This window comes from Desmodus rotundus, chromosome 2 (assembly GCF_022682495.2).
Source record: "Desmodus rotundus isolate HL8 chromosome 2, HLdesRot8A.1, whole genome shotgun sequence".
Classification (NCBI taxonomy): domain Eukaryota; kingdom Metazoa; phylum Chordata; class Mammalia; order Chiroptera; family Phyllostomidae; genus Desmodus; species Desmodus rotundus.
The window spans coordinates 192,069,359-192,213,537 of NC_071388.1; the positions used below are offsets into that span (position 1 = coordinate 192,069,359).

The window sequence follows — 144,179 nt, forward strand, 5'->3', positions numbered from 1 at the left end:
CAACTGATCCAAGATTCACATCATAGGGGTGCCAGAAGGAAAAGAGAAAGAGCAAAAATTGGAAATCTATTTGAAAAAAATGATGAAAGAAAACTTCCCTAATTTGGTGAGGGAAATAGACATGCAAGTCCAGGAAGTACAGAGAGTCCCAATTATGATGGATGCAAAGAGGCCCATGCCAACACCCATCATTACTAAAAGGCCAAAGGTTAAAGATAGAGACTCTTAAAAGTAAGAGAAAAGATGTTAGTTACTGGACGATTGCCAGATGGGAGGGGAAGGGGGAGAATGGGTAAAGAGGTTAGGGGATATAGAAGTACAAATAGGTAGTTACAGAATAGCCATGGGGATGTAAAGTACAGTATAGGAAAAGGAGTAGCCAAAGAACTTATATGTATGATCCACAGACATGGACAATGGTGGGGGGATTGCCTGAGGGAGTAGGAGGCACTGGGTGGAGGGGGCAAAGGGGGAAAAATCAGGACAACTGTAATAGCATAAGCAATGAAATATAATTTAAAAAATAATAAAAGATTATCAACACACACAAACATAAACATGAATGCATACCCATGTGTAAACTTGAATTATTTATATACAATATTTCCTGAAGTTTACAAAATACTTTTTTTTACATTTTCATTTTCTTAAATTGGAATGCAACTTTTAATATAGAGTATTATACCTCTCCTACTCAACAATAAAAAAGTTGATATAAACCAATGGTACACCTTAGAATTGAAAAATTCAGTGATTACTCCTTTTAGGCGGAAATTCATGCTCCTTGAAGGATGTCTTTCATTCTTAGCTCTCTTAATACCCATTAACATGAGCACAGACTTTGCAGTGGGAAAATGCAATTTCAACTTTACTACTTCTTAGCGCTTTGAGCTTCTACAGGTCTTCACATTCTGCATCTGAAAAATGGGAGTAAGAATGCAATTTCCTCCATTGCATTATAATGGAAATAGGGGATAAGAGCAACTGATTAACTGGAAAGCATAGTAGTTGGTTATCTACAAATGAAGTAGGTTATCTTTGCCTGAAATTCCTACTTGATGCTGATGACCCAAGGAACAACCTTTGCTGCTCCCTAGCGGTGGTATCTTCTGGGAGCACTGTCTGGAAATAAATCATCTTTGCTTTCCTTACTCTGTGACATGCTCAATGTTTTGTGCGGAACAACTGCATGAACCCATTGCATAAAGAATATTTATAGAGAATAATCAAAGTAGAAAATGGTTTAAGTATTCTGCAATCGCACTTCCTTGAACTTCTCCATTTCTCTGCCTTTATTAAGCTTAAACGTCCTGAGTGCCCTCCGTTTAATCATGCCTGTCCCTTGTCCTTCATACCTTAGCAAGCATTAATTTTGGATGGGGAGAAGCAAGCCTACAAATGATTTGTGCCCTGAGCACTTGGTTCACTCACATTTACGTTCTGTTACACGTAGATCCTCCGACCCCTTTCTAGTTTGCATTATCGTTAAAAATAAAAACTAATAATTTTATTTAAACATAGCCTTTTCTAGATTCCTTTCACTTTTAGACAAGTTAAAAGTTCTTCCTGAGAACAAAAATCATGCTTATTATGTTATTTCAAGGACCTATCCTTGCCCTGTACTCTCTTGCTATTATATCCATGCTGAATCAATGCTACTTCCAAAACAAAACAAAAACAACAACAAAAAAACAAATAAAGGAGACATTCTTAAATGCCTATTGAAAACCCAGCATCAAAGAGCCCAAACAGGTTATGATTTGGGTTTCACAAAACTTAAACTTAAAAATTATATTTATTTATAGTCACCATCCCTTAACATTTAATGACAGAAAAGTGATAATAAATTATACTTATGCTTTTCTGAAATAATTCTGCTGGTTGGAAATTTTTTAATCATGCAAATTCATGCAGTGTGTGGTCTCTTGGGTCTGATATTTAATCTTAATCCTAAACTAGAATTTGGTGGGGGTTGGGGGGGTGAGGGAGACATATGACAGATGGCAATTGTGTCTCTTGTGCTAACTGAGCATATGGAGTCTTTTTTTCTCTTCTTGGAGAGCTACACATTTTTTGCTCCAAGAAAAACATTGAAGTGTTTGATTACGCTCTTATTGTTCCAAGTGATCAAAAATATTTTTCTTTTGCTATTGATTTTTATATGGAACTCTTCCTAGTATTAGACTGAAGGTTTTATTTTAACCTTGTACACAGACTTTTTCTCTCTAAACACAAGATATGACTTCAAGTTCTGAAAACACAGGAATATACAAAGATTTGATTTTTTATGAATAAATTCTGAGAAAGCACACCTGATGTAATGAGTTAATCTTTGTAAAGCATAGAGAACAGCATGCGGCATGGAGTGATATGTAATTCTTAGCTCTATACCTGTAATGCCACAGAGACACTGCTACAGCTACACATTTGTAATGAGCCTTACACATTGCTGGAAGTCAGGATAACATGGTGTTGAAAGAAGTTATAAAAATAAATATAAGTCCATATAAATTATTTCCTTTAAAAATTAACTCAGATAAGATTTTTGTGAAATCCTAAAACATGACAATTTCCAGGCATTAAGCCAACGTGTATACTTTAAACTCTATGTATATATGCAACTGTTTTATTTCTAAATTTAAAAAATGACACGCTGGCAAGCAGCCCTGAAATAAAACACCACTTTCCTAAGGTGGTCACTTCTCTGCTGTTGGGCATGATGGGAAAAGCAGAGTTCACCCACTTCCTCAGAGTCCTGCATAAGAACATAAGGGAGTCTGTATCAGGCTGTGTTCTATTTCTGGTTTTTGAACATGATAATTATATTTTATTTTTATTTTTTTTATCCTCACCCGAGGACATTTTTTTCATTGCTTTTTAGAGAGAGGGAGAGAGAGGAAAAACATCAATATGAGAGCGAATCATGGCTAGACTGCCCTCCGTATGCAGGGGCCTCAGAAGGTAATCACCAGGCAGGACCTGGGGTCACTTGTGCTCGGAGGGGGAATTGAACCAGCAACCTAGGCAAGCGCCCTGACCAGGAGTTGGACCCGCAACCTTTCAGTTATGGGATGATGATCCAACCAACTGAGCCACACAGGCCAGGGCAAAAATGATCATTATATTTTAAAAATCAAGTATTAATTTTGCTTTTCCTGCTGTTAGAAACATACCATATCATACAACTCAAAATCAAGGATTTTAGAGTCAGAAATTACATTTCTTGTCTAGAGAACTGTGATTCTATAGAATCATTTGTCCTTGGTATTATCTAGTATCTTAGAAATGGGAGAAAGATATGAAGAATACTTCTGTAAGGTCAGGCACCAAAATCATGAATTCATGTAAACTGCATTCTATAAAATCCACCCTAAGCCCCTGGAACTTGTAGGAATTCTGGCAAAATCAAATGTACCACGTTTCTAATTTTACATAATTCCTAAAATTTGCAATTTATACTTGAATCTTGCCATATAAATAGCATTCAAAAAGTATGAAGTGTAAAGCATTCTAAGGATTTCTGTACCTTACCTCAGTTGGCAACTGATGTAATAATTCTCGGATTCTGTTGAGATCAGTGCTGTTAAGTAGAAATATAAATAAGAACCACATATGTAATTTTTAATTTTCTAATATTCATATTAAAAGTAGTTTAAAAGTAAAATTAATTTTGATATTTTTGTATGTTGTCAATACAACATGTAATTAAATTATTAGGAACATTTTATTTTTTTGTTATTTCGGTCCTAAGACTTTAAAATACGGTGTTTATTTTACACTTATAGAACTCTGATGCTGACTTCGTTTTGCGTCTACCATGTAAACTGTTAAGTCAATCACTTAATTTTTAATCTTCAGGTCTTCGTTTTATATTTTTAGCTTCATTATAACGAGAGCATGGTAGGTAATCGCCAAGATGCTGTCTACCTTCGCCGCTCTATGAACTACGAACTTTTCCTATGTTTCTCAATGATTTTGATACTTTTACTTACACTCCAGCCTTTGGGGACAAGCTGCCCTGGGAAACAGGCGTTTCAATGAGGCTCTGGGGCAGCCACATTCTGGGGCACCGGGACAAGTCAGGCCCGCAGTGCGAGATTGGGGCGGGGGTCCTTCAAGTTTATGCTCTGGGCCAAGGAAGGTCAGCCGGGGCCCCGCGCCGCTTTCCCTTTCAGCCCGGAGGCTCGGATTTCGGGTCCAAAACTGAACAGGGCGGGGCGCGGGGGGGGGGGGTTGGGCGGGCAGGGTCACGTGACCCACCCGGGCCTGGCTTCCGGACGGCGATCTTTTCCAGATGTTCCGCTTTCTGGCGCACGTGGCGTCTGCACAGCCGTCCCCGCTCGTCCCGGACCCCGCCGCCTGCACCCATGGCGCCCGGCCAGCTCGGTGAGCTCCCCGCGCGGCCTCGCGGAGCCGCGCCATTGCCGCCCGTGCCCTTCCTACCCGCGTCCTCTCCCGGCAGCGGCGGCCGCCGGGCGCGCCGGGGGCTGGGGTGGGGGTACTGTTGCGCTGCAGGCCTGGAGGCCCGGGCCCGCGGTAGTGCGGCCGCCTGGGGTCAGAATGGAGCCCGGGGTCTGGGACTGGGTGGTGTGGGCGGAAGTGATGGTGGCTTGAGATCCGTGGCTGTTCTCCCCAAAACACACCCCCGCACACAGAAGGCCTTGAAGAACGTACTGTCACGTACAGCGACTGAGGAGGAAAAATGCCTTCTCTTTCAGCCTTGTTTAGTGTGTCTGACAAAACCGGCCTTGTGGAATTTGCCAGAAACCTAACTTCTGTTGGTTTGAATCTGATCGCTTCTGGAGGGACTGCAAAAGCTCTCAGGGATGCCGGCCTGGCAGTCAGGTAAGGCACCACGTAGTTTTTAAGTGAAGTCCCACGAGAAGGGAGTACGATCACGTTAACCAGAAGGTAATGTACAGGCACTGTGAGCAAAACACCGTCCGTACGCCCGCCGACGGCGCTGGGAGGTTGGTACACGGCTTATAGAAGAGGAAAGTAAGGCTCAGAGACGTTTAATAACTTCTGCCCAAGTTCACAGAATTAAGGAGTGGAGCTAGGGGTTCGGACCCCGGGTAGCCTCATTTCAGAGCCCCCCTTCCAAGCCACTCATAACAAATTAATGTAGGTGGGTTGGGTTTCTTTGCAACATAAACTTAGTTTATGATTCACATGATCTGTTTTGACTGGCTCTTTATTAAAACTGTTGACATTAAGATTCAAATCTGCCTCTTCCCTTTTGCATTTCCCCTTTGGTAACTATATGAAGTCACAAATTTATCATTCTTTCATCCACATGCCGTTCATTACCTGGCTTAAGTGATGGGGAGAAGGAATGAGCAAAAGATAAGTCAGGCTTCAGTTCTTGACATCAAAGAGCTGGCATTCTGGTGGGAGACAGAGTAAGCACCGAAAATGGAGAAAATGAAAAAGGCCCTGGGACAACTGTTATAAACTGAAGTGATAATTCAGAGGAAGGGCATCTCCATCCCTGAAACATATTTTAGAGAAGGAGTGAAAGATCTGTCTGCGTTTGTTGTCACGTGGAACGTTTACTACACGCCCTCCAGATCCATGTGGAGACAGAGGGTTACCTTTTTCATCGGGTAAGCCTGCCCCACCTGTGAGAGCAGTACACAGCCTCGCTCAGTTTGATAAGTTCATTGGCAGGAATGCTTTACTGTATAAATAAACGCAAAGTCTTTTTGCAGCACCTCTCTGGCGTGGTTTGCATAACAACGCTGTAAAGATCGCGGAAGGCGGAGCGGAGAGACTCCAAAGCTGCAACTGTGTTCTTTCCATTGTCCCATGTTGGGTTGTTTTATAGTTGGACCCTTCAAATTAAGACCCTCTTCTGTAGCCCCTTCCCTCCCCCACCCCCACCCAACTTTGTACTATGGAAACATTTCAGATGTAACAAGAGAGAGAAAAGTATAATGAGCCCCCATGTTGGCTGTCTGTTCTCCAGTGTAAGTGTTTATCACCTCTTTGGTTTTGTTGATCTGTACCTCTGCCCACTCCTCACTTAGCCCCCTTATGGATGTCTTTTCTTAAAACTTGGGAATGTAAATGTGTTTTCCATTAAAGTGAGGTTGTTCACACTTTTAAATATAGGTATGTTAACTCATGTAATCCTTACTCCAATTTCTTGGTGTATCAGGGGTGTCAAACTCATTTTCACGGGTGGCTACATCAGCCTGGAGGTTGCCTTCAAAGGGCCAATTGTAATTTTAGGACTGTGTAAATGTAACTACTCCTTAACAGTGAAGTGAGAGCTCGGTGCTGTCGCCAGGTAGAAACAAGGTGCCGGGCGAGATAAAACAAGGTAGGGGGGCCCCCCCGAGGGCCTGTGTTTGCCACCTGTGATGTAGGTAGTATTATTCCAATTCAATAAATAAGGAAATTGAGGCACAAAGAAGTCAGTAGCCCATGATCACACAACTAACAGCTACAAGAGAGGAGCCGAGATTTTAGGCTAGGAAATTAACATTGACATGTGAGGTAAACTGATGAGACTTCAATTGGTGAGTATGAGTGTTCTGTTCTGAAGAAGGCGGTTGTTACAGGCAAATTTTTAAGGATAAAGGAGCAGCAAGCTTTTTAAATACTCCCAATGGTGATTACTTCTAAGTATAGATCTGCCTTTTCTCTTTTTAGCCATTATCCTCAGTTAGAGAAACTGGATTTTGTTTTTTGAATTCCAGGGAAGAGAATTTTGAATTGGAAACCTTATTGTCACCAATTTGCCCATTTACATTGCAACTGCGAGCCACTTGGTCAAATGGAATTTGCAAAATGTTTATTATTTTTTTACAATAAAAGCAATATGTGTTCATTGTAGAAAATTTGAAAAAGGTGAAAAATATTAGAGAAGGTAGTAAAAATGGTAATTCTGTTTAACATATTGACGTGTTTCCTCTAGAGTTTTATAAGCAGAAAGAGTAGCAATGTTCTGTTTATCTATTTTCAGAGATGTCTCTGAGCTGACAGGGTTTCCTGAAATGTTAGGGGGGCGTGTGAAAACCTTACATCCTGCAGTGCATGCTGGTAAGTGGTTGGTACCTTCAATTTAAAATAATCAGTAGTTTTCAGGAATATTTCAGTTGATTACTTTGTAGAATAAACAAGGAAAAAGGAAGCCCATGATCTCAACAAAAAAAACCCCAAAACTGAGGGTTATATCAATTTTGTCACATTTGCTGCCAAAGTTCATAATATGTTAGAACATGTTTAAATTTAGTTTACTTAATATGCGATGAATTCAGGTTGTTTTTGTCTGCTGGGTATTAGCACTGACCTGAGAATTAATTTAGAGTGATAGCGCCTGCTGGAGTTAATAAGAATATTTAGATTTTATGTTTGAAAAGATTTTTATCATGATTCAAACTTGGCATAAAGTATGACCATATAATTGACTATCAAAATAATTCTTTTTCAAAGTGCTCGACTTTGTTCATTCATCTTAGACAACAAATTGCATATCAATCAAAAATGGTGAAAAATAAGTATATTGCTAACTTACCAGTCAGTGTAAAATTTGGCAAAATAAAAGACTGTAAGGCCAACAATTAAGTAAACTGTTTACTTGTGGGAGCGCATCGCTTAATGGAACTGGTAACAGTTATGTGAAAATTTCTTATGTATTTTGTTACAAAAAGGGGAATCAGAAACTGATTTTTAAAAAGGTTTGAAATATGCCTGCTAATCTTATTTTTAGCTCCGTGTTTGGTATTCCTAATTAGGCTATGTGAAAGACTTTAACTTGATGGATGGGACTACACTGGAAAGAAGTACCTTCTTCTGACTTGGTTTTTGAACTAATATTTTAACTTTGTTATATTAGGAATCTTGGCACGTAACACCCCAGAAGATAACACTGACATGGCCAGACTTGATTTCAGTCTTATAAGGTAAAAATTCAAAGTCGATCAGGAGCAAAGGTGAAGACTGTTGCCCATTTTGATCAGGGGGAACACTCTGTAAAGTATATGATTGTCTAACCACTAACCTGTACACCCGAAACCACTACAAAATAAAATTTTTAAAAAAGAGATTAGGATTAATTTTATGGTTGTTGACCACAAACATTTGAGTACCTTCTGTGTGACGTTGTCCATGTGTTAGCATTTTGGTTTTGCCAAGCATGTCAGCAAAATGCATGCCTAAACTAAAACAACCTTGGCTTTTTTAGGAAGTTATGACTTAAAAGTTCATATATACAAGCAACTTAGTTATTTGCATAAAGTTATTCACTGTTTCATGTAGAACAGCTTTATTTGGATACAGTTCACATACCACACGATTCCCCAATTTAAAGTGTACAACTCAGTAGTTTTTAGTATATTCAGAGTTGTGCGCCATCACCATGGTTAATATTAGAACATATTTATCACCTCCCTCACCCCAAAAAATACCCATTAGCATTCATACTTCATTTCCCCAACACCCTGTGGCCCTAGGCAGCCACCGGTATGTTTCTGTCTGTCTGTTTATCCGTTCCAAACCTGTCATATCAGTGGGATCCGACAGCATGTGGTCCTCTACGACTACCTTCTTAGCACGTTTTCAAATTTCATCCTTGTTACAACATCAGTAACAAGGATGGGTTACTTTAGGTTTGGGGTTTGTTTTTTTAATTTTTTATTTTTGTTTTGAGAGGCAAACAAGCATTTATTTGCTATCAAAAAAGATTAGCTGTTGAGAAAACACTGACTCAGGCAGAAACGTAAAAACTGTTTTGATTAGGAGACAAAAGTAAGGGGTATTTACAAGAAAGGGAAAGGGAACAATTATATCAATAGAAGAAAGGCATTCTATTGGTGCAACTAAGCTGACAAAGTGACACTAATTCTAAACAATATTTCTAATTTTCAGTCTGGAAGTCATCAGTCTAGGAGTCATAATATCTGCTTTCCTATTTTCTTTGCAGACAGTTCTTGGGGATACAATGTTGCTTAAATACAGTGTTGTTTATCTGGTTAAGCAAGTTCTCTTTATTTTTTTTAATATACTAATCTTTTTTTTAATTTTTTAAAATTTATTTTCAGAGAGAAGGGAAGGGAGGGAGAAAGAGAGGAAGAGAAACATTGTTATGTGAGAGATAAATCCTCTCCCATGTTCCCACCTGGGGACCTGGCCCACAACCCAGGCATGTGCCTGACTGGGAATTGAACTGGCGATCTTTCAGTTCGCAGGCCGGCACTCAGTCCACTGAGCCACACCAGCCAGGGATATTGAGAGGTTTTTTTTATCATGAATGAATGTTCAGTTTTGACAAATGCCTTTTGTGCATCGATTTAAATGATCAGTGGTTTTCATCCTTTGTGTTACTGACACAGTCTGTTACATTAGCTGACCTTTAGATGTTAAGCCAACCATACATTCTTGGGATAAACCATGCTTGGCTATGGTATGTACCTCTTTCTACATTTTGGTGGATTCCGTTTGCTAGTATTTTGTTGAGGATTTTTCCGTCAGTATTTGTGAGAGATACTGGTCTTTCCTTTTCTTGTGACATTTTGTCTGGTGTTGGTATTTGAGTGATAGGCATTGGGAAGTGTTCCCCTTCTCTTCTCTTTTTTACTAGTTTTCTCTGTTGAGCTTATTTCCCTGGGGAACCTGCCCACAGAGCTTCTCACATTACAATCCTCAGAGTGGAATTCTGCCTCACTGGTTATTAATTTCATATTAGTTCTATATTTTAAATTATTCTTCAGCCTTCCATTTTTTTAAATTAAAGTTTAATACAGTATTATATTAGTTTCAGGTGTACACCCCAGTGATTAGACATTGTATAATTTACTGAGTGATCATTCTGATAAATCTCGTATCCATCTGACACCTTACTTAGTTAGGAGAATGTTACCGACTATGTATACTTCATATGCTGGACTTTTACACCCCATGACTATTTTGCAACTACCAGTTTGTACTTCTTAATCTTTTCAGCTTTTATTATCGTGTATGTGTATGACCCCTCTGAAGACAAAACAAATACTGTGCTTAGAATGATCCATCACTTTTCATCATTACACATAGTCCATTGGAAATAGAATCTAAAATTGAATGGTTACATTCCAAAATGAGGACACTCTCAGTAGCCTTGTATTTATGTTAATTTTTTTGTTAAAATTTTGTGTTAAAGCTTTTTTGGTGGCTTGATAATAAAACGGCAGCTGGGTTTACTCACACAACAGCAACGTGTATTGAAAGCTGTCCTCTTAAGCCACTTCTGTTTACATGTGTTCGGCAACATGTGATATTTTGACTTTTCAACGTAACTTTTCAGAATTCTCAACTGTCAGGCTCACAGTTTACATTTTAGATGTGTGTGGGTTTGGTCGTGTGTTAATAGCGACGGGCTTATTCTTCCTGCGTAGCTGTAAACCATGTAAGCTGACTTTTAGCGACAGGTCCGTTCTTCTTTTAGAGTTGTTGTTTGTAACCTGTATCCCTTCGTGAAGACAGTGGCTTCTCCAGATGTAACTGTTGAAGAGGCTGTCGAACAAATCGATATTGGTAAGTTGAAAATACCATTTTTTGAAGACTGACAGAGGAGAGGGTTAGTGGAATTTTAAATGAGATTTTGCTTTGAACCCCTATGGAGGGAGAAGGAAATAGTTACTGCTCTCAGATTGTACTCTGGGGCGGCTATCACTCAGCTCTATTTTCTCAGCTATTTCTTGGTGTAGGGGTTCTTCTGGGTTGATTTTCTTCCCTTACTACCTAAAGTCAAGAATTACAGTAGAAGTATGTGTACAGTGACTGTGTTTGAAAGAGGTTAAACCAACATGAAAATACAAATTACCTTTTGGTTTTCGAAGGCGGAGTAACCCTGCTGAGAGCAGCAGCCAAAAACCACGCTCGAGTGACTGTGGTGTGTGAGCCGCAGGACTACGCCGCCGTGTCCACAGAGATGCAGAGCTCCGGCAGTAAAGACACCTCCTTGGAGACCAGGCGCCAGCTGGCCTTGAAGGTCGGGTGCACTTTTATCTAGGGCAGTGTTTGCAAAGCCACACGGTGCTCCGTTCTCACCAGGTGCTGCCATCCGCTGAGGCTCTGCTTGGAGCTGTTATCCTTCTGTTGTAAATGAAGAGCCCAAGTACTAGAGAGGGATTCCCTTAAAAAGATCGAAAGAGGATTGGGAAGGGAAGACTTCACCGTGCTACTTAGTGTTATTTGGTGTCTTTCCTGCACAGGCCTGTGTGCTGGGTGGGGGGGTGTAGTTGGCTGTCTGCAAAACAAGACCGTTTTTGCTGCCGTGTTTCACACAACTTCCACTTTCTGCAGGCTTTTACTCACACGGCACAATACGATGAAGCCATTTCAGATTACTTCAGGAAGCAGTACGGTAAAGGAATATCTCAGATGCCCTTGAGGTACGGAATGAACCCTCACCAAACTCCAGCCCAGTTATACACACTCCAGCCCAAGCTCCCCATCACAGGTAGAGGCTGAATGTTCTGTGGCATGGTTTGCTGTGTGGGTGTGTGGGTGTCTTCCTCTATTACTATGTGGCTCACATTTAGAAGATAAATTATAATTTACCTCTTATGTAGCCACCTGAAGTGTGAGATGTCAAGTGGACTTGTGAGCAAAAAATACCAAGCTTGACTGGGCTTCCAGGGAGAGGTCGAGTTGGAGATAGAGGGTGAGATGTGTTTGTCATGTAGGTAATTTTGCAGACACAGGGCAGGGTGGTGTGACCTGGATCTCATAGAAAAGGGTCAGGACCAGGCTTTGGGGTAGCAGCAGAGGAACCAGCAGAGGGAAACTGGGTTGGAAAGGTGTAGTTTCAAATGATTGGACTGCTGTTGAGAACAGAAGAGTGACTATTTGATGTGGGAGTTTTGAGAGAAGCAATTGCTTTAGATTGATGGATCTGGAAGGCCAGTTGACATGGGCTGAAATAGGAACGTGAGGTTAACAGTGGTCAAGATAATTCTTTGAACAGAAAAATTAGTCAGGACCTGCATGCGTTTGTAGAATTACAAGAGGATTGTTCATTTTCTGTTCTGTTTTGTTCCTAAGGTGAGCTGTTAGAGCTTGTCTTGTCTCTGATAGAAGGGAGAGCGGTACAGGCTGCAGAGGAGAAAACTCTGGGTGTGAGGGGTGGGAAGACCATGGAGGCCCCGGTGTTGGGGGGAGGGTTGGTGCTGGGCGAGAGCAAGGTCAGCTCCCTTCATAGCCTGCGAGGCAAGCCCAGAGCACTCGGTGGTGCAAGGAAGGGGGAAGATCCAGGCCGCTTCTTAGCAGCCAAGGAAGAGGAATATGGAGCAGGGTGGGAGGGTTAGGAGAACTTGACATACTCTTTTGTTTCCCCTTCACATTTAGTGGATCAACCACTATTATTACTTTACCTCAAAATGATTTTTCACACCCGGGCTGGTGTGGCTCAGTGGATTGAGCACCCACCTGCAAACTGAAAGGTCACGGTTCAATTCCCGGTCAGGGCACATGCCTGGGGTGCGGGCCAGGTCCCCAGTTGGGGATGTTTAAGAGGCAATCTTTCGATGTTTGTCTCACAAATCATGTTTATCTCCCCCTCCTATCTCCTCTCTAAAAATAAATAAATAAAATCTTTTAAAAATATAAGATAAAAGACAAATTCCCTTTGTTTTTTAAAGCACTACCCAGCCCCTCCATGTTCACCCCAGAAGTCTCCCAGACGGCAACGATCTAACCAATCTCTCTTTACTTTCTTTGTCCTTTTAATTCTTCACAACAGTCATGTTTTTAAAACCTAAATCACCCAAAATGCTTCTCTCTGGTCTTCACAGTCCCAGTTTTTGACATTCAGATCTCACCCTAAACGTCACCACCTCAGAGAAGCCTTCCCTGACCAGCCAGGCCAAAGTAGCTGCCCAGTCGCACTTCGTCACGTCACTCCATTTGCTGCACGTTGTGTTGTCAGCTCCCGAGAACAGAAACCTTGTCTGTCTTTGTTCATTGCTGTACCCATGTTCCCTAAGAATTTACAGAATGGATAAGTAGAAACCTGACATTTTGCATGAATTTTACTTCTAGAATTTCTTTTTTCCTTTTTTTTTTTACATGCCTTGAGAGATGAAAGGAAGGAGAGGTTCAGGTGTGTACCGGGGGGAGAGAGAGAGAGCGAGAGCGCGCCAGCGAGCATGAGCGCCCTGGGGAGAAGGGGTGTGGAAAGGCGCCCTAGAATTTCTTAAAACATACTTATCTATATTGCATCTCAGCTATCTCCTCCTTGTACTGATAGGTTCCCCATTTAGATCCTGTGGCAAAAAAAAATAACTTCGTGTAGTTTTAGTCCCCAGATTTTTCATTTTCAAAAGCTTTTTAATTTGTACTTGGTTGAACTGTGTCTATTTTTGAAGTACTATTTTTTCCAGCAGTTTTAGATTCACAGAAAAACATCAGAAAGTAGAGTTCCCAGACCCCAGACTTCCTCTCCCCGCCACTTTTCCCTGTTAACTTCTTGCATTTGTATGGTGCCTTTGTTACATTTAATGAGCAGTATTGATTCATTATTATTAACTAAGGTCCACAGTTGGCATTAGGGCTTACTCTTTGTTCTGTATTCTGTGGGTTTGGGCAAATGCATAATGTGACGTAGTCACCTCACTAGTATCGCCACCTAAAAATGTCCTGCATTCCATCGCTCTAACCCCTGCAAGCGCTGATCTTTTTTCTTTTTCCGTAGTTCTGTTTCCGGAATGTTACAAGGTTGGACACATACACTGTGTCACCATTTCACACTGAAATGCCCACTTAGCAGTATGCATTTAAGGTTTCTCCAAGTTTTTTGGTGGCTTGAGAGCTCATTTGTTATCACTTAACAGTATTCTGTTGTATATGGATGTACCATAGTTGGGATCTCCATTGACATTGAAGTACGTAAAAAATGAGAGAACAATTTTTGGCAGTTATGAATATAAGCTGCTAAACACATTCTAGTGTAGGTTTTTGTGTGCATGTGTTTTCAACTTATTTGTATCTAACATTTCTTCTTCTTCTTCTTCACTTTTTATTGCCTGTTTGTTTCTCCTCTGCTTCTCCCATGAGCTCCATGAAGATGGTGATGGGGGCGGGGGGTAGCTATTTTATTCTTATGTAATGTCCCAAGTACTTAGAACTATGCCTCACACTGCAGCAGGTACTCAGTAAATATTTGGCAGTTTTACATTTAAACGTATCTAGTATCTAAGATAACACAAAGGAAATGCAGTTATTTATAAGTTTGTTTTTAGTTAATGGCCCACTATTTTTATATGTGCTAAACTTAACAAATGTTTATACACTAGAGGTATGAGCTTCTAAAAAATCCTGCCACTGTTAAGAAAATAGGCAACGCAGAGGTCTGAACTGTAGTCTTTTTTAACTGCATTTCAACTTCATGCAGAACCTACTGCATCTGGTGTAAAAGAAGAAAAATTCAGCGCATTTTCCCTCCTCTCCTCCTCACAGCTCTTGGCACTTCAGTGTGGAATATTTCTTAAATCAACAAAGTTTACCACTTAAATTTTATGCTGTCCGTGTAATTGCCATGCTTGATTAATCTCAGCTCCATACCGAAATGCATCCCCGGTCATCACTGGTCTTGTCATTCTTTCTCCCTTCCCGGTTCATCGCTGTCGCTCCGTTCCCAGAGGGGCTGCATTCGGTCCTCCAGCAGCGTGTGTGCGCCTTCTAACTTCTCTCCATTCCATGCGTTGGCGTAGATCTGTTTGCCTCTTCACTTGAAACAGATGTGTGCAGTTTCAGTGCCTGTTTTAAGAAACGTACATATATCCGACCTTATGGACCCGACTTGGTCATGTTTGTATATTTTTTTTGTATGTAGTTCTGAATGGAGCCCCTGGATTTATTAACTTGTGTGATGCTTTGAATGCCTGGCAGCTGGTGAAGGAACTCAAGGAAGCCGTAGGCATTCCAGCTGCTGCCTCTTTCAAGCACGTCAGCCCCGCAGGTAAGTGTTGGTCCCGGGGCCGCTCTGGGACTGTTCCCAGTGCACTTCCTTCTAATTTTAACAAGAATTGGTGAGTTCTTGTGCAAATACAGACATTCTGTGAAGTCTGAAACTGCTATTTCTCAAGTCTGTTAACACTTTCAGTATAGTAACATGATTAAATCTGATGATAAAATGACACATAGGTATTATTTACATATACATCATTGTGAGATAAAAAGATTAGGAAGTAGTTTTTTATAGTGGAAAGATGAAGTTTTAGGAAATAAAAAAGTAGAATAGTTTAATGCAGTGTGACTGAATAGTTCCCACATGCTTGAGAGTGGAACTGATAGACCCAGAGAAGTTGTTCTCAGGACACTTTATCTGTACCTTTTTATAGCCATTGTATGAGAGTGGGGTTTTTTGTTTGTTTTTCTTTTAGTTTTGGTTTTGGTCTTTTTTTTTTTGGAGGGGGGTTATGTTTAAGTCAACTCCAAAACTTATTTATATCACCAGGTCTGTTGAACAGTCCAACATACTAGTTCTCAAATATTTATTCAATATTAAAACAACGTGAGCAGGGAAGAAATAAGCATCCTGTAGTAAGAAGCAGGATGCAGAATCTGGAATGACGTAAACTAGCTTCATGCACGTGCCTGGTGCTGGCCAAGTTCAGACCTGTGTGTGGCTGTGTTTTCAGAGGCCAGAGTGGGGAGATTCTCTCCCCTGCACCCTCCCTTCCAACTGTAGTTCTGATGTTCAGTCACCTGGCCAGATTTGTGTTTAATTTGGCACAGGCACCAGAAATTATGCTGCATAGACAATGTTAAGAAAAACGTTGCCTTAATTTAGTTGTTGACAAGTAATAACTTGAGGTTTTTGGTTTCTTTTGTGGTCTTCTCTATCAGGCGCTGCTGTTGGAATTCCACTTAGTGAAGATGAGGCCAGGGTCTGCATGGTCTATGACATGCATGAGACCCTTACACCCGTATCAACTGCATATGCTCGAGCAAGAGGTCAGAGGAATAACAGGGTTTTGTGTTTTTTTTTTAATAGATAAGGCAATATTTTATCCTAAGTAGAAAAAATAGTAATAACTTTATCTCATTATCAGATTTCAAATTATCTTTAATTTGTATTTTTATTAATATTTTTTAAAGATTTTATTTATTTTAGACAGGGGGGACGGGAGGGAGAAAGAGAGGGAGAGAAACATCAGTGTGTGGTTGCCTCTTGTGTAATCCCCCACCAGGGACCCATCCCACAACCTAGACACATGCCCTGACTGGGGATCATCCCTGCGACCCTTTGGTTCACAGGCCGGTGTTTAATCCACTGAGCCACACCAGCCAGGGCCTGTTTTTATATTGATACTTTTGAATGATTGTGTGAGTGCCTTGGAATAAGTTTGTTTATAAAAAGTGTGTTGGTATTTTAATGTAATAAATGGAAGCATAGTTGGCATCTGGTACATGTAATTTCAGAGTAGGCTGTGGAATGCATTTGAATTGCTTAATATATGACTAAAATTGTATGGTTTTTCTGGCTAAACTGAATTTTGTTGGAATTATATATTTCACGAATTCCTAATTTGTGAGTTTAAGGACCTGTGAATGTTGTTACAACATGTATGGAAGATTATTGAGAAGCCTGATGTTACAGTTCACCTTCCGCAACGGCATAGCGAACGGTGGTTCACAGGCAGGATCCAGCCTGCCGCCTGTGTTTTACAAAGGGTTCAATTGGAACAGGTTCACGAGCTTTGTCCATGTGGTGTCAGTGGCTGGTTCAGAACCACAACCAGAGTTCAGTGGTCACACCAGAGACCACGTGGCCACAAAGCTTAAAAGTATGTACTTCAGACCGATCAGAGAAAAGGTTTGCGGAGTGCTATTCTAGAAGGTAAAGTTAAAGGATGCGTTCTCCCTGAGCATTTCAATTAAATGATTAATTAATCTGTGATTTACATCTTGTGTAAACAATAACAGATTTAGAGAAATGGATTGTGATCATATTGGGGTTTTTAAATACCATCTTTTTCTAGTTTGTGATAGATACCTGTCTTTAATTTTTATTCTCAGGAGCCGATAGGATGTCTTCATTTGGTGACTTTGTTGCATTATCTGATATATGTGATGTCCCTACTGCCAAAATTATCTCCAGAGAGGTTAGTGGATATTTGTGTATCTTCATCCATGTGTAACTGAGTAAAGCTTTACCTGTTCAGTGTTTACTGAAACTATAACCTACAATATTTATATTTATACCATGTGTCAATTAGTTACTTTACTTTAAACTACTTCATGAGTCTGTAATGAAAGATATTGTATAAAGGGAAAATTTATGAACCACTCTGAAAAACTAATCTCCATCAGCTGAGTACCAAACAAGCATTCCAGAAAAGTGAGGGTGGTGCTGGGAGTGGGGAGACAGACGGAGAAAAAGATAGCTCACATAGCTAAGAGAGAAAAAAACTAGGTAGAAGTGACGCCTGAAGGGGCGTGTGGCTTGACAGTATTTGTAAAGTGGCTTGACAGCACTTTAGGGATTCTCTTCTCGTGACCACTGTCATCTGCAACCAGAACATGCGCTTCCTAGTGCAAAGCACCACCCCGTGAACAGAATAGTAAGAAATTGTTTTTCTTCCTCAGGGTATTAGAGCAAATCATTTATATATTAGTTAAAGCTGAAATTAACAGCAAAAACTTTGAAGGGACAGCACATAAGATGAGTTCAGCTCTGGAAAGTTGTATCCTGCCCTGGCTGGTGTGGCTCAGTGGACTCCGTGCAGGCTGCAAACCAAAGGGTCGCCCGCTAGATTCCCAGTCAGGGCACATGCTTGGGTTGCAGGCCAGGTCCCCAGTAAGGGGGTGCATGAGAGGCAACCACACATTGATGTTTTCTCTCCATTTCTTTCTCCCTCCCTCCCCCTCTCTCTAAAACTAAATAAAATCTGTAAAAAAAAAAAAAGTGTTGTATTCCAACACAGGCTTATATTTCTTAAATATAATATAGTGAGTGCTCACTTAACATCATAGATAGGTTCTGTGACTTTAAGCAAAATAAGCAAAACTATGTATAAGAAAAACAATTAATTGATACAAACAAGAGTTTAAGTTCCTGTGGTATCTTATCAACAAAATGGTGTTGTTTGAGGACCTACTGTGTTAGCATTATCTGTTCAAGGTAGAAACCAGTAATTGTGGCTGCATTATTTGAGATAATAATTGTCTCTTGATTTTTAAAGAGTTGTTCTCTAATTTCTTAAAACAGAAAATATTTATTTACAGGTATCTGATGGAATTGTTGCACCAGGATATGAAGAAGAAGCTTTGAAAATACTTTCTAAAAAGAAAAACGGGAACTACTGCGTTCTCCAGGTTAGTGACTTTCGTGTCTGAAACAGTGATTTGCTCTCTTGTTTTGGGTCTCTTTTTCCCCACATTTAATCTTTCCTTTATGCTGACACTCTTTACTGCAGCTTCTTTATCCTTAATCCTGCAATTTATTATTTTTTTACTATTGATTTTGGGTTTAAGAAGGGGGTACCTTCCTTACTTCATAAAGAATTTTTAAGATTTTAAAAATAATTAGTATATTTACATGGTTTTCTATTCAAAAGGTATTAGGGGCCATTTGAAGAAAAGTCTTCCCATCCTTACCTTCTGCCACAGTCGCCTTGTTTAGAAGTACCTAATATTTAACATTTTTTGCGTATCTTTCCTGAAATACATGTTTAGCAAATATGTGCGTTTTTCTCCTTTCGTTTTTTCCCTTGCTGACACAAATATACAATGCTTCACCATCTTAGAATTTTGTCCCATGTCTGTGAATCTTATCTACACTGTCACCAGTCTTTAGCTACTACACAATCCTTGCACCAAATGAAGGAGCCATAGGGGCGAAATTACGACGAGGTCGTTCATAGTTTAGATAGTCTTAGAAATTGTATAGAACACTTTATGTTTTAATGGGAATGCGTAAAGTTTGCCTATCTCTTAAAACCATTGCCAGCCTTACATTCTTAAACTTTTTCATCTTAGCAGTAAGATAGAGGAAAATGGCATCTCATTGTAGTTTTATTTTTTCATTATAGTGGGGTGAACATCTTTTTACATTTAAGAGTATTTTTTTACTTCCTTTTTATGAACTGTCCATACTCTGCTTATTTTTCTAATAGGTTGTTGAGATTATTTTTCTTAACTAATTTTTGCAAGCTTTTAGGCATAGGGAAACTAGCCCATAGTCTAGGATTTTACAATGATACAGCAAAGAGTAAATTGAATTGAAAGTAAAAATTCATAATGGTGTTTTGCAGAAAGTACTGATGTCAGAAAATCTGTAGAATCCCAGCCCCCTATAACAGAAGTTATTAAGTACTTATCCTTCGTAGTAAGATAGTAATATTACTTATTACTTCGTAGTAAGATACCAGTAATTGTATGGTTCGCCATAGATTCCAGGTCAGCCTTTTTGAGGAAAGAAGAAAAAAATACCACTTTAAGTAAACATACTTTTTTTTCTAAGCCACTTGACAAATTAAATCATTCGGTTAGCTGCCACTGTGTTTTTCGGTTTCTTAATCATGTCTTCTGATGTTAAGTGTATTGAGCACATACGGCCATTAGCAGTTAATGTAGCAGCACAGAGAACGTTTTCCAAACCCTGGGCTTATCATCGTGACCTCTTCAGCACCTGACAGTTTCATATTCAAAAGTATAGAAAGTCGCCTGGAGCTTCCTCAGTGCTTAGAGAATTTGGCTAAGTTTGCGTGTGGACACACAGTGACAACCATGGAACTACTTAATTCCTCCTGGCTAATGACAGTTTTCTTTTGACATCAGCTAATAGGAAGGCACATCCCAGTATTAGAAATTGTGTCATACAAAGGAAAAAGGAAGATGTTAGAATTCAGGCAAATGCAAAATAAGCAGAATTAACATGAAGATTTGCTTGTCATAGACGTTATAGTCATGACACGTCATGACAAGTCATAGACGTTAGTGCTTTTTAAGTCAAAAGATCATCCAAAGGATAAATGAAGAAATGCTGTCAGATTTAGAAAAATATCTGGGGAGAAACTGGTCTTAACAGAGTATTTCCACATCTTTATGTCTTTTCAGCTCAACATTTAAGAGAGAAAGATAGCAATAAATGACATACTCCCTTTCAAGTAGCAAAGACACAGAACCAATCGTGTTTCCCCCTTTTTAACTTCTTCTTAACTTGTAGTTCACTTGTTAGTTAGGTATTTTATAGTAGATTTTCAGAAAAAGGGGAAATTAGAATTTAATTTCTGTGCCCTGCCAGTTTACTAGCAAATTTTGTTCTATCTGCTTGATCTTTCAGAAGAATTATATAGATAATACCTTTAGATAATGCAACCAAAAATGCACTCACTGGAATCGTTGGTTTTAATGTTATATAAAAATTGCAAAACCCGTAATACCCTATAGAGTTGGAAAACTAAAATTTTTTGGCCCATAATATTGGTGTCTGGCCTCTCTTTCATACCCATACTGAAATGATCTTATGTATGATTAAATTGGAAAAAAAGTCCATAGAACTTTGCTTACAAAGAAATCCTTTGTGTATAAATTAAATGAACATTTTTGAGGGATGTAGGTTTATTACTTTTAACTCTCTGTATCTGTATTGTAGATGGACCAGTCTTACAGTCCAGATGAAAATGAAGTTCGAACTCTCTTTGGTCTTCGTTTAAGCCAGAAGAGAAATAATGGTGTCATCGGCAGGTCATTATTTAGCAATGTTGTTACCAAGAATAAAGATGTAAGTTTGAAAACACCTGAACTGAACATTAGTAATTCTGTACATTTCTTTGTAATATTCATAAGGCTGTGCATTTACTAAGGCCCATATTTAAAACTGGATGATACGCAAGTGGCTGCTGCATCTCTGAGTCGTTAAGTAAGCTTGAGAACTGAAAAAAATGAACAAAAGGCCATATTAGAGCTTCTGTGAATATGTATAGACATAGATTTATCTTCATTTCCTCATAAATGGGATCGTGGTAACTGTTCTGTTACTCGCCTTTTTTTGTGCCCTAAGCTACAAATGTGTTTCTCTATCAATAAACGTGTATCTGCATCTTCATCTGAAAGGCCACACAGCCATTCATGTATCGATGTACTATGCCGGGTAACTTGGCGCTTTTATCTTCAGCACTGTGATCAGTGTTGTTTGGAGACAAGGTTTTGCTCTTGTGTTCTTTGTCATCTTTTAGGAAGGATATATTCCTAGGATAATAATGGTGATTTTTTTTGTAATTATGTATTATATCATTTAATACACTAGCACTCCGTGGAGCAAAGAGGGGACTACTGTCACCTCTGTTGTAGAAGTCACAAAATTGGGACATGGTGGGGACAGTCCAGTTTATACAATATGGAAATGGATGAGCTGGTGAACGTTTCCTGAAATCCCTTAATTGGGCCTCCAGTTTTGAAGGATATTTTTGCTGGGTCTAATATTGGCTATGCTTTTTCTCACTACTTCAGATTTGTCACTCCATTGTTCTCTGGTCTTGTCTGCCCCTGTCCTGGTATTTTTGATCCACTGCTGGTCATTGCTTGTGATAAAACCGCAGAGATATTTTGAGGTTCTGGATGGCATTTTTTTTCTGCAGAGAGTTGACTTCAGCTTCTGGCAGGCACATCACGTGGAGGCAGATCATCTTTATTCAGGCCGGAATTGAGCTGATTTGAATGTGGGCTTCAGCCTTTGTACGGTCTGGTCTGTTACAGTTCACCCCAGTCCTGCCAGAAGCACAAGGGTCCACGAGTATCACTCTGCTCTGGTGTACACTGAAGCGTTGTTGCCTTTGCTAAGACTCCAAAGCTGTGCTCAACTTACTCACCTGGGAGTTTGTTGCTGCATCTTGGAGAATGCCTTAAGGGGAAAAGCATAGATGGTCACACTCATTTCGCCCTCTCTGAGATCATGCCTCTCAGTACGTGCTCTTTTACTAGCTCTGCGTTTAGCTCTTCTCTTCGTTCTTAGAAGAGGATTATTCTATCATCAAGTCATTCACTGTAACAGAAATGAGTGGTTACAATCTGTTCCCCTGTCTGACTTGGAGGCTTTCCGTAGAATTGCTAAAAATGAGCTTTAAAATCTGTATCGGGATAGTTCTGTTAGTAAGCATCTGGTGATTAAAACATCATCTTTGTTGATTTATTGGGCATCCTTCCATTTTTAACTTTGAAAATTATTGGTGCCCTGAAGTACAGGCACATGTAGGTATTATACACAGAAATATCTTTCTGACCTTTGAATTTATTCCTTGGCCAGGGCTATGAGGAACTTGGACTTCCACATGGAAATAGTATTTTGCAACAGTGTTACTTTAAGCAGCTTACAGGAAAGAGAGGCTCTTTTATTATTTTATTAATCTGTTTAGTTAATGTATCTTTAGAAATACAGAAAGGGCATTGGTATAGATTCCATGGTACCCATGTTGCCTAACTATTGAGACACTGACTTTGTAAAGTTTTCATTGTAGGTTTATAGGTATTGGGCTGATTAATATTTTAGCAATTTTTGATAGGTTTTGTGCCTCTGGTTGTGGTAGCTTGGGTTTTTGTTTTGTTCGGTTTTTTGAACAAGGATTGAAGGTATTTTAATTGTTTTACCTAAATTCTTCTCTACTTGTTTCATCCCTATTTTTAATAGAAATTTGTGAACTTAAGGATAAGAATGATGGTTTTGTCCTCCTTTATATTTCTCTCCCTTCTTTTAAAGCAGGTTTGTGTTAACATTGCAGCCTCAAAATCATCAGATTGAACTGTTAAGGTCTGGAACAGTTTCAGTCCTGAGAGAGTGGGAGAAGTGCAAGGAGCAGGAACTAAGCATTAATGAACATGCCTGAATTATTTCCTCTTCCATTGTTGTAATACTGCTTGAAGTCGCCTTAACTACGCGTGCCCTGCCTGGAAGGCCCTCGGTCTCGCTGCCTTCCGTCCTCCACACGTCTCACGGTTCTTCTGCTGACTCACAATAGCAGGTTGCAGAAGGTGGACATCTAGGAGCCTAGCCCTGGTTGTTAGTCTTTCTTAGAAACAAAGGGATAAATGTATAGTTGGTGACTCGAACATGTAATGTATCACTAAGGTATTACGTTAGTAGCACCTTAGAATCATAAATTCTTAAGCAATCCTAACAGTATTTTTAAATTAAGCTTATAATTTTGAGAGTAAAAAAAAAATACTGTAAATTCCCCTGCAGTTTTAAGAGTGCCCGTTTCCTTTACCCCGTTTCCCCGAATGGTGCAGTCTTGCAAAGCTGCAGCCCTCTGTCGCAGCCGTGCTGCTGACTTGGGTGCAGTCAGGGCCCGGCACTCCCACCAGCACAAGGGTCCCCCTTGTTGCCCTTCGTAGCCGTACTCACTCCCTTCCTGCCCCCACCCCTCCTTGTGCTACTGCTAAACTGGTCTCCTTTGCTGTAATTTTTGTTCATGGTACATTCACGAACAGGTTTTTGTTTGAGCATAAGGTTTTGTTTATGTTGCGAATGCCCTGGAGTGTAAATGCTAGGTGCTGGGTGGTATTACAGTTGCATATTTAGTTCTTTTTAAAACTGCCAAACTGTTTTCCTGGGAATAGATACCATTTTACATCTTACACCTGCATTGTATGAGTTGTCCAGTTTCTCTGCATTCTTACCATTTTTTATAAAATAGGTGAGTGGCAGTGTCTCTCTCTCTTTTTTTTTTTTTAAATTCTCACCCAAGGATTGGTTTTAGAAAGAGGAAGGGACAAGGTGGGGCAGGGTGGGGGGCGGTGGAGAGTGAGAGGGAGGGAGATAGAGAGAAACATCAATATGAGAGAAATATCGACCCTTTGCCTCCTGTACACTCCTGACCCGGGGATCAAACTGGCAAACTAGGGCACGTGTCCTGACCCGGAAGCGAACCTGTAACCTTTGGTGTGGAGCAGTGCTCCAGCCACCTGAGCCACCTGGCCAAGGCAAATGTCTCTCTTTTTTTTTTTACGATTTTATTTAATTTATTTATTTATTTATTTATTTATTTAGAGAGGGGGAGGGAGAGATAAAGAGAGGGAGGAAACATCAATGTGTGGTTGCCTGTCACATGCCCCTCACTGGGGATCTGGCCCGCAACCCAGGCAGGTGCCCTGACTGGGAATCAAACCAGTGACCCTCTGATTCTCAGGCCGGCACTCAACCACTGAGCCACACCAGCCAGGATAGAAGGTCTCATTTTAAATAGCATCTCCTAATAACCAATAATGGACATTTCCCATGTGTTTATTTGCCATCTGCATATCATTGTTGGTGAAATATCTTTTCATGTCTTTGTCAACGTTTTCTAATTAGATTTTTTTTGTGGGTGAGTTCCAAGAGGTCTTTATGTATTTCAGATACTAGTGTTTGTTGGTATGTGGTGTGCAACTGTGTTCTCCTGGTCTACGGCTTGTCTTTTTATCCTGTCAGTACAGGGTCTTTGGCAGAGCAGAAGGCTTTAACTCTGCTGAGGTCTGAGTTCCGGTGTCTCCGTTAACTGATTTATCCATTAGCCGCGGCTCTTGTCCTGTGTCACGTGGCAGGACAACATAGATCACCGTCCTTCTCGGCTCTTCTCTTCGTGTTAAAGGGAGTGGCTTGGGGGCTGTAGCATTTGTTGTTTTATGTTGGACCTGGGAGTTCACAGTGCATTTTTTGATAGTTTCTGCTTAGAGCATTCTAGAGAAAGCAGAAACTGATCCTAATTTGACTCTCCCCAAATAGCTTTGGCCTTGCGTGGGCATCACGGTTGTTGGTAATGTCTATGAGAATTACCCTCCATGCTCTTTCTGAACATAAGTGTTATTACATCTCCAGGTGTTTGTTGGTACTGGTAGAGAAAATATTATTTAGTAGTGTCGGAGTGGATGTAGCATTTCTTATCTTGTGTGATACGTAAACAGGCTTCAGCCAGAGCTGTTGCAAAGAGGCATCAGTTTGAGTCTGTGATGGGGCAGGCGCTGTGCTCCATTCCACGACAGATAGTTCAGTGCTGATCTCTGCAGTAAAACACACTAGTGCTTAGCATGAGGAGCTAATTTCACTCTGCCATTTGAGAGAGAGAACTGCATCGTAAGTCTGCTACCGTATCTGCTGTATAGATGCTGAAAGTTAAATGAAGTTTAAAAAGCCAGGCGCTGTCTCCCATTCTGTTTTCTCAGTTGCCGGACCCTGCGCTCAGAGACCTCACTGTGGCCACCATCGCTGTGAAGTACACGCAGTCTAACTCCGTGTGCTACGCCAAGAATGGCCAGGTAACCGGGCCGTGCAGCTCACCCGAGGGGCTGCTATTCTACAAAACGATACTCAAAAATCCATCTGCCTCCAGTGACGGGGGATATCTGCCAATTTTTTCTCTCCTGCGTTTGTCAGTATTACTTGGGTATGCTGGTAGACTGTTCAAGTGAATTCTTACCATTAAGATGATTATAAAGTATCTTTGGAACTAAGTATTAAAATTAGTCATATTGCTTCTTGCCTGGAATGGGCTAGCACACTGTGGATTCATGGGACTTGAACAGCTGCTACAAAACGGATTATTTACCCCACCACTGCCACCGTGGGTAGAGAGGGAGTGAAGAATGCTGATGCCCCCACAGGCCCATATTTTACAGCTCAGAGGGTATCTTTACATGTATCTTCTGGTTATTTTACCAAGAACTCATAGACTAGGAGTTAACATGATATTTTAAAATCAGGTTTACTGGGGCACAATTTGTATTCAGTAAAATTCACCCTTGTTAGGTGTAGAGTTGGACCAGTTTTCACAAATTACACAGTTGCGCAGCCTCTGCTGCGGTCACGTCAGTGAGCACATCTTGCTCCCTAGTGTCACAAGCTAACTTCTCCCTCGTGCTCTGAGCCACAGGCCACAGGGCCAGGCTCGCTCTTCACTCAGGCTGCTCCTGCCTCAAGGGTGAGGCTGGTGCTGCCTGGGAGCCCTCTCTTCTCATCGAGCCTTGTGCTGTTCTTTTGGCATTTGGCCTTTAAGTGGGAGGGAGGGTGGATATGGATTAGCATGGGCCCTGGAGGACCCTCTCACATTGAGAATTTTGGTGGTTGCTGTTAAAAGATTGCCAGTCTCTGATACAGAAACCTGGGAGATTGTGGCTGCTGGTCTCCTCAGGTTCTGATAAGTTCCAATAAGACCATGCTTCCCTCTGATGTCCAGGAGTTCTAGAAACTTCCAGAACATGAAGGGGTAAAATGTATAGTTATTAGTCATAAACCTCTTACCTACCCTCACTTTTAAATGACTGAAAAAGTATTTGCATTTCTTTTATTTTGGCCTGCTTTTTTCTTCCACAAAATTAGTAGGTAGATTTCGGGGAATCTGCACAAAAGATCCTTTGAGGCAGGTGTGTAGTTGGAAGAAGTATTCATTTTAATGTCTATGTTCTTCAGGTTATTGGCATCGGAGCAGGACAGCAGTCTCGGATCCACTGCACACGCCTCGCGGGAGATAAGGCGAACTCTTGGTGGCTTAGACACCATCCACGAGTACTGTCGATGAGGTTCAAAGCCGGAGTGAAGAGAGCGGAAATCTCCAATGCCATCGATCAGTATGTTACTGGAACCATCGGCGAGGTAGAAGGCTTGTCATTGGGTTATGAGTAGAGTGTATCAGTATGTTCACCCTTTCTGTGTGACAGACTTGACTTTCATCACTACGGAGAGAAAATGCTGTTCTTTAAAATTCTTTATTATTTAAAAGTGTTCATCTAAACTTGTTACAAATTTCACCTTGTCTTCTGTCTCACTTAACTTCATCCCTTTCGTACACCATGAATTTTCTCTTTCTAAGTTATAACCATTGGTTTGGTTGGTTTGTTTGTACTTCCCCTGTTGATTATAAGCTTTTGGTGGCCGGGGCTGGTTTTCCCCGTCGTGAGGTGTCTGTCACAGTGCCACATACGGCGGCGCGCTGGGTGTGCATGCAACATTACATGCACATCACCGTCGTGAGGTGTCTGTCACAGTGCCACATACGGCGGCGCGCTGGGTGTGCATGCAACATTGCATGCACATCACCGTCGTGAGGTGTCTGTCACAGTGCCACATACGGCGGCGCGCTGGGTGTGCATGCAGCATTACATGCACATCACCGTCGTGGGGTGTCTGTCACAGTGCCACATACGGCGGCGCGCTGGGTGTGCATGCAGCATTACATGCACATCACCGTCGTGAGGTGTCTGTCACAGTGCCACATACGGCGGCGCGCTGGGTGTGCATGCAACATTACATGCACATCACCGTCGTGAGGTGTCTGTCACAGTGCCACATACGGCGGCGCGCTGGGTGTGCATGCAGCATTACATGCACATCACCGTCGTGGGGTGTCTGTCACAGTGCCACATACGGCGGCGCACTGGGTGTGCATGCAACATTACATGCACATCACCGTCGTGGGGTGTCTGTCACAGTGCCACATACGGCGGCGCGCTGGGTGTGCATGCAACATTACATGCACATCACCGTCGTGAGGTGTCTGTCACAGTGCCACATACGGCGGCGCGCTGGGTGTGCATGCAACATTGCATGCACATCACCTGATAGCAGGTAGCCAGTATCTCCTTTTGCCACCTGTATTTTCTCAAACGCCATTAACAGCTCAATATATTTTTGTTGAGTTTCATGTTCTTTACTATCTTTTGTTTTGGAGGTGTGTGGGAACATTAAAATTGCCAGTACTAGGCAGCCTGCCAAAAGAATAGGGTTTCACCCAGTTCCTGGATGTTAGCAAGTGCTTAAGAAATACCGGCAGAAAACAAGAGAAAGGTCCTGTAGTCAGAACCTTGGGGACTTTCTAAAGGGCGAGTCTGCTGCACTGAGGTGTTCATTCGGGGACAGGAGTCCGTGACGTAGTGAGGGTCACCAAAGGCTGAGGCCGCAGAGGGTGCCGTCACGGAAGGACTTGAACCTTATATTCTTGCAGTTTGATATTACCAAGCAAAACCCTGCTAATTTTCCTGGAGGAGTCTTTTTATGTGAACAGGAATAAAAGGATGTTGTTTAAGCCAAAAACAACATCACCCTAAACGGAAGCACTTTCTTAAAATAGGAATATTATGAGTTGTGTTTTGATTTGTCTCTAATACTGACCATATACTTGCCACAGATTGTATAAATGTAGTTTCAGAATATCCCTTATCATCTGTTCCTCTTCTTGCTTTGATACCGGGATATAAACTAGTATATTAACTTGGGCAGAGATTAAAGTACAAAATATATTTGGAATAAACTGATGTAGAAAATAAATGGTATAGTCTTTATTTGGTACACTTAGAATCACTTTTCTTCCTAATGAAATGTTAAAAGCATTGAGAGAGAGAGAGAGCGACTCTAGAAACATAACTTGTATGTAATTGCCATTATTTTTCATTAAGAAGTCCTAGGAAAAATGCCCAAGATCTTTCCAGCATTCTTGCATCAGATAGAACTAAAGATGGTGTCAAAACCTTTTCCCTTTCCCCCGTTCACAGGGTGAAGATTTAGTCAAGTGGAAGGCGCTGTTCGAGCAGGTCCCTGAATTACTAACTGAGGCAGAGAAGAAAGAATGGGTTGGCAAACTTAGCGAAGTCTCTCTCAGCTCCGACGCCTTCTTCCCTTTCAGGGATAATGTAGACAGAGCTAAAAGGGTGCGTATGGAATGGGTGTACATTTGCAGAGAATTGATCATTATATAGAGACTTTGAGGAATCCTGCCTCTGATTTTTAAGTTCTGTGCGTTCATATATTTACACTATGGCACTGGGCTGTGTCACTGACAGTAAGAGAATTATTTTGACTACTCTGTTTGATGTATGGATAACTCAAATCATTTTATTTTGCCTTTTTGACTAAGTCCGCAGTGTGAATCATTCATGCTTGTGAGATGTGGGTTTTGATTTTTGTGCGATTTAACATAAAATTGTGCTCCCCACTCAGAGTGGCGTGGCGTATATTGCTGCTCCGTCCGGTTCCGCTGCTGACAGAGTCGTGATTGAGGCCTGCGATGAACTGGGAATCATCCTCGCTCACACGAGTCTTCGCCTCTTTCATCACTGATCTCACCGCACACTGCTCGAAAGCTTGCTTGTATGTGGGTGCAAAATCATGTGGGAAATTTGTAAATGATCAGTACATTAAAAAATAAATAAAACATTACATCTGAGTAATTATCTTGGATCCATGGTGTCTGGTAGTTGTTTTTAATTTGTCCGAAAGCAATGTGTAAGGCATGCAAGAGTATCCCGACCCCTTGGAGCTCAGCCGTCCCAGAACATCACCTGGGAGAGAGAACCTTCTCAAAACCATCGCGAGAGCGGGAGAAACTCAGCAGCGCTGCCTGACGGCACAGGCGTCTTAAAGCCCCACTGGCGGGCTCAGGGGGATCCTACTCATGCGGAGCTTCTTTTCCTTACAGTCCTGGAAAGCGTGGTTTTCTGCCCCCTACACAAACGGCAGATTGTATGCTGTGACCCAAAACCTTAGAGGGAATGAGCCTTCTGTTGACCCCGTAAATAGATAATACTAGTGTGTACTTCTCCCTCCGTGAGAAGTGAAATGGTTCCCGTGATTTCAGCAAGCCCTTGATGCTCCCTCTGGAGCTGCCTAAAAAAAAGGAATTACTGTTTGTTGACCAGAAACAGACCAGTACTCCCTGCACTTAGGGTCTTACCATGGAAAAACCGCACAGTGGGAGGGCAGCCCCCCACATCAGGACATAATCGTGCATTTGCATCCCTGCACCCGTGGTCCTGACTCGCTTCAGTTACACCTGAGACCAACGCAAACCTTTGGTCATCTTTCCACTTAGTAAGTGTGTCACACTCTCTTCCCACCTTTTTAACCTAACTCCTCCCTAAATTAAAATGTCTGCAATTTTTTAAAGTCATTTTTCCAGTCATTAATATATTGACTTATGTAGCCCTTGTATTTTCACCTCACTGCACTGAACCAAGGCTGACTAGTGTGCTGTAACCACTGACGTCATGTAGAAGAATGTGTGACCTCATCGGGTGGGTCATAACAGGCACTCAGTTCATTTATATTCATGTCAGTTACTGATACATTTGGATGGGAAATTTGAATTGGAAGCTGTCTTTTCCTCCTAAGAGTTAAAAACTTGTGCCCACTTTGACAAGTTTTTCCCTCCCCCATTTCCCAAAACTCCCATAAGGAATCCTAGACTTTCAGTTCTGGGTTAGGGAGATAAATTGTCCTCCATCTATTTTTTTTTTTTTAAGACAAGTTAACCTTTACTTCACATACCTCTTGCAGTGTCCCCTGGGTTTATCTCTTGTAGAAACTATGCGGTATGGTCTGCTAGGCACAATAAATTACAGTTAAGCCATGCCTGTGGAAACTGCATAAAACATCTACAGTTTAAGGGATAATTTTTAAACACCTATGTCACCACCAAGTAGGTCAAGAAAAGTAATTCTGCCAGCAGCCCCTGCCCCCATACCTGTCTTACCCCCCAGCAAACTGCCTGAAGCCTTTTATGAAAATTATTACCTTGAGTGGTCTTGGGTTTATGCCTTAACCTATTGATATTTGTTTCTCACCCATAAAATGAGGGCAGATTTGCTTAAAAGTTTGCCAGGTTCTAGGCGCTCTGCTACTAACCTGCCTGATTCACTTAGCCCTTCCCTCCCTTTCCATTTGTAAAGCAGCAGTATTCACAGCACCACCTCTTCAGGTTGCTCTGAGGAGGAAATGAAACCCAACTCATAAGAGCACTTAGAATACAACCTAGCACATGGTAAATACCTTTCACAAAAATGCTGGTTATTGTCATACTTTTGTGTATATGAGGTCATGGAAGGTAGTGGAGGATATTCATGTTTGGAAATTACCATAAAAAGTAGTAAGTGTATATGGAAGATTTTATTTCAGTTTCCGAATAGGTATTCCTGAAGTTTCTGAGTTCCTTAAACCTTTCACCTACTGTATTTTCTCACACTCCCAATTCTTACGAGTAAAGGATAGATTAAAACTTTCTGAATTCCGGCCAAAATGGAAGTGTAGGTAGACAAACTGTGCCTCCTCGCACAACCAAACAAAAGGACAACAAATTTAAAAACAAAAATTGACCAGGACTGCCAGAAAATCAAACTGTATGGAAGTCTGACAACCAAGGAGTTAAAGAAGAAACATTCACCCAGACCAGTAGGGGCGGAGAGGACTCACCACAAGGCCGCAGCTGTAGGACCGGGGTGGGCGAGGCAGTGGCTGGCGGAGCCGGTGGTCCCACATTCTTGTGCAGATTAACTGGGAGGAACAACTGGGGAGTGAGACAGACCTCGAAACCAGGGTTCCAGTGTGGAGAAATAAAGCCTCAAAACCTCTGGAAAAACCTTTGAGGGTTGTGGCATTCAGGAGAAACTCTCCAGGATAGTTCACTGGAGAAACCCACAGGGTCCTAGAACATACACAAAACCACCCATTTGGGAATCAGCACCAGAAGGGCCCAGTTTGATTGTGGGTAGCGGGGAAGTGACTGAAAACCCGCAGAGAGCAGAGCAAGGGACACTGTTCCCTCTCGGCCCCTCCCCCATGTATGGCGTCACAACGCAGCGACGTGGGTTACCCCGCCCTGGTGAACACCTAAGGCTCCGCCCCTTACTACGTAACAGGCGCGCCAAGACAAAAAACATGGCCCCAATGAAAGAACAAATCAAAGCTCCAGAAAAAATACAACTAAGTGATGAACAGATAGCCAATCTATCAGATGCACAGTTCAAAAAACTGGTAATCAAGATGCTCACAGAATTGGTTGAGTATGGTCGTAAAATAGAGGAAAAAGTGAAGGCTATGAAAAGTTAAATAAAGGAAAATGTACAGGGAACTAACAGTGACAGGAAGAAAACCAGGACTCAAATCAATGGTTTGGACCAGAAGGAAGAAAGAAACATTCAACCAGAAAAGAGTAAAGAAACAAGAATTCATAAAAATGAGGAAGAGTCTTTGGAGCCTCCAGGACAACTTTAAACATTCCAATATCCAAATGATACGGGTGCCAGAAGGTGAAGTGGAAGAGCAAGAAATTGAAAACTTATTTGAAAACATAATGAAGAACTTTCCCCATCTGGCAAAGGAAATAGACTTCCAGGAAGTCCAGGAAGCTCAGAGAGTGCCAAACAAGTTGGACCCAAGGAAGCACACACCAAGGCACATCATAATTACATTACCCAAAATTAAAGATAAGGAGAGAATCTTAAAAGCGTCAACAGGAAAGGAGACAGTTACCTACAAAGGAGTTCCCATAAGAGTATTAGCTGATTTCTCAAAAGAAACCTTGCAGGCAAGAAGGGGCTGGAAAGAAGTATTCGAAGTTATGAAAGGCAAGGACCTACACCCAAGATTACTCTTCCAGCAAAACTATCATTTAGAACCGAAAGGCAGATAAAGAGCTTCCCAGATAAGGTCAAGTTAGAGGAGTTCATCATCACCAAGCCCTTATTATATGAAATGTTACAGGGACCTATCTAAGAAAAAGAAGATAAAAACTATAAGCACTAAAATGACAACAAGCTCACAACTATCAACACCTGAACCTAAAAAAACAAAAACAAAAACAATGTAAGCAAATAACTAGAACACGAACAGAATCACAGAAATGGAGATCACATGGGTGGTTATCAGTGGGGAGGGGAGGGGGAGAATGGGGGAAAAGATACAGGGAATAAGAAGCATAATTAGTAGGTAGAAAATAGACAGGGGAGGTTAAGAATAGTATGGGAAATGTAGAAGCCAAAGAACTTATATGTACGACCCATGGACATGAACTGGGGGTGGGGGGGAAATGTAGGTAGGAAGGGGGTGCAGGGTGGAGGGGAATAAAGAGGAGGAAAAAATGGGACAACTATAATAGCATAATCAATTAAATATATGTATTTTTTTAAAAAGACCTTTTGGAACTAAAGTATTTTTTTATTAAAAAACATTTATAAAACATAGCATTTGACATTTTAACCATTTTAAAGTGTACCAGTCAGTGATTTTAAGTATATTCACAGCTGTGCTGCCACCACCACTGTCTAGTCCCAGAACATTTTCATCACCCCAGAAAGAACTCCACCCCAGGAACTGTTACTCTATTCCTCCTGTCCCCCCAGCCCCTGATCATTATCAGTCTACTTTCTGTTTGCATTGGTTTGCCTATTCTGGACAGTTCATAGAAATAGAATCATGTGACTTCTGGCCTTTTGTGCCTGACTTGCTTCACTTAGCATAGTGTTTTCAAGGTTCACGTTGTAGAATGCATGTGGACTTCCTTTCTTTTTGTGGTCAAGTGACATCCCATTGTATAGCTAGACCACATTCCGTTCCCTTCCTCATCAGTTGTGGACGTTTGCCTTGCTTCCACTTTGGGGCTATTATGGATAACAGTGCTATGAACAGTTTTTATGTGAACACGTTTTTAGTTCTGGGTGTTGCGGGGGCTCTACGGTAATTCTGTGTTTAACTTTTTTAGATACCACCAAACGATTTTCCTCAGCAGCTGAGCGATTTTACATTCCCACCAGCAATGTATGAGGAGTCCGATTTCTTCACCGAAGTGGCATGTTTCCGTGGTTCAGTCAGCATCTTACAATGAATGCTGAATTATACTTACCAGCAGGTTTTACAGTAAGTCCCGTCCAGTGGTCTCCTGACAGAATCATTGCTTCCTTCTTGGAACGCAATGGCTGTTTCCAAAGTCCCGTGAAGCAAAAAGAGAAGGCCAAGGGGGAGTCCTTAGCCCTTGATACATTTTATGAAGGGGGAGCCAGCTGTGGTGGGCAGCCTGCAGGACAGGAGATTGCAGCCCCAGACGGTGCAAGGTCTGACCATCACCCCATGCTAGTGGCCTGCCACAGCCTCCAAACAGTGCTAATTCCAAGTCTTTGGGGGCTCCAAAAAAAGCTATTTTAGAGATAAATTTGCCTCCTAAGATTGTTAAAACCTGTACATCTCTTAAGACTAAACAAGAATGCAAGGAAACATAGTACATGGTTTAATATCTCCTGACTCTACTGATGGACGTTAAAAAAGGAGTTTCCCATTTTCGGTTTTCAACTGAAGCATCAGTTCTCTTGCTCTTTTATTACTTACAACATTCTCTTCCTTTGTAATTTATATAGATTCTCACTTGCAGCCCAAATGGAATCTTTTAATGAGGGTATGGAGAGGGACCACGTGGCAATGACTTACATGTCAAACATGAGAACCACATACTCTTTAAAAGTAACTATTTTAGTCTGAAAACCCCCTAACAGTGCAAGGACATCTTTGTGCTGCTTCTGCTTTATTAGCCTTTATGATCATCTTTAAATGTTCCTAAACATGAGACATCCCAAGAGTGTTGTTTAATGGTTGAAATGTATCTCCTGAAAATGGGATTTTTAAATTGTAGCCTGCCACTTTCCCTACCACAGTAATGGGAATTTACTGAATAGGAAGCAATTTCGGCACTTAAATGTGCTGATGTGATGTTTCTTAATCACTGTAATGAGTTACGTAGAACTAGAAATGGAATAGAATTTTCAATGGAAATATAACTAAATAAAAAAGGCATTTCCTGTACTTCTAATTTCTACCTGATCATTTCTTTATTCACCTCCATAGAAAGTGTGCCTTACAGGCTTACAGTGATATTATTACAGAGGCTAATTTGCATAATTCAGTTAGGTCATGAGAACTGAAAACAATAGAAATGCACAACGATAAATTTCATTACAAATCAAGCACAGCAAGGCACGGTAAAACTTCCAAACTACGATTTTCCTTTTCAAAGTCTGATATTTACTAGTTTCACATGACTTTCCTTGAACTGGCAATTTCTTGTCTAAATCCCGATCCATCTTTTAATTATTATGTCTTTACACTCTGGCCTGCTTCAGATAATTCTCAGAGGAAGCAGTAACATGAGTCAGTAAAAACTAAAAGACGTTTGGAAATCCTCTCTATTCTCACATTTGAATGATTTTGCTGAGAAACAGTAAAAAGGAGAGTTATGCCACTCTTCCATTGTGATGCCGAAACATAAAAGGTCATTTAAATGTGTTAATTTGGAGTCAAGACATAAAGTTAACCATCACTTTTGAATACTAATGTCCATAGAACTGGGCCGGGCAGTAGGCAGTGGGCACAAGGCCCCACGATACCAGGGTCTGCCATCAGCTGGGGAATGGAATGGACGATGCACCTGACTGTCTTGGCTGGAGAATGACCCAGGGGTTCCAGGAGTCAGCAGTGAGTCAGGTCTAAAGTCATGAGACGCCAGTGAAGATTCTCAAATCTGTTTTCCTGGCTGTGTTATCTTAAGCGAGTCATGTAATCTTGATCCTCACTTTACCAAACTTTAAGATGACTGTGATAATTTCTGTTCTACCTTCATTGTAACTTTAAAAAAATAAATGAACATGTGTTAAGTCTTTTATAAATAAAAAATAAATTGGTTTAATCTGCCCTATTTATTTAAATGTAGTTACTATTAAAATAGTTTAATTTGTAAATTTAATATATTGCTTTTGAGAATCTAGCAGGCAGTGTGGAAAAAGTAGTACTTTTATACGTGGAGCCTTCGGTTTTTACACTTCAGTGCTAGAAGCTGTCAAAAGGGCTTGCTATCCCTTCAGTACAGTCCAAGAGGATTTATTTAAACTCACTCTGCGGGAAGTATTTTTAGGTTTGTAGTTAGATAAGTCAGTCTCAACCCAAAGCTGCTCTTTCCTTATGCTTTAAAATATAAAGCCCTTTAAACAGGACGGACCTGAGGAGCACGTAGGAAAGATGGAGGGAGCAGCCTGCATTGTGTTCTCTCAGGCATGAGTCTTCAGTGGGACACCCCATTGCAGTGTGCGGATTTGTATTGAGTCACATTCTCCGTTGAGCTATGAGGACCCATGTACGTGAGACGGTCACTTAACATCACCGTGATCTGTACTTTCTGTGATTCCCTGCCCCCATGCGGGGCAGCCATCCTGGTGTATAGCCTGATAAAGCAGAAAGATGAGATGAAGTCTTGGGCCTGGGTCTGGGTCCTGCTGCGGCAAACTCATCTGAGCTGCCACCTCTGCAAAATGCATACTGCAAGAACCACCCCAAATGAGATGCTGGTCATGGAAGCATTTATAAACTATAAATTGAAATGTAAATTTGTTTTTTAAAAACAAATAAACCTGAGGAACTCCCTCTCTGTATTTAATCTTAATATTCATTGCCAAGTATTCACTGGAATATTTTTCTGCATTGCACAATAGCATAATAAATGTATTTTCCGAGTTAATATTTTCCTAGTTAATAACCAACTATTTCCAGTGCCACTGTTATTCTGAGTGCCCTACTTAGTCTCAAAGTTTTGATGTTACCCCAAAGTTAAACTGAAAAGGAAGTGGCCTCTGCAGACTAAGAGTCAGCAAACCCTGTTCAGCTGGGGGACCCTAAAATTGTCGACTGACAGAAATGTGGACACGTTGGACTGAGGTAGTCACAGGGCTGGGTCTAGGACAGAAGTCCCCTCTGCTCTACCTTCCAGTTTTAACATCTGCCGCCTTTTTGTTCTCCTCGCACGGGATCTCGGGGGAGGGGCGAATTAGAATGATTAGAAAAGAGCAACTAAAGTGGTTTCAACTTGAAGAACTAGCTAGCAAGTTATACAGACATTTGCATCCACGTAAATCTGGTTAAAGCAGGAAGTACAAAACAATCTCCATTACTGAAGAGATGAAATGGCAAGAACGGATCTGTGTTTGTAGTAAATTTAGAAATTCTTGTACTGAAACCGCCAAGAATTAGGGAGCTGAACACAAAGGTTTTCAAATGTTTGTTGAATCGAAAAGAAAATTCATAAGGACTATATCTCCCCAAATGTCTTTACATGAAAAAGGAGCCACGACATTCAAGTTGTGGAATGTAAATCTTTTATTAAACAGTTGTCTTTCCACAGTAGTAAAGCTTTGGCATGTACAGTATAAAAAATAGTCACCAACCGTAACCCAAATTCCTCTTGTCAACTGTATACTAAGTGTCTTCAATGCAATTTTTTTCCATATAAAAATACTGGGAAAAATTGATAAATAACAGGTAAGAGAAAGATATTTCTAGGCAATTACTCGAATCATTTGGAAAAAGTGAGTACTGTGGATAGTTTCAATACCACAGTAACCAGGACATGCCGTTCCTACAGTATTGCGGGCCAGACAGTTAAATGGAAGCAGAAGTGTTTGGGTAACTTTCCTACTTAAAGTTTTGGTAATATCATTTCAGTACATTTTGCATCTGGGTTGTTGCATGGGCTTCCCTACTGATCCCAAATCACACGTTAGAATCATTTAAAATACTGAGCGGTATCGAATACTTTGGAACAGAACAAGCAGTGTACTGCCCCCTTTTGTGAGAAAAGTCTCAAAACACTCCCAGGGTGATGCTTGGAGAAGCTGTGAGTCGAGCTGAAGCTGGAGAAGTTACTCTCCAGAGCAAAGGGCTTAAGAAAGAAACAAACACTCGAAGATGGGGCCTGCTCCTGTCACTCCGGTCTGGATGGGCCTTGGCAGAGATCCATGCTCGGTGCCCTGGGTTGGAAGTATTACTCCCGAGAATCGTCTATGTCAGCCTGTACATCTAAGGGCATGAAGCACTCAATGGGGCAGTTGACATTCTGTTAAAATAGAAGAAAAAGCATTAGCAGAAAGTACTGCAGAGTGTACAGAAAAAAGGGGGGTGGGGCTTCTATGACAATTACTTCTAGACCGGGAGAAGAGTTCTAGCTTTAAGAACCTGCCTATAAACTCAAACTGGGCAATAAGTGATGTTCAAGAGGTTGTTACGCTAGCACCTGAATTATGCTACAGGATATAGTACTTTTAAGTCGCATAGAGGTTTTTGGGGTTTTTTTCCCCCTAAATAGGTTCTGTTCATCTGAAAGAAAAGTACCTGCTGTGTGACGGATTGCATTTAGGGGAGAAACACTCGAGGTGCAGGTGCACTTACAGTGTTTGAGTTCTGATGGTACCTCTCAGAGTACGGGTTGCTGTAGGGGTGACCGGGAGTGCCTTCGTGACCGGGCTCAGCCCCTGGTCTGCGGCAGTTGTCACAGCGCCAGCCCTGGAGCAGAGGCATAAAGTCAGATGGGGTTTATGAGAACATGAGAACACCACAGTTTTTAGTGCTTGTGTTAAAGGATTTCAGCTCTTCATTGGCAAACTATAAGCAGTTAATCACAAAGGCCACTTGGATGATGATTTTGTGAATTTATAACTCATGGAAGACATTTTGGCTGATTACTCATATGTTAGAGCTTCTGTGTCTATTTCTGCTTTTCCTTTCTCCTGAAATGTTCTCTCTTCTCTTCCTATTCCACCCACCTGCTAAGGTTCATTCCTGCCCCAACTGCCTTAATGAGTTTCCACACTAGATAATAGGTTTTCCAAGAATCCTAGAGCTTGTAGAAGGGAGTTGAGGTCACATGGACAAATACCTTAAATTTATAGGTAAGGAAAATGACACCCAGAGGGGTGACGCGCTCAGAGGGAGCAGGAAAGTCGCACAGTGACCCGCTGGTGACGTTGGGGCTGCCACCCAGCTGGGTGACTCCTGGCCATGCTCTTCCTATTCACCACATGGCCACTCCCTTCCTAAATGTCTGTAGCCAATGACACATAGCGTTTCTTCTGGCTAGTGATGGCAGGAAAGTGAGAATGGGACCCAGCTGGGCCAGGGAGGCTCCATCTGAGGTGTTTGCCAGAAATTGGAGGAAATGTGCCCTCATTGTTGCTCCTAAGCTGGTAGGAGATAAACCCGGAGCTGAGGGAGGTCACCTCTGTCACCATCCCTCCTGGAGAATGAAGCCAATACAAAGTAACGAAGCATACAAGACCCCAATACCATTTAGGAAGGGGCACTGAGCTGGTGGTTCCTGGGACTTTTCAGTTATGTGAACCTTCTTTTGCATACATTAATTTGAGTTGGGCTTTTCTCTTACAACCAAAAAGAACCCTAAGTCATGCAGTCACTCTTGTATAGTGTCAGTTAAATATTTCAGACATATTTCTCCATTTAAAAGCATATTCCCTGTAATACCGAATACAATTACCGGTAAATGCCTACTTAGACAATCAATGAATCTTGCTTTCCTCTAAAAATGTAACAGCTCCCACTCCTGTCTTAAGTGTTTCACTTAGCTCTTTGCTTTCGAACAGAATAGGTGTCACACGTGAAAGGTTTCATGTGCGTAAATAATGAGGAGATGCTGAAGTGTGACCAAAACCTACTTCCCAACAAATTCACTTCCACCACATTTCCTTCTGTACCAACCACAGGACCAGAGACGAGCGAGTTCTGTGATCACAGCTTGTGTTAATGAGAGATACAGAAAGAGAGGCACTCTGTAGCTTCTTCCTATCGGAATGGGCAGTGCCTCCCTCCCCACTTAACCCCTACGGGTGGAGTGAGATCGTAGTAGCTGACCGCCTGCCCCAGGTCCTCAGGGGGGGGCAGAAGCAGACCCCTGAAGCCCTTCCCTGCTGCCAGATTAATCTTCCTAAAGGCCATTGCCCATCACACACCTTTTCTTCTTGGGCCCCTGCAATTGGCTAATGCCAAAGGCCTCAGCCAGTGAGTCTTGCCCTGAGTAGGGAGCACGTCCTCATGCATCAGAACTTGAGGGCTGTGGGGGAGGGCCTATAGTCACTGAAAACAAGGGACTATTATGTCCCTTTAGTTCTAAAGAGTTACAAGAGTCATTTGATTTTGACATTTCAAATATTACAGGGAGGCACAGCATTTTTCATTATATGGAAGTAGAGCGGATTAGGAATGGTTGAGAAGTACTTGCTTCAATAATGGACTTCCAACGCCCATGTAATTTCTCACACGACGCCAGGCAGAGGGGTGGCTCACCAGAGCCTGCACCTGCCAGCCCCTTCCCATCTCAGGGGGTATGATTACTCTGTTCTCTCTGCTTCCTCCCCTCCTTCAACCCAAACTGAACTATCCTGAATCCCAGCCAGGTTACACTTCTCTTGTTCATGAAAATTTTCTGGCTGATTCCAGGCTACCTGGGTACTGTATTACTTGGCAGACCCATTCAGAACCTTATTTAATGAGCTTGACTTTCAATGTATGCTAATTTCACACCTCCGACTACTGTACCATTAAGAGCCAGGACCTTTCTCATTCCACCCCATAGTCCTCTGCACAGGACCAGACCTATGGCAGGAATCTATTGTATTTTGGGGAGGGTACAAAGACAGGGCACTGCCTTAGATATGGACAGCCACAAACAATGCTATTGTTTCAAAACATTTAATAACAATGCTACAGGGGCACCTGTCCTTTAGATTGGAGCTGGAGGCCCAGCACTACCCAACTTTAACACTTTAGTTGCCAAAGAAGAGAGAGAGCATGAGAATACTGGTTGGGATGGTGGAGAGAGGGTGGTTCTGAGGCTGTCACAAGAGGGAACAACTGGAAAGGGTTTTCAGGAGCTTTGTCTGGGCAGCTATGTGCCAAGAGGAAATGAGGTATTTCAACATTTCACAAGGAGCACTGCCACCCCTGTACGCACAGCATGCACACAAGACGCTTAACCCTGAACGGTCAGCTTATCTCGATCATATCTAAACTGCAGGCAGCCTTACCCGCTGGCCTCCAAAGCAAGTGCAGGAGCAAATAGCACCAAGATATTCTTTCTGCCACTGTTCTCCTACGTGGTACGTCTTCCCATCATCATAGCATGTGGTTTCATCTACATGGAGACACAAGTCAGAAGTGTGTATAAGACTGAGAACAACCAGACAGACTTGACTTCTGTACGGGGCAGCTTCTGTTTCTTCCCTAAATTTGTATCATCATAACCAAAACACCACATGGTTATGGGAATCATTCATCACAGAGAAACTACTATATACATCATAAGGCAGCATTTCCAAAAACTTGATCTAATAAATTGAGAAGATGGAGATCGTATTTTAAATAAGTTGAATCTGAAGACCCGTAAAGCTTTCTGATAACATTTCAATGCAGTTAATGATCAAAATACTCAGGTTGGAAAAGTGCTCCAGTGCCCTGTCATCCCATTAAATCATGGCTCATTTCTGAAGCTCATCTCCGCTTCCCCACATCAAAAGATTAACAAACCCACTGTTCACTCCTCAAGGAAACCTAAAATCTCCACTCGCTTCTCTGAATGAGAGTTACAGCTCAGTAATGAGTGCAGGAGTGCTTGACAAGGCACTAAAAGTGATCTGTGGCCACGTACGGGGATCACACTTGAATTCTCCTTTTCCATTTCCAAGGCACGTGCAGCTCATCATCTGGCCATTTTCTCCCTTACGATCCCACTTCTCTCCAATCTTGAAATTCACGCCATTGTCGTGGCACCATTCTGTGGGGTGGGGCAAATCAGAGGCAGTTATTGGTGTGTTCTGACTCAAAGACAGTGAATGCACTGGGCATGTCACAGGAGTTTAACAGCCAGGTATCTGGAAGGAACGGTAAGGAAAGTTAAAGGTCATCATCCCAAAGACAAACCAATTTTTTTGTTGGGTTTTAAATTACCATTTAACATTTTCTAAAATGCTATTTTAAGATTCAATATATTCCCCCGCAATCATGTCACAAGAATAGTCAGTGACCTTTATTTGAATTCTCACTGTTAACATAAAACTAAAGTAGGATTTGAGTATTTTAGGACTAGAAAGTCACTTTGGATTTGCAGAGATCCTGGATACAAAGTTTTTCAATTAACCAAAAAAGAAAACAAAACACAAAGATCAGCAGGCTTCTATATTCCACAACCTGATTCTAGTAAATGAGAGGAGAAAAAGAATAATCTGTGTGATCCAAACAACACAAACAAACAAAACGATAAATCAGTGGTTATGACCCCTAAAAATCAGGTTGGTTTTAAGGATAGCTAATAGTCGCATTTACATATCTTTACTACTACACATAAAAGATGACTTTTTAATCTCCACAGTTTATATCAAAACAAAACACACTTCAATAGTTTGTAAAACAATACACTACGCCCATTTTATCAATGTCACCCATTCCTTAAACTTCAAGTTAATCGATAATTATGACATCTAAGCAAAGAATATGTAATTTGAGCCAATTAATCACATAAATCAGCTTATAGCTCACCTCCCAAAATTGTACTTAATGACTTATATAGATAATAAATATGCAAACTTAAACATAAAAATGAAACAATTGTCAACAATACATCCACTAAAAACAAAGCATAAATAAAAAGTTTATAAATTCTACTACTAAATCTCAAAACATAAGTAATTCTTCAAATCATCTTGACTAAAGAATAATTAAAATATTACAGTCTTGTTAAAATTTGAAGATCAAAACTATTTTGATGGGAGATTCTTCATTATCTCCAGATTGTCCGCACCCCCTCTGCCTGCCGTGTGCCTGTGCACTATGATCCGAGCATGCTCAGTTTGTGTTGAAGGGGGCAGAGTGTGAACATAACTGTTCACCTCTGAGCTCACTCAACAGTAAAGATGAAAAGAAACTCTGAGTTGCTCATGTCTCTCAGTTGACTGGGCTCCAAAGAGTTTGACTTTGTTAATTTTGCTTAACAGAAAATTTTTAAAAATCATATTACCATCGCACATTTATTTTTAATTGTCGCGTTGACAGACCACCCTTGAAACAAAGCACTATTCCACAAGTAAAATTTCCCATCATGTTTCTATGATGCAAAATGTTACTTTGAGTGAAGCAGTCTCCCCTCGTGTGCTTCATGTTTGGAAGAGCCCGTGTCTGCCAAACATGATTCCGCGGCACACTGTGCGAACGCGTGGGGCTGGAAGAGATGCACGGATGAGTGGATGGACAAAGCGAGCTACTCACTAGATGAATCACATCTGAAATGACCACTGCCAAAGCCTAAGCACTGGCACGAGAGTTTAAAGCCCGAATCGGACAATCGCTCCCACTCCTCTCCAACGGCATAATGCGAAACCGTGTAGGGGTCGAAGCACGAGTCATCCGTCAGCGTGTTGGGGCCTGGGTCAAATACATGAAGAAGAGGAGGAAAAACAATGAAAAAGACATCTTATTGGTGGTCTTGGACTATAAGAAGAACACTGATTATTCTATGTAGTGACTTGATCTAAAACAAAAATCCGGGTAGCATTAAGAAGCTCTCATCTGTTCCATCAATGCAACAAGCTTCTCTTGTAAGCAACGCTTACATGTTGCCAGTGGGCACTTGAAAAGGCACCATCAAAGGAACCCACTTTCATGTCTGTTATCAGTTCTAGAAAAAAGTCATGTCTGGTAAATCTAACCTGTAGAACAAGGAACAGACCTGGAAACAATTTAAGCTAGTTAAGAACATCGGTGAGATGCAAAGACTGAAAATGCCCCTCCACCAGTACCTGAGTGACCTTAAGCTATTATATCATAATCATCTGTAGTAAAGAATAATACTAAAAATATCTCTACCTGCTTGGGATCTTGTGAAGATTACATGAGATCATGAATTCGAAGTACTGGTCCATTACTAACACTTACAAAGTGCTCACCAAGTAAAGCATAATTACTAGAGGGCCTCTTTTGCTTTTACTACAAAAGCTTTAACATTTTGATGTGCCATTACGATGTGATCTTCACTTTTATTTTTGCAGGTGTTGCTTAAGAGAGCAAAACTTGGAGATTTCATACATTATTTTCCTAATTATAAGGACTGCTTTGCTTAATAAAATAAATTGTTCCAAACAAGAGGAAGCAATGGGATATGAATGCCAGGAACACGTGATGGTGGCTGTTCATGTTGCCTAAGATCGCAGTCTTTGTGTCTTGGGAAAGCTTACTATAAAATAAGTTATACAAAGAATGTCTTAAGTTATTCTAAAAATTAAGTAAACTAACTTCTGTGTCTTTGAATCTCACTGTGTATATTTCTGCTTACAGGGCGAAATTCAAAAGCTCAAAAGCCGTAGACACTTGAAGTGCCTAATATTTTAAAAGGCAGCACTCTGGGGAAAAAAATAATAGAGTTTTGGAGAAACTCACAAGCCTGAGATGTTTCAAAGCCAGGAGAACCTGGCTAGAATGAAGAATATCACTGCTGGGAATAAGGAGGTGGAAAGAAAAATGGAAGGAACTTAAACTGCTATGAGGGCTTTCAATAAAGCTCCCGAAAACAGCCAGGAGTTAAAATTCCACCTGACCAAAAGTATGGAGATTGAATTTTTAAAAAATGATGTGGAAAAGCACAAAGACCTTCATGCTCTTGAAAATTCCTTTCACATAGCATGTTACTAGTAAAACCACAGAAGGCAAAAAAAAAAGACATGTGTGACTGTGGCCATACTACAACTAGCACAAAATGATTCCCCTCTGGCCCACCCCCCTCCCTCCCAGATACTCAGCTACTTAATTCCCTGGCATTTGTGTCTGTAAAACAGCACAGTCAATGAGGAACGATGCTGAAATGAAGTCAACTGGCCCTAGAAATAAAGCCAGTTACTTGGGAGAGAAAACTTTTAGCACTCCCTGCTGATAGAGAACTCTCTGTTTGGAAGATATGGGGTTCAGGGTTCAGATTATTTCCTATCTTATGTTCCTTGGTGAGTCTTCAGCTGTTGCAGGTTGACAAGCCAAGGGACATACTGGTTTAATAGGGCTTCCCAGGTGCTCTGAAGATTCAATGACCATTCAACCTCCATAGAGACTTTGAATCTATGTCATAAAGAGAAAATTGAAGTAACACTGGACTAAGGGAGCCCTGGGGACAGAAATGGGCTGTGTTGGTAGCATTTTACATTAGGAATGAACAGCAGCTGTCCCTAAGGTCTGCAGATGGGGAAGTTCCTTTGCAGGTCATCAGTTTGGGGACTTAAAAGTCACTCAAGAGGATAGAAATATGGGGCAATGGAGACGGTCTGGGCAAAGGGATCGGGAAGCCTGAGCCCAGGTCTATCATCACATCTACCATCATATCACTGTGTAGGACTCTGAAATGTGCGTTCATTTTACAAAGACACTAGGATTCTACAAGGGGCAAATAATTCAGTGTAAAGTTGCTCATCTGCTTCGCGATGCAATATAATTTCCAAAAGTTAAAGGACAACAGCAACGATGGGACAGTCCATAGAAAAAGTAGAAAGAGCATTCCCCGCTTACCCCCCCTTTCCCGAGGGGAGCCTGGGCCTCAGTCACCCAGGCGTTCACATACCCGAGTTGCCCACAGTGACAACCTTTTCCTGAACTTTGTGCCGCTGGTGGTCTTTCAGTGCTTCCACAATGATGTTATAGGTGGTCCCTCTGGTTAGACCCGTCAGTGTGGCGCTAGCAGAAGTTCCAGGAACTCGGAACTACCATTATTGGCACATCCAAAGCAGGAGAGAAAGCATGACAGTGAGGAACCCCTACGACTTACCCTATGCCCTTATCCATAACCCTCACTGTGTAAACAGAATAAAGGGGGACAAATAAAGATGGCTGTCCAGGACCTTTATCCCCTTCCAAGGAGAGAAGTGGAAATTGGGTGAGTGGCCATCACTTCCACTTGCCAGATTTTCCTGCCAGAAATCTGCCCCATGGGCTCCATAGTTGCCAGGAGCCCCCAGTAATTCTAGGGACAGCCTCTGTTCCACCCTGCTGCTCCCGCAGGTCTATACAAGCAATGCCCCCTTTACATGGAATGTGGGCCCAGCAGGGAGATTGATTTGTCCCATGCTAGGTGGCACCTGACCCCACTAGGGTCCTTAAAACACTTTGGTAAAGCCTCCAACTCAAGTTTCTAAGCTCATAAATCTTCCACAGTTTTAAAAATTCTGCCACTTTCTAAAAATGACAACACAATAAAATTGATACCAGCAAGACAAATTAAAGAATCAGAGTTTTAGTTAGAGAATCAATCACTTACAACAGCTGATACGCACAGCTTCACCTAACTTCTTTTCTCCTTAGAACTATTGTAGATAATGGGATTCTTCAAGGACTAACTATAGGGCGGCATTTTAGCCCTTTGGGCACAAATATAAATTCAGGCAGAATACTCCTCTCTCTTTTTAGGATCATTTCTTTGTCTGTACTACTAAGGAGCCTCAAATGGGTGAGAATAATAGAAAGGATTTCATTCTTTCTGCTTAATAAAAGCTAATGACACTCTGGTAACCTGCTTTCCGCACCCCTCCTCCCCGCTTCCTGCTGCAAAGTAGAACCATATTGAGATTAAAAAAAAATTAAGAGCTTAAGCAAGCCACCTCTCTAAGAGGTCCCAGATATGTAGCCACTTTACGTCAGCTTCGGTCCCCTCAGTTATCTAGCTTACTCCTTTCCAGGCCCCCCCAGTCAGAAGTCAAAAGAAAAATTAATTACCTGTAAGGGCTCTTCATCAGTGCCAACGGGATGACATGAAATTATATACTCAGAGCTTTCCTGGAACGGGGTCCAAGAGATGGTTGTCTGAGAGAGAGCTTCTTGTCCTGTAGAAGCATTTGGATTGAGTCCCGGAACGTGAGGGTAGTAGTGATGGTCTACGTCTCCCCTGGGGACATGGCCAATTTGGATCTCCTCATTTACATTCGGTGGATATGGTCCTGGCCTATGCCTTACAGGGGTGGCCGTGGTGGGAGGCGTGGTCCGCCTAAAACCATGCTCCTCAAAGATCATTTGTTGCCCAACACTGGGCTGCTGACCCGAAGTGCCAGGAAGCTGAAAACCGGTGCCATAGTCAGGGTTGGTGATGGAAGGGGTCTTTTGAGCTGTGGAGGGAACATCCAAGATCTCTGGTCCTTGAAGGTTGGGGTGTGGAAGGGTTACCAGTTGGGGAAGCTCATCTAGCCAAGAGAGGTTAGAGCCAAAAAAGCAAAGCGTGTTAAGCTCCCAGAAGTACCAGCAGTAATCATTACCAACTCAGGCGACACAGATTGTTTATCGATTCAATCAAAGCCCCTGGAAAATGAGCAGTTCTTAGATCACAAAACACTTTTTTCAGAAAGAAATCTTTACGACTTTTTTTATCAAAGATTTCTTTAGAGTTTAGAATGAAAAAAGTGTTCGTATGAATTTATCATACACACACACAAAGCTTTATACCACTGAGCCCCATTGAAGCTGCCTCTGCTCAGATGAAGCCTAATGGAAATGAAATGCTTTTTTTTTTTCATTTGAGAATCATGTTTTAAGGACTAGAATCCACACTAATTATATAAGCAGCTGGAGGATGAAAATTCCAGAGGTTTGGTTCAATGGTTTTTTATGGTTTGAAATGGTAAAAATAGATTAAAATATATACACATTTATTTTTTTTTAATTCTAACAGCACAAATATAGCATTTTCTTCAAATTAAACTAAGTGGATGAAAAAGTAAGACATTCTGTAGCTCCAAGTTTTAGAAGTCAAATAATATTAAGCATTTTTAACTTCAACAAAAGGTATAGGTGAATAAAATTCACCTTTATATTGACTGGCTAAGAGAAAAATAAAGCTGAATTCAAGGAAAAGGAAAACTGAAGTAACAGATTATGTTAGGTTGTCCCTATTATCAAAGAGGATAATGTATATATGATGCTGTTGGGGAAAAAAAAATTTCCATGAAAAATGTATCGAAACCTGGAGAACCTTTTCACTGCAAAATAAACTTGTAATTTAATTAGTTTTGCCTTGACTGTCTCCCCGTCACCCGGAAGGTGAGCTTTCTTTACCTGTCTTTTTCCTCCCGATCAGAGGCTCACTCTTCTGGTTGTTCTTAAGGGCAATGACTTGGATTGTGTACTCGGTTCCTGGTTCCAGACCTGGGGAAAGACAGACCATCACATTACATTTGTGGGCTCAGCTAGTCAAGTGGAAGTTGATCTCATCAGGAGACACTCCTGGGGAGCAAGTGTTCTCTCTCCCTCAGGCTGCTGGACCCTTGATAGGTAAAATTTTCTTCCATAAACATTCAAATATTCTGCATGTGATGGCCACTAGGCGAGTCAATGATCTCACCATCAAATCGGACACCTGGATAAGCACCTGCATGCTAAATCCTCCCGGGCATTCTTTCAGCATGTGACCCTATTTGCCTTTTTGAATTCCAAAGAAGTCTGTCAGCACCGTGCAGCACCAGTGGGATATACATGTGGGAGGCATCAGATGATCTCCGTGAGTCTGCTTAGGCCTAGTAACCAGGTGGCCCTCAGTGACAGGGTCAGTGAGAAGTCAGACAAAGGTTCAAGTGCACTGCAGGGAACAATGAGCGATCTTTGTGGGGTCCCCAGAGGAATTATCCAGTTCAACTCCTGCCATAGCTGATTCTATTTTCCTGTCCCCAAAGTTTCTAAAAAAACAACAAAAAACCAGTGTCCCCTTCTGGTATCTCTGTGTTCTCCAGATGATACTCTCACACATTATTTGAAAATTTAACGTCTTGGAGAAAAATAATACCAGAGGCCCATGCCCTGCTGAAATGGACAACCCTTAATCCCCTGCGAGGCATCCTCTCCAACATGGGTGGCTGGGAGTCACTTTGCCTCAAGAAGGGAAATGACAGGTAGAACCCTGGCACGTCCTGCAAAATCATCTGATCTTTAGGGACTTATGCATAAATGAGCTAGTTTGCCTCGAACATTGTCTTTCTCTAGGACCGGACTGACAAGTATCTGGCAAACGTACAGCAAATAGAAAGATTTTAGTCACGCCATTGGGACAGTATGGGAGTTACTTCGTTTACATGAACTCATGCCACTTGAGATGCACTGAGCTCTCCAGTCCCTACACAGAGAAGGCTTCCTAGAGCTGCCGGAGATGGGCTCCTTGTTCTCGTGGTTCAGCATCGCAGACACAGCTGGGGTCTGCTAAGCACTTGGTGTCCCAGGGGGTAAGGAGGAAAAATAGCAGCATGGAAGCAGCAATACCAGTAATAGAAGCCTCAGTGACACCAGGGCGGGGCCGAGGGACCACTTCTCTGGGAGGGGACCCAGGCTTCTCATACTTGATGATGTAACCAGTGATCCTGGCCCGTGGCGGCTGCCATGACACCAGCAAGGAGTTGGGTGTGGTGGCCAGGAATCGCAGGTTGGATGGTGCATCGATGGCTAAAAGAAATCAAAATTAAGTCTCTAAGAAAATGAATAACCAAGAAAATTACTCCCACACCCTTTTCCCAGTCCTTATTAACAAACTTGAGAGAATCTGAGAGTTCTGTAAGCTGTAAAAACGATTCACTATGATCTATAAGTCAAAAATATCAGGCTCATTTTTGTTCCTTAAGTGCACATGACTGGTCACACAGAAATCAGTGGCATCTCTTCAGCAGAAAGTATAGTTACCAGTGGAGGCGTCGATGATGACAGGGGAGCTCCGGGCATTGTCGTTCAAAGTGTACAAGTAGATCTTGTAGTCAGTGCCGGGTTGTAAACCTGGGATTTGGGAACAGACAGTTTTCATCTGATCGTGATTAGGAAGCTGCAAACTCATTTGCAATTTTCATAGTTCCTCTACTATCCCATGTTTATATGGACCACATAAGCGGTTCACATTTGAACAGTAAATTAGAGCATGGTGTGGGTATTAACTGTTAATGAGAAACATATCTCAAAGGAACATTGCTGATGCACACAAAGACACCGGCTAAAATAAATTTGAGAACACAGAAACGCTACATAAGAAGTGGCCCTCTTGGACCGTGAGGGGCGAGTACCTATTGAGTGTTTTCTCTTCATCATTATCAGGTAGATGGTCTTTGATTGGTAACTGGAATCAGAACTTTAAACCTCAAAGAGACCTGGATTAACCCAGACACTGAACATTCTCTGGCTACAAATTTGACTTGACTTCTATGAATTTAGTGTTTGATTTTTTTAAAGTTAATTATGTTTTATAATCTATGTTAATATCAAAAATATCAAACAATTTTAAGTTGCTTTTTAACCATTATGTTACAATTTTTTTTATATAAGAAAGGGTAAATTAATTAAAAACCAAAAGGATGAACGGAACATGCTATTTCTCTGGCAAACATGAGATAAAATCAGGCATTCACAGGACAAAACTATTTCTGATCGTGGTTTGAAAATACGCTTTTGAAGAATAGAGCTGGGTTATCATAAAACACGGAAAATAAAGTTAATCAGTGTAAGTGCTAGAATAATACGCTCATCCATGCGGTGAGCAGCAGTGAGCAAGGGTGGCCAGTCCCGTGAGGTCCCCAACCTGTGATGGTGTAGCTTCTGACATCTGGACTGATGGTTCTCTGAATGGGAGTCTGGCCATTTGCCGGCATGGCTTCCACCTGGAAGCCAGTGATCGTCTCAGTCTTGGTTCTCCAGCTAATGGTGATGGTGGTCTCAGTGGCATCGGTCACACGGGCCCTTCTGGGAGGGCTGACATCTGCATGGGATCGTAGCCAGAGATTAGTGCCTGGCTGGCTCACAGAGGCAGGGCGTGGTACTGAAAAGTATTTCTTTATTATACACCAGATACATCCGTTTCTACACGTGACGATGTACAGATTTTCTCCCATGGCATCCAGAAGGAAAGATTGCCAATAATTCAAAATATAAAAATATTCACCTTTTGTTTTGAAGAACTAAAAAACCCTTGATACAGATACGACCAGTGGTTCCCAAGGTGGTTTTTATAGTACCTACAAATCCCTCAATAAGTGTGAAAATTTTTAATTTATTAAAATGTAATATAAGTGTAGTAGGAGTTTAGAATATTATGGCCAGCTAGTGATAATATATACATGTACTGCTAGCATTTTGTGGTTTTTATAAGACTTCATATTTTTTCTCTGAACAGATGGAACACCATCTCTTATTCTATAGATGAGGAAACTTTGACACTTTTTTATAAGATTTCGGAAAGAGCATATCGTGAGTTACTGATATGGCTGAAAACTAGAGTCTGGGCCCCCGTTTGTCCACCACTACTGCCCTGTTAAGATGCGGCAGAAAGCAGCATGGACTCCCCCCCAAACTTAACTCTGCCGAAACAAATTCCCACAACTGGAGCATAAACTGGGCATGAGTCTTCATCCATAACACCATCGCTGCAGCCCTATGAAATGACCCCGTCTATGTGCCCCCAGACCACTTTTGTGGGCAGGGGCACATGGAAGGTGACAGGAGCTAAGTCAAAATGGTGGGTGAGCAAATCGATTTCCAGACTGGAGTCATTCCATTGTTAGCTTAGTGATCCAGAAGGCCATTGCCATTCTTGAATTTTTATCTATACAGAATGTTTTTGGATACTAAAAAGTTTCACGACTCACTCTCCAGAGTATTGACAACTCCAGAAGCTGGCATGCTTGTCAACGTGTCCTTAAGAGCATAGACACTCACTTCATATTTGGTGGCCACCTAGAAAGAGGGGCACAGTGAGCTTTAGCAATGGGAAGCCCAGGGATTTTCACTACAGCATTAGAAAAACGACATGGTTATAAAAGAAAAAATAATAGTAAACTAACAAAACCTGCAGTACTATAAATTCCTAGATTAATTTCATTCCTACACAACAGGTGATCAGTAACAAATTTAAATTACATGAATTTTAAAACGCCTTCCGATGTTAAGCTCAAGTAAGCCCTAACTTACATCTTCATGCTAAACGGATACACAGTGAGGGAAAAGGGTGTTAGCCTGTTTTTGTCCTCCATGAACTGACAGGTAAAAACTGAATTTTTCTGATCATAGGGAGGCAAAGAGAATTCTCTGCTCTGTCTCTGAACCCTCTTTCTGTAGTTTCTTCTGGAATTGGGCTTATGTTAAAAAGTACATCAGTCTCCTACTTCCTGGCTAGTTTTTTACATGCAGGTCCAGAAGGACCAAAGCTGCTTTAATGAAGGGAGGGTCAGGCTGGGTTGGTACAAACTGGGAGAATATCCCTTGCCAAGGTAACAGAGCTCAGAAAATGCATAGTAACTAAAGCAGATGTATGCATTCAGCCTGTAGACATATAAATTCCCCCCACCCACACTTAACCATTTAAAATAAACAGAATACAAAACAAATAATAAAATAAATAAAAAGAATACATTTAAAGAGCTGTAGAGCAGCCCTGGCTGGTGTGGCTCAGTGGATTGAGTGCTGGTGTCTGAACCGAAAGGTCACCAGTTCGATACCCAGTCAGGGCACATGCCTGGGTTGTGGGCCAGGTCCCCAGATGGGGGCATGTGAGAGGCAACTGAACAATCTATCTCTTCCTCTCCTTCTTCCTCCCTTCCCCTCTCCCTAAAATAAATAAATAAAATCATAAAAAAAAAAAGCTGTAGGACATCCCAAACTATTTTTTATAAAATTGGTACAAAATTACAATAAAATTATTTGATGGCAGGGGTAAAGAATACAATTGGATATATTATTATATTGTATTTCCACCCCCTTAAAGTGTGTAAAAGATGGCCTACTTCTTTATTCCAATAACAAAGGGCACTTCTTACCATGAGTCCTGATACAACCACAGATGAGCTATCAGGAGAAAGGTTGATTTCTTTCATCGGTCCTGTCTTCTCTTTGGGGGTCACCCGCACCCGATAGCCAGTGAGCTGAATGTTGGGTGCTGTCCACTGGGCAGTCAGGCTCGTTGGTGTAACCTGAATGAACTTCAGGTTGGTTGGTGCAGGAATGGCTGTCGAGACGGTCATTGGTTAGAGGTTATCGAATAGGAAATGGGGAAATGGAAAATAAAGTGAATTCCAAGAAGTAGACTAGACTGTGATTGTTTTTGGTTAGGTGGGTTCCCTGATCAAAGATTCAGTACAAAGAAGTACAAGAAGGGACGCAAAATTAAGAAAACGTTTGCTGAAAAAAATGTTTCATATCCACCAATGCTCAGAATCACTGGAAACACAGGTAAAGGTCAGAATTCTAGGAGAATTTAGGTTTTAGAAGACGTGTTTGCTTTCCCTTAAAATTTTTTTTAAAAAGTCAGCATGACTTATTGGCCATTGAGATTGATTTTCCATTTATATGGAAAGATGAGCAATAGCCCTTTTCCTATATAAATTGTCTTTGCTTGAAAATCCATTTCACAGAGTATTCCATACCCCAAACGTTAGAACTATGTTTTTATTCTCTTTATTTGGACCCCGTGGCAGACATCTCTGCTAAATTCGAAGTATTCTCTGTGGTGCAGCATGAGAAAATTGAATCATAACAGAAGCAGAAAAGAGAAGCAAAGAGCAATAACACAGAGTGTCACCTCCAGGGTCTATGCTGTCACGAGGACCCGTCGTTAGCATTCCCCTGTGCTTCAGAAACAAAGCACACGCAGATAAAGTATTGTGGAAGGCATCTGCCCTACGTGTCTGACTCGCAATCCTTTGAGCACATTATACACCGAGCACACGGTATCTAATTAGAGAAGGAAGGTCTTACCCACATGTTCTCAGAACCATGCTGCTATGAACAGCCCACTCAGGGTTCCTTTTTTAGAGTAAGCTCTAGGATGCCAAATGTCTTTCCTTTATACACAGTTAAGTAGAGCCACAGGGAGGCATGGCTTAGGAAATAATCCACAGTTTAAGACTTCTCTTCAAATGTCTCGCTTTTTATGGCCTGGTTTAGAAGCCAAGCTACTCCAAAATGTCTGTTCATTAGACTTCACCTAAGTATCACCTAAACTTCATTGTTTAGTACTACTCCTCTTAAAGAGGGCCTTTCCTTTTTTTTTTTTTTAACCCCCTTATGTGGGAATCGATAGCCTGATAAAGTATAATTCATTCAGCAGGGCATAAAGCCTCTGCTCCCATGAGCACCCAGTGGTGCAATTAACGATATACCTGTGTACTGGGTTCCAATCAGGGGCTGGCTCTCCATATCATCGTGCAAGGCAACCACACTGACTGTGTACTCAGAACCAGGCCTGAGGCCTTTCAGCTCTGCAGTGTCTTCTTCACCATCAGGTGCAGGGAATAGCTCATGGATTCCATCCTCAGGGCTCGAGTAGGTCACCCTGTACCTGGAAACTTGCCCCTGTGGGCTTTCCCAAGCAATTTTGATGGAATCGACATCCACATCAGTGAATGCCAGTCCTTTAGGGCGATCAATGTCTGTTAGGCAAATTAATGGTAAGAGGTTATGTGAAAAGCAAGTTGTGAAATAAGCATTTGTATAACGTGCAAAGCAGTTCTGCAGATACCATTGTCTGATGAATTAAATTCCAATTAACCCACTATTACACAGAAAATTACCTGACACTTGTTGAAGTATTTTTGATTTAGAAAATATTTAATGTCGCATCACTTAATTAAAACAGGAGTACGCGAGAAGCGTAGGCACCCTGCAAAATGTCTTCACAAAGAGGATTTACTCGCGTTAATTTTAAGATATTCTACCAAAATTTGCTTTTGCAATGTGATGTTAGTCTCACAGACCTGGATTTTCTATACCTTGGAAGTCGTAAAGTTGATTTTCAATGTTAGATTTGCATTGCTATCAATCTTTCTTTAACTCTTCTTCCCCACCCTACCCCCTTTAAGGATTTACACTAAACATCGGTGCAGCCACAGTCCTGCAAATGCTGCAAACCTAATAGCTTCATAGGAAATGCTTCAAATCAACTTTACCATCCAGCTGTAGAAAAGACAGTCCTGGGAAAATACTTTGTAGATTGTGCTATTGGTAAATAAGATTCTGCTGAGGCCATTTGAGCAAAAGAAATTTAAAGCACAGCAACTAACTATGTGGTTCCACACTTCTTTCCCTACATGTTAATTGCTTGGCACTGAGAAGAAAAAAAAAAAAAATGTCTGTATATAGGGCTCAACTCAACTTACAAACTAACCAACAAGCTGGCTCTCCCCATGTATAATCACAAACGACATGCAGAGGGCATTCGGACGCCTAAGAACAAAGTCTGACTTGGGAAAGGGAAACTACGCACGGGTTACGTACTGGTTACCGCAGTCTGGACCAGAGGCTGACTCTCTCCATTTTGATTCTGAGCATAGACACTAACCACATACTCCATTGTGGGCTGCAAGCCTTCGATGGTCATTTCTGTTTGATCTGCGGAGGAAATGAAAAGCAAATGCAGCAGCTATGTCACCCACTGGAAGGTCAGCCAAGTGATTTTCAGACTCTGGGAGTAAATGTGTGGGGGCCTAGATCTTCACTGGCGGATTTATCAGGAAAATATGGATGAGTCAGACATGGATTTCTCTTGGGCAAACATGCTCATTGCTGATACAAATTGTCATACTGGAATAAAGTCACACTAAAGGATAAGTACTCCACGGAGATCTCTCTCCCTCCCTCTCTCTGCCCTCCCCTAAACTCTGAGGGCCCTTCCTTTGCCTCTGTAATCTGCCCTATAATTTGTTTCCTTAGCCCACAAAGTCTAGCTGCCTCACTTTTTCCACCTCTGTGACTTTCTAAATAAATGTTCACTTGCATTTGAGAAAAAAAAAAAAAAAAAAGATTCTGCCTTAGGATCCTAATTTCACAAGTATTTTATATAAAAACAAAAATAAGACCTAAAAAGATCTTTAAAAATCAGTGAGGCCACCTCTCTCTTCTTGATGTGCATGGTAAACAAAACCGTAAAGATGGATCTCATAATTTAAGATGCCCACACCTATTAAACAGGACGGTGCAGGTAAAAACAGAACTGCACTTATCCTAAAAATTCTGTGGAGGGAGTGACAACCTTGAGCCCTGGCTTCACAACTGGGGAAACTTTGACATAATGATATAAAAACACATGGTACTCAGAGGTAGGTGGCTCTTTATTTAAAAAGCATACTGTGTGGTCCTGCTCTGTTTTCCCCAATGCATGTGAGATGCTGGCAATTCTTACCTGGACCTGCAGTTTTGGTTTTTGTTGGTCCCAAGCCATTTTTGGGCGTGGTGGTCACTCTGTACCCAGTAACAGGGGAACTCGACGGCAGCCACCTGACACTGATGCTGTTGTCCTGAACATCAGTCACTTGCATCTGGGATGGCTTGTCAATTTCTACAAATAAAAGCAAGGAGAAACCAGTGAAGCCACAGTCCCTGCAACAAGACTGGACATGTCCTCGTCTCCAGTTCTGGTAAATATTGGATGATCTCTGACTATAATTAATGACCCCCATGTGCTTCTTTTGCAGAACCAGAGATTGCTTTTGGGAAGCATCTCGAAACCATGACCTACTTTCAAGATGGCTACTACATTCCCAAAGAAACTACACTCTAAACAGGTGGTTGTCTTCTTACTCTATCAGCTCACTCATTCATTTACTAACAAATATTTATTAACGCCTTCTATGTCTGTCTCTATTGTAGGCAGGTGGACTACATCCGTTGACGAAACAGACAAAAATCCCTGCCCTGGGGGGTATTTCTTTGTACATCGGGCTCAAAACAAGTAGCTGTGGGTGCTCTTCACCTTCTTAAAAAAGAAAGTCAGTTTCACAGTGAAGAAAATCCCTTGGGAGAACACTGTACACACCATCTGAGTAAATACACCTGTGTCATCCCAAGGAGTCACTACCTGTTCGGTAATCAATGGAAACTGGCTTGCTGCTTGCTGGGCTGTCCCCTCGGCCAGTGACAGCGTAAACAGTGATGGTGTAGTCCACTCCAGGTTTAAGGCCACTGATGGTAGCTGTAGACTTGCTCCCAGGCACAGTGAACTCCTGCACAGGGCTATTTCCTCCTGTGTGGAAAGAGGTTAGTTAAAATTGGAGGGACAGACAGATACCTGGGAATCGCTGAGCAACTGAATTAAGGTGTTGAGCGCAGCATGTAAGTTATACCTTTACTTATTCCCTTTTGAAAAGTGCCATTAATGGGGCTTGAACAGAAATGAATATATTCATTTATGCATGAGATAAACCTTGAAGTTGGTAAAAATGGGGAGAAAATTACAGTTAATGACATTTTAATATTCCAGCTTTAAAAAGTCAGAGTTGTAGATTGACATGAGAAGGGAGAAGAAGGTAAGTCCTTAACTCAGGATTGCATGAACTGTGTTCCTTCTTCAAAATTTTAATAGAAGATATTCATGTCATATGAAATTTTGAAAATGCAGAAAAGTAAAAGGAAAAATACAAATAAATCACTTATTATTTCACCACTGATAATATGCAAGTGAATTTACAATCCTTTCTTCCCCAAATCTCCTTTTCTCCCTCTAGGAGTATACAAACAACTTTTCATCTTGATTTTGCCACCAATCACATCATGCCTACTTTCCACGTTTTCTCGGAAAAGGCAAGGCTCCACTGAAGCCTTGTACTTGCCAAACTGTCTTTAATCGTGTGCTGCTGTTGGGCTTTCAGAGTCCCCCCAGCACAATCTGACTTGATTAGAGCGTGAAAGAGCATTTTTGCGAACGCACCTGTCTCTCCATAGGTGATCCTGTAATATCTCACTGTGACAGCAGGGGCTTCCCAGCTGATCAACATGCTGGTGGGGGTCGTGGCAACAACTTCCAGGTCCCTCGGAACATCAGAAACTGGAAAAAGCAAAGGGAAGTTCTTGTGTCTGTAACTTTCAAACAATGCCCAGCTTTGTACTTTGTTCATTTTCCAGGTAACTGTCTGTGATTTTTTTAAATATAATAATGTAAAAGCTATACAAAATAGCAGAATTAAAAATTATGAACAATTCAAGGTAAGGAGTTAAGGAGGCAATTCAAACTCTGATAAAATGATTATGTCCATTGAATGGTGGTTTTCCCTAAACTTTTTATTTTGAAAAATCTTAGAACAACAGGAAAGCTACACAAATAATATAATGAACACCCATATCCCCTTCCTAAAGGTATTTCCTAATTGGTAACATTTGCCTCTCTCTCTCTTTCTGTCTTTTTATTAATCTATTTGAGACTAGGGTACAGCTATTGTGATAATACTTCTAATGAGTACTTCAGCATCTGTCTCCTAAGAACTTCGAACTATTATTACATTAAAATAATTATGCTGTTAAGGAAACTTTGAAAGAGTGTTTTCTGTATTTTGAATAAAGCTGTTGTTACAAATGCACAAATACCTAAACCAGGTGAGAAATTTCTTGGGAAAAAAAGTATCTTCTTTAAGATAAGCTAAGAAGGAGATTTTTCTCCACAAATTCTCTCACTTCCCTCTCCATGTCTCATAACCATGATGGATTTTTTAAGAGATCATGACGCAGACAACACAAACCTATTTCACAGAAGAAACCCACCTAGCAATGTCCTCTGAGTTTCTTCGAAAACTGGAAAACAAGTTACCTGTTGATTGCTGGCCAACCAATGGGGGACTTTCCTCTCTGCCATTAAGTGCAACAATGCTGACCACATATTCCGTGCCCGGGTTGAGGTTGCTGAGGGTGATGGAATTCCGAGTGGGGGGCACTCGATCTTCTCGAGGTCTTCCACCTGTGTGCTCAGGATGGTGGCGAATCCGGTAGCCAGTGATGGTGGCCCGAGGAGCGATCCAATGGACAGTGAAAGAGTTGGCAGTGATATCAGAAAAGTCAATGCCAGTTGGGGAATCGAGACCTGTTTTGCCAATCCAGGGGAGGAAGAGACAGAGGGAGAGGGGGGAAAAAGACACCGCCAGGTAAGGAAGTGAGAAACTAGGGGAGAGTAACATACATCCAACCTTTCTGTTTTTTCATAACACAATTCATTGCCATAAGCCTCAGCTTATGATGCACTGATTCTAAGCCACATATAGATTTCAAAATCATAAACTGACTCAGCTCAAAATGGACAACTCAAGCATTCTTTTCTTTTTTCTTTTGCTAAGCAATCCAAGGTTTTTGGATCATATTTAAAGAATAGGTGTTTAAGATATCCTGGGAAATGATCTTTTTAAATGCCTCAATGTTCAGTATCCTATGTTTCTGTCCTATAAGTTTATCTCTGAAAGTGAGATCTTCTTACTCAAGCTGTCTGGCTCTCCAAGAAGCTTTCTACCCTCATAAGGGAACTGATATGTCAACAGGGTGGTAATGGTGTCAAACATAAAACTTTTTAAAACTAAGACATTATTCTGGACAAATTACAATGCAAGTAATTCCTCATGAATGGAGAATTTAGTGGAGTGTGGAAAAAAATCAGCAAGAATTTGGAGTTTATCGCAAAATCAAATCATGTAACCTCTCTGGGACTTCCAACAGTATTCATTAATATACTCAAACTAAACTGAGATATCACAACTCCTTTTTGGAAGTAAGTGGACTATAATAAATAATGAATATACTAAACTGCGCTTTTTAAAAGGGAAAATTAAAAGCACTCATCTTTAAGAAAGGACATCATATTATGGGCTTAAATTCAACTTCCTTTCTATAGTAAATGAAGAGTCCATCAAGCAGAAAAAAGGGATAAACTTCTTGGCTTAGCAACAGAGGGAAAATACTTATGACAATGACAGTGTTGGGTCAGCCATTCGACAGAACCTCCTAATGAGAAGGAATGTTTGCCATCCCTGAATAATAGACAACAAAGTTTCTGGACTAATTTCAGTCCTCTCTGGAAACAGAAGAGTAGAATCCTAGAGACCAAAAGTCAGGGTAATAGTTGAATATGGTGTCTTTTAATTTTCAAGACCAGTGATCAGAAAGAAATGGCAAGGCCACAAGGACCCCCATCCCCACCACAATAGATGGAGATATATTTTTAGAAGTAGCATTCCATTTTTGTTACTTAAAATTTGTAGGTGGACGCTCCTCAATAAGCAGATGGCCAACGTGACTCACCTGTTTTCTGTCTTCCTCTGAGAGGCGTGCTCTCGTGCTGTTCGTAAACACTAGAGACGCTGACTACGTATTCCGTGCCGGGCAGCAGATCTGAAGAGGCAAGTGGGACTTATTTTAAAATTGTGCTTGAAAGCAGGAAACACAAAAACTCCCCTGGGACTATTTCCACTTATAAAATATCCAAGAGTATGCTCCTTTAGCCTGCTTACACCTCAGTGAATGTGGCTACCTGGAGATGGGCTAAGGAAGGGTCACCTTGCCCTGGAGCATCTCCAAGCCTTGCCCTCAGGCTCCTGTGTGAGTGTTACTCAGCCTGATGTGCAGTAAGATGGAGTTGCTGTAGCATAGTAACATTCCTACCATCCACTTAATAGACAGTCTGTGAGGTTATGTGATAATAATGACCCTGGCACTGTGGATTATCATTTACTCCTCAGAACAACCTAGTGAGGTAGTTGGCTACTTTTAAAGCAGCTCTATTGCCACATAACAAACCCTCATATTGCAAGTGCACAGTTTGACAGGTTTTGATACATACATACACTTGTGAAACCACCACCACAATCAAGACAATGAGCAAATCTATCACCTGCAGAAGTTTGGTTTATGATTGCTCCCATTTGACAAATGAGAAAACTGAGGCACAAAGCAGTTATCTTCTTTGACCTACTTGCCCAAGACCATATAGGAGTTGACCCAGGCCATGGCCAATGGTCTTAGCAATTAACCTTTACTGGAAGAGTCATACTCCAGAGGGAAAGTGATTGGTTCTGCCACATTGAGATGAGAGCAAAACACTTAAAAAATTTAAATGGACATTCCTGGATGCTCCCTCATGTCGAGGAACCAACAAAGCTACAGAGTAAGATATCTAACAGTTGAACACCTATTCATTCAACCCCACCCCCCTCCATATCATCTCCCCTTCAGCCTTCCTGCAGAGGCCTGTGCTGGGTGCTTGGACTCCACTTTCCTCCTTTTCTGCTTGGCCAGGAGCAATTTTATTAACCAGTGGGCACCTCAGCTGCTTCATCTGTAAAACAGGGTAATGATGGCTACTCTAGGCAGAAATGGCTACCATGAGATCTAGAATAGGATGTAGAATAAGATCTTAGAACATATATGATGGGCATGCACCAGGTCTGACTTAAGGTGGGCAGACATTGGTCCTGAAGCAGGGGCTTCTGTATTGGGTGATGTAACTACTGATTCCAGAGTTCTCTAGAACAACCAGCCCGCTGATAGGTGGTATGAGTATACTCTTGCCCTCAGCCACAAAATGAGAAAGCAAAACTGGTCATCCGCTGAGCTGTCTTTCACTCTCTGAAATGTATCTGAATGACAGAGAGGGTTTTCAGACTGTCACGGGATACTGGACCGAAATGTGAGCTATGTACCCCTGGTGAAAGTACTGAAAAGCGACACTGACTGGAGACACAGCGCCATGTTGCAGCCCACTTACATTTTCCTTAATAAAGGATATCTATTTCAAACGAGTAGGAACTAGAAAGGGACGATTTCCATAAATCGTTGTGTTGTTTATTTTAATGTCAGTTGTTTTCTAAGTCCTCAGCCTTCAGAGAAATCCTGCTAACAGATTCTTTTTGAAGTACAAATTAAACGGGCCCTCTCCTCAAAGGGGCATCCTGGTCTATCCTGAGGAGCCAGTCACTGGTTCCATGTTTTCAGATGCTAAAGAGATTCCCTGCTGACACTTGGGGGTGGGGTGGGAGGGAATAAACCAGATATGGCGACATTATTTTTCATCTTCATTTTCTCTCTGAACATTCAAATGTAGTCACAGAATTTCTCTTGACATACATTATTTTTATGTGCTTATTTGGAAGAACTTGTTTGAAGTCTTCCAACTTCATTGCTGGTGTTTTTCCACCATGATTTTTAAAAAGCTGGAGATATTGAAACTGTATAAAGAAAACAACATACATGACAGCTTTCAGGATTTACAGCACTGCAGGTCAGATTTGGAGTTTAGTTTGTAGTTCGGTTCTACTTGTCTTGAGCTTATTTGCTCCTACCCTAGAACTCGGAATTCTTTCCTGATGCTCTAGCTTAGCATTTATTGAACAGATACATCGGACCTCTTACTTGTTAAGACGACTGCATTGTCTGACGGAGAAATCGACAACTCCGCAACATCTTCCTCATTTTTCACAGGTGAGTAGCGCACCAGGATGCCGGTCAACTCGATGGATGGAGGTGGGGCCCAGGTGACACGAATGGTGTCTGGACCGACGTTGGTGAATCGCAGGTCAGTGGGGGCAGGCACAGCTGGTTTCGAATAAGAGGAAAGACTAAGTTATTGTCATTTTACAGTGACAGCTAACAAAAATAGCTGGAAATGTAAAAACAATATTTCATGCATAAAGGAAACGAGTACTAATCATGCAAATAGTCTAATCTAAATCCAGTCTAAATGAGAGTAAACTATAGTTGACCCTTGAACAAAACAGGGTTCAATTGCGAGGGTCTAGGTGGACTTTAAAAATAAATTCTGTAAATGTATTATCTGTTCTTTATGATTTTCTTATTTTCTTCTCTAGCTTACTTCACTGTAAGAATATAGAATATAATCTGTATAACATACAAAATGAGTGTTAATCGACTGTTTATGTTATCAGTAAGGCTTCCAGTGAACAACAGGCTATTAGTAATTAAGTTTGGGGGGAGTCAAAAGTTACACATGGATTTGTTTCCAGTGTGGGCGGTCAGCGCCCCAATCCCTATGTTGTTTAAGGGTCAATTGTACTGTTAAAAATAAAACACTACACCTCGCACTGTTAGGCCCCTTTAACCCTTCTGCCATCAACTTATCTTCATAATTTTCCTATACTTTCCAATATGTTCATCTTAAGGACATTGTTAATACCACTGAAGATTATTTTACCCCAGGCTGAAGAGGCTCAAGTTGCCACACAGCGAAGAGAAACATAGCAGTACTTTCCAAAGAAACACATGCACACGGACAAAAAGACAAAAGGGTCCTAAGTTTCCCCCTGACGTGAGGTGACTAGAGCTACAATTCCATTCAGGAAACACTACTTACAAGTGAAGAGGGTTCATGCAAATCGGCTCTCAGCATGTTTCTTACCATGCAGGGCAGAGAACGTTTGTAATGTTGCATGCTGGCCCCCAGACCGAGGTTAAAGAGGAGTTTCTTCACCTCGCCATAACAATGGAACTTAGAGTGCTCCAGAGTTGCCGTTGTCTTTCTCTCCCTCCAAACAACCCTCCTGCCACTATACTGTCCACTGTACATTTCAGTGGGTTTTTTTTGTCAGCTACAAAGAAGGAGTGTGGTAGAGTTTATCGAAGAGTAGACGGAAACACATAACGGTACATTTTGGACAGACACTTCTAATTAACTGGTGCTTATTATAAAATTTAGCATTAATGTTAGAGAATTTTTAAAAATTACGGGCCTGCAAGTTCAATGAATCTTTGCCCTTTTGCATATAATGGACTGGCTATCTATATTTCTTTAGCTTTATACATATTTGTGCTTTACATGAAAGCACACTTAAGACTATTTGAATATGTCTTCATCCAATTAGTTTAGCATCTGCCTTTGTTTCCTGGCTCCTCAAACTACCCTCTCTTAACCTTTGGCCAATTGCTGCTGGCTTCTCCGTTGAAACATCCACATTTAACCACAGTAACTGGTGGCAGCATGCAACACCATCCGTGTCTCAAACACAGAAGTTTTCAAAATTCACCCGTTTGCTGTGTCAGTGTGGTAGGGGCACTCTCTCCGCCATTAATGAGCGTGATAACGCTGATGTCATAGCCAATGCCCGGCTCCAGCCCTGTCACTGTGTAGTATCCTACTGAGGAGTCCACAAAATCTTCAAAAATGGGGATACCTTCTCCTGCCGCAACTACTGTGATGCGGTACCCAATAATGGTGGAGGAGTTTAGCGGGGTCCACCTCAGGCCGATGCTTGAATCAGTTATGTCAACAAAGCTTAGGTCAGTGAGTTGGGGCACCTCTATTGAGTTACAAAGCAAAAGGGAGGGGGGGCAAAAGAAAAATAGAGGCAAAAAAGAGGAAAAAATAAAGCAGTGTACATCAGGTTATGAGTAGTAAAATCGATGGAATGTGAAAGCTATGACGCTAATATGCAATCTGGTCCAAACCATCCGAAAGACTGTCTGAGCATCGGGAATAGTTTGCTTCCCTGGGAGAATCAAACCGGTTCCAGGATTTTTAGGGATTTTCTTACATTTTGAAAATGTCTCTAAAACAGTATCGTTTGAACCTCTCAGGTTCCTAAAATTTATAGGCCTGTTTAGGATGTCAAAACCATTTCCAGGATGCAGACACAATATCTGTAGGAGGTACCAGCAATGTTAAAGAAAAAAATCCAATGTTTTTAAAGTAGGAAAATAAAGCTTGCATGAAGAAAATGTTTTTAAAACTTGGTTGACAACTTTTTTTCTTTTCTTTCCCCATACAAAAACTCATGGCAACACAAGGTCATAATGCTAACACACTATGAATATATGGTGTGAAAGGTGCCATCTAAAAGCATATTCAGGTAGAAGACAGATAGGCCTGAGTCCAAGGCCATTGCCAATATTTTGTTCGATTCACAATCAAAGTTATTTAATTGGCATTACTAAAGCATTCTACCAAAAAGTGCGAAGGGGAACACGATCTGTCTGCTTTCATTCTGTCGCAGTCCAGTTTGGGTTTGTGACAGACATCAAACCTATTCCTGGGTAGGTCTTCTCAGTGCTGTTTCAGTCCCTAAGACAGAAGACCCTGAAGGTGTGGTCTTTCTGTTTCTTTCTTTTCAATTTAAAAACAGAAGGATTTGAAATATCCAGAAGAACTGGATGTATCAGTCTAGTGCTATTTCAGTGCTCACATATAGAGACAGGTACTCTTCCACAGACAGCAGTTGACAACTGGACTGTGCAACCAGGCACAAATGTACTGATGGGATGCAAATACCATATTCCTTTGAGCCTATCAGTACTGGCTACAGACACGTGACATTGCTTTAGTACCATTTCCCCGTGAGCAGACATTCAGAGTTAGCAGACATTCATGGTTGCCACTCCGTTACATACTCATCGCGACAGACAGCATCCCAGTGAAGCACAGACAGTAAGCGGTGTTAAAGCAAGCATTTGTCCAAATAGTTGCTTTGACTTCATGGTTTTGACAAGTATGCCTGGGAGGTCAGAATTAAATCCCAACTATATCTGACACTCTCAACCATCCGGGGATTAACACGTTAATCCCCACTCCTACTGAAACTGCCACTCTGAGGATAACAGCTGATTTCTCCATTACCTGGGATGATGGTATCAGAGATAGGGACACTTTCCTTGTTATCTTTGACAGTATAAACACTGACATTGTACTCCAGGCCAGGATTCAGGTTTTCAAAAGTGCAGGAACTCTGATCTGCACGCACCATTTCTTCCAGAGAATATCCCTGCTGGTCATTTGTTGGGGTGGTGGTAATTCTATACCCAGTAATGTCTGCCGAAAACAGAAAGGCAGAAGTTACTGAATGGAGGATTTGCAACCCAGAGCATTCTAAACCAGACCCCCATGAGGAACTCACGAAGGCAAATGGGGAAAAGGCATTTATCAAGGAACTCTACTGTCATTAGTGCTTACAACAACTCTTTGAGGCAGGAATTAATATCCTTGGTTTAAAGAAAATCTTGTTAACAGGGAAGTGATTGCCAAAGGCTTTCCTGTCTCAAAATTCCATGACCCTTGTACCACTGTATCCTGATTTTCTGCAATGGGTCATCTGCATGACACCTGAGAAATATTCCTTTTTATCTGCTTAGCGTGAAATGGCTTCCAATGTTAGGATCATTCCCTGAAGTGGGCTCTCCTAAACTACGAAGTCTTAACCCTATACGGGATTTACAGAAAGGGAAGGGAAAAGGAGCAAAAGTGTGTGTGGGGGGGAGGGAAGTGGCTATTCTAGAGAAAGAATATTAATTGATAAATATTCCATGAATCATAGAAATTAGGCAGTAAGAGGGTTGAGGAGGAGGATACAAGTGGAAACAATAGTAACTAGAAATCTGCAGGGACAGACTAAAGTAAATGAGAAAGTGTATTTAAGTTAAACTTACTAAAAAGGGCAAGAGAAAGATGGTATATTTTGTCATTAGACACAGGGTGAAAACTAAAGTGGTACAGACGAGGAAATCCAGCTGGATGGGAAATAAATGTCGAGGTCGTTACATTTGCTAGCAACCCTCCAGACAGGCACACTAGGCTATCCATTCAAATATTAATGACCTAGCTTTTGGCAAGCATGAAATTTGCCAACTTAGTTTCAAGTTCAGAGTCATTTAGCTGGAAATAGTGTAACTTTGGCTTAAGCAATGTTTCCACAGACCATGAAAACTTCACCAAAATCACTCTACCTCAGAGGGGGATTAAAAGGGATATTTTGGCCCTGGCTGGTGTGGCTCAGTGGATTGAGTACTGGCTTCCAGACCAAAAGGTTGTCGGTTCGATTCCTAGTCAGGGCACAAGCCTGGGTTGTGGTCCAGGTCCCCAGTTGGGGGTGTGAGAGAGGATACCAATCAATGTTTCTTTCCCTCACTTTCTCCCTCCTTTCCCCTCTTTCTAAAAATAAATAAATAAAAGCTTTTCTTTAATTTTAAAAGGATATTTTGAGCTAGTTTTATTCTGTATGACTATACACATTAATCAGATAATTAAGAGACAATTTTCTTAGTTGTGTGCCTGAACAAAGTAAGAACTGTTTTTAAAATTACAGTGAAATTAGCCCTGGCTAGTGTGGCTCAGTGGATTGAGTGCTGGCCTGCAAACCAAAGGGTCACTGGTTGGATTCCTAGTCAGGGCACATGCCTGGGTTGTGGGTCAGGTCCCCAGTGGAGGACACACAAGATGCAACCACACATTGATGTTTCTCTCCTTCTCTCTTTCTTTCTCCCTCCCCTCTCTAAAAAAATAAATAAAAATAAATAAATAAAATCCTTAAAAAAACTGCGGTGAAATTAGAATTAGTGAAATTATAAACTAAATGTAGATCTTAAAGTAAGAAGTATAACAGTTATGGATGAAATCATGAGTTGGAACTTCTGTTTTTGTTTAATTCAGAATTTTCTCAATTATGAGTATCCTGATATCTCAATAGTGATTCTTCCAATATAACCAATATTAAATAAACTAATTACACTTTAGTTAACCATTTCTGATTTAAAGAGACTCATATGGGCTTGGCAAAGGTGAGGAATATCAAAATTTCTCTGATCATGGTCACGGTACATCATGTTACTTGAATGTTGCTACAGCTAACTTTAATCACTTTTGAACTCTATAAACAAGTTTCAACGTGTGTGAACATGAAGTTTAGACAAAAGCTACATTTAAAGTTTTAAAAATGGTCATGGAACTCCATTTAAGCAAATTTCTCAGTGTTGAGTATAAGCAAAAAACACATAATTAAGTTCCAAATACAGTACGTGATGCTGGGTGTGAGAAGGGGCATGAAAAACTTTAGCTACAATCCCAAGGGTGTGTGACATTTGTAATCTGTGACTGCGGGCAGGTCAGTTTTCTTCTGAGTCTATTTTTTCATTTTGTAAAATGGACCATGTCTACCCTCCATGACCCCGAGATTTGCGTGGTGCAACCCATGACAAAATATCTGAAACCTCACTGAACCATAAACATGGAATCCGTAATACGCCTTAAAAGGAAAATTACACAGTATAGTTTCATCCATTTGTTTGGCAATTTTGAATGTCCCTGAGCAAACATCACCTTCCAGAACCTTCTCCTGAGCCCTCACAACTCCCCCAGCTCCCTAAGGTTCTGCCATGTTCTCTTTCCTGTGATTTAAACAAGCAGGCAGTAAAACACCCTACCTGTCACTCCATGACGTTCACTCATGTCCTCCTGTATTTTTTAAGCAAGGGTAGGAGGTACTTATCATTTTAAACCTACATTTCTCTGAGATCAACCGTTACTAAACCCTTTGTCTCAGAAAGGTACAGCACACACATGCCCTCAGATACACGGCAGGCTTACCTGGAGTGGTGCTCCTTTCCCAGGAGACCGTAAGCACTCCGGTGTCAGGGTTTGCCTCCAGGTGCAAGTTGGTTGGTGGAGACAAGGCTATGTGGAAAACAAATTGTAAATTAAAAGTTAAAGCTAACACAAATTACTCGACCTATGGAATGTTTTCCTCCCTCCCTCCCTCCCTCACTTCCTTCCTCTCTCTCTTTTGGAAAGAATTAGTAAAAACACAGAAGTTGTATTATGAAACCATGGTGGGCAGTAATCCTCTGACAGAATTTTTTTATGATCAACAATTTTATAATACTAGAGAAATCCTTTCCATCTTGCCAGTTCATAAATATTCTTGACACGGAAAGAACACTTCTGATGACACGGAATATATGACATGAATTGAACTTGCAACTTAAAATTTAGAACAGCAGGGGTGGCTCTTTCCCCTGTGCCATTATCATAAGTAAAGATGATATGATGTCAGCTATTCTTTGAAAGTGGAACAGTTGAAAAAAGAAAAGACAGCAAAGAGCTCCTCTTACGTGTCACCACTCTGTTGACAATGGGTGCACCTCTCTCCTGCCCATCTCTGAGGACTGAGATGGTGTACACGTACTCCACGCCCGGAGTCAGGCCCGACACAACAATGCTTCCCGAGTCTGAAGTCACTTCTCGCGGGGCTTCCCCTCCCTGGCTTGGCCGTACACCCAGCTAGAGGAAGGAAAGCAAGATAAACACCAAGGACAAATATTTCCAGAGCCGGGTTACGGCCGAGGGGCTGTGGCTAGGCTTCGCAGAATGTGAAAAACTACACGGGAACTGCACAATGTGCTTTTACTGGGGAGTGAGTTGGGGCCTTACTTTCGCTCTATTAGATACTTTAGCTGGAGATTCTCTGTCCTGAGGGGCTGGGGTGGGGGAGGTGTCTTCCAAAACTGCACAAAGGTGGTGGCAATGAAAGCTTCCAGGGAAATGTCATTACCTACTATTTTACTTGATAAATCATCTCCCCATACAAACCGTAACAGGTGCTTTCGGCCACAGGGAAGTTCATTACTATATTCTCTTCACTGGAAGAAATCCCCTAGCTCTCTCTTTAATGAGTTATTAATATTCAGTTCACTTCTTAGTTGCCATTTGGGGTTCTAGCCTCTGTAACACTTTGTATTGCAAAAATATTCCTTTTGAAGAAGTATCTTCGTAGCTTCAATTGCAGGATAATAAATGAATGTGCCCATAATTTTAAGTCCTTTTAAGAGTTTCTTTCTGGGGGAGAGAGGTGGGTTCAGCTGGGGTGGGGTGGAGGGATGGGGAGAAAAGGCATACAACTGTAATTGAATAACAATAAAATTTTTTTTTTAAAAAAGAGTTTCTTTCAAAATCCTAGGTAATATTGTGTCATCGATGTTCAACTCTGTAGACATCCTTTGTGTGTTACAAGGCTTCTGGAAGTCAGAATGACACTGTTAAGGAAGACTTAAAAGGTATGCTAGCGTGTTCATCAATACGACCATTTGCACACCTCGAAGACATGAACTTTGCTGTATTTTTCTAAACAAACAATCATGGGGATTTCATTTGGATTTCCAATAAATGTTCTCTCTATATGCTCTAAATGCCAAAAAAAAAAAAAAGAAAAGAAAAAGAATTCTTTTAAACATTCATTTGTGTTCATCACTTCCCTAATATCATCGCTTTAAAGGACATGATATATATCTACAGGGAACACCTTAATCTTAACTTCTGTTAAGGGGTGGACCCATGGGGGCAGGGTGGGGGGAGGCTTTGAACAAGTTGAGATGAAATCAAAGGGATAAAAATGTGATTTTTAAGTGACTTGAGTTTAGTCTGTCTCCCCAAATGGGCTTTCATGAACTTGTGGACACTCGTTTAGAACAACACATCAAATGGAGTTTCCTTTATATTTTTAAATGTAGTTCCCTGGAGGAAAGGATAGAGAAATTCAGACAACAGCTAATAGTTCCACGCTAACATGTTAGCCTTTGCAAAGCACTTCCATCCCCTGAGTCTGTCCTTCCAGCCATTCAGAGAAGCAGAAGTACTGTTCTGCCCTGACACTGTAATCAGAGAGGTAGGAACAGGAGCAGGCAACACAGTCTAGATCCCAGACTTCTGAATGTCTTGTTCCTACGGCATCCAGCAAGGTGAGGGCACCTCAGGGCCGCATCACAAGACGTTAGGAACACCTGCGACTTACCTTAAAACCGATCCTTGGAGCAGGCGTCCACGTAATCACGATGGTGGTCTCCGTCACCTCCGTGTTGTAAGGTGGGATGGAGCCCCTGGGCTGCACTGTGAGATAGGACCAATGCACATGTCAACACCTTGGCATCACACATGGATGCAGAGAATGCAGGTGATGAGCATTTTCATCAAGAACCTCAGTTTCCTCAGCTAGTGGACCCAGAATGCCACATATGTCCCTTTGCTGGATGAGGATCTGGAGCAGGTCAGGGATTCTCAGTCTTTTACATGCTGCCCAAATCCTGTAGCGCAAATTAACGTCTTTTCATCAGAGTCAGGGTTTGAGTTTATAGTGTTACTATGTGAGTGAACCTGGTCATTGCCAACTAATCATCATTCTGCCTCTAAATCATTAATTTGAGAACCAAGGTTAAATTTTAGACAATGGTCTAAAAATATCTGTATGCTGAATTACTTGATGATGATGGTCAATTATTTTCAGTTGCAATAGGGGATGCCATATGAAAGTTAAGCAAAATTGGCCATCATGGATATACTTATAAATCCTAAAAAGTCTTTCCTAAAATATGAGAGTATTCATTCAGAACAGCAATACTGCAGAAATTTAATATTCTGCCACTGGAATCAGGAATTGTAACAAGTTTCCTCTCCTATTCTACCATCCTGAACACCACTGTTATTGCCCTTAGTGAAAATATTAATTAAAAATAATTTTTAAAAAAAAGAAAGAAAAAGTAGGTATACAGAAAGTTAGGACAGACATTTTCAATAAGCCTACAGATCTTATTATAAATTTAGAATTCTTAAATGTAATCGGCTGAGGGGCTGAATCTTGTAACAGGGAGAATAAGCACTTGGTCACGGCTGCTGTGGGAAAGGCGAGGCCTCAGAAGCCAAGATATTGGAGCAAGGTCATCAGATCCAAGGGTCTCAAGTGCACTGACGGTCCTGGTCACATATTTGGGCCTTCACAATTGCTTCCTCTCTACATCCCAACCAAATTCCGTGCCCTCTGAGGGGGGAAAACTATTAGATGTATTTATTGTAAAACACCAATGGCTGGTGAGACAAAGAATTGCCCTCCAGAATGGTATAAACAGGGACTAAAGTCTGAAGACTCCAGTTTCTACTCAGTCCGGTCAATTATTTTGACTTTGTCATGTGGGAATTCAGACCCAATAGTGCCATTCTTTCTTTCTTTTCTCTTCTTTCTTTCTTTTTTTAAAAATTTTTTGTCTGGCTTTAATGTGCAATTAAAATAATATTTTTTTTTAATGTTGTGTGGGGAAAAATAAAAATATGTGTGTGGGCCACTTTGTAATGCCTGTTCTAATTGTTCACTACTGGTTTAGTGAGCTGTTTCCTAAGTATGTTATTCTTTTAATGACATTTGAGGGGAGGGGGGCTGGAAGGAGTGACCTGTGATGCCTTCCCAGTGTCCCCGAAATCTTACACCACTTGGCTGCTGCTGACTTTGCCAAAATGCCACGGCCAGCCCCGTGTGACTGTGTTAATGGCCACAAGAAACAATCCAGTAAACAGTCAGCTTCTTTCACTCAACACATCTGTGAAAGCCCCAACTTTCTCAAATTATTTTGTCCTCAACTGTCTTGAGCTTAAAGATTGGGTATTTTCTATTGCTTGAGCTAGCCAGCCAGACCCTTCTCAAGTCTGAGATGAAGCTCCCTGCCTGGGAAGCCCATTACAGGAAAATCTCCAAACCACAAACCCACAAACTGATGTCAAACAAAGGATGTGACTGTGAGTATGAGCCATGGGTTCTGGCAGGTCCTGTCAGGGGAAGAGCAGCCTGGCTGTTAAAGAAATAAAATTTACCTGATTTATAAAGGAGTAAACTGAATTTCCCCCAGATCTACCTCCCCCACCCCCATAGTTGCTCTTAAGAATTTAGTACAAGTTACAAAACCCAGCAAAGTTATTCCCAGAATTCAGCTTAGTAGGACAGAGAAAAGCTACAGAAAACTAAAATAATTTCCAAAATGTGCAAGCCCTGCTGATGTTTATAGCCTCAGACAGTACTGGATGTCCAACAGAAGTTGTAGAACTCCCTGCTAACACAGGCTTATTTAAATCTGAGCTTGTTGGAGCTGTTTTCATTATCATTCTTTCCTCAGTCGATCATCTATTAAGTATTGTTTTAAATATACTATGTGCAAGGCACTATGGTAACTTCTAGCTAGTGAAATCAGTTTTGATTATCAGCACTTTAATTCAAATATAGTTACGTTTTATATAAATGTATTGTGCAGAGAATAAAAGAACATGCCCCATATATCAAAGTCTCCCAATACTTAAAATAGCCACTATCAGCCCACCTTGCTCCACTGAAGTATTTTTAGTATCATTAAAAATTATTTTCCTTCCCTGGCTGGTGTGACTCAGTGGACTGGGTGCTGGCCTGAGAACCAAAAGGTCATTGGTTCAATTCCCAGTTAGGGCACATGCCTGGGTTGTGGGCAAGGTCCCCAGATGGGGGTGCTTGAGTGGCAATCACACATTGATATTTCTCTCCCTCTCTTTCTCCTTCCCTTCCCCTCTTTCTAAAAATAAATAAATAAAATCTTTAAAAAATTTTTTTAAATTCTTTTTCTTTTATAGGTACTCTAACCAACAAAAGAGCCTTCATAAAATATATCTTATATGTAGGAATAAAAAAGGTAACACCATACACCAAATTTAAATGGGAGTAAATTTTTGGTAAATTATAAATTCTTATAGGGGAAAATTTATAGACAGTTTCTTTGGGAAATAAATTCCATAGCTGTTTTTGAACTAAGCTTATATTCACTTTTTGAATGCCTTTTAACTTTATTTTTAATCAGAGAGTAAGATTTGTTGAAAGCTTTTAGGAAATTGTAAACTAGTTCATAGTTGCATATATATATAATTATGTATGTATATATATGTTGTATATATATGTATATATGTATGTGTGTGTGTGTATATATATATATATGTATATACATATATATATATATATATATATACACACATACATATATACATATGTTAGGTGCTTCTGTAATCCAAAAAGTCAAATTACAAATAAGTAATACCCAGCTAGAAATAAGGGGTCTCATAATTCTTTATAATGTGAATGAGAAAGTATTTAGTAGAAGTCGGGGTTGATGAAGTTAATGAAGACAGGGTTTTATTGTGGTGTAGATACGTAAGAGATTTAAGGCCACTTCTTGTAAAAGGTTGAGCAAAAGGACAGACATGACCAAAAATTACTGTATTTTCCTTCTATGGAATTTCAAGAGAAATTTAAGAAAGGTTACATTTTTTTAAAAAAAGTTACTCTGTTCTGCTGCAGAATAATACTCGTAAAGAAACCATTCCTCAGCTTCTCATTCCATCGGTGTCTGTTCAGTCAGGAAACATTTTTATTCTGCACTTACCACCATCATTCGACGCCCAAGGTATTAGCATGTAAACAGAGGTGCTAATTTTTTCTTGTCTTAACTGGTATTTGGTGAATTCATTTAATACAACAGGGTTCAATTTTTAAATAACTGGGTGCTTCAAACCATGTTACTCAAAGGGTTAGTCCTGGAGCAAATAAAGAGCTTGGCAACATATGTAATTTAACGCACTGCTTCTTTCACCAAGAGAATTTTACTTCAAAAAATTATTAACTGGATTAAACAGTGTGCTTCCTGATATATATTCTGGCACAAGTTCCTTATTGTCCAGTAACAAACAGCTCACGGACCACACTATGAGAGGCATAATTTTCAAACTTTAAAAAAAATTTAAACTTATTTCTTGTACTAAGTTTTTTCACTTTTAAAAAATGGAGGAAGACTAGAGAACATAATTATAGGTGAGAACCAATGGAATCCCTAAGAAAAGACATTGAACTTGGCTTACGAGTGGTGAATACCCCAGTGGCCCTGGGGCTCTGCTGGTTGCCTTTCACAGCCACGAGGGTGGTGGTGTACTCGGACCCCGGCTGCAGATTCCTCAGCGGGTACTGTGAGGCGGAGGGCCCCACGTTGTACTGCTTGGGCTGGCCTCCCCGGGTCAGGCCCACGGTCAGCCGGTACCCAGCTATCCGGGCTCGAGGGGGAGTCCAGGTCACTATCACGCTTGAGTCCGTTTCATTCATAAACTGGAGGTTAGTGGGAGCATCCAATTCTAGAAAATAGGATAAGACACATCAAGAAATTTTGAACCTCAGTAATTATCATACTGAAATTCTAAGTCTGACTGCGTTTGCTCAAGTCTTCTTAAGGCTGAAATAGTCTATGTCTAAACCTCGGAAACAGTCAGCCATGAAGAGTTTGAGCGCTACAGAGCACTCTGCAAAACTCTGTGTCAGTCAGGAGAAATTGCTGACCTTTTTTGCTTGGCTATGAATCTGTGGAAAATCTAATTGTCCAGCATGCCTTTCTCATTACCCTCTTGGATGACACTAACATTATAAAGATGGCATTTAAAAAGAAACTTGTAAATACCATGATTTACTCTGCTGAGTCAAATAAGTTAAGAAAAGAGAAATAAGCCCACTAAAATGAGAGCAAAAAGAAAGCTCCACATGGAGCAAAAACAGTACATTCTGCACTTATTGAATAAAGTGTTTTGATGGAGAAATAAAAGTAATTTTCACATGATTCTGATTAGACAATAATTATGAAATTAGACAATAATTATAACAATTATACTCAGAACTTTAGAATCATGGTAGGATACTGGTGAAAGCATCACATAAATTGTGAGTTTTCTTCTTGAGTTTGATAACTAGCAGTTAACCTGTAGTGATATAAAACACTTTTGAGACAGAAAATGTTTACAAAGTAGGTAACTGTAATAATTGGAAGCATGAACTTGGGAGTCAAGAAGACATAGGCCAATGTGCCCAGCTCCATCACTTCCCAGACTTGTGAATTCACAAGCCGCAGAGGTTTATAAACCTTTTTATAAGCCTCAGTTTCTTCATGTAGCCAATCGGGACAGCAGTAAGACTTTCCTCATTAGGTCAACACAGGGATTAAATATGAGGATAATGCTTATAAAGCACTGGGCAGAGGACCTAGAGCCTAGCAGTTACTATTTGTAAATATTTCTACTATAAAAGTGTTAGGAACTTACATCTGAAGTTTGATCTAGATACATTTATTTACACAAAAATGCCCTCAAATTTTCAATCTGTGCCTCCATTAGCAAGGAAAATTAGGTTCTCTTGAATTCCCCTCTCTTAGTGTCATTTCGCTGGTACATGTATTTGGGGAAAGGGTTAGCATTTAGCACCCACGTCTGAGTCTTGTTCAAGTTTAATGTGCTTTACGTCCACTGCACTGTCCCTCGCTGGCCAAGGTCTTTCCTCTTCCTAACGTAGACCCAGGAGTAAACGGTGGACCGCACACGTGTGCCCCTTGGCAGTGAGGGTGAAGAAATGGGGTGGAGGTGCGGTCGGGAGCAGGACTTACTGGTGGTCTGTTCTCCTACTAGAGGCTTGCTCTCCCTCCCGTGGTTCACGGCAAAGACCTTGAAGTGGTAGGTGACCCCTGGGGACAGCCCTAAGACTTCCGCAAAGTTGTTCCTGCTGACGGGCAGCCGCTGCCCATGCTCTCCAGGCAGGTTGACGGGGATCACGTCCACGCGGTAACCGGTCACGGCACTCTCGGGGGGTGTCCACATGATGGTGATCTTCACGTCTGTCACTTCCACAAACTGCAGGTCCCGGGGAGGGGGAACTTTATCTAATAGACGAGAGCCAACTGGTTATTCACCACGCCTGCTGAAGATTGTTTTTAAAAAGCCAGTTTCCTGAGTTGTCTGAGGCAACTCACAGAGCCTCTCACTCCAGGGCAAGGCTAGGTTTCATCTGTTCACCAGAAAATAGGCTTCTCTGCTTATTTTCATGGTTCAGTCATACAGCTTATGACATATGACATTTGAAGGTTTTATTTAAAATACGTAGGTGAGCAGATGATGTCCCAACATATGAAGTGTCCAATTGAAGAGTTTAAAATTAACATACAAAACAGGCATTGAGACAACAGAAAAATATGTGGTAATTTTCGTTTCACTGAAATCATTTTGTAATACTTAAGAGCAATAGATGAACTGACCCTTAAGTTTCTAGGGAAAAATATGAAGATTTTATGGTGTCAGTTTTTAATCAGGAAAGCCAGTAACCAGCTTTGATGTTATTTTATAATGAGGACATTTCAGCCAAATTTCATAAATTCAAGGATAAACTAATCTGTTAAATTATTAGCATACCGGAACTACTGACAGAGATAATAACAACTCCCCCACAGAGACCATTATTCTTTCTTCCCACACTTCTGGTCCTCCTCAGCGGGCTAAAAGAATGAACACAATTCAAGGATTACCGTGTTTCTCTAACACAGTGATTTTCAACCAATGTGCCACAAGTTTTTAATATGCAACACCTGACTATTTAGTCAGGGCATTGACCTGATGTCCCTTACCAGGAGTGTCAAACTCATTTTCACCAGGGGCCACATCAGCCTCGAGGTTGCCTTCAAAGGGCCGGATGTAATCTTAGGACTGTATAAATGTAGCTACTCCTTAACTAGAGGTAAGGAGCTCGGTGCTGCCGCCGGGTAGAAACAAGGTGCCAGGCCAGATAAAAAAAGGAGGAGGGCCAAATTTGGCCTGCGGGCCTTGTGTTTGCCACCTGTGCCTTAGACTGTCAAATAAAAAAAAAAAAACGACAACTGCCAACACAACAATAGCTATCTGGTATAAATAAATCAAAACTATACCTATTTTTTTGGTCAGATTGGCAAAAAATATTATTTTTTGGTGTGCTGTAGAACGTTAGTAATTAGTTTATGTGTGCCACGAGATGAAAAAGGTTGAGATTCACCACTCTAACAAAACGAAGGTTAAAGCTGTTACCCGACTAAGCCCTGAGGGATTAGATAGCACAGGAAGATTCTTCAACTTCACTTACCCGGTCGAGGGACGCCGGTGGTTTCCTGCTGGATGAAGACGGGAGTGCTCTCTTGGTTTTCCTCCACAGCGTAGATAGTGATGTTATACTGAACACCGGGTTGCAAGTCGCTGAGGGTGACAGAGTTGGCAGTTTCAGGAAGGTTGAGTTCTGTGCTACTGCCTTCGACTGATGGTGAATACACGATTCTGTACCCTGCAGATTTGTGAAGGAATAAGTAAGGGATGCTGTTTTACAAAACAGAGGGGAAAAAGTGTCCGTAGACCTCAACATCTTGCTTGAGTAGTTAAGAAGTAGTGATTCTTGAAAAGCTGACTTTTTTGATGCTGCTACTTCTTTTAAGGAGTATTCGGTATGGAGATGAGCTAAGAACAGCCATGCATATTGTTTTAATAATAAATATTATTCCTAAAGACCCGAGATCCTTAACACATGCCTGTTAGAGAAGCCACAAGGTGAAAGTAAATTTGCATGTGAAACTGGGACCTTCTCTTGGCGCTCTACGTGAGGGAAGTGATCCACGGGCCACCTGGGGCACAGAGTTGTGGAGCACTGCCTGCTCTTTAGGGACTCCAGGGACAGTGGAGTCACCAATGAGCTAAGTATGGACGCGACTCAGCTTCCTCTTTTAGTATAAATCTTAGCGTGAGATTTTTCAGAAAAATTACCCCCTTTCTACTACAGGAATGTCTGATTCAATAAGTCAACGAACCAGCTTTAGAGAGTTTGTGTGTGTAAGGGTTGATAAAATGGATTTGAGGGGGAAATGACCCATATGAACGTAGAGCTGTAAAATGTGAAAATGATCACATTCATAATTACTATACCACACACACACACACACACACACACACACACACACACACACACACACCCTTCTCTATCCTAGACTAGCATTTATGCAGGAGAGCTAAGTGATAGGCCAGTCCTCAGATCAGAATCTGCTCCCTCACCTCCTGTGCCATCAAGATTAACAAGGCAGCCAAGAAGAGGAAGCCAAGCTGACCTGTGATGGGGGCCTGGGGTCGGCTCCAGTGAACCACTATTGACGTGTCATCAACTTGGCCCACGGTAGGATTAGGAGGGGCATCGGGTGCTACCAAAGAAAAAAACCAACAAGGAAAACAGTCAGAAAATACTACTTCATGTCTGTTTTACAACAACAACAACAACAGATTATTTGATACCAGGTAGTACACATGTACCTGTTGTCTGAGAAGTAGACAGGATCAGACTCTGCTCTCCTTCTTCAGATATCTGATAGACATTTACAATGTATTTTCGGCCAGGCAGCAGGTCAGGGATATTCACAGAAGTGGCTGTGCTTGGAAGATCTTTGAAATAAAAAGGGAAGGTTACTAATCTGGAATACCAGTCCCTCAAATGACTTTAAAGCCTCTGATAAGATTTAAAAAACTATGTATTCATGTGGGGTGGGGAGAAGACTGGAAGGAAATGTATGAATGCATACCCAATAGTTATCAGTGTGCAATGGGACAGTTTTTCTTCCTATTTTTCATTTTTCAAATTTGTTCTCTAAAGATGCATAATTTTTGTAATCACCTCTAACTTTGTAACCATAGTCCTCTCGTAAACATCGTTCTTACATAGTAACTGTTATGGGTAGGGGATGATGGGGAGTGCAGTAGGAAGGATATTCTTTTTCTTTATCTGGGTGCCAGTCATGTGGGTGTATTAGCTTTATAAAAATCCACAGTGCCTGGCTGGTGTGGCTCAGGGGATTGAGAGCCAGCCTACGAACCAAAGGGTTGTCAGTTGGATTCCCAGTCCAGGTCACACGCCTGGGTTGCAGGCCAGGTCCCCAGTACGGGGCAAGCAAGGGCCAACCACACATTGATGTTTCTCTCCCTCTCTTTCTCCTTCCCTTCCCCTCTGCCTAAAAATACATAAAATCTTTAAAAATAAAAATAAATAAAAATAAATTCACTGAGCTCTATATTCATGATCTGTGTACTTTTCAGTATGTAGACTATTCAACCATCAAGCTTTTAAAAGGCCCCTAAACATGAGAATTTGGAAAGCACAAAGGAGGCTGCTCTGCACCCACTAACGCTAATATTTTCTATAGCAGCACTCATCCCGGCGATCACTACCATAAAGAAACCACTTCCGATGTGTAGACCTGTGCCCAGGCAAACACATCAGGGACCAGGAAAACGTGAACATGGCTCAGGAAAAACCCAGTTCAGTTCTAGAGATGCTCAGTCATTCCCCTTTCTCATACAGGAAAGTACTCTGTTCACACCGGGCTGTCAACTAGTTCCAAAGCGCACGGACCACCCGCCTGAATGCCAGGACCTCCCAGATCCATCACAACAACACGCTTAGCTCACCGAGGTACTGAGGCTCATCCCCCTCTTCACTCAGCTCATATTCCACACGGAATCCTGACACCGTGTCCGAAGCAGAGACCCATGAGACCACAAAGCTACTGGCCGTGATTTCAGTCACAGATTCAGAAGTGGCCACCACAGGAGAAAAGGGTGTTGTCTCTCCCGTCACTGTGTTGCCTAGAGAGTCACAGAAAGGGGAAAGAGAGCCTTCAGCCATGAAGAAAATTTACTACCATCAGTAGAATATAAGTTTTTTTAAAAAAATAAATGTGGGTGTTGTCCATGGAAGACTATGAATCCAGAAGTAAAGCTCTCCCTGAGGAGAGCCCAGCTCTGAGCAGCTGGGGTGCAGAGGGGATGGCGGGGTACGTACTGCTCATTGCTGGGTTTGTGCTGGTGGTGGTGAAGTCAAAGCGAGTCACTTCTCTGTGGCCATATTGCTGGACACTTATGAGCTGCCCCTCATATACCACATTTGGCCTCAGGCCTTTAATAGTGTAGGAGTTTAAGTGGCCTGGAATGGTGGCTTCCTTCCAATTGGGTGAGTTTTTCTAAAAATTTAAATGAAAAAACAAATCATACAAGTGTTCACAACAGAGAACATTAGGAGGCAAAGTGGCATAATCTTCAAAGAATGAGGGACCTTTGCAGTTTCGTTATGGAGGAAAATCATGGAAAATTGGAATCAGGGTATGGACCTGTGGCAGAGTCTGTTAATATTAAGGATAATTATTTTCATAGCTAATATTCACCGATAACTTACAATGTACTAAATTCTGTGCTATTTCACTTGCACTCTCCCATTTCATCTTCCACTCCACTCCTTGAAGTTAATGATTGTATTGACCTTGTTTTCCAGGTGTAGAAAGAGTTCTACGGCAGGGCCAAGGTTACACAGTCACAGGTGCTAAGCACCTTCCTTTCCGCCAGATTAATTATTGAATATCATTACCATAATGTGATGAACCCAAGTTTAGCCTCTCCCAACTTTTTCATTTCTACAATTAACAGATATATACATATCCCTCTCTGAAGTGGGGAAGCCATACATTCTATTGTTCCCTTGATGGGTTACAATTCAAGTTGCTGTCCTTGCAGAAACAGTCAAAGACATAATATTGCTTCACGAGTCAGTTCCTAGTTCCTGCGAAGACTCACTCTTGGATGTAAACTGCCCCATCAGAAGTGGTTACCAACGGTGGGCAAGACCACAGAAGAATGTGATTTCGGTTTATTTACTCTTTGCCTGCACTTTGCATTTCACATCCTGTCCGACTTCACTCATATGCCATAGACCACACAACTCACTGCAATAAAGCGTGTGGAAAGGAAATGCCCTTACTTCAGACCAGACGAGATCCTTTTAAGTAGCAGATATTCTACACTAATGTAAGTCAAAACACATTTTTAGACCATTGATTCTCTTAAAATATCCAGTCTACCAGTTTCAATAGTTCAAATATTTCAGTGTTCATTTATATTTTTGGAATAAATGAAAGTGATGTCACTTTTTTTAAATTTAAATTTTAACTCAAATACACTGTGCAAAAAATTAAAATACAATTTAAAATTGATTAATACAATTAGCTTGGATTTCTTTTATTCAATGTGAACTTTTTTTGGTTAGCTATCAGAAGAAAATACTAGAAAAATAAACTCGTAGGTGACACACCTTAAAGAAAAACCTGAAAAATGATTTTGAGAGTGGACAAGTATTTAATACTTGCAAACAGTAGGAATGGCAGAAATAAGCTGTAAATGACAGCATGTCCTTGGGGCTGGGAGAAGAGACCTGACTCAGATGCATCAGCAAATCTGGAATTTTTTAATTGTTAAAAATCTAAAAGAAATTCATTATTGCCATGCTTTTGAAGACATTACAACTTAATATATGTTTTATTCCTACCTGTAAATGTCTCTTATTACAGTGGTCTCACATAATACTTCAGGGTTAAGTTTACAGCAAATAAAATTAGTGATGAGAAGATGAGAGACAAGAAGGTATTATAGAAAGAATACATTGATTCCGTTGACTGACCTCGTTACATACAAAGTTCTACAAATGGCTCTTCAAACAAGAAGAAAGAAGAAAAAGAATGATTACAACAGTTTCAATTTTTTTTCTGGAGAGCTTCAATACAACTGCATGAGTTGGTCAAATGGTTTGTTTTATTTCATATTTTTTTTAATTGCTAGAATTCAATGGTTGTGATTAAAAATGGACATTTTTCTCCAGTGTTTAAAATAGTGCTTCTCAAATGCTGAGTTGAGAATTTTGGAGATTTAGCAGGGCAAGTGTGAGAGGGTAAGAGAAACTAAAGCTTGCTAGATCAACATCCTCCTAGTTGTGATTCTTCAACTTCTAGACATTTCTTATGAGAAAATTATGATTCATTCTTTAAATAAACAATCATCCCTCATCTGTACTCCCTCTCAGCATTCCTTTCCCTTCTACATAACTGCAGAGGATCAAAAGTCAGTTTTTAAGAAATGACCACTTATAAAGTAAGCAAAAAGAAAAAAATATTAATTTAGCTATTTTTTCCCCAAATGATGAAAATGATGCCAACAATTTTTTTTTTCCTTTGATGGAGTTGTAAAATGTATGAAAACTTCAGCGTCTCTTCCCAAACGGGTTAAGAATAATTTTAAGCATTATCATTTCTAAGTCCTTGCTAAGATCTTTCCAACATATAGAACTAAATTTTTCTAAATACCATAAAAAGCTAAACCTGTATGTCAATTGGTTGGTCACATTGCTTTGTCATTAAATAAATGTTAATGTTATATGGATAATTCATCAAATCTATTGGCTCAAAAACTGAAAAAAGTTTTTGAGAATTTGTTAATTTCGGGAGACTTAGTGTCCAGTCTCTGGGTGGCATACTCACAGGCTTCCACCTGAGGATGTACTTGGAAATGTGGGAGGGTTCTGGTGCATTCCACTGGATGGGGTGCGAGTTGGGGTGGCTGGGGGTCTCTGTGATGATGACTTGGACAGGACCGGAAGTGCCTGTAAATAAAAATGGGAGATATGCTTATCCTGAGTATTCACTCACTTCAACTTGAGATTTACTGCACATGGATGGCCATCATTAAAGACAGTTTTGCTTATCTGTAAATGTGAATATAATAAGAATTTTCTGGAATCAGCTTTTACATATATATTGACACTGGAAATCAGTGCAACAAATCCTGTTTTAGCTGATAAATTATTGTTGATCCTGAGAACTGCCAATAGAACTTTTACATTTTTAAAAAGATAAAATACATTTTTTTAAAAAATGCCTCTTAGCTTACTTTCTTCTCCATTTTCAAAGTAAGAATTATAAGAAAATGTGAGACTATCTACAAGTAATGTAATATTGACTATACATTTCATTTACTTATTATATTTAGCTTCTTTGAAGCAAATTCTGGTTTGGGGAGGCTGGCATCATGAATGAATCTACCACCTACAAAGAAGACAACATTCCAAAGGCCACATGACATGATGTAAAACAAATATATTTCTAAATAGGGTAGACTCTTAGACAAATAGACATGAGTCTTAGTTAAAGACAGTTTTATTTCTCATCAGTTTAAAGCATTTTATCATTTTGGGGGAAAATGTTACCTTATTTTTATGAGGTAAGTTTACTCTAAAATCATACTATATTTGGTCAAATTATTATTTTTTATTGATTTTTAGAGAGAGAGAGAGAGGAAGAATGAGGGAGAGAGACTGATTTGTGGCTCCACTTATTTATATATTCATTGGTTGATTCTTGCATGTGTCCTGGCCCTGACTGGGGATTGAACCTGCAACCTTGACCTATTAGGGCGACGGTCTAACTGACTGAGCTACCTGGCCAGGGCCTGGTCAAATTATTCAGAGAACATTTTTTTTTTTTCTAAAGCAGTTATCAACTGAAATGACATTTTTCAGGATACATTAAATTTAGTTTATTTTCACATCTTGATATAAAGTATGGTTTTAGTTCTTTTTTAAAAGAAAAATAAGGGAAGTGGAATTAATTTCTTAATGGTGTAGACTCAATTCAGGATAATGAGTAACTGAATAATTCATGCTAGCAGAACATAACACTATTTTTTCCCTAAATACTGTCTTTTTCTGTCAATCAACATTCAACTCACTAGACACAAAAATAAAGTTTCTTATAATAACCTTTTCAAGAATATCTAACAGGCACCCTGTCAAACAGAGCAAAATTTTGTGTGTTTAATAAAACACTTCATGAGATTAACAGATTTAGGTTTTCTGAGAGCTCTTAGAAAATACTCTATTGATTTTCAAACTCATTATCTTTGCTGTTAAATTCTCTTTGAAAATAAAGTTTTCTCTAGGAGAAAAAGTATATAATTTGCAAAGCTATGTAGACACAAAAGTTCTAGAATAATATATTCACTTTCACACTGGGAATAATTCAAGTTGACTGAAGACTAACAAATACTTTTTGAATCTTGTATTCATTTAATGTAACTATTTCTAAGCCACATGATTTCCAAAATTCATGTACAAAATTCTCATTTTTCCATTCTAAAGTGGTACATATTTCCGAGAACACGGAAGGATGTTTGTTTTAATCAGTTGACAGAAGTCAACGCCATGACCCTCTTTAAGTTACCCTTTCTGTTCAGGAAGCCTCTTACCAATGTAGGTAAGTTCTTAAAGGTAAACACTGAGACCGGGCTGGTGTGGCCCAGCTGGTTGGAGCATCATCCTACAAACCAAAATGTCATGGCTTTGATTCCTGGCAGGGCCATGCCTGGGTTGCAGGTTAGGTCCCAGTTGGGGTGTATACAAGAGGCAACTAATCAATGTTCTCTCCTCCTCTCTCCCCCCTCCCTTTCCCTCTCTCTAAAAACAATAAGCATGTCCTCAGGTGAAGACAAAAAGAAAACTAAACATTGAAGCAAAATTTGAGATGTGATGATTTAAAGTACTACTTCCATGTAAATCAGTAACTATAGGTATCGTGTCCTTAAATTATTCACAATAATTGGCATACAGTTGCTTGAACATTGATCCTTTGAAGAAATCCTACTATAATTTCCCCAGACAAAGAGATACCTGATACGTGTTTTACGTAGTTTGGTGATCACAATTTTGAGGGCGAAAAGTTTATGATGCCACAGAATACACAACGCCAAGAATGATCCCTAATGTAAACCACGGGCTTTGGGTAACAAAGGTGTTTCCATGTAAGTCCACTGACTGTGGCAAACACACCCTTCTGGGGATGGTATTGATAGGCTACGCACGTGTGGAGGCAGGAAGTGTAAGAAAAATCTTCCTTTCAATTTTGCTGTGAACCTAACCCTGTCCGAAGAAAAGCAGTCCTTAATTTTAAAAAGTTTATGATGGTTAAATGTCTATTAAAACAAAGTTTTAGAAAGGCAACATGAATGACCTTTTCTGCCCACTTTGATGTCCAATCATGCTTCTATGGCTACCAGAACAATAAAGTGGTGGAGCAAACCTACAGAAGTTTCTTTTCTTTTGAAAACTTCAAGCCCTGGTTTGAAGGTCTATGTTCTCAATGTTAGCCTTCTGCCAGAGCTCACCTGTAAGAGAACTGCACTGCAAAGGGAGGTCATGCATTTGTCCAGGAAGTAGAGACTTTGCTTGTCCATTATTTGTAAGGTCAATTAAATTAAGGTTATCACTATGCTCTACCTTATTCCGCATATGATTGGAAAACAAATTCTGAAAATTCTGATGTCATTTGCATCATTTAGATTTAAAATTTTGATCATCCTTTCAAAACTGGTGAGTTGGTAAAACCTTTAAAATTAACCTAAATGAACAATTACTCACCATTGTGAAAACTTTACTGCCTCTCTTACTCAATGTGATCAGGGTAACAGTAAAATAGTTAAGTAAAGATATGATACAAGTCTGGACTTCTGGCCAAGATGGAGGCATAGGTAGATACACGGTGCCTCCTCGCACAACCAAAAGGAGGACAACAACAATTTAAAAACAAAAAACAACTAGAACTGACAGAAAATCGAACTGTATAGAAGTCCGACAACCAAGGAGATAAAGAAGAAACATTCATCCAGACCAGTAGGAGGGGCGGAGAAAGACAGCTGGGCAGAGAGGACTTGCACCAAGGTGGTGGCTGGTAGAACGGGTGGTCCAACATTCAAGTACAGATAAACCAGAAGGAACAACTGGGGAACCAGACAGACCACACAACCCAGTGTTCCAACTCTGGGAAATAAAGCCTCAAACCTCTCATTGAAAACACCTGTGGGGGTTGAAGCAGCAGGAGGAACTCCCAGCCTCACAGGAGGGTTCATTGGAGAGACCCACAGGGTCCTGAAGGTATACAAGCCCACCCTCCCTGGAATCAGCACCAGAGGGGCCCAATTTGATTGTGGGTAGTGGGGGAAGTGACTGAAAACCGGCAGAGAGTGGAGCAAGTGCCACTGTTCCCTCTCAGACCCCTTCCCCACATACAAGGCCACACACAAAGCAGTGACGTGGGTTGCCCCACCCTGGTGAACACCTAAGGCTCTACCCCTTACTACGTAACAAGCGTTACAAGACAAAAAAAAAAAAAAAAAAAAAAGGCCCAAATGAAGGAACAGATCAAAGCTCCAGAAAAAATACAACTAAGTGATGAAGAGAGAGCCAACCTATCAAATACACAGTTCAAAACACTGGTTATCAGGATGCTCACAGACTTGGTTGAATATGGTCACAAATTAGATGAAAAAATTAAGGCTATACTAAATGAAATAAAGGAAAATGTACAGGGAACCAGCAGTGATGGGAAAGAAACCAGGACTCAAATCAACGGTCTGGACTAGAAGGAAGAAAGAAACATTTGACCAGAACAAAATAAAGAAACAAGAATTCAGAAAAATGAGGAGAGGCTTAGGAACTTCCAGGACATCTTTAAACGTTCCAACATCTGAATCATAGGGGTGCCAGGAGGAGAAGAGGAAAAGAAAGAAATTGAAAACTTATTTGAACAAATAATGAAGGAGAACTTCCCCAATCTGGCAAAGGAAATAGACTTCAGGAAGTCCAGGAAGCTCAGAGAGTCCCAAAGAAGTTGGACCCAAGGAGGAACACACCAAGGCACATCATAATTACATTAGCCAAGATTAAACAGAAGGAGAGAATCTTAAAAGCAGCAAGAGAAAAGGACACAGTTACCTACAAAGGAGTTCCCATAAGACTGTCAGCTGATTTCTCAAAAGAGACCTTACAGGCAAGAAGGGGCTGGAAAGAAGTATTCCAAGTCATGAAAAGCAAGCACCTACACCCAAGATTGCTTTATCCTTCAAAGCTTTCTTTTAGAATGGAAGGGCAGATAAAGTACTTCTCAGAAAAGGTCAAGTTAAAGGAGTTCATCATCACCAAGCCCTTATTATATGAAATGTTAAAGGGACTTATCTGACAAAAAGAAGATCAAAAATATGAACAGTAAAATTACAACAAACTCACAGCTATCAACAACCGAACCTAAAAAAGACAAAAACAAAAACATGTAAGCAAACAACTAGAACAGGAACAGAATCACAGAAATGGAGATCACATGGAGGATTATCAACGGGAGTGGGAGGGGAGAGAGGGGAGAAAGGTACAGAGAATAAGTAGCATAAATGGTAGGTAGAAAATAGACAGGGGGAAGTTAAGAATAGTACAGGAAATGTAGAAGCCAAAGAACTTATATGTATGACCCATGGACATGAACTAAAGGGTGGGAATGTGGGTGGGAGGGGGTGTGCAGGGCGGAGGGGAATAAATGGGAGGGAATAGGACAACTGTAATAGCATAATCAATAAAATATATTTTTAAAAGAAGATATGATACAAGTCTGTCCTTTAAAATCCAGTTAAAAATAAAGTCAAAAAGAATAATTTCCAGCAAAGATGACCCTGGAGAAGTTAAACATTGATGGGTTTGCAACTCAGTCCTTTTTTTCTCTATTTAGTTTGCTGAGATCAGTGCCTTCCTAGTTGTTTATTGACAAACCAAATGTCTCTTATCTTCTGTTCGTTTGAACAACTCAACAAGTCCTCTGCTAGAGGGACAGATGAGCCATGGCTCGAGACAATCTATGGGTAACCTGTTTACCCTTTCTTTCCCCCCTACTCTTAGAACCCCACGTGCAAGGCACAAATTACTGAGAAAACCGGACATACAGACAAGCTGTGTGCTGAAGAGAAACACCCATCCCCTCTCCCCTAAATCTCCTCTCCATTCAATGGGCTAAACTGTTAATCTTTCAGAAGAGTAGGAACAAGGTCAACATGTAAGAGTCCAGCACAGAAGGATTCCTTCTCGTCTAAGTTTCCCCTCTGACATGTCCATGGAAATGCTTCTGGGCAGCAGCTATGGGAACAAGTTTATTTGAAAAGACAGAAAAAGTTCTCTCAAAATCAGTGAGAAGAAAATCACTTTCCATAGATTGTCACACCACTCCATAACAATCTATACATAGGAACTAGAAAGCATTATCACTTAGAAGTTTCTATCCTTTGACTGCATCATTAAGAAGAAAACCACAATTATACTTTCTGAACATATAGTAATTCTGCAACTGTAGTTTTAAAAATTACTAAATAAAATTTTTTTTTTAATGATTCTTATACCCAAATTCACCATGAAATACAATTTAGAGCCAGGTCAATCTGTGCTGGGGACCTGCCTAAAGCAAAGTCACCCTGGCAGGCCTGACCGTGTCTAAGGCTTGAGGAGAGCAGCACTTCAAAGGTCATGGGAAGAGTGTACCTGAGTGGGTGGTATTCAGGGTCAGCTCGTCAGTCTGTTAGTGCTGGAAGGAACTTGAAGAGTAAGCAGCTACAATCTCCCCACTTTACAGATGAAGAAACAATGAGTGAAGCTTCACATGCATCTCTTTAGAAGCAGAGACAGAGCTGGAACCCATGCCTTGGTGACCTCTGCCTTTGGCCAATCTGTTTCCTATCTTGTTATCCAGGATAGTGAATTTCTTATCATGTTATGGAGGGACTTAGCTAACTTAATCTTCGTCTCTGTCACGGGCAGATTCTGAGGCCCTGACAAATCTCTCTTTTTATTTATCTATTTATTTATTCTCTATTTATTTCTCTTTTTATAAACGTAGGCCATGTTTTAAGTCTAAAGTTAACAGGAGCCTAGGAGGCCTTGTACTTCAGTAGTTGCTCAAATAATTGATGCCTAAATATTAGACTTTTATAATTAACACCTTTTTTTTTAAATAATTAATCACTCAGTGGAACTTAAATTCAATTTTTAAAAAATAAATTAATAAAATCATTGTTAATTCATTTTTACAACACCCCCGTGACCTGAAAAAAACCCAGCAATAAACATTTGAGAGTGTTTGAACTGTGTGGGTGGAGAACTGACCAGTTACTCAACTCTTGACCCAGGGTACTTTGTTCCACATTCCAATTGATCAAACAAATGAAAATTTTGACAAAAAAGGAGCCTAGAGGGAAAACTGAATGAATACGTACCCTATATTATATTTCATGTAATTTTTCTATACAAGTTCTCTGTTAAGAACCATAACACAAAACTCTAACCCTTGACTCTCAGCATAGCCCACTCTGTGGTTTCTATTCCCAGGTATGGATGTGAGGTGAAATCAGCCAGGGTTTTAACTTAATGGAATGCTCTAAGAAACAAATTACATTCAAGCACATTTCCACAGCCTTCCACACCTTTTACTTGGCTGGGGAGAAAGGCAAATGCTTTTAGTCAAAAATTCAATTGATTATTAGATGGTGATAGAAGAAAAAGATGGGAATGAAGGACATTCCAACTTAGGCATCCGAGTATTAGGTATCAGACATTGATGCTGCCCTTCCTGTTTTTCTAAGCTCGTCTAGAAATCTCACTTGGCAAGAATAGAGCTACTTACCTGGATAGGTCTGTAAGGGCTGGCAATGCCACTCCCCAATGCCACGGCCATAGCAGTAGCACTGGTACCTGACGCCATGCACATACTTCTCCCAGGAGTCTCCAATTTGATAAAATGTTCGGGTTTCTGAGTCTTGGCACTGGTCTAAAGTATATACAAGTAAAGGTTAAGCAGGCTCGAAGACTTAAAGCTGCAAATGTAATTTCAGGGTGTTAGAGCATTCATTCTCAGTTTTAACAGAAACCTACAACTGTTCTTACAAATATATGCAGTTAAAAAACCATTTTGTTCATATATTTTACTGTACAGAACAATGAGCAGTAAAAAAAATGCATCAAGAGGAACACTTAGTTTTCCAAAAGAACAGTATTTCTAAATAAAAATTTTAAGATTTAGATTCCAGTATATACTGATATGCTGAATATTAATTAGAGAAGATAAAGTGCTATAGTTTACCCATATTATAACTGATTTCCTATTTGAATAGCAAGGACAAAATATCACTTTATAGGCTTTCTCAAAACTTGGCAGATTTAATTTTACATGTAAATAAATGAACAAGATTTTCATTGTGAACACGTGCTGAGCGGTTTCTAAGAAAACCCGTCAGGCTTCTCTCTCAGCTTTGGCAATCTCGGGTCAAACAAACTCGAGTATCTGATCAGTTTGTTTTCTTAGTGAGCAACCTGTCTCTTTTAGTAAAGGAGCATTAATGGGTTACCTTAAAGCTGGTAACACAGCTCTTTTGAGGCTCAACCTTCACTATTTGCTCAGATCTATTGTAAAGGGCAACCAAGAAAAATAAAGTATTTGGAGGGAGGTATTTACTGGCATCATTATTTGCTTGAGTTATTGCACAGTCAGCAAAGGAAAGTTCTCTTTCATAACACAGACTATCTGTATGATTCAGAACCAAAGAACAAATTACATTTAATTGAAAGAAAACTGTATTTGTCACCAAATTTAGAAAAAATAGATGACTGCCAATATCAAGATTATATATGGGTCCGTGATTAGAGGAAAGACTTTGCAAAGCTCTGATGAAAGGCTCAATCTAACTTCGATCATGGAATATCAAATGGCTCTCCTTATTTGCAACTTGCTGACTATTCTCAGTGGCCAAATCCACCTGGAGAGGCATGACTACTTACCGATGGGGTCACACTTCCATCTACCCCGGCCCTGGCCAAAGCAGGTGCAATTCAGCATGTGTCCCTCTTCATGACGCTTGTGAAATGTGTCGTTCACGTTGTAAGTAATGTCGTCGACAATGCATTGATCTATTTAGGAAACAGAGGGATGGATGGAGAACTTTTGAAACAAAACAAACAAAAAAAACCTATGCTTTTCAAAACATACAGTTCCTTCCACTAAATTATCAAGACCTCCCATTAAAATAACTTTTCTAGCCCTGGCTGGTATTGCTCAGTGGATTGAGTGCTGGCCTGCGAACCAAAGGGTGGTAGCTTCAATTCCCAGTCAGGGTGCATGCCTGGGTTGCGGGCCAGGTCCATAGTAGGGGGCACACAAGAGGCAACCACACATTGCTGTTTCTCCCCCTCTCTTTCTCCTTCCCCTCTCTCTAAAAATAAATAAAATATTTAAAAATAAAATAACTTTTCTGCTGGCATAGAATAAACACCTTTCAAAGCTCAGTTAGTAATACAACTTCTGCACTCACACAAAGTCTCTCTCTTATAAACTTGTAAATGATGGTCGAAGCAGATACCACTGAAGAATGTGGTAAAATACCTTTTTGTGGAAAGGCAATTTTTGAACAAATACATTTTACATTTGGAACAGTTCTGACTTAGTTGATAATGTCCTTTAAATCTCTGCTTGTTACAATAAATGGGAGGAAGATTAAACATACTCATAAACAGCAGCCAGTATGGTATGATGGTCTGACATCTGGAATGGGGGGGATGAGCAGATAATGGGATTTGGGAAATAAAATGATATCTACAGCATTCATAAAGTTAAAAAAAAATCATGCAAACTCTGCTCCCTGAGAGATCCTGAGAAAATCATGGTCTCTCTTGGACTTCAGCTCCTTCCTCTGTAAACGAGGGGTCGGTCTGCATTCCTCCCCACTCGGGTCCCTTTCGCTGCAGCCTCACATGTAATTCTGATTGCTCCCGAATCGTGTTACCCCTTGAACACACAAAAATGTTCTCTACACAAAGGCCAGCAAACAAATTCAGGCCAGTGACAGCACACCAGCCCCATGGACTATTTATTAGCTCAGAGTGCTACCTATATTTTAATTTTCAAGTGAAACAAATAGAAAAACTAAAGCAGATTTAATAAATCACTATCCCTATATTCTATACCTGGGTCTAAAGGGAAAAAAACTGATCTGGACAAAATAAACTGGCCTCTCTATGTATTTGTCTCCTTAAGTCTGGATCTGCAAGGATCTGATTTTATAAGAGCAAAGTCTCTTTTCTTCACAGAAATTACTCAGACTTTTCTAGACAAGAATCCGATGGCATAACTAAACACTAAAGGATCAAATGAGGGTGTTCTAGCCTTTGAAGTCATCTTTTTTGGCTCAGCCCAAGTTTCACATCCTGGAAATGTTTCCCAACCATAGAACTGCTGTGCCAGCTTTTCTTAACTGGCTGTCTAACATGTGAAACTTATCCAGCACAGTAGACTCATGGAACGGTATTGCATGTTTTCTCCTACGTCTGGATAAATACAAGTTTTCACATCAAAGTCGCCCTCTCTGTGCCCTTTGTCCTCTCGAATGTTTTCATGCATCAGCAAGCATACCTCGGAGCCGGGAGTAAGCAACACAGGTCCACTCCCCACGGCCATTCCCCACGCATGTGCACCTCATCATGTGCCCCATGTCATGCTGTTTATCCCACTGGTCTCCAATGCGATACATGACGCCTTCTTTGGTTGTACAGATTTCTTCATGGGCTGTTTAGAAATGGATGGGAAACACACACTTGATAAAAAACGGTCATATGGTCATGAAAGGCAGGCAGTATCATCAGCCCAGTTTGGGGTCCTGGGAACTCTCACTTGGAAAGAATCTCATGTGCCTCTGAGAAACCTCAGGGCTGCTCTGTGACGAACAGCCTTGAGTCCCAGCGAGGAAAGCACAGGTCAAAGGGAGTGATTCAGGAAAGGTTAGGGGATGTCAAACCACGATGATACCTACGCAGTCACACAAAGGGTTTGCATTATTCTAGAAGTCTGGATCTGACCACCGTTCCAGTTTATTCTAACTCAAAGGGAAGCCATGGGTACGAGGTTAGAATTGTAAGCTCCAGGGTGTTTTTCTTCTAAATGCAACATTCTCTTTAGTTGAAATGAGAAAAGCAAAAGTAAGCCTAAGTTGTTTTTTTCTTATGTTTTGTTGCCTCATAATCCCACTTGACAATACAGTGTACAGGTTCTTGATTCTACAACTGGAAAATCAATTGTAGTTATGAGGTTCTTGAGATTTGAAAACACATAAAAGGTATTGGTTCCCCTTTCTCCATTCATACAAACTAGGACCCTCACCCCTCTTTCAGAGAAAGATCCCTTACTTGTCGGGAAACATGGTTTTTGTCATTTTGGTATTTAACACGTGATAGACCTTCTGCCAGGTAATCCAAAGTCATGTGCAGATATTGTAGGTCTGTAGGTCTGTCTATCACAGGCAGGTGCATTGGAAATATTTTAAGCTACTCAGTTGTGTGCTCTTTACAAAAGACATATTTGTGCAAAATTTAAGTGTCCAGACATTTTAAAGAGTCTTTTTACTTCATTTATATTTTTGGATTCTAAATTATACCACTGGGTTTTTAAAATTATATAAATAACTATATAATTCATATATATGTATTATATCACAGAGCTGTTTTATAATCTCAAAATTAAGTCTTAATGGGTAAAGTAGGAGTGAAGTGGACACTGTTCTGTGTCACTCCATGAGGGCTTCATCTTACCAGCCATGGGGCAGAATCCGAACTTCTGGTCGGCGTCATAGTTCTGTGTGGTTCCACACCATTTCATGTTGTCTCTCCTGCCCTCAGAAGTACAGTCAGTGTAGTTGTGGTTGTTGAATAGGAAGGGGAAGTGGCACAAGGCACCATTGGAATTTCCACCTCGAGTTTGAATCAACACTGCCCAGAACAATACACAAATAGGAAGAAAAACATTACCATGGAGCAGGGAATGACTACGGAAAGGTTCTGAGAGAGCCAGGCTTCTGCAGCTCATTACAGAGTGTGTCTCAGAATAAAAGATATCTAACAACAGAGTTCTAAGCTTCCTTAGTGTGTTCACCTTTATTTTCACTCTCATTTTTCCCATTGGAAAAAAAAAAAAAGCAAATGGTCACTTTGAAAAAACATAGCTGCAACCAGAAGAGAAGCAAAAACAGTCATCCATCCTCTGTCTTCTTCAGCCCTGTGGGATTACATGCTGGTTTTAACATGCAATATCTTTAATCCCATCATAACCCTGATGTGTCAGAAACAAATGAACTGGCAGCCTTTGCCCTTGGTGTCGTTTTCCAGGAGGACTAGGGACCATGGAAGGATCATCAACTGATAAATTAGCACCATGTCCCTTGGGTCTGGTCTACAGAAAAGTGATACTTCCTGTGCAACCTCAAGATTCATGGCTGCATTGCCGACTGATAAAAACAGGGCATGAGAAATGGGTCTTTCTCACTGCTGGGTTCCCCCCCCACCGGGGACACTCACCAGTGTGGTCTGTACAGAAAGAGTATTTCTGGTCTTGTTCATAATTGGAAGTGGTGCTGCACCAGAGATGGCCATCCTGTCGCCCCTCACTGGTGCAGGAGTAGTAAGTCCTGCCGTTGTAGGTGAACGGTAAGACACATGGCTCCCCGTTCGAATTGCCACCGTAAGTTTGTGTTACAGCTGCAAGAATAACCAAAAAGGTCTCGGTAAATAGAGCTGCATTTATACCCCTGGCAGCTGCTTATTTATGCCTTCAACGGGAGACCGAGCTTGTATGACAAAGATAGATGATCATCTGGCTAATTTCAGCCAAAAATGCATTACTCAGGAAGTAGATAGAGCAACACTTAAGTTTCTCTGCTGACGTCCCTTGCTACCACCTCCACTGTCATGCCTCAGTCTCCCCACTTGTAAAGCTATATTAATACATGTTAATTAAAGATGCTGCTCAAAGGATACTGGAGAAATATGCATGATACTGTTAGTGGCATAAGTATTAACATGCGAGACTATTGAAGTCAAGTGCACCAATTATTATTGCTGTAATTACTAACTACCACTTTCGTAGGCCAGAAGAGAGGCATTAGGTTGTTAAAAGAAGTTTACAAAGTTCCAGCAATTTGAGATTTGGAGTATAAAATATGGATGACTAGTTATTCAGAAAGCAATGCTTTTGTAACAACACTTTAGACAAATAAAGACAATACAGAGCAGTTTTAATCTTCACCACAGAAAATACGTAGATTAAAAAGAGTGAAAGAAAATATCAAATGTCAATCCTGGCTGTTACCACCAGGGATAAAATTATAACCTTTTCATGTTTGTTTTATTGTCTTATACTTTTTGGTAAATAAATGTATTGCCTTTCAAAAACCAAATAATAAAAAAGGTATCAATACCACTTTTTAAAAAAGATAATGCATACCTGTCTCTTGGCAGCTGACTCCATTGCCCAGGCAAGTGCAAAGCATCTGCTTATTTCCTTGTGTCTTCAGCCACTGCATCCCCACCGAGTAAACCACACCACTGTCGGTGACACAGTGACCATAGGGGACAGGCTGGGGGTTAGTATGAGGCTGGAAAACGGCCATTTGAACATCTGTGACAGTGCCAGATCCTAAGGACATGAGGGAAAAATCACCAAGTTGGACCAGGGAAAATAACTACTTCCTGAAGCCAGTCAGGATCTCTGGGGCCCAGCACAGAGCACCCTGCAGTCCATGTTGTCACTCACCTGGAACCACAAAGAAATGCTCCTCCCACTCTCCATTACTTTTGCACTCAGCCTGGGAAATAATCCACAAAGTCTACCAAATCATCTCCACCTACCAGCACATCTGAAGCTACAGGGATTATTATTTCCAACTCACAGGTATTATTTCTCCACTCAACAGAGCAGATACCTTCAACACCTCCTCACTCCTCCAGGAAGCCCGTAGTCCATGCTTTCACAGCTCTTCACACCAACTCCCATTCCAGCTCACTTCTGACCACTTCCTCGCTCTGTGCCTTGTCTCACTGAACTACTTACTCGTCATTCCCTGATGCGCCCTGTGCTGTCCTCATCCCCTTCTCTTCACCTGGAACAATCTACCTCACCCCTCCTCCCTTGGCAGCTTCCTTAAGCCCAATATACTTGGGCACTTCTCTTCCTGACCTTGTTCTGAGAAGTCCCTGCCACTCCGCAGCAGACCCCTCATCCTCTGTGTGACTACAGGCTCCTTGGGCCACACCCTGGGCTGCCATGTGGATTCTCTAGAAGTTTTCCTACCTTCCACATTTTCTTAGAATGTGTTGTGTTTTTCTCTAAAACCAATCAATTCTCTTAAAATACCTTTGTTTTCAAGATGACACAACAGATTGTGTGGATCTTTTCTATGAACTTTTGGAATCTATTCTCCTGAAGGCCAGGCCCACAGTGGGGGAAGAGCCAGACCTGATGCTAGAACAACTGGTAGACTGATGTCAGCATCTCCCTGAGTAGAAGCCAAAGATAGTTCACAGACAATGGCTCCCGAGATCACACACGCTGGGGAAATAAGGCACCTGCACTCATACGCCCCACCTGGGAGAGTCACAGAGCAAATGAACACAAAGATCCTGTCAAAGTAGGTTCTATTTTGCTTAATCCAGTGCTTCTCAGACCCTTCTGAATAATGGAAACTTTTCCATGTAATATTAATAATATCAATATATTAATATTAATATTAATAATAAGTAATATTTACTGAATGCTTCCCCTATGTAACCCTGATTACCCTTTTAAATTAAACTCTTTAGTTTAATTTAACTCTTTAGACTGATATTTGTAATTGTTTCTTTTTTGGGTTAGCAGCAATTTTACTGATAATAATCAAATAACTCAAAGATAATACCAAGTCTAATCTTGTTCACCTTCTAAGTGCTCAGAGTAACATGAAAACTCATCAAAAGGAAAACAAAACAAGCAAATAATTAAGATGTTTAGGTAAACGACTGATTGCTAAGAGGCTAAGCAATAAGGCTAGTACATTACGTAGTGAAAACTTAATCAAACATATTGAGAATAATAACAGAAGTACACACCACGGATTGTTTGTTCTCTTCTGATTCTTACAAAAGAAGCTACAATGCAAGGATCTTTTTCTTATACTGGAGGGAATTAAAACTTCTTTGTAAAAGAACACTTAGATATTGTGTCATTCATGCCCATCTCTGGGCCTCCATAAACTTCTCAAATCATTAATACCGGTGCATGAAGAAAATGACTGAGCATTATTTATGGAATTCAACAAGCTTTGCCGGAGCACGGGAACACATGGAAAGGGTTGTTCCCACTAAAAGAGAGCCGGATGTCACACAAAGAAAACGTATTCCATTTTGAAAATAGAACATACGTACTTTTTCCCCCTCACCAAACAGAAGAATCAACTACTCATGTAACTCATCATAATTCTCATTTCCATTAAAATGCACTTTACATATCTAAATGCACATACATGTACATGCATGTGTAGCTATATATGTACATATATAAATATATGTATCTATATCTACAGAGGTAGATAAATTATGTAGATTTTGTGATACTAGCCTTTTTTAAAACATCAGTTTAATCTCTTGGAGCTAAAACTGTTTTCCCCCCTAAGATGCATTTTTATTTCATTTTCTCATAACTTAAAAGTTAACATAAATAAAGTTTTAACAACTACCAATCCATAAGGGCACTCAGCTTCCTAGCTGAACCACTGCACGTCACCCTCCAATGGCATGCCAAGGGAAAGGTGGATTCGCAGAAATATTTCTGGCAACGCTGCCCCGTTCCCACCCTGCTCCCTCTGGGCCTCACTGGTGGAGGTGGTCTGCACGGACGCGTGCCGTTCACACTTCCATTCCCCTCGGCCGTTGCCCGTGCAGATGCACTGCAGCAGGTTCCCCCGATTGTCCTTCTTGCTCCAGGTGTCCCCGATTCTGTAGGACGTCCTAGTGTCCTGGTCGTTGCATCTGTCTGTGATAGAAAGGAGGCATTTAAATGTATGTAAGTCAGGTCAAGCTTGGCACACGCGCAACTGAAAAATATACATACATATTTTAACACACACACAGTAGTTTAAAGCATGGTAAGTTATTTTTGATGAAATGTTTCTATTCAGCTGTGGTTCCACACGTGTTAAACTTCCAAAAGGTGGGATTACGTTGGTTCCACCAGAAAGAGAGCTGATTTAATCTAGTTCCACTTCTCTGTTTACCAAAATACGTTTTCATCATCTTTCATTCATTAACGTTTTTTTAGAGTTTCCCCAATGTTCTTTTGACCAAATTCATTCTCTGGTTTTCTATCACCCTTGTCTTTCCCTCCCAGGCTCTCCCTGTAATTGCTCTATATGACCTGCCCTTTAATAGGGGACTTTGTTCAGAAAACCAGGAACAGTGAGGAGGCAAGTAGGATTCAAAAGGTCTTGGGGAGAGGCCCCGAATGAGCTAGAAAAAGACAGCAGCACCTCTTTCTTCATCTGTTTGATAAAAAATTCAGGGGACACCAGCTTCTCTGACTAATACGTTCTCTTCTTCCCCCCCCCAACACCTATTTAAAATCGCTAAAGAAATGGCTTCTTGAATTGTTCAGTGCTAACTCTCCAAGTGGAAAAGTGGGACTATTATTGTAAAATGATATTTTATAACCAAATTACCATTAGTCTATGTGTTCAATTGTCTGGCAAATAGATTGTTTCAATTATAATCTGGCTTTGCCCATATGCTACAAAGTGAGTATAGAGGACGTAATTTGTTTGTGAGTCAGAAAATGACTGCACTGGGTAGGAGAAAAATAATGGGACAGCTGATGCAAATTCACACAAACACACGCCCACATGGATCTCCCTCCAGAATAGAGGTCTAAGTGAAGGTATTGTGGCAGGTTACAGCGGTTTCCCAAGTCCTCAGCTAAAAGGACGGTCTTCCCTTAAACCTCCACAGCACTACTTTCAGTTGTCCCCTTGAAGCCCTTAATATTGTACTTTGTAAAAGACGGCTATGTAAGCCTTTCTCACCTCCCTGGCATACTCACTGACATGCTCTTTGAAAGTTGAGCTAACATCCAATTCATTTTTGCATCCCTACACCATCTTGTACAAAGTAGACTTTAAAAATTTCATAAAACAAATGCCTTTTCTTTGAACAGCTGTTCCCAACTTGCTATTTGAGGAGTTTTAAATAATAGGTAAGAGTTTGAGTCAGACATCTGATTTGTCTTAAGCTAAAAACATTACCACAAAGAAAAAAATTACCACCAAGGTCTTGGAAGTCTGACCTTCAGAATAACATTGTAAATGCAAAAAAAATCTAATGAGCCATCAAGTTTCTGGGAAAGATTTGGTCAGAATCGTTATTACTTTCCATGAGAGATTTATTTTTTGTTAGCAAAGAATTTAAATCTGGATGATGAACATTTTAAGATGGTTAAACATTTTAAGCTATATAAATAAGATAGGTTTCAAAATATTTAGATTTGATTTTAAATGTATTTATAACATGCATAGTTAATGGCTATTTTGCTTCTATAAACTCTGCAGTTGCTATTAGTTTGAACTTTCAAAAAAAGAAGCCTTGAACCCTTGTGGCAGCAAGTAAGGCCTGAGGCAGTCTTACAAGGAGCAGAAAAGCTGGCAGAGGCCTGCTTCCTTTTAGCACTGCTGAGCTTATTTAGGACTCTGAGTAAGAGACACTGTCCTTAACCTCATAGTAGATACATCATTTCAACCAGTAGGATAACACTTTTTAATTCCATCATTCCTGCTTATGATCTCAATGTAGAACATAAAAGGACACCTAAAGCTTTAGAACTGCGATCCATTTCATGCCAGCAGCACCCACGTGCCCAAAGGTGCATTTGCATGTTATTGTAATGAGTTCTTTGCTCTTAATACTTTGAAAATATCCCAGGAATAATTTAGATTAAACATTTGCAACTAATCTTCATGTCCACAACCCATTTGGCATTTAAATGAATATTAGGTTTCTTTCTTTGTAGCTGATAGTCTCATTCTTTATTGAACTAAGATTTTTTTTTTAATTTAGTCTTCTTTGAAGAAGCAGAATAAGTTTGTTATGGAATTTTTCTTGACATCCAAAAGCTACCAAAGCTACCACGTTGGTGTATTGGGTGTGTTCTAAATGACATCACATCACAAGTCTCTCTAGGAATCGAGAAAAGAATCCACTGACTCATCTTAACGTAAACATCGAAAACCTACTTCTAGAGGTACAGGTGATGCGTCCACTGCCTTCTCCCAGACAAGTGCAATCCACCATCATCCAGCCTTGATAGGGCTTTTCCCAGGTTTCCCCGACAACGTAGGAAGTCCCACCCGCATGGTCAAAACACTTCTCAGCTGTAGGAAAATGTGGACGCAAAAGTGGGGGAAAAAAGTTATTTCAAATTGTGCAGTCTCCCTGTAATTTAAAGTGTATGTGTAAGCAAAAATCCAGCCACATTTTTTTAAGTGGTACTCTGTTCAAAAAGAAAGGCATGCCCTGTAACTAAGCACATAGTAACCAAAGCGAAAGAAAGCTCAAGTCGAGTTGGCAGGCAGAAACTCTGTTGCCCTAATAAGTACATAAGTTCATGGCCTATATATTTTCAGCCTGTACCATTCCTCTTCACACCAGCACTTTTAACTGAAAAGAATCTATGTATGTATCCAGTCTGGGGGAAACTAAGTATGCAAAATGCCAATTTAATTATGAATGACCAATTATGAATGCCTAAAAAATGACAAGAAAGCCCTTAAAAATTGGATTTCTATAAAAACAACCACAACACAAAGGAAAATAAAAGTCTGTGAATTACAGGACAATAACTAGATTAAAGTAGGTAGAAATTTTAAAATTTGTATCTAGAGAATCAGCTAAGGATTGAGATCAAAAGAAACTCAACAATTCTGGTAAAAAAAAACCCCTAAGGTTTGACAGAGCACACACAATTTTGTGCTTCAGTCTAGTGTGTTCTAATAAAAATGTCAAAAGTATCATTTTTTTTTCCTTTTAAATAATTTATATCTCGACCAAGCAAAATCTGATATTAGGTATTAGACAAAAGAAATTACTTCCTCCTAAATCTTTTAATTCTATCTTGTGCTTTTGAAACAAAAGTAAGACTTACATACAGGTGAGTACTTTTTGATCTGATTCTTTAAAACTAAAGATTATAAAACATTTCATAATGTTTTAAAAGATTTTATTTGTTTTTAAAGAGAGGGGAAGGAGGGATAAAGAGAGGGAGAGAAACATTGATGTGCGAGAGATACATCTATCCATTGCCTCCCACTCGCCCCCAACTGGGAACCTGGCCCGCAACCCAGGCATGTGCCCTGACTGGGAATCGAACCACCAACCCTTTGGTTCACAGGCCAGCACTCAATCCACTGAGCCACACCAGCCAGGGCTAAAATATTTCATTATTTAAAATAAAATTCCAAGTTCACCATTTTTTTTAAATTGCAATTCAGACCTCTTTTCCAAGTCGAATTTGGTTCAACCCACCACTTGGTGCATTCCCACCCCCCCTCCATCGGTAGGAGTCACACACCTATGGGCTTGCAGGTCCATTCTCCTTTCCCGTTACCAAGACACACACACTCTAGCATGTAGCCACCAGTCTCATGTGGCCTTCTCCAGGTGTCACCGATCTTGTAGGACTGACCCCCTTCATGGCAGCGGTCTGTTCAAGATTAAAAAATGTTAAAGAGAGTGGGACAGAAAACATTTAAAACAAGAAAGAATAGGTCTCCTGTTCTACACAGAGTAGGGACTTAGGTTAGCCAAAGTAAAGACACAGAGAATGGCTTTCCCATCACAGACAGGGGAAAAGTTAACAGGTCTGGTCACTTGGGGTCATTCAATTAAATGTTTTGTTTAAACACAATGGGAAACCACAGAGAAAATTGAATGGCAAAGAAAGAGGTCATAAATCCTGGTTCCCCAGAGGGATCACAGGAAATTGGGTCCTGAAGCAGAAAAGAAAGGCTGGCAGGCATGGCCTCCTCACACACACAGCAGCGTGAGTCTGAGACTGATTCAATGAAAAAGCCATACTGGGTATAGTATTTCAGCCTTCGGGAGCGGGGAGTCTGTATTTAGCCTAGGTTAGAAATGTCATTTTGGCAGAAAGCAAAGAGAGGTGTACTTATCAAATGTGAAAATCCAGGTACTTCTCTAGGCTGTTAAATGCAGTAACACATCCAAAGGCTGACCGACCCACTAGATTGTAAACACTATCGTCCACTGACTCCTAACATTTGCCAGTAAATTTGGATCAACCCTAACATTAAGTATGGGGAAAGCAGTTGGGCCCGTTCACAAGGGACTGACTTGGTTTTTTGGACCAAGTGACTTATACTTAAAGGATGGATCAAAAAAACTAAATGCTATGTTAATAGAATCTATTTGTAACACAGTGAATCATACTGGAAAGAGCACCTCGGCTAAATAAACTAAAATTGATGAGCATCCACTCAGTCCCCAAAGTATCTTGGAAACACTGGTAGGCTACCACATTACCCTTGGGAATAGAGATCCACTTCCTGGGTATAAACTATTGGTCACAAAGAAACCAGACTCTTTGTGTGGGATGCAAGAGATCTCAGCTTTATAAACAAGAGCAGTCCACACAATGGGAGGTTCACTCTTCACAGCCATCTTCCCAATCACTGCAGAGTAATCACATGATCAGTCTGGCTTGGGGATGTCCAGGTAATGTAAAATGTGCAACTCCCTTACACATGTCCTACTGGAGTGGAACCCAGGAGAACCACTTGGTTACACTATGTACATACACACACACAGACTAAACATTGGTTCTACCTGTGCTCAAAATTAAAACTATCCAGTCATCTATAAACAGAACATGACAGTGACAGTAATGGACAAATTCTTATTTATGATATTTGAGCATCATTTTACAAAATGTCTTTCTTACTTGCAATGGTACAGCTTATTCTTCTTCGCCCAGCCCCAATGCAGGTACAGTCCCAGATCATGGAGTCTTTAGGGCGCTCGTAAGTGTCCCCTACCCGGTAAGTGTTCCCAGTGTACTTGTCAAAGCAAGTCTCTTCAGCTGAGGGGAGAAGGAGAGTCCATGTGAGCCTCGCAATGTACAAGCTTTCTACTACACTAATCACATCCAAAGGAGAGCTCACTTTTCAATTTTATAAGCAACATAATACAACAAAAAGTTTTTTAAAAGTTAAGTGGGAGACCTAGATTGTCCCTTAGGCTCTAATAAAGCTTCGACTTTTGACCTTCAACAAGTTCCCTAATTTTCTGTAAATTAATTTCTATTGTGAAAGAGTCTCAGGCCCTAGGAGAAAGCCATATGAAGACTACCTAGGACTGGCTAGACCGTGAAGGAAGGACTTCAGACTTAGACCTCTGACTCAGAAAGTCAAAGGAAGGTCCACGTAAAAAGCAAACAATTTGAAGAGCTCCACCCCCACCAGGCACAGTCACGTGTTAATCCTACTATTTCCATTTTAGCTTCATCCCGCTTCTTCTCTGTGCAAGTTGCCATAATTTACAGGAAACATATCAATGGTCATAGAGAATGAGAACTTTGAAGTGATTAGTGGTTTTGTGTAAAAAAAAAAATCACTTCACAACATAATGCCCAAAGTGTTTTCTGGCCCATAATCTTGTAATTTTAGACTTAAAAATACTTTCTAATAAATTAAAATCTTACAAGTAAGTGTTTTGAAGGGAGAATATACAAAATCTTTGATTTTCTTGTCAAAACCTTCGGGAGAGTAACACAAACAGAAGACTCTAGGAACGACTTGGAGATACATTTGTTTTTTTTACTTTAAAGGTAAAGGTAACATGTGAAAAGCAAAATTAGCAGTTATCAAATATTTTTAAGAGAAAATGATGGGTCCATTGAAAAAAATGGTGTATGTACTTTTGCTAAGTTTAATTAACAAGCATCACTTCTCCATTTACTACAAGACACTAACTACTAGGCTTCCCACCACTTACCTTCGGGTTTACTCTCGCAGTTAAAGCCTCGGCTCCCTCCATAACAGGTACAAACCAAGGTATTGCCCAGGTACGTGCGTTCCCATTGTTGGTTTATCTGATAGTGATTCCCATTGTCAAAACAACCAGCTGTAAATAATTGAAAAAGTTATTACATTTGCAATTTCCTTGCACAACTAAATTGACAAGCCTAAGCAACAAACATAGAAAAAAATAAGTTAATCTCCAGAACATGAGAATTAAAAGCAATATTCCACTAAAATGTGGAAACTAGTTATTTAAAGAGTTAACCACAATTTGTACACGTAGATATTTAGGTATTCCTTTCTCCCCCTTTTTTTCTGAACTTAGCTAAATGTTATACAGTGATGTCATTTCCATCTGGCCAGGGGTCTACATCAAAGAAGTGGAAACATTTTGAAAAGCAGATAACTGCAATTGCATTTTAAAATATGCAAGAAACTCCTATGCTTTTCTTGGGTAGTAAGAGGGCAATTTTAAGCACTTTCCTTTAGCCAAGGCAAAGGGAGGGTGTGTCTTTGGAAAACTAGAATAGGAATTCCAATCTGATCTCCGTTCTTCCAGAAGGGTCCTGAGGGGCCCTGAGGCAATGTGAATGAACTAAATTACCTCTTTCAAAGTTAGGAGCAACACAGCCATGAACTGCCTTCTTCCCACCCCATTTTGAAAATATTTAACAAGCTATTTAGTAACACAGAAAATAAGAAAGACCACAGTAAACCCAAATGAAAATTTAAAGGCGTGAATTATTTCTCTCTCTAAAGGAAAGCTTTGATGAATTCACAGGAAGACGACCTGAACGTGTGGAGTTGATAAGACCACAGCAGAGCAGCGCAGAGCCCTGTCCTCCCGAGTATTATCTTATCCTCGGCCCTCAGAACCAGCCTGCTCAAACCAATGTCTTTTGTGTCCACAGCCGGTTTCTCTCATTAAGGCGTGCACAGCCTCCACGCGCGCGTGCGCGCGCAAAACTTCAGCCACAACTTTAGTTGGGTTTACGGTCCCATCCCTGCGACAGCCAGCCAGTTTCAGCCCGAAGTCAATACTCACGCTTGCTTTGGCTGACAGGCACCAGGGACGGGGTCTGAATCATTTGCTGAGCCTGTCTCTTGCCCCTCCAGGCGGACACCGCTGTCCCCAGGGACAAGACGGCCAGCAGCAGCTGCAGCCCGAGCCCCGGACCCCTGAGCATCTTGAGACGGTGCGGGGAGGGACGCCCTCACCAGGAGGCAAGTTGCCACCTAGTTCTCTTCGAAACCCGCGGGAGGACTCCTTCCCAGTGCCTCCTGGGGGCCGGACGCCTTAAAGAAGGTAGGGTCCAGAGGATGGGGAACGGGACGGGTAGGGGGACAGAGGGGAAGGAGAGGACGGGCAAGAAGTTGTGGCTGCAGGTCCCGGCTCGCGCCTGGAACTCCCTTCCCTCCCCTGGACAGCGCAGCCGGCGCGGGCGGCCGAGTCCGGACGGCCGGGGTTTATATGGGACTGTCCCCTCCCGCCCCCCGCGAGGCCCCGGGAGCCCTGGAGCTGAGGCCCGCCCCCCCGCCCCCTCCCCGCCTGCGGCCGCCGCCAACCGCGCGCCTATTGGCCGGGGCTCCCAGTGACGTCAGGGGGCCTGTGGGTTCGCCGCGAACAAAAGAGATGCTGATCCCCCGCCAGGATTGGGGCTGGAGAACTTTTTTCGGTTTCCTTTGCGGTTGTCCAACTTTTTGGGGAATGGGTGGGGGGAGGGATGGGAAGCGAGTGGAAAAGGGTAGACGGGGAAGAAAGGGTGGGGCTGGAGTTACGTGAAGCCGAGGGGTTGCAAGTCCTCCTCCATCCCCCTCTCCCCCGCTTCCTTTTCTTTTTCTTTTTCGGGTGGGGGTAGGACATTTCGTCATCTCCGAAAAAAAAATCTCTGCCCACTGGAGTATATTTTGGGGGGAGGACAAAACCATAAAGCAGCCGCCACCTTGCAGCTGCAGGAATGTAGACTTTGCAGTCCCAGGGCGGGGCTGGTTTCCCTCCGGTTCCCTTTCCTTGGTCTAACGTACCTCGACTTGGGACTCACTTTAGTGAGTCTTCATAGCCTCCCGCCCGCAAACGCTGTACTTGCCCGGCTCTGAGGAGGTGCTGGCTGGGGAGCAGAGGGGAAAATCCACCCTTTCGTGAGCTTCAGCTGAGTTCCGTGGGGCGCTGGGCGGACCTGGGGGGAATTCAGAGAACGAGGTTTCTTTGGAAAGGACAAAGCAGCTGTTTGTCTTAAAGAAAAAGAAAAACATATATATGTATATATCTTCCTTTCCTGGGAATGGGATGTCTCTTTCCACTGAAAGTGGAATCAGTCGAAGTCGACCTGAAAACTGGGGAGCTGGAGCGACTATGGGAGAAAGGTTTTCCAGCCTTTGCTCGTGTTCTCCGTGCCCGTTACACACAGAGCAGAATCACTTGTTTGAATCACTGAAAGCTAAGAAAAGACCATGTCCAGTCTTGCCTTCCTACAGTCCCTTCCTTGCTATTATTTGGTGTTTTCTTTTTGTAGACATCAGTTTAGTTACAGAATTCCCCTCCCCCAGCCCTGCCGCCAGATTTTTTACATTTAAATTATCTACTCCAAGAATGTGGCAAGTTCCCATTTAAGATTTCCCCTGCTTTCTCTCAACTCTGAGGGTGGACACGGAATCTGAGAAGCTTCTAGCGTTTAGTGACTCATCAGATCAGTCTTTTTTCAGACAGACACAAGTCACACTTGCTTTTCAAGGTCTTCAACAGGAGTCCACAACCTTCTTCAGCAAACCCTGAGACCCAAATTTAAATCTTCGCCTTCTAGTTATGTTAGTAGTGCAGTCTTCCGTTTGCTTCAAAAACCTATAAAAGCTACTAGCAATATGTTTATTTCTGAAGGTACTTGTTTTCTCCAAAAGTTCCACTTTCAGTAGCTGCCATGGGGTAATACCAACTGTATGGCCTATGAAATGCCTAACACATAAAAGACACAAGGTTAAGATTTGTTTTAATTAATGCAGGGAATTTTTTTTAAAACAGCAAATACCAGTTTCCTACAAGTAGAATCAAATAACTTCTTGAGTTTTTGTGACCAACACTGCGAGTTGACAGAGTGCCCCAGATTTCCCCAAATTTAGAGTCCTAAGTTAGAGGGTTTTTAAAAAAAATATTTCATCATCACTTGACAGAACAGTTTTCTCTTTCAAATATAAAAGGGATTCTTGTAAATTCTTAATACATTTCTGGGAAGACGGTGTTCCTTCCAGACATGAGGATACCTGGGAATCGGGGTGTAAGCAAGACAGATCTGAAGCTAAAGCTTTCTTAACACACAGATTCTGGAGGAAGGAAATGAGTGGTTAGAAAAGTATGTTGTCAACCAAAAATATGAAAATTTGATATTTTTATATTTCACTGTACTCAAAATACATTAGAATAATATACATATGAGAACTTTGAAGAAAACAGCCCACCTTAAATCTCAGAAGAAATCTCAGGAAGTTGTGTTATATTTCAATCATATTGAAATATAATTTGTTTAAGGAAATGGTATATCTCTAATGTCTCCTAAGCAAAAACTTAGTGATATTTTACTGAATTTTATAGGAATGCTTAGGAGTTTACTCTTCTACTTGAAAGTTGGGTGTTTCTTTTTTTTAACTTTGGACATAGAGATATTTTCTTAGTTAAGATAACAAGGCTTGAGACAATATTCTTTCATTATCAAATTCCCTGTAACTGGGTAAGTCTCTTATCTCTAACTGGAGAGATAATTAAATCTTAGAGATCACACTGACTTTGTTCTAACTCAGCAGACCTGCCTGGTGTCCAAGATTCCCTTGCATTCCCTTGAAAATCTTTAAGAATATTGACACAGTAGGTTCTTCAGTAAACAGTATGTTTCTGCTTGTATAAAATAGCCTTTGATTTCTTTTTCTTATCTCCAATGGATAGGGAAATGTAAGCAGGCAGACAATAGATTCATAGACGCCTGGGACGGCGGCTGACAACGGGCATTAGTAATTGTAAATGGGCACCAGGAATCCTACAGAGGTGATGGAAATAAACATTCTAAAACCCGATTGTGCTGGTGGCTGTACAACTTGCCAGAGTTACGAAAAGTCGTTAAGTTGTCCACCTGAAGAGGGTGAATTCTATGATAAGTAAATTATACCTCAATAAAGTTGCTTTTAAATAATTGGTTAAAAGTAGTATTTTTTACAATTCTTTTCTACTTCTACCATCTCCTGAATCTGTGTCAAGGACCCACTCCACTCCCAGGTGGCAGCAGCACATACAAGGTGTCCTAATTTCTTCATTTTTCTAAGAGGAGTTTGCCTTTCATACAGTAGTGGGTTGTTTCTTCTACACCAGTAACTCCTTACGAAACCTAGTATTTGTGCGATGGCATGTATGTGGTAGAGACGGAACAAATGTTCATTTAGGACTGTGTGTTATTTCTTCTTCAAATTGCCATGGCGATAGAATTTTCCCAGAACTTAAGTCAACTTAAATTTTCAGTAGCAAAAAAAGAGCACTTATATCTGTGGGTGGTGGGGGGGTATTATTTGGATGTTTTGTTATTGGAGAAAGTTAGTGAGGAGCATGAGCAATTACGGAACTCTGAATTGCATTGACTTCATCTGAGTTGAAGATTATGGTTAAGCACAAAAAGCATTTACCAGACCTAGACATTTTTAAAGGATTGGAATTAAAACAATTTCAGGGATAAGTTTCAAAAGGCAATTATTTCCATGTAAAAAAAAAATGGGTTTCGTTTTAGAATAAACACACTACAGACAATACCCCCGGCCAAGTCCCTTGCCTAGTGAAGAAAAAAAAAATCTTATCCCTGATAAGAAATAACTTCTTGACACAGTAGGTTATATTTAGAAGGAGGTGGGCTGTTTTTTTCCTGAAAACCTTTGGTTTTTTATCTTGTTCTTAATCTCCTTAAGTCCTATTAGAGAGGCCAGTGACGGTAGCCTTTAGAATTTTCTGACTTAAGAGATTGGAGGGTTTTTTTTTGTTTTTTTTGTTTGTTTTTTTTTTCTGATTCCTGGCCTCCTATAGGTAAGTTGAATGGAGATAAATTACAGGAGTTTTGTTTCTCATAAACTCCTTCCCATCTTCCTCCCCTGAAAACGGCCAAGCTTGCAAAACTGATACTCATTAAGTGCAGGTGTGAGAATGAACAGTAAATGCCTCATGGGCAGCCCCCATGGGTAGACTGTCCAGCACTTTGTCTGGACCACACAGGGCACCTGCCACGGAGAGAAAATACTTGAGAAGGGCTTTAAACTATGCCTTGAAAGCCTGCCAGTTTTCACTTAGTAAGCATTTTGTTTATATTTTAAGTTACTTTATTATTTAATCAGCACTTTAAAAAGCCTTAATCTATGTTCTTTGTTTCTTAGCAGGGGGTCTCTTTTCTCATTAAAGGGATAGAAAATTCCAAAAGGTTTTGCAAAGGAGTCTAATTCATCCCGTGAAATGGAACTAACTACTGTGTAACTGAAACACTTAACCAAAACTATGTTATAGAACATTTCAGCTTTCCAAGATAGATAGTGCTTTGGGAGGGGGGAGGAATTTAATTTTTGAGTGCTGTTGCTTCTTTTTCCAGTTTTGCTTTATTTTATGTTAATGAACTTAAAGGTTTGTTTTGATAGGCTAAATTTTTTTTAAACTTTAAAAGATTTCCTTTCATATTTAAATTATTCTCTATCCTTTTAACGTGATTTCAGTATTTTCCTGTGCAGCTAATCATGAAGATTGGGTCAGATACCTTAAAATAGTCATAAATGTGATCTCCTGAGTAAGTTTTATGCCTTTTTGTAAATAAATTTTTATGCCAATAGACTATTGTGATATAGGTGGTCAGTGGACACTTTTCTCTACTCTTTCTATTGGTTAATTAGTTATAATAAATCAAAGACAAATTCACCTGAATTATAAGATTAAAGTATAAATTTAATTATCATTAAGTTAATGCTAAATCATTTTCTAAATAAAATTGATATGTTCTCTCATTAACTATGAAAATTTTACTGAGATGGAATGGACGTCTGAAATCATTTCATTTTAAACATCAAAAACTAAGGTAGACTGAAGTGTGGGCGCAAGGTCATAAAGATTTCAATAACTAAGAAAAATACACTTAAATAGCTAGATTTTATTACACGCTTACTCTGAGCCACACCTGCTGTTAAGTGCTTGATGTGCTTTTTTTTTTTTTTAAATCAACCATTGACAGCCTTCCGAGGTAAGGGCTATCATTTCCTCACTCTTACAGATGAGGGTACGAAGCTTACAAAACTAACTGGAATGAAGTTTTCTGCAGCACCAACTTTACAGAAACTGTGACGTCACCGAATGACCTCCCTCTGGAACAAGATATGCGCAAAGCAGTTGGCTGAAGGGACTTGGGGATGACTTCTTGGACACTGCTAATTTATTCAGATGTCACACAGAACCTTACTCACTGATACACTACCAGTTTTCACCTGTTCTATCCAGGGTGATTCTTTTGTAGACCAATTTCCTTCAAACACTCTGACTGTGTTTTGGCATTTTGAATCAGGTGTGGAAGATGGTTACCTCTAACTCTCTGCTAGACTGCAAGCTTGGTGGGCAGAGCCTGTGTTTTGTTTACTTTGTAAGCTCAGCACTGGGCACAATCCATGCACCTTTGGGTAAGTACTTGGCACTTGTGAATGAAAGGATAGAAGGGCAGAAGAAAAATGCTCTAACGTTTACATGGTGTGATTATTTATCCAGCAAGGAACATTACTCAGTGCTCCGCAAATGTTGTTTTAGTTTATTTTCAAAGCAACAGCCAGAAATAGATATTAATAGCCCCATTTACTCACTGAGGGTCAGAGTTTAAAGGTGGTTCTTAAGCTTATGCAGTGAGAGAGGGTCAAGGCTGGAATTTAAATCAAGGTCTTCCTGACACAAAATCCATGTTCTTCACCAACACGTGCAAGACTCCCCCCAAAGAGATATTGCCTCATAGAAGGCTTACGAAATTTGGAAAAAATAGCTGGGGGTTACCTTCTTCATCTCCCTGATCTTCATGCTTTCCCCTCACTGCCTTGCTCTGCTTGAGGAGGGGCCTTTGAACTGTCCAGCAGGCTCCTCTGTTTGCTGGAGGCTGGAGCACAAAGAGGTCAGGGTGACTCTCCCAAAGCCTGCTTCAGGCCTCAGGGCCACAGTTCTGGTGGCAGCTGCCTCCCTCTAGAACGAGCATTCTCAAAGGGGGCAATATTGTCCCCACGAGGGTAAAAATTGGCCCTTGTGGGAGAGATGGTGAAAAAAACAACCAACCAACAAAACACCTCAACCCTACCTGATAAAAGCTTATTCCTTAGTTGTTAATTTATTTCAGTGGGTAGGATTTAAATTAGATTTTATTTTTGGAGGGTGTGGAGTATAGTTATTCTTTTAAAACTAGAAAGAAATGGGGAGGAACCCTGCTCTGGAGCATCAGCTCTGGGCCAGGCTGTTCTCTGAGGCTCCAGCTCTCTCAGTGGCTCCCTTCCTTCTGGAGGACTTCACGGTCATGGTGGCCACAGCCCAGGGGAGAGAAGAATTCCTCCCTAACGGTCTCTGGAGCTCAGTATTCCTTCTTCATCCTGTGGCTGTGCCCACGCCTCTTTAGCAGTTTCTTCACCAAAGCCTTTCCGTGAAATCATTTGAATTCTACTCTCAGCCACAACCCTAACAAGCCAGGTTCTGACGGTCTAAGCATCTCCTGAACAGTTCGCGCAAAGCTGTGGTTTAAGTTGTAAGTTGTAGCAAAATTGACTTAGAATATTTGAATTCTCTTCCAAGCTAAGAAACTGATATTACTTGATGATTCTTCCTTGTATTGCATATGTTCCGAATAGTCTTTCTCTTTCTTCTCATGACCCCCACCCATCCCGAATGTGTGCCCCTCAAATACTGAATCTTTCACAGAGCAGAATGTGTGAGGATAGGAGCAATGGCCGAGAGGTCACAAAATACTAAAGAAAAGAAACCAGGATTTTATTTTTAAGTATATACTATTTACCTTTACTTCTTAGCTACCTTGGAAATAATTTGATTTGTCCACTAATTAATTTGGTTCATGCCAAGAAGTTGTAATCAGGAACTCAGATTATAGATTTCCACATCAGCAACAGATATTTATCTTTAAAAGTCCCCCCATAAATCTACAAATGTCTCATATATAAAAGATTAATTTTTTTTTACTTTTTTACATGTATAAAATGCAAGTTTTGCTTTTGATTTCATTTTAGATACTGAAGTAATTTAGATGAGGGCTTGTAAATTCAAGGAAAGCTTACTCAGATTTACTTGCTGTGAATTCCTAAACGTTGCCAATGTTTAGGGCAGATATATTCCTTATGTGGAAATAACTTCTCGGACAGACCTGATGCATTACTAATTGTTTATACCTCAGAGACTTTTCATCAAAAACAAGCAAAAATCTGTTATATTTTTTCATCTTAGAATACAGTGTGATAACGAGAATGCAGTTTCTGAAATACTTTGAAACTCTTAATATTCTGTTGATTTTTCAACTTACTTTACTCATTGTTTGAAAACTGTTGAATTCATTTATTATGGGACTACTCTTGACACTAAAAGTAATTACTAGCTATGTGTGAGTAGCAATTTTTTACATCTTAAAGATGCTTGATACTTTATTCTCTATTTTTTACAGCAAAATGGTCACATTTTTCTCAGTTTATATAAAATTCTTGAAAGATTCATGATACTCTACCAACTTACACATTCAATTAATTTTTCAATTTTCTTTGCCCAATTAAATTTTGAAGCAAAATAATACAAATATTTATAGACCCAAATTATAAACCCATTTCAGTTTAGAAGAACAACAGTAAGTAAATATAATAGGGAATTATAATTAAAACCTCAACATGTCCTGATATTTTTTTAATATCTCTGAAGAACTAAGAGGCTCAACACAGGCACACAATATAACAATTAGGAGGTATTTTTCTTTACTCATGAAATCTTTGTCTTTTAATCATTCTTTTCTAAGTGTGGGTTTTAATTATGGACTAACTTTGCTTAAAGTTAGTTTATAGACTAAAATTGCTTAAAGTTACTATAGAGAGTGGACTTCGATATTTCAGCAAATTTTGATTCTGTTAGTTCCCAAATCATAATAGATAATTTAGAGGGAGCTATGAGTAGAGACTGTTTTTTTTAAAAATGAGCATATTGTTTTCCCTAAAATGTTTTCTTCAAAGTTTTAACAGAGCTTTATTGAGCTATAATCGCGATATAATAAGCTACACGTACTTAAAGTGTTGAATCTGATAAATGTTAACATGTATATACTCCAGAAATAAGATAGTGAACATCTCCATCACCCCCACAAGTTTTCCTGTACCCTTTCCCTTGGCTATCCCACCCTCCTGCATTGCCTATCCCCAAGCAACCAACCACTAGTCTATATCCCCTCACTGTGGATTGGTTTGCATTTTCTAGAGTTTTATATAAATGGAATCATACAGTATATATGTCCTTAAATGAAAGTAGGGACTTTGTAGAGGTAATCAAGTTAAAATTAATCAAGTTGTTAGGGTGGGCCCTAGTCCAATGAGACCAGTGTCCTCATAAAAAGGGGACATTGAAGAAAGACATGCAACAGGGAGAAGGCGATGGGAACAGAGGACAGAGGTCAGGGTGATGCTTCTACAAGCCAGGGAATGCCGAAGATTACCTCCAGCAACATCCCCCCCCACCCCCCCCACCCCCGGGAAACTAGCAAAGAGGCCCAGAGCAGAGCTTTTTATCACAGCCCTCAGGAGGAACAGACTCAGCCGAAACCTTTATCTCAGCATTTTAGCCTCCAGAACTGTGAGATAATGCATATCTGTGTTTAAGCAACCCAGTTTGTTGTGCCATGTTCCTGCGGCCCCCGGCAATCTAATACAAGAACCTATGGTATTAATGCTAAGAAGAGGGTTAGGGATGAATTCAGAGTAATATATAGCGTTTTAGAGGCACTATAAAGCAAACTACTAGTCAGTTGAAGGGCTGAAATGGTTGTCTTTTTGGCCCACGATTTTTCCTGCAATTGTTTTTGTGCCAAACATTGTATGCAGGAAACAAAGACAGGCCAGACATAGGTCTTATTCTTAAGAAATATAAAATGTAGTAGCAAACTGGTAGGGATGCAAAGGTTTGATTTCTATACTATTGGCAAGTATGCCATTTGAAAAAAAGGTATATATGTGCACAGATTTGGGGTTATAAATTGGTACAGTTTTCAAAGGGTGTTTAGACAACATTGACAATGCACATCACTAAGACAAGGTGGACAGCAAGCACATGCATTTCCTCTACACCCTCCGGGAACCACTGAACTATTATGATGGTTCAGAGATAACAAGAAACAATAAAACCACAAGAATAAAGAGAATAAGGAAGAATAAAGACAGCAGATAAAGAGACATCAACAAAAATTTGGAAGTAGGAAAGCAGACAGAGAAGTGATAACTGAGGTCATACAATAAGCCAATAAGGAGCAAGTTGCTTTACATTCAAGAAAACTTAAAATAAGCAGAGGCACAAGGTACCCCTGAAGTTGGGGAGGAAAGTAGGACTGAGAAGTGTCAGAAAGTCTCTATATAAGGAGCAAGTAGACACCCTCCTTAATCCCTCTCCTGTTCCACCAAGCCAGGGACTGACCCACCTCTCCCTCATCTCGTCCAGGCAGGAACCAGGAAAAACTCAATATAGTGGTGGGAAGGATGAAGAACCGCATCAAAAATAGGAGGACTGAGTGAAAGTCTCTGTGCTTAGTCTCCATGTGACAGACTGCACAGTTTCTCTCCAGACTTAGTCTCTTTGGAGATAATGATCTGTAGGTAAAATAAAATAGTCGGATCCTAATTCAGTCTTCTACCGTGAAGCCAGTCAGCCTATAAGCTCTACTATGTGCAGTTTCCAATCAGATACTTAGTGCCTTGATTCTAAACGTGTAGAGAGGAAGCCCAAAGGTCACCAAATATTTGAGGAAAGTTTCTAACATGAACAAAGATCAAAATGGACTTACAGGAGACAAAGCAAAAGATCTGAATAAGAGATAATGCCAAAAAAAAAAAAAAGAAGAAGAAGAAAATGAGAAACAAAAACAAATTAAAACCCCAAGTCAGTGACCAAAGAAAGAGAAGATATATGAATAAAGAAGTAGTAACCTATATATGTACAAGCATTCAGAGGGCAAGAAATAATTCGCAGAGATTATAAAATAGGGTTGCATAAATTCTGAATATTGGTTTTATCAAAAATTATGGTGGAACTGAGAAGATGAGAGAAGAGGAAATGTTCAGGGTGTAGGTAAGGTGACGGTGGAAAGAAAAATGTGGAGGAACAGAATGAGAATAGCTGTCATTATAAACCTTGCAGTACTTTTTATCTTTTGGTAAAGAGAAATTGTAAAAGAGCTACTAAAAATATTTAAAAACAAAGTAAAATTATAAAAAAGCAAAATAATAACAAAAAAAACCCCACCAAGACACTTGATTTAAACTGAAGATTCCTTATTATTTTAAAACCGGAGACAGATTTTGTAGTTTCCTGTATTTCAGTAATTTTCTAAGTTGGAAAGATAATGAGAGGCCAGGACAAGTGAGAGAATTCCACTATCCAAATCCCATAAATAGTCTCTGGCAAACAAGAATTATCTCAGCTCTTACAGGAAAAAAATTCATGTTCCTAGACCCCAGCTATCTCGACATGTTCAGAGCAAGGGGACATTACCCAGGATGTGCTCGTGATCTAACGTGTATCTATTAAAAATATTCAAAATTATGCCACAGCTGTATTGCATTAAATACAATTAAATGAACAGTAAAAACAAAGTGCACTTTTTTTTTAATGCAGCAATCCCAATTTTTTTAAGGCACCTAACTGACCCCAGAGATCGGCAAAGCTGGGGGCCCAATCTAGCCCACCTTTTGTTTTTGTACAGGCTATGAGCTAAGAATGGTTTTTAGATCTTAAAATGCTTGAAAGCAATCAAAAGAATGATGCTTTATGTTTATAACATGAGAAAAGTATATGACATTCAAACTTCAGTGCTTATAAATGAAGTTTTATTGAAATCCCACCATGCACTTCCTTACAGGTTGTCTACGCCGCCTCTGACCTAGGACGGGCCATACAACTGAAGATATTCACCATCTGTCTCTCTAGGAAGACATTTGCTGACCCCTGGTGTGGACCACCTGAGCCAAGGACCCTTTCAGATTATCGTAATACTTGTCCTAATCTTTTTAGTTGTTTTTCTCAAAGCCAATTATAAAACATTATTTTCAATGTTTCAACTGTATCATTTCTTTCAACAGTCATTTAAATTAGTTTTCATAGAAAATGTCCTCTTTTCATAATTCTACTTCAAAAGTTCAAAAAACACACTTAAATTTCATGATCAGAAAAACAAATACAACTGTCTGGTACTCAGTAACTGACCCCTATAAACTTATAACTCAACTGATAGGAGCAGAAAGAACAGCACTGACCTGGTGGGAGAGAGCGTGGGCTTTGAGCCTAGCTTGGGCTCCCTAGCATGTTTTATGGAGAGAAAGCAGAGCATTAGGTGAATGTGGTGGGTGGGCTGCGGGGAAGATGTTTAAGAGATTCCACACTAAACTTGCAGCCTGGTTATTTCAGCTGTTCGGTTTTCTCTCCCCAGCTAGAGTATAAACCCCCCGAGGGCAGAAATCAGCCTTACATTTTTTTTTTAATTGTTCTTCCAAGTGTGGACTATGGAGTTGAGCACATGACAACTATTCAGTCAATACCTGCTGGGAGGTCAGATGAGGAAGCTTCTACCAGCAAGAGGTGACAGTCGCTGGTGTATGGCGGTTCTCAGAGCCGCACGGAAAGGTTTTCTCAAACACTGACTTTAGGCCCTCAGTGTGTTTTGATTTATGATGCTGTATTCTTTTTTGCTGTTCTCCCAAATGACACGTCAGCTTTCATGATTTATTTTTATGTTTTCTCATCTATTATTTCAATGTTGGACTTTTGCTTAAGCAGCAAAATTCAAAGAAAACTCTCCTGTCAGAATTGCTAATGTGAAAGATCATAAGTTTAAAATGACCTCACAGCACATAAAACATGAGTGAATATGGGCCCACTATTCATTGTTCACGACAAAGATGAGGATGCTGTTGCAAGCTTGCTCTGTTGTGGAGAAATGGGAAAGCTTGCTGCACACTGCCCAGAACTTGTATCATGAGATGTCATTGATACTGACAGCAAAAAGAACCGTCTTAAGAAAGCCCATGATTACCGCATTTTATCGTGTATAATGCACACTTTATTGCTCAAATTTTTGAAGGAAAAATAAGGATGCACGTTATACATGGGTATAATGATACATAACATAGGTATAATAATCCTATGTATAATGGGTACAAAAACGTGGTTGAGCATTATACGTGGCAAAATATGGTATATATAATTTACATAATTCTTACTTTAACTGTTTTTATTTTTAACTGCCCAGGAGCATGATTAAGACTGTGTTGTAATACAGTCTAGTCTAAGGTTCCCTGTTATTCTAAGAGGAAATGCTTTTGTGTTGAAAATTAACCCAACATTTTGTAACATCTCAGTATATAATTACTATCAAATGCCAAATATGTGTAATCTGGTATAGGAAGCACTCATAGAAATTAGGTTATTAATTTTATTCTTCATTTGCCTTATGATGACAAGAAAAGTACTTCTTTTTATAACTCAATCACCCTCTTTTGTACAATAAAAATCTGGATAAAATTACATCTGCCTACCTCATCGATGTATCACAAAGATGCGTACGAGTGGTCTGCAGAGAGGCATTTATGGCTTTCGGCTTTATGATATTTATCAATAAGTTTTTTTTATATAATTGGCACTCAGGTCCCTGGTTTGCCAGTACATGTTTGTGTGACCTCGACTATGCTTCCATCTCTCTGTGCCTCAGTTTCCTTCTTTGTAAAATGAGTGTGTTGAATTAGCTTATTTATTATTCCTTGGTGTAAAAGATTACATAAATATATAAGAGCTCTTATCAATTACAGTTTTTTAATTTTTCCTTCAGAAATGCCTGAATTGAAATGACACATTCACACTTGCTAAATATTTAGGCACATAATTAACATATACTCAGAATATTGAGATGTGTATCTTAGTGAGGAATATGGGTTTGCACCCTAAACTTGCCTCTGTTCCTGAAAGAAAGGTAAAGAGCTAAGGTTTACTTCTAGCAAGAACATAAACTTTGCTTTTCCTCTCTGGAATCAAAAGGTTTTTGTTTCCCTTCTTCATCATGTCTCCCTTTTGGGGTCCCTAGAGGTGGGAAGTATAGGTGATAAAACAGCCACCTCCTCCCTGCTTGAGTACTAAAGAGATGACTGATGGGGTCCGAGGTGAAGGTAGTGATTCGGCAGAGAGCAAGGTGGGCCTGCTCACTGTGCTCAGTGAGCGAGGCTCATCTGCTGGTTGCACGCCCCCTGAACTGAGTGACCCACAGGACTGCCCCAGCAAAGCCAACTGCATGGAGGAGCAGGCAGAGAAGCAATACACATCTCAATGAACAGACTTCACACCTAAGGGAGAAAAAAGAATGCAGCCTTGAGCCAGCTTGTCTGGTAATTCTTTCCAAATTCACAAACTCAGTAAATCATTTCACTTCTTCAGAGGAGAGACAAAATGAGAAAAAGTCAAGGAGTTATCAGGACTGTGCTTAGGGAAAATCAGCAGGAACAAGGTAAAGATGTCCACTTTCAAAATCTATGATCACAATCATTGCTAGCTATGTCCTCTGGAAATAAACATGTGTGACTTTTTTTTAATCTTAAAAAATGCCAACGTATGACATAGAAAGCAATTTAGTATAACTTCACAGTCACTTTTTGTCTGTAATGAAAACACTTGTGGTTCTACATTTGCAGATGCTCTTTGCAATAAAATGTGTGCTTGTGTTTAACATTTATCTTCAAATTTAACTGTGTTAGTATTACTATTGCTTAATTTGACATTTTAGTTTTTACATTTCTATTTGGGGAATTAAAAAAAAATGCTTGACTTCAAAGGAGCTATAACTCATTTTCACAATCTGAGTTCACGTAAGTGTTTTAAAAGAAACTTCAGAAATGGCTTTAAATGGATTTGAAGAATGAAATGGTTTCTGAGATAACATTTAAGACTATGCCATTTGGAAATTAAAATCCTGCTTGTGGGAATTGCTTCTATGGAAATATATATCAATGTACAATGGAGAATGTATTTGATAGAATGAGTATGTTAGCGGAATTTTCGGAGTGACTAGATAAAGACCTATAGTTAAGTAATAACTAGCAAGATAAGGACAAAATAGCTGCAGTCGTAAGTACAGTGTGACTTTCACAACAATAGATAGCAATTATAGGGCAGTAGATTTATTTTAACATAAAGATGAAGCTCCTAATGGTAAGAGCTATCCGAGATTCAAATGGGCTGCCATAGTCAAAGGCTGTGCAATCACTTGGTGACGGTTCTTGAAGGAGACTCATTCATGCTTGTATTGTATTGGGTGACTTTCAAGCTCTCTTTCAATTCTAATATCCTATAAGAGCTACTGAAACATGTAATGATGTCAACCCTTTTAAAGTTTTTTCTTTTGTATTCATAAATAGAATATACTAAAACTACCCAGCATGCCTCTACTTACAATAATAAAAAAAAGAATCAGGAACATTTAAAATCAGTTAGGGAAGACCAGAACCATTTGAAATTAATTTTTACAAATTAAGGTGTTAAAAGAACCATCTCTATTTTCTAAAGAGATTTTTAAAAGATCCTTACGAGTATGAAGTGGCATATGCTATTGGTATTCCATTGCTAGTTTTGAAAAGTTTCTGTATTACTCTTTAATCAATATTATAAATGATCAAAATCCTGTTGGTAAAATTACTTGGCATATTCTAAAACTTATAGGAGGGCTCTCTAAATAAAGGCTGCCCAAAGAATAGACAGTAATAATTTGGAGGTATGTTTTTGATGATTTGCTAAGTAGACAGATTTGAGTAATATATTCGTAACATAAACTAACCGCAGATTCTTGTTGTCCAAATGGACAGAGCAACATTGATTCATGGTCCTTGAAACAACAATGGTCTGGACACATGACTAATTTCTTTATTTCACCTTAGGCTTCCCCGGGAACAACTTCCTGATTTGATAATAAATGCCACGCCCTCAGTGACAACTAGGAGGAGCTGTTTGGTCTTTGACTCATAACCCTCTTCCTGAAGTCATAACATTGCAGCTACTTGAAATGAGTTCACCTTTTGTATCCACATATAAAAAGGTAAAGAAAAATGCATGCACTTTAAGGTATTTGAAGAAAACATGATTGCTGGATTCTTTATGCCATGGAAGATTTATTCCTCTGCCCTATTTTGTTCTCAAATTCCACCATAAGCTGTTTTGAAAGGATGGCTTATTGAATTGTCAGCTCAATCGTGAGCTCTGAGAGTCTTGTTTCTGTACATGGGAACTTACTATCCTCAACTGCTCTTTTACTTGGCAGATAAAAAGTTGAAAAGTCTCAATCTGTCATCTAAACTGTAAAACATCTTTTCTCCCCAGGGGCCATGCCAAAACAAAATCCCCTACATCACTCTGCATAGCTGAGTCATTAACTGTTTGCATTTCAAAGGACCATCAGTACAAGCCTGAGCATTGCAGTGTTCATTTATTGAGTTTTACTACAAAAAATTGTGCTGGAAATAGAGATATGGTTTCTGACCTCAGACACTTTAAGACCCCATTTTAAGGACAGACACAAGCTATAATATAGCTCATAATTGGTTACAACAGCAGTTAACGACAACATGACTAGTGATGAGAGACATTTCTCTGGGGTAGGACTGATGAAAAAGTCAACATATACACTTTTTTTTTGGCGTAAGCATTTTGGAGAATAAAGTACAAGATAGCTAGTGATGGGGATTTCAAGAGTTAAGGGGTTTAGCTGTAGTTATAATTGGTAGGCTGAGGTTGTTAATGCATGTGAAAGCTGTTTCTCCAGGAACTGGAGTACTTGACCTACAAGACTTCAGGAAGTCCACAAGCAATTCAACCTTTGTGCCCCAGGGTCTCTGCAAGCAGGGAGGTGGCATCTGTGACATTGTGCTCCAGTGAGGTAACTTCCGTGAATCAGGTAAAGAATTGTTGAACAGCAGATAAAGAAATACTGGGAAAATCGCCTCTAGACAGCAACTCTTATCTGATGAACCTTTTTCTAAACCCCTTACCTACCCTTTTCTTCTCCTTACATAAAGGTTGGCTTGCGATGAGATGTTAAGATGGCTTTAGGGTACATAACCCATCTTCTCAGACCTCCAGTATCTGAATAAAGTGCCCATTAAGATTCAATCTTTGTCTCTACTTATTGGTTCTAATAGTGACAGGCCCCATGAACCCTTACTCTTTTGGTTTCAATAGTGAGTAGAGTCTGTGAAGATTTATTTTTGATGTCTTCCTAAGATGTCAAGTCAATAAGAACCCACCAACTAAATAGTGTTTGATGTTAAATTGAACACATCCAAATAATATTGGGTTGAACCAACTGAAATCATTATTTTTGTTGATTAAACAAGTGAATATTGACAATTTCATAGAGTTTAACCAATAAATAAAAATCTCCTTTAGTTTTCTATCGCTGTGTAACAAATTACCACATGTTGAGCAGCTTAAAATAACATATTCATTTTCTCACAGTTGAGTAGATTCAAAGTCTGGGTGGGCTTCCCTGGAGTCTCTGGTCAGGATCTCATAAACCAGAATTCAGGGTAGGGCAGGATCTTACCTGGAGGCTCTGCAGAAGAATCTGCTTGTCAGGCTCAGCCAGATCATTGCCAGAATTCAGTTCCTTGTCGCTGTCGTCAGGGGCTGGTCTCAGAAACTAGCAGCTGCTCTCCAGCCCATGTGTGTGGCCCCCTCTGTCTTCAAGCCCGCAGTGGTGTGCTGAATCCTTGTGCCTCAAACCTCTATGACTTCTGCCCAAGCCTGAGAAAGTGCTCTCTTTTAAAGGATTCATGGGATATATTAGGCCCATGCAGATAATTTTTTTTTATTCACTCAATTCAATTGATTATTCTTTTTTTTGTTTTTTATTTGTTTTTTCCCAAATCAATTGATTTTTAACCTTAATTATACCTGCAAAATCCTTTTGCCAAATACAATAACTAATCAAGGCTTGAGCTCTTTATTTAGAGTGGGAAATCAAGGGGGGCCATTTTAAAATTTTGTCTACCACACGTATCAAATATGACCCCAAATGTATGGGGTATAAAATCCTCAGTTGCCATAATTATATTATTTGTGGCCTGGAACCCTTCCTCAGGTACAGGACGCCCATGAGATGATGGGGTGTGTTTTCACAACTGACAAACCTTGAAGGGTTTTTCCAATGCATTAAGTGTAGTCTGTGTTCTCCTAATACACTTCAGTTTTAATCTTTGTTTTATATAAAATAACATTTGTTATTTCTTGAGTAAGTACTGACACTAGCTGGAAAATGTTATGATAAAAATAAAATTAATCTCCATACATTCCGCTTATTGTAAAGTACCAGGTCTGTAGAGTTTTATTTTCTTCATAGATCACAAGTGTCTAGTTTACTCAGGCTGCTATAACAAAATACTGTAGAGTGGATAGGTTATGAACAAAAGAATTTATTTCCCAATTTCTGGGTGCCCGCATGGCTGGATTCTGGTGAAGGTCCTCCTCTAGATTGCACACTGCCAACTTCTGGTTGTGTCCTCACATGGTGGAAGGGAGCTCTCTTGGGTCTCTTTCACAAGGTTACTAATCTGATTCCTGAGAGTTCTTTCTTCATGATCTAATCACCTCCCAAAGGCCCTACCACCTAATACCACCCCATTGGGCATTAGAATTTCAACATATGAATTTGGGGGGGGCAGTGGGGACACAAACATTCAGACCACAGCAACAAGCAAACAAACCAATAAGGCATACTTGAGCAATAGGCTACCATGCTGTACTGAATAAGCAGGCTTGTTCCTGATACATGAGGCTTACAAGAATTTTGTAAACCAACTTTGAATATATTCAGCAAGACAAAGGAGGAACCCTGTCAATCCTCTTTCATCACCATTTCTTTGGCCCAAATGCCTTAGCCCACAGGTGGCAAACACAAGGCCCGCAGGCCGAATCCTGCCCTCCACCTTGTTTTATCTGGCCAGGCACCTTGTTTCTACCTTGTGGCAGTGCCTGGCTCTCGCCTAACTGTTAAGGAGTAGTTACATTTATACAGCCCTAAAATTACATTTGGCCCTTTGAAGGCAACCTCGAGGCTGATGTGACCCCCAGTGAAAATGAATTTGACACCCCTGCCTTAGCCATTCCCTTCCGACATAATTCAAGCTGAAATGAACAACAACTAATGCTTAATTCGCAAACTTCAGTCACAGAATGAAAAAGCAACACAGCCGTTTAGATCACGAAAGCCGGCTTTATTGCCAGGCAGTGAGTCCATCCTACAAACAACTTCCTGTTTATATATTTCCTAAGTAAGAACTGGCTAATCCAAGACTGGCCCTAGATGGTCAATTCAAAGATCAGTTACCTAAATGCCAATTAACCAATTAATGATCGCATCTTTTTCTAATATATGACCCTGTAATGAGATAAAGCATCTTGATTTTTCCTCTGAATAACCATTTCTTCTCCACTTTCAGTCCATGATTTTCAGGCATGACTGCCCTCATGGTGGAATTTGGACTTGGGTCCCAGTAATCACAGCATTGAAATGCCCTAGCTGGCCTTTGCTATTGGTTCATGGACCCACAATCCAAACTAGGCCAATGAAAATCTTTCCTGATAATTTTTATAGAGTCAATGAACAATTTTGCTTCCTTTGGGGCTTGCTAAAATGGTAGAATATAAATGTGAAGCTACTGTGTAAGTTCCTCTACAGGAAAAGAGGCTGTGGGGAATGAAGACAACCCAAAGAAAATGAACTCAGACATGGACAGACTCAGCCCCGAAGCTGTCTTCTGAGCACCTATGCCCAGTCACACAGTAAAACACCATCCCTCTGGACTTCACCAATAAACTATTTATATTTTGTTTAAGCACATTTGCTCTTTCATTTCTGTCCTATCAGCTAAAAGAATTCTAATACAGATTCAATATTGCCACATTAACCATCCAAATGGATTAATTGATTTCAGTCCCAGTTACAGAATTCTGGTAGAGAAAAATCTCTACCTCCTGGTTCACTCAACTGTGTTTAGCATTAGGCAGGCTCACAGAGCACAAACATGCCTGTTGGTTGGGGCATACCCTGGTGGGTGAGTAAGGGAAGGTAGTTCTTATCAAAGAGAGACAGAAACACATGCCAAAAGTCATTTGGCTCAACCTCTAGAAACAATTTGGAAAAGAGTAATTATAAAAGAGAACCAGTCTAATTATTACAAAACTATAACAATCAAAATGTGTGTGTTTTAGAATTGGAGAATAAGAACATTTATTTTAAAAATCTTGCTCTTTCCTTAAATTCAGTGGCTGCTAGAAGTTTTTATTCCTGAAATAACTTTGGTTAACATTTAATAACGGAAATCCACGCAGCAAAAAAATGTTTCCTCTAAGTCATTTGAACTAAGGGGAATGGTGCTCACATGGTTTGCGGAGAGCCAAAGCCTGTTTAGTCATTCTTCCTTTCCATGCTTCATCGTCTCGCACTCTGGCCAAATTCCTATGGCCAGTCCTATGCTCTGCTCTCAGTTTCCAACCACCTTTTTCCCTAAGGCACACTCACTCCGTGAAATCATCCCATATATTGCTAAGTGGACTTTAGAGATTATTTAGAACAGCTTTCTTTTCAGATGATATGTTTCCAAGAAGTCAATAACAGTAAAATATTAACAGGGGAGAAAACCTAATTTTATCATTATTTCCCAAACAACTTGATATTGCAGGTACTAACCAGTCCTAGCTCAGAATGTGACATGCTGGGTCCTCTGTTTATAGACTTTATTCTTAAGTAGATCCTTTTTTTGTTTTTTTAGAAGTGAGTGGTCAACCTAGCTCAGTAATCATAGGGTGGCAGAACCCTCAGAAGTTATCTAGTCCAACCCCATCATTGTACAGAAGAGAGGACTCAGGCTCAGAGTACAGAGTCCAACAAGTGAAACTAAGAGGAAGAACATTACTGGAAGGAACAACAACTTGCACAAAGGCCCTGATTTGAGGAAAGATACACTCAGGGACAACATTGTGACAATGATTCGGACGCGGCTTTGGATGCTTGAAACGTTGACAGTAAAACTTGAAAAGTAAATTATTAAGTCCAAATTATAGGAGTTTTTGAATGCCCATAAGAAGAGGGTTTTTTTTTTTCAAACTTATAAAACACAAAAATAGAGAACATTTGATAATGAATCCCATGTAGTTATCACCCTTCTGCAATGGTCAACTAGCTCACTGCCAATATCATTCCGTGGATGCCTCCATTTCCTCCTTCCCTCCATACCCCCAGATTATTTCAAAGCAAAACTCCATCATAATATTAATTTCTCTATAAATAGTTCAGTATATACCTCCAAAAAAGGTTCTTCAACTCTTCTATAAATAAGAGGAAGGCTTTGAATATTTTTTTTACCTGGGGAGCAACATGTTCAGAACTGTGTTTATTTAGGAAGGTTCTTTGGCAATTTTCGGTACGTCGTGTGGGCCAGGACAGTACAGGGCAACAAGCACACAATGTCCCCCATTGTCGTCGTCACATATGCTACATTAAAATTATTTCCCAGTTTCCATATTTGAAATATGTTGTATGGTTTCCTATGCCGGTATTTAGGCTAGAAATAATTTAAACGTTCTTGGCCAACAAAGCTATTTCCCTTTTGGAGGCTCTGTCATCTCGATATTTTATTCTCATGCTTCGTAATTCTTTTATTCATTGAAGTATATGGCAATAACGTTAGTGTGAAGTTTTCTACTTCCACTTATATACTAAATATTCATCTCATGTTTTATTATATTGCTCATAAGGACATTCTGAGTACTAGTTTGATGTTTATGGGGGATAACAGCTTTCTTAGCTCTAAAATATTGCCTTTGGAGTTCCTCTTCTCTATAAGTAGCAAAATATGTCACATAAATTATGCAAGCAATATGAAAATAAAACACCTTTCAAGTTGCCATCTAAGAGATCATTATTCTGTGTATTGAGTCCTCTTTCATACAGACACCGAAAAACCATGGAAGATTGAAATGTTTTCTGAATAAAAAAAGTGTTCAACATCATGCACCGTAGAGGGCATTGTGAACAGAACTAAAATGAACTCTTAGGGTTCATGTGGAATATTTAGAATGGAAAATACTCATTTTACGGTGCATTCTTCTTTAATCCCGTCATCACAAATTGGAACAATAACACTAGAGAAAAGATAAGAGTGTCCGTCTGGCCAGTTGAACGTGCTGGCCTTCACATTGCTGAGAGATTTAGAGGGAGTGGCAGAGGTTTTCACATCCTGAATCCATACAATCCATCTTCTGTTTTTAATTTATACTTTAAAGATTTACACAAAATAAAAAGACCTCACTTTTTAAAGACCTCACAAAATAAAAATAACTCACTTTCCAGTTAAAGTGCTCGTATTTCCATCTGGCATATTGTTATGAATAACATGTCTGCATTACATAATAGTAAATTTTTCATACTGAGGCTTGTCTGCCATCAATTTATAATCAGACATGTCACATGATGTATTATAAGAAATCAGAATTACACATGGTTGATCTATTTGCCTGTTTATATTTCTTACTAGAAGCTTTTCCCTTCTGCTGGTTACCCCTATAAATTGTGAGAAATTGTTACAGTAAAACCCAAGTAGAGAGAGCTAGCAATTTCATAAAATTGTAAAAAAAAAAATTCTTTGTATGATCATTGCAATAGTAAATATTTTTAAACTCTTCCTATCTTTTTGGATTCTTTCTTTCTTTCTGGAAATTTTGCCCATGACATACATATGCATTTACTTATTTATTTATTTTAAAGTTCAGCTTTATTGAGGTGTAGTTGACAAAATTGTAAGATATTTAAAGTGTACATCATGGAGATTTATTTATGTCTATATTCCAAAAGGATTCCCCATATGTAGTTAATTAACACATTTTTGATGTATTCTTCAAATCAAAACATAAAGTTGATAGGTGACAGATAATCTAGAATTTCCATTTTCTAGACCAAAAGTCTCCTAGTACTTGATTTTGACAGACCAGCAGGAAGTGACGCAAGTACGCAGCGATTGCTATAACTGATCAGGCCAATATATCATGCCACCAAAAAGTTGGGCTTTTACTGTGGCAGTCCTGCATGTTTACTAAAAGAAAAAAAATCTAGTTGTCCTAGAGAATTGCAGCCTTAAAAAATCAGAGGTACCCAAACCTTTCCCAAATCTTTCTAATTAACACAGAGGAAAGGCAGGAAACCTGAGTTCTTGCTAGTGGTGTCTTCCTGGTGGGTTGAGCTACCTCAGGCATGTTGATAATTTTGTTTGTTTGTTTTCAGTGATTTACCTTCTTTAGTTTCAAGTAAGAAAGGATTTTAATTACAAAAAACAATTTTAAAAGAGCACTCACATATAAGAGAGTAATTTCCATTATTTGCCATTATTTTTATTCACCTAAATCTGGGAAATCAAGCTGATAATAATTTAGCTACAAAAACTTATTGAATATCCATTCAATCCAGACTGAGTTTATGCTCTACCGGATATGGCATGGGAGAGTCACTCATCAATGAGTGTAATTTTAAATGCCACAAATATTTCATAAGGTGGAGAAGAGGGCTCTGTGGGACCGAGTGAGAAGGTAACCCAATGTGGGCAGTCAGGGAAGTCCCCCAACGAGAACTGATGCAAAAGTTGGGTGTCAAGGATGAACTGAGTGAACAGTTGGGGAACAGTATTCCAGGCAGTAGGGTCATCGTGCATGAACGCCCTGAAGTGAAGGAGAGGCAGATGCATTTGGGGAACTGAAAGGTGATCAGCATGGCTGGAGTAAAGCAGTGCTTCCTGGTAGTTTTCACCTAAGACTCAATGGACCAGTCTGTCCCAAAGGGCCCAAAATCTTGACCTATCTGCAATCAATCTGCAGAAGAACTTTCAGCGTTGGCAAACCAGTTAGGAAGCTCTAGCTTGGCCTTCAAGAGAGGACTTGGCATTAAAGGATGTTGATTAAGTAGACAGGGGCCAGACTGGAGAGGTTGGTTGGTGAGTGGGAGGTGAGAAGTTAATGTGGGAAACACCTTCAAGATTGTCTAAGGTTATAAAGGCCTTGTTGAGGATACTTGGCTATACTAATGGCAATGGAGACAAAGGGGCTTTAAGCAGGACAGAAATTTGTCTAGAAGGGGGAGGAAGTCACCTAAGATGCCTTTAAGAAATCCACTTGCAGGTGTTATAGGTCTGAGCTCAGAAAAAAGTCTCTCCTCAAACCCAGTTCTCCGGTTTCACGCGGATTCAGGAAACCCTCACATTCTTCCAAGGCATTCCTTCTGTTTACGACAGCTAGAGCTCATTTCTGTTGTTTGCAATGAAAGAACTCTAAGTAGAGTGATAGTGTAAAAGTAACAACGGAGATGGCACTGATTTAGACAAGACAGACATTCAATTTAACTTACTGAACAAAGAAACAAAACCACATGGTCAGAGTTTACCAATATGGCATCCCTGTTTGGGAGTAGGATGCTCTGCCTGGCCTGCAAGCCCTCTGTGACCAGTAGAAAGAATGTACATGCATTTTCTTCAGAAGGAAAAGAAATGCAAAACATTCTCTTTCAAATGGATCAAATTCATTGTAATTAAAAATAACAGTTGTAAAGACTACAGATTGTGTAGAAAAAATTCCAGCGTTAACATCAGGCATGACCTGTAAGAAATATCTACCATGACACATCAAATGACCTGTATTAGACATAAAATTGAAAAGCTTAAAAGCTATCAAATATTTTATCTCATTTTGAAATCATTAAAAGCTTTTTCTGAATATTCTGGGAAGCTTATTTTTAAAGTTAATATTTAAGGTTTTATAGCAGTTAACGTTTGATAGGTATGGACAGAACCCAAAGAAGTTATACTTTCTCCCAAGGGTAAATGATCTCATTTTATTTGGCTTCTTTTCTCTATTCTCTGAGTTTTTTCTAGTTCCTTTGATAAGAAATAAAAGATGAATTTATCCTCACCTTGTGTTGCTCTAGGACATTACTTTTCCATTTTGTCTACATCAGGATTGAGATGGTAGCATCCCTATGAAAAATCTCTTATCACACATATTCATGAAAAGGTTTTGCTAAAATTAATTAAGTGAAGCCATTTGCTTTTGACAGTGGCTTTAGAGGTAGTTTCAACAATGTGTAAATAATAGTCCAAAGAATCCGTCGGACTTAAAAGAAGGAAAAAACCCTTCAAAAGCACATAAAAAATTATGACCTCGAAGAGTTATCTAATTTACACATGGTTTCTTTTCATAAACTCAGGCATAAGTATAAACTGTTTTCGCCCCCATTCTTTTGGTATATTCTCCCTGTTCCTATGCATGATTATGTGTGGATTCAGTCTAGACACACCAACCATTAAGCAACCAATTTCACAGTTGAATCGTCTGTGTTTAGATTTCCTGTTGGTCTCTTAAACCCTATTGTCTTCTTCCCTTGTGATGACCAATTACATACCACAGTGGGTATCTCATTTCGGAGATGTGACCCAGTGGCTCTGATCCTAGTGGAGAACATTTTCAGTAGAATTCCCACCCTCTGCTGTTCCACACGATTTTCTTTCACCCTAGAGCAATTGTCTCAGTGTTACAATTGAGTCTTGATAAGCGAGTCTTTAGGAAATTCTTCTATGATGACAGGCCTTCTTGTTGCAAGATGTTAATGAGATAAACATGAAATCAGTTTTAAACTGTTACTACTGCTAATTTCTAATCAACGTGCCTTTTCTCCTGACACCTTCTGTGAGGAAGCATATTTAATTTTCCTATCATGTTTCTTTCAGTTCCCATTAACATCCCCCAAATAAGAAGTGCCACTCCTTCTAAAATTCCACATATGAGCTACTAAAATTATTGTCGAGATTTTAAAATCAAATATATATTCAAGTGTGAAGAAAATTAATGTGCTATTCAAGCTAAAAAAACAGAGTATCACACATGCAAAAAAATAACAATAACCAAAGTATAACATAATGTATTTACCCACCATCCAGCCCTTTTTCCATTTGAGGAAGTAACATTCTATTTCTCAGCACCCCCACCCCCATCTACCTCCCTCCTGCAGGTATCTGACAAGAGCATGTCTGAAGAGAGTGGGACCAGGAGTAGCTATTCTCTTGGTCTGCAGGTCAGGGCCTTAAGCTTAATGCAATGGTTTGCCACTTTGAAATCTACATTTTATCCCATTCAGAAGCAAATTAAAAGGCAGATGTGTTCGTGACTGAGACCCAGGAGAAACAGCTGGCCCCTAAACAATATTGGTCAGGTCTGTTTCAAAGCTGGGGTCTAAAATCTAACTCTCACTGGCCTGAGCAAAAGAGGGAATGTGTTGGCTTCTGTAACTGAAAAGCTTACAGGCATCAGATACAGCTATATACAGATGCTTAATGTCTGTCATCAGGACTCACTCTCTTTCCAATAGTCCTGGCTCTGCCTTCTTTTCATTGGCTCGTTTTCAGAAAGAACACTCCTCACCACCCAAACACAGTGATAAGATGTCTACCAGCAGCTCCAGGTTTCTACTCTACTAATGCAGTAACTCCAACGGAAAGAACACCTCTTTCACCATTGATGGGATCTCCGAGGGGTTCAGTAAATAACATCATTCTTTTCATGCCTAGGTTCTGAAACAATGGAGAAATAAGACAAATAAAAAGGAGCCCCAATACCACCTTTATTACTGATAAAGTCTATCAATTGGCATTAGATGTCAGTTGGCATTAGAGCCCCATGGATTTCCTAATATGAACCACAGAATTGAGCAGCCTTTTCTACCCAGGCCCGGGTTCAGGCAGCACTACATTGGGGTGGACCTCCCAAAGGGGCCTCTGTGAGCAGGCTGGCCCAGCGAATGGACACAAGTTATCCTTTCCAGATTTACTAATGAGGTAACCACTCTGCCTCTGAGGACTGGCAGGGGAGAAGAAAGGCCAGAACTGTTATAGCTAGTGGAGTAACTTCCATGTAGAAGGAAATGTCATGGATGTGGGTAAAGTTTCTACTAGTGTTTCCTGGCTCTTAGTTTTGTCAACCCACTGAATTAACCATTAACCCTATGGGCAGCCAGAAGAGTGGCTGCCTCCCTCTAGGGACAGTCCCGTTTCCTCCTCCATGGGGCCGTTCCCAATATTAACCACCCTTCTATCGAGGCTTCCCCTGGGCCTCCAATGGGCCGCGTACATTTGGTACTCAGAAGATGCTGCAGTGGGTCAGAGTGATACATTAATTCAACTAACTCCAAAGCCAGTTTGCATCCAAGGCGGAATGTTCACATCCTATTCTATTTCCCAACCCACATGAGGTCCAGGACCACCCTTTTTAGTCTTTCAGAGATCAAATGATATCATAAAGACACTCCACTAATGAAATGAAGAGAAATTCCGCTGGCACAATTCCAACAATTTAGGGATTTTTGCAAATGTCAATTTAACTTTTTTTCAATGTACACATTCCAAGGAAAAAATTATGAAGTCTATAAACAAAGCTTGCTCTTAAATGAAAAATCATAGGTATTAAAATCAAGAAAAATTAAGTTCTTTAAATAAATGTCATTATCCTTGTGAGCTAAAAGGCCAGAGTTCAACATTCTTACATTAGAATTAAAGCTCAAAAGCTTTTCTGCCCAATTTACTACTGAGCTTGTTAGTCCTGGTGTGGAGCGCTCTTGGATACCTTGGGAGAGGTGAGGTTCTTTGAACATAGGCAGCCTGGGCTGTTTTTTCAGAAAAGGATGTGATTCTTTTAGGACCTCAGAAATTGTATTAGTTTCATGTTTCTAAAGAACCCAATTACTAATAGGACATACAAGATACCCATAGCCCTGGCCTCACATTCATCACTTTTAGGACACAAAATTATACCCAAACCCCTAAAGCAGTCATTTCCAGCAAAATTGTGTACCCAGAACTGAGTATTTAATGTTGCCAAAAAGCGTTACAGAGCCATGGCAGTGCCTGAAGAAAGAGGAGTAGATGACAATCTTGGCTTTAGCCTCGCCAAATGCAGGTCAGCCGATGCCAGTTACCTGGAATCCATGGTGCGTAAGAATCTTGTAATGGGGAGATTCTCCTAGTGTCAGATGGGTACTAGCCTTATCGAGGTGATCGCTGCATGAGTTACATACGTGCCTAATAACTAGGTTGTACCCCCTAAACTAATATAATATTGTATGACAACTATAATTGACAAAAATTGTTGAAGTTATTTTTTAAAAAGAACGTTATAATGAGGAGATTCTCCTAGATTGTCAGGATGGGCCCAATGTAATCGCAAGGGCTTTTCAGATGGGAGGCAGGAGGGTGAGACTCCAAGAAGGGCAAATGATGGGAGCAGAGGTGGGAGCGACGTGATGACTAGAGGGAGGCCCTGAGCCAAGGAGTGTGGGTGACCGCTAGATGCTAGAAACGGCAAGGAAACAGATTCCCCCCTGGAGTCATTAGAAGGAGCAAAATCCTGCCAGCACCTCGATGTTAGCCTGGCGAAGCCCATTGTGGACTTCTGACCTCCATATGTGTACGATAATAAATTGGTGTTATTTTAAGTCACTTGATAATTTATAACAGCAATGAGAAATTAATACAACCCCCACCTCTGTACTCTCCACCCTCTCACCTGTTTAATTTTCTCCATGGTACTTATCACCGCATGCATGCTACATATTTTACTCATTTATTGTGTTTACTTACAATGTTCCTCCATAAGGGAAGGGAATTTTTTGTTGGTTACTGATCACAGACGTCTAGAACAGTACTTGCCATATGCTAGACCCTCCATAGTTATTTGCCAAATGAAAAGATTGTCTTTCAAAATTATATCACATTCTATTATTCTTCCTTGTTTTTTTCTAAACAGCTTTTAAAAAACACAGACTTTATTTATTTATTTTTAGAGAGAGGGGAAAGGAAGGAGAAAGAGAGGGAGAGAAACATCAATGTGAGAGAGAAACATCATCACGCATCCCAACCAGAGAACCCACCCGCCTGCAACCCAGGCATGTGCCATGCCCGGGAATCGAAACTTTTGCTTTGGGGGATGACACCCAAACAACTGATCCACACCAGTTAGGGCTCTAAACGGAGTTTTTAAAAAATGTTTTAGTAAGAGTGACATTTTCTTCCTTATAATAAAGAATTCCTTTCTACATTTTCAGCTCTTTCAAATGTAAAACAATAGGCAGTACTCTAGTATTGATTTTCTTACAGTTAATTTGAATGAATATTAGCAGTTTCACTTACAAAGTACCCCCACATTTTAAATGTTTTGAAATAGAAAAATATTTTTCACATTTTAGATTTTTAAAAAAAGACTCATGTTCCAAAAGCATTAGTAAACTCAGAAATTATGTTCTTACTTAATAAAGAAAACAGTTTTTAAATTCCTGGCCAAATACCAATTTCCTGAACTCATACAGCTTCAAATCTAAGGACCTCAACTGTGCTAGTGAGAATTCCAAAATATGTTTCTCATAGATTTAGGGAAAGTAAATCATCTTAGAATAGTTCCCTTCCTCCCTCCTTCCCTTCCCTACTGTTATATAGTCTTTTCTACATTTCAAGTAGAGGGAAATGACAAAATGTGCTATGTCCTGGTTTTTATGAAACCTGCCGTGATGTATTTTATCATGATGGCCCTGAGTCCCATGTTGGGTTTATGGTATTCCACTTCCTGCCTATGCAGTGGAAGAATATTGCGTTTCTTCTCACCGTTGGTAAAGGCATACACTGCACTGTGTGTGGTCATTCTGCTCCGAGATCCCTTGGCCTTGTCATCAAGCCTGCATGTTACCCAGTGATAAGGAAGCAGTTGTCTGCATAGCTATTCCTTCCATTAATTTAAGAATATTTATTAAGCACCTATTTTAGGAAAGGTGCTGGAGGTACAAAGACCACAGGCTCTGATCACCTTGAGCTTTCTGTCTGATGAATATCTTCCACCCAGTTTTCAGGGAACCAAGTGTCAGAGCTTGTTGTTATATAACGAATTTCCAACAGGTAAGGAGGAAAATGCAGAAGAAAACTAAAGGAAACATGCTTTTGGTAAGAAATCTTTCTCTTTTTTTTTTTAAGATTTATTTATTTATTTATTTTAGAGACTAAAGAGGAGAAGGGAGAGAAAAAGAGAGGGAGAGAAACATTCAATGGTTGCCTCTCTTAGGCCACCAACTGGGGACCCAGCCCACAGCCCAGGGTTGTGTCTCGATCTGGAACTGAACCTATGACCTTTCAGTTTACAGAGCAGTGCTCAGTCCACTGAGCCACACCAGCCAGGGTGAAATCTTCGTCTTGCAGAGAATAAATTTTTACTGCATAAAGCATATGATTTAAGCCTTTTTCACAGGAAAAAAATACAATGCTTCTGCTTCAAGATGGCAATTTGAGCACTTGTGTTTGAATCTTCCCTTTTCCCAAATTCCCATAAAAATGCAGAAGAAACTCTGGATCATTGCTGTGACCAGGAAAGGGTACCATTCGTATGTCCAAACTGAATAAATGAAATTCATGAGTGATATTATGCAAATAGCTTGACATGACTGATGGGCCAAATAACCAGTGGCTGCTTTTGTGTACAAGAAGAAGCCGGAAGTGTAAATAGGTGGAAGTACTCCAGTAGTACCCTATTTTGCCTTGTATAATGTGCACCTTTTTGCCAAAATTTTTGAGGAAGAAGTAAGGATGCACAGTATACATGGGTATAATGATTACATTCCATGGGTATAATGATCCGGTGTGTGAGGCACACAAAATGGTGGGTGCGCATCATACATGGCATCATACATGGCAAGGTGCGGTACTTTCTAGCTCAGCAAGATAAGAGCTGGAGGGAAGAGGTGGCTTTTGGAGATCTTTGAGGTACAAATATCTATGACAATGGCCATAGCTCACACAGAGCACTACTTCTGCCATGGCTCTTAAATTATTTGAGCTCATGCTTGATGGAGATGGCCATTCCTTGGCAAGAAGCCAAGACTCCCTTAGCTGGCTCCTAATGAGGGCAGTTGTGCCAGGGAGAAAAAGCAAATGCTGTTTCAGCCAGTTGGCTGCCACAACAAAGGAGAAAAGGATCCCTCCCAAACTGGGGGGAACTCCCGGGGTATAACAGCGTTCGGCTTGCAGTTCCCTCCATAAGCTAACGGGCCTCTACTTGCTTTCATAAGGAGGGGTAAACAGAGGTAAGTCACAGAATAGGTGTATGGGAAAATGGTCTGTTGTCAAAAGGAGGGGATTATTCTGAGAAAAGACGTTCTTGTAAGACAGTGATGATAAGAGATTAAGGTCAAAGGTGTAAAACCTCATCCTCCACAATTGATTAAACCCATTACAGTGTTCCATCAACATAAAAAATTATAGCCATTACAAAAGCTATTATTAGAAACTTTTAATGGCATGAATATAATATACTGATAAGTTTAAAAAAGGGAGAGTGTGAGAAATCAGGTAGCAGAACAGTGAAATAAATGCATTGTGTTTATGAGTAAGGATGGGGGATGACAGTGAGAATTGTCCATGAAAAGATGATGACTTTTGGAAAATTATACACCAAAATAATTAATAGGCAAAAAGTTAATATATGCTCTGGAATGTGATATTAGGATGATTTTATTGTCTTCTTTTCGATGATCTGTGTTTTTAAATTTCAACAACCTGAACATAAATGGACATGCTTTTCTTTTTTTTTTAATTTTTATTGTTATTCAAGTACAGTTGTATGCCTTTTCTCCCCATCCCTCCACCCCACCCCAACTGAACCCACCTCCCTCCCCCACCTCCACCCTCCCCCTTGGTTTTGTCCATGTGTCCTCCATAGTAGTTCCTGTTGCTTTTCTTGTGTAATAATAAAAAGTAAATATTATTTCTCAGAACACTTCCTTAAAAAAAAAGTATTGGACTGAGATAATTATATGGATGATTTCTTAACATTCAACAAAGAGATGGGTAATTTCCATTTATTTAAAATATTCTATAATACTGGAAAAGATGAAAAGTGTACTGATTCACTTTATGAAACTATTATATCCCTGTATATCAAAGTTGAAAAAGACCTGAAAAGAACAAACATGAGCCAACTTCACTTGTGAATATGATACAAAATTTTAAAAGTGATAGCAATTTGTTCTTAGTATAATGCTAAAAAAATTCATAGCCAAGTAGGATTTATTTTAAAAACACAAATGTGTTTCAATACCAGCAAGTTAGTTAATAACATTTTTGATCAGCTGATCAAAAAAGATAAACTAATTGACATTCAGGCGTCAACAGAGTTTGAAAATGCATTTGACGACATAACGTCAAATTCACAAAAAAACAAATAAAAGCAAAACAACTAAACTCTTGATTTGAGACTGGAAGGAAAGTTTCTAAACGTAATAGAGAATGTTTATGTGAAGCCAACACCCAATGTTACATAAATCGATGGAACAGTAAAGACATTTCTGTTAACACAAAATTATCATTATTTGCAGAGATGAGCTGTAAAACCCTAAAGGTAGAATATGCAGACTACAACTAAAGGATTTGGAACAGTAAGTTGGACTTGAATTAGGTTGAACTTGAATTAATAGAGTGATTCACCCACACTTAGACATTTTAAATGCTTAAATCTTTATGTTAGTTGGAGTTGTTGGTCCTCTTAGACAAGGAACTTTCTTCTTATCCTGTTTATTTTGTTAAATCACACTGAGGTCATGGTCTTCCCATGCCTGCAGGGGCTGGAGCTGGAGGCAAAAGTGCTTAAAAAACGCATTAAATTGAGCTAAGAGCCCGCCCCCCTCCCACCTCCCCAAGATGGCGTTTGTCACACACAGAGTAATAGAAAATGGCTTTCATTTCAATCTTGCACTTTTGTGGGATGGTATGTTTGGGTTTGGTTTGGTTTGGTTTGGTTTTCATGACATCAAGTAATCCTGACACCAACTAAGGTGTTCTACAGTTCCATCCTGATGCTCGCTATCCAGAGTTAGCATCAGACTCCACGGGCTGAAGGGCTCACTCCCACAAGAAGGCCCTCACTTCAAATGTCAGTCACAAGTATTGGGTCTCCAAGTGACCCACACCTCTGTCTGATTTGGCTACAAAATTGGAGGTTGCCACCCCACCCCTACCTTAGATTCAATAATTTGCTAGAATAGCTCCCCAAACTCAGGGAAACCATTGACATTTATGGTACCAGCTTATTAGAAAGGCTGTAAGTGAACAGCTAGAGGAAGAGAGGTACATGGGTTAGGTCTGAAAGGACCATGAATGCAGAAGTGTCTGATCCTGTGAATTGGAGGGTACCACCCTCCTGGTACCTGATGGGTTCAGCAACTTGGAAGCTCCTGAAACCCACTGTTTAGGGGTTTTTATGGAGGTGTTGTTACAGGGGTGGGATTAATTAAATCATTGGCCATCAGTGATTTAAGTCAACCTACAGCTCCTCTCAGAGGTCAGAGGATGGGACTGCGAGTTCTGGTGACTTGAAGGTCTAGGGGCTCCACCAACCACCAGTCATCTCATTAGCATATAAAAGACACTTTTATCATTGGAGATTCCAAGGGTTTTAGAAGCTGTGTGCCAGGAACAAGGGGCAAACCAAGTGTTTATATTTTTATCATACCACACACATTCAAGGAAGGAGCTATGCCCTAACAAGGATTGTGTTGCCGCAATTACCAAGGAAAAGAAACTTCAGCTCAAGGGTGATGCCCTCAAATGCTATGGGCACTCTATTTTCCTCAGATGTGTGGTCCTCTAACACAGCTAACTAAAGCAACAACAACACAAATCTAAGTTTACTCTGCTATTCTCTCATTGCAGGGATTTGTACACTCTCTGACAGAAATCCCCTATAAAATAGACAACGCACGAAACTAAAGAAAACTTCTAAAAACATACAATTCATTTTCTTACTGCAAGGTGTGAGGACATTTGATTTATGGCAAGGTGGGGAGGCAGGGAACATTTTCTAGAGGTGAAATGCGGTGGTGATGGAGACAGTGAGTAGCAGAATTGAACGGCAGGAGTAAAATCCAGTGAAATGGAAGACAGCTCAGGAATTCTCCCAGCCAGAGACTTTGCCAGGCCCCCAGAACCTGGATCCCTTCTCTGTGTACTACTCAGGTAAGCTTCATGTATCTCTCCATCCAATCAAGAAATGAATCCTAGTACACACCACAGTGATTGTAGCCAACAACACTGTATTATAAACTTTAAAGCTGCTGAGACTGATCTTAACAGCAAATAGAAATGAGATAAAGGTGTTAGCTAATGCTACTGCCATAAACATTTTGCAATTTATAAATGTATCGTATTAACAAGTTTGTATAACTCAGACTTACCCAATGTTATATGTCAATTGTATCTCAGTAAAAAATAAATCAACATAAAGAAATATAATTTTACCAAGGGGGACGATTAAGAATTAAAAAGACTCTGGGTGATATCAAGACTGGGAAACATGTTTAGTGCCCAAGTAATTGTTAATATACTTATAAAACCTAGTGGAAATGTAAAGAATAATTGTGAAAGAGAAAAATAACAGCCAGTTATCATACATCATAGTTATCGGTCAGTTCCATGAAGTGTGGTATGAAGTGGGGAGAGATATGAAAAGGGCTATATTTCTCCTTTTCCACAAAGACTGTATTTAGATTCTATTTATGATGGCATGTGATTTGGTTGTCTGATATAAAATGGGCACAATATTCTAAATATGTAATGCCTAGTATATCATGAGCATTTACCGGTTGGAATGCACACCAGCCGTTAACAACTCATGCTCATCCTAGTGTGCATACAGGGAATACAATCGTGGAAAAACATGGTAATCAGTGTAATTTGCAATTCTTAAGTCATTAGATTTTTTTAAAAGATTTATTTATTTATCTTTAGAGAGAGGGGGAGGGAGGGAGAAGGAGAGGGAGAGAAACATCAATGTGTGGTTGCCTCTTGTGCGCCATCATCTGGGGACCCAGCCTGTAACCCAGGCATGAGACCTGACCGGGAATCGAACCAGCGACCCTTTGGTTAGCAAGCTGGCACTCAATCCACTGAGCCATACCGGCCAGGGCTAAGTCATTAGGTTTTCTAAAGTGAATTTTAATTTCAATTAGTTAGTGAAAATATTGGCTTTGTGGAAACTATCAGTATTCAGTGGATTAAAAAGTTCTTATTTTTGCTTTCACCTGCTATCAGGTGAAGGCAAACAGAGATTATCTCATTATCCTTTATACTAGATTATTAGAATACCAGTGCTGAAAACATATTCTCAATTGTTAGAATAGCAGTGCTCAAATCATAACAGTTACAAAGACTTCAGTGTCGGCTTCAAAGAGAGCAGTTGCAACGAATTTCTACAGACTGTTGAAGGGATGATCTCAATCACTTTTCTTTCCTTTACCCCAGAAATGAAAGCAAAGACTTTTTGAAAAAAAAAAAAATTCCATCATCTATCACTGCCTTGATTTTGTTCTTTTTTTTTCACAGTTATTAGCTAAGAAAGAGAAGTATTTGCTAAAATAGGCAAAGATCAAACAATAAATAAATAAAAACCACCAAATCCAAAACAAACTATTTCCTGGGCACTGCAAACTAATTTATACATGTTTTATAGATGATGTTGGCATTGTAATGGGGCAAGTAGTGAACCTCAGACTTGGAACTTTGAAACAGTGATTGTTTCCTATGCAAGATACAGATTATAATATTTAGGACCTGTAAGTTTTATATTCTATTCCTTTGTTTGTTAGTGGTTGTAGAAACCATAACTATAAAAAATAGATCCTGTCTTCTACTTAACTTGGAACTTCATTTCAGTGCTTTACCACTTGTAGGTTGTTGGCATAGAGCTGGCATCCCGATTATTCATCCATCAGAGCCTGACAATGGTATTTTTCCACCCTTTCTACACTTAATTGTGAACTGTGTAGTAGTACCAATTAGCTTTCTGTCTATAGGAGTGTGTGTGTATCCTATGTCTATGTTCCAATGCACAAAATTTTCAAGTAACTTAAGAGTGTGATACCACGGCGAATGTTTCCAGCATCCAAAATAATTTTTTCATAAGCCTGTCATATTTTTGGCTTTTGCTTAGGAATAGTTTAGTTCAGTTGCTTGGGTACAGTTGATTGAATACAGTTGCAACAACTAATAAAAATCTGTTATAAGTTAGGGATACTTCACATTTGTACTCTATTGTCTCCAATACAATGCCTTATTTTCCACCTAAAATGTAGAGCCTGTACAAATCCTCTTTTGGCCTGAAGCCTTGTCCAGTGATAGAGAGGATGAGGAGAGCATTAACTCACTTTGAGTTGAAGAATAGTTTACTAGTAATATAATATTCTATAAAAAGTCAACAGAAACAGATTCCTTCTCTTTCTGAAAATAGGTCAGGCTCTCTTGTGGTTAACAGGACTTCCTACTGCAAGTTGTTTTCTGGCCAACAGAGGCCCCAGCAGTAAGTTGGAGGCCCCAGTAGGGAGATGGAGGCTGGGAGAGTGTGAGGTCAAGGTATTTATTCTCCCACCTTGACAGCCACTGTCAAGTTGCTGAGGGTTGACTTGGTTCCTCTACCGAAGACCATAGTATAGCTCCTGTCAGAGAACCGCTGCAGGCGGTTTTCCACCTGGTTCTAACACTCTCTCCCTCCCTTTTGTTTGCAGACCTGGGGCTGGCAACAGCCCCCTTCGTTGCTAGTCTCAGGCTTCTGTACCACGCCTTCCTGCTTCTCTTAACCCTGGACACACCTTTGTAAAAAGTAACTTTAATTAAACTCTCCTCAAGTTTTCTAAGGTAACTAGACCTGCTGCTTTTTTTGCCAAGTCCTTGGGTAACATAGCTGATTCCTACCTCCCATCTCCATTGGACCAACCTGATCTCTCCTCCTCCTTCTGGCTCCCCGTTTTCTCACATCTGACCAAAATCTTTTATTCCCATTCTCCAAGGAATCCTCCTTACTGGGGATTAAGTTCAATATTCTAAACATAGTACTCTCTCCCATCTCTTGACCTTCTCACCAATTTCCATCTCCCATGCCTCATTCTCTCAAATTAAGTGGGAAAACAATTTGATTTAGTAATCTATGCTAAGATACAAATGTCTAATACTGCCTTACATAACATTCCATGGTGTACTGACTTTAAACAGAGTTTTATGAAGATAATAATGTCTTATCTCAGGTTATATAACACAAAGAAATAACTTTCTACTGGTGAGAATATCACCCACTACGGCAGCAAGTTCCATCAGAGAAATCTTAGGAAGCAACAACTACAACTCTTAGGTCACTTGACAAGAGTTGGAGGCTCTCCTAGGAGGCAATGTTTGCATTGAGAAGCTGAGTGGTAGGTTTAATGTAAGGACTATGCCAAAACGAGACCATTTCTCTTCCTAGAAAAATGTAAAAAAAAAAAGAAGAAGAAGAAAATAGAATGGATGTAAGCAACTTTGTTGTAAGAAATGAGCAGATACTATAATAATTCTTTCTGGACATTGTCTGTTGCCATTTAGTTAGGGTTTGGGCACAATTTAATACATCAAAACACAAGCAGAAATCTGAAAAGAGAGTGGAATTTGATGTGCTGGTCATAAAGCCAAGAACTTCTGGATGATCTGGACTTTTTTTCAGAGGCATATTTGTTTTTGTTCCTCTGATAGGAAAAGTTTGGAGTGTCATTAATACCTAGAGCCCGGCTTCTGATGGTTGACACTGGTATGTGTTTGATGCCATTAAATCAGCACCTAGATATGTTTTGCATGTTTACATATTTACATGTGTTTTACCATTCCTTAAAAGCCTCTGCTGGTAATGCCTTCCAGTCCAAACCCAGAGGTTAATGAACAAATCTCACTTCATCATATTCACTTTAATCCAGTTAGATGAAGGCATGTATGTAAATTGCATTTGCATGGAGGAGGCTCAGTAATATCCCACTGTGTCAATACCTGATCTCCAGTATCCATCCCAGGCCCTAAATCTCTCAGCTGGCCTAACAGCTAGGTGTTACCCTGGGAGTGGAGGCGCCGGAGTGGGGGTCGATAGAGCAGGGTATGAGTTGGAGGAAGGCTTGTGAGAGAGGAGCTTACAAGAAGCACTGCCCTTTGATGACCTTATCTCAAGGCCTCAAATACTGCACATTGATATTTCATTAGAATCTTTTGTATGCTTCTTTTAACATTTACCATTCATTTATTCAGATTTTTAAAAGATTGCCTACCAGGTACCAGGCATTGTTCTATGGCTAGAGATGTACTACGCTCTGTACAGAGACAATAGTTCTGCTTTATAAAGGGTGGAGGAGGGGAGGAAGACCCTACATAATAAATATAGTAATTAAATAAGATGACTAGAGAGCTTATTAACTGAAAAGACATAGAACTGGTAAGGAGGTCAGAAGTTTGGGGAGTGGAAAATTGTGTCACTGACCTTGCTGAGTGGGTAATATTTGAGCAAAGACTTGTAGCAAGTGAGGGAATGAGGCAGCTACCTGTTTAACACAGACCTAACAACCTTTACATCAGCATGTTAAAGCAACTCTGTCCAACCGAAATGCAAGACGGGGCCAAGTAGGTTTACAGTTGTTCGTATAAAAGAATAATACAATAATTAATAAATAATAATATGAGAACAAGTTGCATTTTGCATATTCACAACTGTAAACCAACTTATGCCCCATCCTGTAAAACCATATAAATAATTTAAAATTTTGTAGTATTTATACTTAAAAAATAAAAAGAAACAGATAAAATTAATTTTAATAAAATATTGTGTCTAACCAAATATATCCAAAATACCATTTTACCATATAATCAAGATCTAGGAAAATACTAATTAGATAGCCTGCATTCCTTATTTCATAGTAAGACTTTCACATGGGATGGGGGATGTGTATTTTACACCACAGCACAGTTTGTTCTAGCCCCGTTCAAGTGCTCAGCAAGCACACTTGGTTAGTGACCACCCTGCTAGACAGGGTAGCCTTAAAGAGTGTTGAAAATTGCTGCTTTTGAAGAAGACATTCAAGGGGATAGAGTGGTCCCTCTCTCTGCTTTCCTGTCCCTCCAAGAGAGGCCGAGTGCTCATGGGCAATGGGAAGCAGGAAAGCTTCATTTGGACTGAGGGAAAAATTTATTGCAGAGCAATAGGAAAATTTACTTTTATTTAAACCCAGTAAGGATAACCCTTTTGAATCAGCAACCTGACATAAAGGGGCACATTTAATCCTCCGACATTCCCATGCCTCTTCTACCAAAGACTTCTTCTATTTTAGGAATTGTCTCACTGAGAGACGGGTTTTGCTGGATTGTCCATTCAAGGTTAAGCGTTTGTGGTATTTTGTATGTTTGTTGGAAATGTAGATGATAACCTTAAAACATAGGTTAAGGATAGAAATAGGGATTTTAAGGATGTAATTGTACCCTAATGCCCAAATTCTAATAAGATGACTGCTTACAACGTACGAAGTTCAGCAAAAACAAGGAAGATCTCAGGCCAAAGGATGTCCAACCTGTGGCCCGTGGGCCACATGTCGCCCAGGATGGCTGTGAATGCAGCCCAACACAAAATTCTAAATTTACGTAAAGCATTATGAGATTTCTTTGTGATTACATGTCACAATGTATTTAATATGTGGCCCAGGACAGCCCTTCTTTCAGTGAGGCACAGAGACAGCAAAAGGTTGGACACCCTCTATGCCATACCTTAATGGGATTTTCTTAGTTCTTAACAATCAGCAATGAAAACCAGCTATTATTAGTCTTCCCTCCCCAACTAGACTGTATGTCCCCAAGGATTGGAATGACATCTTCATTATTTTCTCTTTCCTACTGTACCATCCACAGAGGGGAGTGCCAAGCACATAGATAAGTTTAATAAATATTCATAGATTACTGCAGGATTTGGTAAACCTTTTCTGTAAGGGGCAGATAATAAATACTTTAGTCTTTGAGGTCCAAACAATCTCTGTGACAACTCCTCTGTTGTAGCACAAAAGCAACCACAGACATGTAACAAGTGACCATAGATGTGTTCAATAAAACTGTCTATGAGCACAGATTTTATGTGAACAATAAAATTTTATTTATGGATATACACTTTTTACATATCACAAAATATTGTTCTTTTAACTTTTTTCAACTGTTTAAAAATGTAAAAACTATTCTTAGCTGGGGTTGTACAAAAACAGGCGATGGGCTGGATTTGGTCAATGAGCTGTAGAATGCCAATGCCTGGCTTTCCGTTTCCTCAGGTTTTGCTTCTTTTCCCTTTCCTTTGTTTCCTTCCCTCCTAAGTCATTCTCTTTCCTTTCTTTTGACCTTCTTTCATCTCACTGCTCATTCTCCTACATTCTTTCTTCTTCCGCATCTTACATTTTTCCGTTTTTCAAGCCTCACAGTCATTTTCTCTTAGTTTACATAAGCACTGTTGTCATAGGTGGAAGGATTCTGTACAGCACTTATTCAGTCCCAGGGGGAAAGAGATATATGGGATTAAAATAATATTTGAAACATGAGGGAGTCTTAAAATTATTCTATTGTGACCACCAATTCTCGTTCTTATTTTCCTCCTCATCGATGTGCTTATCCATATAACCAGCACAAGTGCAAAAGGATAAAAATGACATATATATAATGTATTGACAG

At 40.3% G+C, this 144,179-nt stretch overlaps 2 protein-coding genes across 7 annotated transcripts; one reads left to right on the forward strand and one right to left on the reverse strand.

Annotated features, from left to right (window-relative positions):
- Positions 1 to 4,254: 4,254 nt before the first annotated feature.
- ATIC (5-aminoimidazole-4-carboxamide ribonucleotide formyltransferase/IMP cyclohydrolase) lies at positions 4,255 to 29,134 on the forward strand. Its single transcript, XM_053919054.2, has 16 exons — positions 4,255 to 4,386; positions 4,719 to 4,845; positions 6,971 to 7,047; positions 7,844 to 7,910; positions 10,430 to 10,518; positions 10,824 to 10,975; positions 11,290 to 11,446; positions 14,819 to 14,944; positions 15,835 to 15,942; positions 17,008 to 17,093; positions 18,217 to 18,306; positions 20,588 to 20,716; positions 25,129 to 25,221; positions 26,372 to 26,554; positions 28,450 to 28,605; positions 28,895 to 29,134. Exons 1-16 carry the CDS (start codon positions 4,368 to 4,370, stop codon positions 29,012 to 29,014), a joined length of 1,779 nt encoding a protein of 592 aa, XP_053775029.1. The 5' UTR covers positions 4,255 to 4,367; the 3' UTR covers positions 29,015 to 29,134.
- A 7,710-nt stretch (positions 29,135 to 36,844) lies between these two features.
- On the reverse strand, positions 36,845 to 104,735 carry FN1 (fibronectin 1). 6 transcript variants are annotated; one of them, XM_045198235.3, is made up of 45 exons: positions 104,326 to 104,735; positions 103,255 to 103,383; positions 102,203 to 102,340; positions 100,814 to 100,945; positions 99,480 to 99,617; positions 97,076 to 97,234; positions 94,673 to 94,864; positions 93,748 to 93,927; positions 92,986 to 93,162; positions 91,814 to 91,966; positions 90,187 to 90,315; positions 89,036 to 89,179; positions 82,034 to 82,155; positions 79,516 to 79,693; positions 79,143 to 79,319; positions 77,994 to 78,122; positions 77,795 to 77,884; positions 76,789 to 76,983; positions 75,290 to 75,562; positions 73,731 to 73,997; positions 69,829 to 69,923; positions 68,153 to 68,321; positions 67,629 to 67,715; positions 64,890 to 65,081; positions 61,676 to 61,858; positions 59,570 to 59,659; positions 58,095 to 58,364; positions 57,222 to 57,338; positions 56,373 to 56,537; positions 55,698 to 55,853; positions 54,794 to 54,907; positions 53,680 to 53,949; positions 52,339 to 52,526; positions 51,172 to 51,259; positions 50,109 to 50,285; positions 49,226 to 49,315; positions 48,812 to 48,991; positions 47,618 to 47,707; positions 46,289 to 46,395; positions 45,141 to 45,279; positions 42,809 to 42,964; positions 41,196 to 41,321; positions 40,576 to 40,682; positions 37,928 to 38,041; positions 36,845 to 37,595 (listed from the first exon to the last, which is right to left on the reverse strand). In XM_045198235.3, the coding sequence occupies exons 1-45, from the start codon at positions 104,465 to 104,467 to the stop codon at positions 37,524 to 37,526; spliced, it is 6,786 nt and encodes a 2,261-aa protein (XP_045054170.1). In that variant the 5' UTR covers positions 104,468 to 104,735; the 3' UTR covers positions 36,845 to 37,523. The 6 variants fall into 6 exon arrangements, with proteins under 6 accessions (XP_045054170.1, XP_045054168.1, XP_045054166.1 ...); XM_045198233.3 differs by having other exon boundaries at positions 46,289 to 46,674; XM_045198231.3 differs by having other exon boundaries at positions 46,289 to 46,749.
- Between the last annotated feature and the right edge of the window lie 39,444 nt (positions 104,736 to 144,179).

Excerpts from the sequence above, each read along its gene's own strand:
- ATIC (XM_053919054.2), top strand. Across the intron at positions 7,048-7,843 it reads ACATCCTGCAGTGCATGCTG|GAATCTTGGCACGTAACACC; the intron begins GTAAGTGGTTGG and ends TTGTTATATTAG. Across the intron at positions 25,222-26,371 it reads GCTACGCCAAGAATGGCCAG|GTTATTGGCATCGGAGCAGG; the intron begins GTAACCGGGCCG and ends TATGTTCTTCAG.
- FN1 (XM_045198231.3), bottom strand. The coding sequence starts at position 104,467 with ATGCTCAGGGGTCCGGGGCTCGGGCTGCAGCTGCTGCTGGCCGTCTTG. Across the intron at positions 73,998-75,289 it reads AGTAGGAGAACAGACCACCA|AATTGGATGCTCCCACTAAC; the intron begins GTAAGTCCTGCT and ends CCTATTTTCTAG. Across the intron at positions 61,859-64,889 it reads CTCTGATACCATCATCCCAG|CTGTGCCTGCCCCCACTGAC; the intron begins GTAATGGAGAAA and ends ATTCGAAACCAG.